General features: G+C 41.1%; 2 protein-coding genes across 2 annotated transcripts; one reads left to right on the top strand and one right to left on the bottom strand.

Moving 5' to 3' along the window:
• The first annotated feature begins 22765 nt into the window (after positions 1-22765).
• On the top strand, positions 22766-108243 carry LOC132403622 (uncharacterized protein DDB_G0292642-like). The gene is made up of 7 exons (XM_059987083.1): positions 22766-22958; positions 67124-67213; positions 69580-69677; positions 69772-69945; positions 77513-77968; positions 98795-98902; positions 108154-108243. The coding sequence occupies exons 1-7, from the start codon at positions 22766-22768 to the stop codon at positions 108241-108243; spliced, it is 1209 nt and encodes a 402-aa protein (XP_059843066.1).
• Positions 108244-129375: 21132 nt separating this feature from the next.
• Positions 129376-140893, bottom strand: LOC132403614 (uncharacterized). Its single transcript, XM_059987069.1, has 5 exons — positions 140815-140893; positions 140535-140707; positions 139847-140020; positions 134942-135373; positions 129376-129531 (listed from the first exon to the last, which is right to left on the bottom strand). Exons 1-5 carry the CDS (start codon positions 140891-140893, stop codon positions 129376-129378), a joined length of 1014 nt encoding a protein of 337 aa, XP_059843052.1.
• Between the last annotated feature and the right edge of the window lie 3286 nt (positions 140894-144179).

Raw genomic sequence — 144179 nt, 5'->3', positions numbered from 1 at the left:
GGAAAGGTGGTTCAAAAAATATCAGATAAAATAAGGAAACTGGCCCACGTGCCTGTACAGACCTGGAAGCCGCTGGGGTATTGGGACTGGCTGGACGGATGGTTGAAAGGAGGCTGGTGGCGAACCGCTTTAGGGGTTATAGGAGGGGGATTGATGGTCCTCCTTCTGCTACCATGTCTGATCCCCTGCTTGCGGGAGCTAGTAGCTCGGGTGGCAAGACAAGTCATGCAACCAGGGGCCCCAGCTGATCCTGTTCAGGTACTCCTACAAAGGGAAATAGAGCTAGAGGAAGAAGCCTATGTAAACCCGTGGCAAAAGCCCAACTGATAGCACATTCTAAAAAGAAAAAGGGTGGATTGAGAGAAATGATTCTTAAGGAGTCCATTTAGAATGTGCTGACACAGAAAGAACGTGCAAAGCAACTTGCAGGGCAACGTATAAACCAATTTGCAAAATCAGGATGAAACAATAGCTTGCTGATTAAAGAAGCGATACAGGTAACGGGAAGACATGCTTAACGGTTGAACAATAACGGTGTTAATGCGCTGAGGCTGATAAGTGGGCCAAAGGGTAGTCACATTTGTAATTTTGTAATGAGATTAAGGAAGAATGTCTGCACCTCACATGGGTGCAACTCACAAAGTCGTAAACAACTAGGGTATAAAAAAACTGTGCAAAGTGTAATTCGGCACTCAATCTAGCAGGAGCTGGTTGGGTCCGACTCTGCAGACTCGAAAAATAACGTTTACCGTTCTGCAAATTGCTGAGACTCAGTGTGTTTCTGACAAGTAGTTATGGGGTAAATGACAATAAAAAGTGACGACTTGACACAGGACAAGATGGGACAAAGTTAACACGGTTTCCTTAAGGGAAAATTTTGTCTGACAAACCTGTTAGAACTCTTTGAGGAGATTACAAGAAGGAAAGATAAAGGGGAAGCTCTGGTGTTGTATTATAGGATTTTCAGAAGGCCTTTGACAAGGTGCTAGAAATGAGGCTGCTAACCAAGTAAAGAGTCTATGGTATTACAGGAAAATTACTAACATATTTAGAGCATTGGCTGATTGGTAGGAGACTGTGAGTGGGAATGGGTCCTTTCCTGATTGCCTGCCAGTGTCTAGCAGTGTTCCACAGGGGTTGGTGTTGGGATGGTTTCTTCTGCTGTATATCAATGATTTAGATTGTGGAATAGATGGCTTTGTTGCTAAGTTTGCAGAAGATACAAAGACTGGAGAATGGGCAGGTAGAGTTGAGGAAAGAGGAATGCTGCAGAAGACTTTTACAGGTTAGGAGAATGGGCAAGAGCGTGGCAATTGAAATACAATGTTGGAAAATGCATGGTCATGTACTTCAATAGTAGAAATGAATATGCATGCTATTTTCTAAATGGGGCAAAAATCCAAAAATCTGAAATAGAAAGGGACATTGGAGCTCTTGTGCAGAACACACAAAAGGTTAGCTTGCAGGTTGAGTCAGTGGTGAGGAAGGAAAAAGCACTGTTAGCATTTATTTGAAGACATTGAGAATACAAGAGCAGAGGTGTGATGCTGAGGTACTATAAGGCATTATAAAGCTGAGGGCTCAACTTGAATATTGCTAATAGTTTTCCTTATCTAAGAAATGGTGTGCTGGCATTGGAGAAGGTTCAGAGGAGGTTCACAAGGATGATTCTGGCAATGAAGGGTTATCAAATGAGGATTGTTTGATAGCTCCGGGTCTGTATTTTCTGGAATTTAGAAGGATGTTGGGAGATCGCTATAAAACCTTTTGAATGTTGAAAGGCATAGACAGAATATATATGGAAAGGATGTTTCCCCGGTGGGAGAGTTTAGGACAAGAATGCACAGCCTCAGGGCAGAATGTCATCCATTTGAAACAGAGATATGGAGAGATTTATTTAGCCAGAGAGTGGTGAATTTTTCTAATTTGTTATCACAAGCAGTTGTGAAGGCCAGTGTGTTGGGTCTGTTTAAGGCAGAGATTGTTATTTTCTTGATTGGTTATGGGGAGAAGGCTGGGGAAGCACGGGTCAGCTATGACTGAATGATGGAACAGACTCAGTCTGGCCTAACTCAACTGGCCTAATTCTGCTCCTATATCTTCTGGCCTTATCACCTCCTTGTATGGAGCTTCCAATGCGCATGATTGGAAAAGGCTGCAGAGAGTTGTAAACTCATCCAGATCCATCACAGGCTCAGCCCTCCCACCAACAAGGATATCTTCAAAAGGCAATGTCTAAAGAAAGAGGCATCCATCGTTAAGGACCCTCACCATTTTGGACATTCCATCTTCTCATTACTAGCATCATGGAGGTACAGGAGCCTGAAGACCCATACTCAATGTTTTAAGAACAGCTTCTTTTGCTCTGCCATCAATTTATGAATGGTCCATGAATCTATGAACACCAGTTTGTAATTCCTCTTTTGCACTATCTATCTATCTATCTATCTATCTATCTATCTATCTATCTATCTATCTATCTATCTATCTATCTATCTATATCTATCTATCTATCTATCTATCTATCTTCATAGAACAGTCACCCTCTGCCAGGCTCTTCCACTCACAATGGTGTGCTGAACCAATTAGATTAGTAATTAGTCAAATGGCTAACTAAACTATTGTCTCCTGCCTGCACAATGTCCATATCCTTCCATTTTCCTAACATTCATTTGCCTTTCTAAATGTCTCTTAAAAGTCCACACTGTTTCTGCCTCTACCACCACAAAAGGCAGCACATTCCAGACACCCACCACTCTTTGTATATATATAAAAAAATTGCCCCTCACATCTGCTTTGAACTTGCCCCATGTCATCTGAAATGCATAACTTCTGCTATTAGATATTTCAACCCTGGGAAAAATTTACTGTCTGTCTACTCCATCTATGCCCACTCAATCTTGTAAATCTCTATCAGATCCCAGCTCATTCTCTGCCATGCCAGAGAAAATAACTCAAGTTTGTCCAACCTCTTGTGATAGCACATGTCCTCTAATCCAGGCAACATCCTGGTAAACCTCCTCTGCACCCTTTCCAGAGTATCAACATCTTCTTGCATATAAATCTGCCTCCATAGCTGTTTCTCAATATCCCAGTGACTATTGCGAGTCTTTAGTACAATCCCATCTGAGAGACTCGCATTTTAAAAAATTCTACCCATTTATACGAGCCCTCCATTATGTCCCCTTTGTGCGCTGTGGTGATACTTACCCTGACTAGTCATTCAACTCCCCCTCCTATTTTATATCCCTCTCTATCTTTCCTAAAACATTGAAACCCTGGGATATTAATCACCCATTCCTGTCCCTATCTCAACCAAATGTCTGTAATGGTCACAACATGTACTGATTCATGCTAAAAGTTCATTCATTTTATGCATAATAGACCTAGCATAAAAATACACACATTTCACACTATCCATCCCATCTCATCGATTACTTTGCTCCTGTCCATTTTCACTTGCCATGACATCTCCCTCCTTCCTCTTTCTGACCTGCTGCTCTTCTCATCCCATCCACCGGATTAAGTTGTTTCAACCCTCCCAAGTCACACAAGTGAACCTCACAGCCAGGACATTGGTAACCCTCTAGTTTACTTGCAATCTGTCCCTCTTGCATAGGATATCACTGCCCCAGAAAAAAATTCCAATTACAGTTGAAGTTTCAGGCCGAGACCCTTCCTGAAGAGACTGCTGAACTGTTAAATGTACTCTTTTCCATAGATGTTGCCTGGCCTGCTGAGTTCCTCCAGCATTTTGTGTGTGTTTCCTGAATATGTGTTGGGTTTACAGTTGGATACCTTCCAGGCTCTATTTGCTTAATTTGTTTTGTAAAGAGGGTTTCTTCTTTTTGTTAACTAGCAGGAATGCTAATTTACTGATAACGAGAATGGTATTCCTTTGTAAACCAAATGAGGATTAATGCTCTTTCTTCTGAGTCTGTAAGCTTTTGTTGACGGGCTTTTCGGCAGATCGGCGCGAGGGGATCGAGAGAGAGGACGCAATGCTCTAAGCTGGGCGAGGATCGGAGGGGGGTCCGAGGCCGGGAGATTCTCCGAGGAGGGGGGGGGGGATGAAGCTAGATGTGCTTGGTTGACCACTCGGAGGGTTCTGAGCTGTTTGGAGAGTCGTGGAGTTCGGAGGGTCCTGAGCTGCGAGTCGAGGAGTTCGGAGGGGATCGAATGGTGGCCAGAAGACTTCAGTAATTGAGCTCCAACGGCTGTGCACGAAGTGGTTTGGACTTTGATAAGTTTGGCGCCTTTTCTTTAATTTTCTCTTCATATCTACTGTATCGTTATTAATCACTTAGTTATAGTAACCTTTATAAATTGTACTCATTTAATCGCATATGGTGTACTGTCTGTTTTTGGGTGAGGCGGGGACATCACACAGCATCCACACCAGCTGATTACCCAGTTTGGCGGGGCCGAAGGCTGCTCCCCCTAGACGAGCTGAGCGAGCCTGAGGCGACCCAGGGGGTTACATTGTGGGGTGCTCGTCCGGGATTGATTTCTGTGGAGGCTGTGTGATCACCCTATTTAAATTGTGTCTGCGGCGAAGAGCTGGTGTGCCTTTGTGGGTGTGCGATTGCTGGTTATCGCTGTGTGTGTGTTGGGTGGGGTGGCTGCTGTTGGTAGCCTGGAGGTCGTTGTTCGATTTCCGACTAGTGCTGACGAAATGGTGGTGGGACCATGGGTTGTCCGTACTGTTTGGGGATTGAGGAGTAACAGGTTGGGATGGTTCAGCAGTGGTGAGCTCCGCCCGGTTGTTGGAATAACGTCCAGCCCTAAAGGGGCGGAGGCGTGGGCGGAGCAGACCCCTCAGTTATTGGGTGAGTGGCAGTGCTTGGCTGAGGGAAAGCGACAGGGACGGGTTGAAAGTTTGAGTAGGCGGGCTGGTGACTTTGTTAGAACTGTCGGGCGCAATTACCTCGAAGTTACTGCTGCCAGTTCTGGGAAAGTGTGGGAAAATGCGTGTGGTTCGACTGGAAGTCAAATGCCGCAGCTGGGGGGCTTATCATATCCGTGGCAGGAGATTGGTGGGAAGTTTTTAGGGTATCTCTTTTTGCCTAGGGGTCAGATAAATTGCTTGTGGTGCCAAGGGGATCTGTCAAGTTGTTCCGTTGATTCGAGAGGTGTCGGGAAACTTAGAGGAGGCCCAGTGGGGGAACGGCTTGGGGTCTCTGGGGGAGCACGTTCCCAGCAATGTACCAAGGAACTCCCGAAAGGAACAGACTCTATTCCTGAAGGCTTAGAGGGGCCACGCGCACAGGTGTTGTTACGGATGGATGGAAGTCAAGTTAAAGCCATCCTCGGCACCGGGGCGCCGGTTAAGTTGCTGTACAGTTTGTTTCATAACCGTTATTGGAAGCATTTATCCTTGACGACATTGAGAACACTGGAGATTCGGGGTACCAGTGCCGGTGATTATCCAGACGACGGTTGTTGGTCAGTGAAAATGGAGTTCTTGGAGGCAAATGTGGAGGAGACTGAGGTTCAGGAATCGTTAATGCTGATGTGTCCGGACCCTGTTGAGACGGGCAGCGTTTCTGTTCTAGAGAGAAGCAATATCCTGCTGGTGCGCTTGGGAGCCTGCCCGGAGGAGGCGGGTGAGCGTTGTTTGGAGGCATTGTCGATGCACCCAGGGTTTCGAGCTGCTTGTGCGGACGTGTGTCGCAGCATTGGGCGAATACCGAATTCAAACAAGAGCCAGTGGTGGTTCGGCCTGGGGGAAGTATCTGAGGGTGAGACCCTCTTCGTGGACGCTGCGAAATACCACAAGGGAGGGGAGTTGACTGCTGAAGACACCTCGGAGAGAGAGAGGTTGCGGCGACTGGCCCCTGAAGCCGTGGAAGACGTAGGCAGCGTGTGTGTGGATTATATTGCATTGAAGAGGCGCACTGTCAGTGACCAGAATATGGCCCTGAGGGCCGGAGAGGCGATGGCCTGTCTGAGTGGTGCGAAATGGTCTAAGGTGCTGGATCTGAGGAGTGGATGTTGCCAGATCCCGATGATTGGGGCCGACAAGGAGAAGACGGCCGTTATAAATTCCCTAGGAGTCTTCCGGTCCGAAAAGATGCCACAGGGCATATCTGGAGCCCTTGCAACCTTCCTGCTGGGCAGGTGGAAGACCATAGGGGATGTGGAGGCGTTTGGAGTTTTGGTGTATGTGGATGATCTCTTAGTGTTTGGATTTGCCTCAGGAGAATATGAAGTGAGGTCGTTGCAGGAGCAGCTGAGAACTACCGAGTTAAAGTGTTTTCGGGACAGGTGCCAGGGCTGGCGAAGGTCGCAGCTCGTGAGTGACTGTCTCTACGGAACCAAGTTTGAAATGAAGACGGAGAGACTGGAGAAAGTGATCTGGAACCATTCGGAAGACTTACAAGTTGGAGAGAATGAAGAAAGTTGTCTGACTGAGGGTAATAGCAAACTGAGAACCCGGAGAAGGAAGTTTGCGGAGGTGAAGAAATTACAGACAAATCTCAGAAGAGAGAAGTGGAGGCTTGAAGGGAACCTGAAGGTGACCATCGACAGTTCAAATGAAGTGCAAAACCTGAAGGTTGATCTGGAAGAAGTCATGAGGAAGAAAAAGCTGGAGAGAAGTGCAGTGAATACTGAACAGGAGGCTGAAGAGACTGCGGGAGCAGTGCAGGCCACGTGTTTCCGTTTGGAGAAGATCAAACAGCAGCTACCGATCACAGGAATGAGGAAGAATACAGATTCGATGGATGATGTGCTGGATGTGTGGTACATGCTGCCTTTTGCTGACTTTCCCTCGATTGAGGAAGAGACCTTTGGCCCTTCTCCCATTGAGTCAGGTGTAGCGGGGAGGGTTAGCTGTGTGCAGTGTGGGGCATGAGTGAGAGGTTGAGAGAGGTGTTGGTAGTGGGCCCAAGGTATCCCCAGTTGTGTCCGAGCCTGAAGGGTTTAGGTGAGGGGGTACGGAGGTCTCAGAAGGGTTAGGGAACTCCCAGATAGTTGGCCTAAGTAGCGCCTGAAATACAGGGCGTGAGGGTTACTGTGTGGGGAGGAGATGTCACTGTTTGTGCTTGAATTACGGTGTGTTGGCAGGAAAGGTGGCGAGTTATTTAGTAGTCATGAGGACATGACTTTTATTTGGTGGAGGGAGAGTGTAAAGAGGGTTTCTTCTTTTTGTTAACTAGCAGGAATGCTAATTTACTGATAACGAGAATGGTATTCCTTTGTAAACCAAATGGGGATTAATGTTCTTTCTTCTGAGTCTATAAGCTTTTGTTGACAGGCTTTTGGGCAGATCGGCACGAGGGGGTCGAGAGAGAAGACGCAATGCTCTAAGCTGGGCGAGGATCGGACCCCAAAGGGGGGTCCAAGGCCGGGAGATTCTCAGAGGACGGGGGGGGGGGGCGGATGAAGCTAGATGTGTTTGGTTGACCACTCGGAGGGTTCTGAGCTGTTTGGAGAGTCGAGGAGTTCGGAGGGTCCTGAGCTGCGAGTCGAGGAGTTCGGAGGGGAGCGAATGGTGGCCGGAAGACTTCAGTAATTGAGCTCCAACGGATGTGCACGAAGTGGTTTGGACTTTGATAAGTTTTCTTTAATAAGCCTTTTCTTTAATTTTCTCTTCATATATACTGTATCATTATTAATCACTTAGTTATAGTAACCTTTATAAATTGTACTCATTTAATCGCATATGGTGTACTGTCTGTTTTTGGGCGAGGCGGGGAAATCACACAGCATCCACACTAGCTGATTACCCAGGTTGGCGGGGCCGAAGGCTGCTCCCCCTAGACGAGAACGAGCTGAGCGAGCCTGAGGCGACCCAGGGGGTTACAGTTTCAAAAGTCTGTTGGCAATAAAAGTATAAAGCGTAAATCACCCTTTGTTTTATGGTATCTTTATGATATCATAAAGACAAATCTTTCAACTTAGAGCTACTGATAAGAGGAACTCCCTGGTCAAAGTAAAGCATGATACATTGTAGAACAGCACTCACTCTCTCTCTCTCCCTCTCTTTCACTTTCGCTCTGTTGTACGTAGTGACTTATTAATTTTACTGGTAATGTTTTGCAGGTGCAACAAAATGATGGGCAGCAAACAGAAAAAGATGATGACAGCAGCGGCTTATCATGAATTTTGGGGTAGGGTGGAGGTGAGGTCAATTCAAAGACGAATGGTACGCTACAACTCAAGGTTCAGCGTTCAGTGGTGGACAAAGAAATTAAAAGAACGTGATCTCTAGTTATACCACACTCATGTTGTAGGTGTTGGGCGTCATTTTGAAAGTTCTCAAATGATCTCCCTCTGCCCTACTCTTCCATGCTCTTCAGGAGTTTCTGTATTTATGTAACACTGAACTTGGAACTGCTCATTTCACTGTTTTAACCTGGTAGTCATTAATCCAACTCTCAGCCTCCAATTTATCTGACTAATTTTCAATAATGTACTATCTTTCTATTTCCAAACTCCTGTTTAAAATCATTTTTTTCTGGACTGCTTCAGTTGCTGCTGGAGCATCTCCAGTATTCTCACACACTAGTTGGTAAGTTAATTGGTCATTGTAAATTGTCACCTGATTGGGGATAACTGAGTTGCGCAGATCGAATGGCTGACCCATCTATGTATATCATCTTTTACCCAAGTCTGCTTTGTCCTTTCACAAACAAGAGAAAACCTGCAGATGCTGGAAATCCAAGCAATACACACAAAATGCCGGAGCACCTCAGCAGGCCAGGTAGAACCTATGGAGAAGAAGACTGCCGACGTTTCGGGCTGAGACCCTTCAGCAGGACTTTCTTCCTGGCTTGCTGAGGTCCGCCAGCATATTGTGTCTGTTGCTTTGTCATTTTCCTGTTTATCATAAAGCTTTTTGCTCTACTTTCTTACATTGTGAGGATTGTTATAAGGAACAACCTGAAACAGAATTGAAGTTATTTGGATAATAAACAACTTTTCCATTTTCTTCCTGGTTTTATTACAGGCAAAAAAAATTGTTGGATTGAAAAATCAGTGAGCCACATTCTATATGAACACATTCCTTGAAATATGGTTCATGACCCAGTAGGTTAAAGAATGACAATCACCATGTAGCACTCACTTCAACAATGATGAAATGCTTTGAGAGTTTGGTCATGACAACATTGAATTCCTGCCTCAGCAAGGACCTGGACCAATTGCAATTTGCCTATTTCCACAATAGGTCAATGGCAGCTACAATTTCAATGGCTCGGTACGTGGCTTTAGACCACCCGGACAACACAAGCACCAATGTCATGATGATGTTCATCATCTATAGCTCAGCATTAATGCCATCATTCCCACGATCCTGATTGAGAAGTTTAAGAACCTGGGCCTCTGTACCTCCCTCTGTAACTGGATCCTCGACTTCCTAACTGGAAGACCACAATCTGTGCAGATTGATGATAACATATCCTCCTCGCTGATGGTCAACACAGGTCCAGCTCAGGGGTGTGTGCTTAGCCCACTGCTCTACTCTCTATATACACATGACAGTGTGGCTAGGCATAGCTCAAATACCATCTACAAATTTGCTGACGATACAGACATTATTGGTAGAACCTCAGGTGGTGATGAGAGGGTGTACAGGAGTGAGATATGCCAACTAGTGGAGTGGTACCGCAGCAACAACCTGGCACTCAAAGTAAAAGGTGATTGTGGATTTCAGGAAGGGTAAGATGAAGGAAAACATACCAATCTTCATAGAGGAATCAGAAGTGGAGAGAGTGAGCATCTTCAAGTTCCTGGGTGTCAAGATCTCTGAGGATCTAACCTCGTCCCAACATATCAATGTAGTGATAAAGAACTTAAGACAGTGGCTATACTTTATTAGGAGTTTGAAGAGATTTGGCATGTCAACAAGTACACTCAAAAACTTCTATAGTTGTACTGTGGAGAGCATTCTGACAGGCTGCATCACTGTCTGGTATGGAGAAGCTACTGCACAGGACTGAAAGTAGCTGCAGTAGGTTGTAAATATAGTCAGCTCCATCTTGAAAACTAGCTTACAAAGCACCCAGGACATCTTTAGGGAGAGGTGTCTCGGAAAGGTACCATCCATTATTAAGGACGTCCAGAACCCATGGAATGCCCTTTTCTCACTGTTACCTTCAGGTAAGAGGTACAGAAGCCTGAAGGCACACACTCAGTGATTCAGGAACAACATCTTCCCCTCCGCCATCCGTTTCCTAAATGGAAATTGAATCTTTGGGCATTACCTCACTTTTTTTTTAATGTACAGTTTTTCTGTTTTGCACGTTTTTGTTTTAATCTATTCAATGTATGTAATTGATTTACTACTTTATTTATTATTATTATTTTTACTTTTATTTTTTCCCCTCTGCTAGATTATGTATCCCTCTGCCAGTGATAATAAACCTGATTCTGATTCTGATTCACCTTGACTATTGTGAACAGTTTTAGGCCCCTCATCTTAGAAAAAAAGTGCTGGCATTGGAGAGGGTCCAGAGGAGGTTCACAACAATGATTCCAGAAATGATAGTGTTATCCTATGAGGAACTTTTGATGGCTCTGGGTCTGTACTCATTGGAATTCAGAAGGATGAGGAGAGAGCACATTGAAACCTTTTAAATGTTGAAAGGCCTTGACAGAGTAATGTGAAAAAGCCGTTTCACATGGTGGGAGAGTCTAGGACAAGAGGGCACAGCTTCAGGATAGAGGGGAGCCCTTTCAAAACAGGGATGCGGGGGAATTTCTTTAACCGAAGGTGGTGAAGTTTTGGAATTTGTTGCCACAAGCAGCTGTGGAGGCCAGGTCATTGGGTGTATTTAAGGCAGAGAGTGACATGTTCCTCATTGGACATGGCATCGAAGGTTATGGGGAGACAGCCGGGAACTGGGATTGAGGAGGAGGAAAAAAGGATCAGCAATGATTGAATGGCAGAGCAAAACCGATGGGCCGGTTGGCCTAATTCTTCTATGTCTTATGGTCTTATCTCAGGCAAAATGTGCTGAAACTGGGGAGTGTTTAAAGGAGGTTAACATAAAATGATTCCAGGAGAGAATGGATTGTCATAGGAATAGTGTTTGATGGCTTCACTAGAATTCAGAAGAATGAGGGGTGAACTCATCAAAACTTATCGAATTGTAAAAGGCCTTGATAGAGTAGATGAGAAGAGGCTGTTTCCTATGTTGAAGGTGTGGAGAGTCTAAGGCCAGAGGACACAGCCTCAGAATAGGCAGCATCTGAAGAAAGAGAAGCAGAGTCAATGTTTCACATCAAGATGATACATTGACCTGAAAGGTTAACCCTGTTTCTCTTCCCACCGCAGTTTCCTAGCCTGTTGAATCTTTAAGTTTTTTCAATATTTATTTCAGATTTTGGTACATTGTTTTAGGACTTGTGTTCTGAAGGAAGAAGTAGTGGAGATTGTGGAGGCATTAGCAATGATCTTTCAAAAGTTGATAGATCCTGGCCTGTTTCCGGAGGACTGGAAGATTGCAAATGTCACTCCACTATTTAAGAAGGGGGCAAGGAAGAAAGAAGGAAATTGTAGACCTGTTAGCTTGACATCGGTGGTTGGGAAGTTGTTGGAGTCGATTGTCAAGGATGAAGTCACGGAGTGCCTGGAGGCATATGACAAGATAGGCAGAACTCGGCATGGTTTCTTTAAAGCAAAATCCTTCCTGACAAACCTAGTGCAATTTTTGAGGAAATTACTAGGCTGAACAAGGGAGATGCAGTGGATGTTGTGTATTGGGGTTTTCAGAAGGCCTTTGACAAGGTGCCACACATGAGGCTGCTAAACAAGATAAGAGCACATGGATTTATGGGAAAGTTAAATACGTGGATAGAGCGTTGGTTGATTGGCAGGAAACAGAGAGTGGGAATGAAGGGATCCCATTCTGGTTGGCTGCCGGTTACCAGTGGTGTTCCACAGGGGTCCGTGTTGGGGCCGCTTCTTTTTATGTTGTATATCAACGATTTGGATTATGGAATAGATGGCTTTGTGGCTAAGTTTACTGATGATACAAAGATAGGTGGAGGGGCTGGTAGTGATGAGGAAACAGAGTCTGCAGAGAGACTTGGATAGATTAGGGGAATGGGCAAAAAAGTGGCGTATTAATTACAGTGTCAGAAAGTGTATGGTCATGCACTTTGGTAGAAGAAATATATGGGCAGACTATTATTTAAATGGGGAAAGAATTCAAAGTTCTGAGATGCAATGGGATGCAGGATACCCTTAAGTTTAACCTCCAGGTTGAGTTGGTGGTGAAGAAGGTGAATGCAATGTTGGCATTCATTTCTAGAGGAATAGAATATAGGAGTGGGGATGTGATGTTGAGGCTCTATAAGGCACTGGTAAGACCTCACTTGGAATACTGTGTGCAGTTTTGGGCTCCATTCAGAACGGAGATGCGAAAAAAGGTTTTTAGCCAGAGGGTGGTGAATCTCTGGAATTTGTTGCCACGGGCGGCAGTGTAGGCCAAGTCATTGAGTGTATTTAGGGCAGAGATTGACAGATATCTGAGTAGTCAGGGCATCAAAGGTTATGGTGAGAAGGAGGGGGAATGAGACTAAAGGGGAGATTGGATCAGCTCATGATGAAATGACAGAGCAGACTCAATGGGCCGAATGGCCGACTTCTGCTCCTTTGTCTTATGGTCCTATGGACTTTTCCTGAAGGAGACACAAGAGAAATGTATATTTTTCTTTACAGATGATATTATTTACAGAAACAGATTTCCATATATTTTGACTTGGAGTTCAGCATGATTTTTGAACATATCTTTGACTTTATCCATGTACAAGACTATGTAATTGTCTTAGTCTGAAAATATACCTCAAGTCTTTTAAGTGTGGTCTGAAGAAAAGAATAAGGATAATACATTCTGTAAAAATTGCAAAAGGAATCTCTTCATTTGCTCAGATTCGGAATCACAGACATTTGATTTCAGAATCAAAAGAAATCTGAAAGAGAGAGAGCTGTGATGCAGCAGTAATGCAGCTGCCTCACAGCTCCAGTGCATTGGTCACTGATTAAGGCCTCTCATGATGTCTTCATGGAATTTGTGTATACTCTGCATGGGATTCCATTGGACACCCTGGTTTACTCCCTCATCCCAAGGATACCCAGGCCATCAGCTTAATTGGCTTCTATAAATTACCCTGTGGGGAAGTGACTTTAGGGAGAATCAATGGTGGACGGTGTTAGGGGATGGGGTTGGTCAATGTTTGTGTGTGTACAAGTAAACACATTCTGTACAATTATGAAAGCTCACCAATGCCTTGACTTTCTGAGGAGGTAGAAGAGAGCTGGACTATACACATCTACATTCACGTCATTCTACAAATCCACAGAAGGCTGCTTCCCAACATGTTGCAACACTGTATGGTAAGCAAGCTGCAATGTGGCAGATAGGAAGGCTCTACAATGAGTAGAGAAAACTGCCCAACATATCGCCTGCACCAGCCTACCCACCATCAAGGATATATATAGAGAAAGGTGTGGAAAAAGGAACGCACCAACCCTCCTCATGGACAGCTTGTCCTGTTCCCATTAGGGAAGAAGTGACTTATCATCCACCCCAGAACCACCACACTCAAAACCATTTATTTACCCCAAGCAGTAAGTCTGATCAAAATCTGCACCCACTAATCATTGCTTCCACACATCTCACCACCCTACTTTAATATTTCCTGTCAGGACACCATATGTACAGGCACTCCTGTATCTAGCATCACTTCATGGACATACAATCAATCAAAATAAGCTGTCTTGGGAAATTATTTTTATTGTGTATTTTAATGATTATACTTTTTATATTATTCTGTTTATTTTGTACTGTATCGGATTCACAGTAACAATTATTTATTCTGCTTTACCCTTGTTCACTAGCGTTTTGATATGCTTTAACGATGGTGTTAGGGTGCACTGTTTTGTGCAGGTTGATCCCATCATCTAAAGCCTGATTGCCATTGGCCTGAGTTGGAAAGTAAACTGCTACCAAAATGACCCCAGAGAACTCCCGTGGTAGGTAAATGCATGGCACTTTACTGCTAGATATTCCAGGTCTGGTGAGCAGAATTGGGACAGCACTGATGTATTTATGCAAAGAAGAGTTAATCATGAGGCATACTTCTCCACCTTTACTTTTGAGTAACTCTATAGGTCTATCATGATGGACTCGTCAAACTCGATTGCTGCATCCAGTACAGAAGGGGTTAACCAGTATTCTGTGAAACAAAGGACACACACAGTCCTAATATCCCTCAGATTCAGCACCCTAGCTCTGAAATCGATTTTATTCACCAGAGACTGCACTCTTGCCAGCAAGATATTCGGTATAGGGAGTATAAAATCTCATGTCCTTAAGCGTATTTATAACCCTGATCTACACCTATGCTTTCTCTGCGGTATCTTCTGTGGGTATTTCCAATCACAATTGGTGTTGCTTCCATCAGTTTTAACCAGCAATAGTTTGTTTAAATACATTAAGACATCTTTGTTGACTGTACTGACCTTGGAAGCAAATGTGCTTTTTAGCTGTATCAGGCTGAAAGGGGAATATTTAATCATATCAATTGAGAATACTGCTGCTACTTGAGTCGTGCCCATTCGCCCCTGTTACGTACCCCGTAACTGGGTGTCTGACCAGCAGAGAAAGAAGAATCCGTCGGAGTCTGGTGGTACCAAACTAAAGGTGTTTATTAATAAAAATAAGCTAAACCATATCAATAATGCAAATATACATATAAACAAGTTAGCAGTAATAAACCTAAAAGTGTAGGAATAATAATAATAAGCAATAATAAACAATCTCTATCGATGTCTAGGGGTAAATAAATTGTAATAGAATATAAAGTTCTGTTCAGTTCAGTTCATGAGTGCTGATGTAGTTATGGCTGTTGTATTGTAATCGTTAGAGAGAGAGAGAGAGATAACAGCTACAGTCAGGCAAACCTTCGTTTGCTTTCTTAATCCGTCATATCGGTGTGGTCATTCAGTTATGACCTCTCCGTCCTTCTGCTAGACCATTCTTCTGTGGTGGATTCGTCACTCTGGCATGAGTGGACACACACACACACGTCCCCACCGGCCCTGCTTTTACACTGATAGCTTAATGACCAACCTCCTGATTCGGTCTTCGAAGCCCCCACCTTTCTTGTGGGTTCCAACACTCAATCAGAGTCCACTGGCGTGTCTGGAGGGTGTCTCTCCAGACCTGTCCTTTTATCCCTACTAATGGGGACTCAGCTATCCATCACTCCTGAATTACTGTGTCCATTAAATAAGGCCACTCCTTCGGTCCACTGAGGAGTGTTATTGAGCAAAATAGTAGAAGATAAATAACCCTTGCATAAGTCATAATACAATGACATCAACAGTCTCTCTCACCCTCTTATCTGTAGCACATGTTCTTGCCTGGGCTTTATCTCTCTCTCATGGTTAGCATAGAAACAGTAATAGTCCGTGGTTCTCAGGAGGGGGATGGTTAGCTCTGTACCCCATTGTCCATCAGGTCTGTTCATCACTCATAACACCCCAGAACCAGAAGCCTTACACAATTAGACAACATCTACTGCATCCGCTTTAACTATCCTACTTGTAATCTCCTCAAAGATTTATTACAAGTCCATCTGGCAGGATTTTTCCTTAAGGAAACCATGCTGTCTTTGTACAATCTTGTCCTGTCACACCAAGTACTCCATTACCTCATCCTTAACAATTGACTCTAACATCTTCCCAACCAATGGGTTCAGGCTAACTGGTATATAATTTCCTTTCAGCTGCCTTCCTCATTTCTTAAAGACATTTGCAATTTTCCAGTCCTCTAGTACCATGCCAGAGTCCAATAATTTTTGAAAGATCATTTCTGATGCCACCACAATTTCTAACGCTACCTCTTTCAGAATGCTAGGGTGCAGTTCCTCTGGTCCGGGTGACTTACGTACTTTCAGGTCTTTCAGCTGTTTGCCTTTTTTAGGTCCAAGCAAAAAGGTCATTGTCTGGGTGCTCAGCCTGGTAACCCCTCCCCCCAACCCTGATTTCACAATGAATTCTGGATTGCCTTCATGTGCATCATCTATTCCTCAGGGTGGAACTCAGGGCAGCTGAGGGAGCCAGCTGTTCGATTATCAGACCCTGGCAGATGTGGCCAAGGATGTCATTCTGTCTCTCATGCTCCAATAGGAAGCAGTGTGTCACTGAGACAGAGAGACCAAGGAGAAGGTCCCGCCCTATCTGCAGAGCACTGGACTCTGGTCATACAATCTGGAGATGCACGGACATAACCACATCTAAAGTCTGGAATTATAGTATCCATACAGTATCCATTATACCTTCACTCTGTGAGCCCATGGACATGCCAGCAAAAACACATTTACATCCAGTGGCCCCGAACGCTGTACATAAATGCTGCTCCCATGCGGATGATGAACCTGAGGCTTCAACATGGAGCTTCAAGAAGGCTGGGCTCCCTGGATCCTGGCTCATTCAGATGCTGCAACACAGGAGACACATTCCCAGCAGAGGAACGAAGCATCCTGAAGCTTTAGGATGACTCTTGCTGGGTGTTGATAGTCAGAGAGCATGACATCACCTTTCAGTGTCCGCACCAGTAGAAGGTTCCACTTAGAGCCAAGCAAACAAATATTGTGAGTAATATGGGGACTGAGGACAAAGAGCAGATGGTCCTCACACCTTGGGTCTCCTGGACCCAAGCACTGGAATAAGCCACCCTTCCTGTTTCCCTTTTGGAATGAGTGGCAGTGGCCCACTCAGTCTGCATGATGCAGATGCAATTAACCCTTTCCATTGCTCCTGTGCATAAAGGTAATTGTGAGTGTGACAATAATCTTGACTTTGGAAAAAAGATGCTATTGCTTATAGGAGTAATCATGAGCCTGCAGAATTATGAGACTCAATATCAAATTGTCTAATTTTAGGAAAAATGCTCTTTCCACTCGTATCAGAATTGACCATTTCTGCTTGTACTATTTTGGTTCCTGTGGGCAATGTATTACATAGACACTGAAGCAAAGACTGATACCAAATAGACTACAAATTTTAGAAATGTGACATAAAAATCACAAAATATTATAACCTGGTAATCAGCGGGTTAAATAGCATTTATTGGGAAAGAAACAATTAATGTTTCAAGTTCTGAAAACTTCTAATGTTTTCTGCTATTATTTGCACTTTTGGATTTTGAAGGGAAGTTTTTATTGGTTCTTTGAGATTCAAACCAATACCGCTTAATGCCCTTTAACTATGCTCTGCAGGAACCAGAACTTTGTCTTCTATACAACCTGTTGGAGGAGAGAGTGAAGGGAGAGTGGAAGGAGAGGGAGTGAGAGGGAGAGATGAAATTTATATTATTTTTAAACTCTACCACTTTGAATTTATTATGTGTTCAGCATTGAAATACTCAGAATACTGCAATATAATGCTCCAATGTACAGTGTCCATCATCAAGAACCCACATCATCCAGGCTATGCCCTCTTCTTGCTATTACCATCAGGCAGGAATTACAGGAACCATGGGAGAAAGGGAAGGAGGAGGGGCACTAAAGGGAGGTGTTACTCTTTCAACATGGGAGTGGCCTCCATGGTGGTAGAGGAAGTCACAAACTGACATATTGGAATGGGACCTCACCATTTTAACAATTTTTTCCAAGAGTACCATTGAACGTGTCCTGGCCAGCTGCATCACCACCTGGTGTGGGATTTTCAAGGCATCTGACCAATAGTGGCAGAGTGTAGGACCAGAGGGCACAGCCTCAGAATCAAAGGTTATCCCTTTGGAACAGAGATGAGGAGCAATTTCTGCAGCCACAGATGGTTGTGGAGGCCAAGTCCAGTGGGAATAAAAGGGGCCATTTCTTGTTGGCTGCCAGTTTCTAATGGTATTCTTCAGGGGTCAGTGTTGGGACTGTTATTTCACACATTGTTTCCAGATTAAGGAATTCATCAGGACTGGATAGGAAGGGGACTGAAACCAGAATGAGATGGGGGGAGCACAAGCTGGTAGGTGAGAGGTGAGACCAGGTGAGGGATATGGTGGGTGGGGCATATGTGGCTATGGTGGTGAGTTAGAGAGCAGCAGGTATGACAAAGTGTGGGCAGTGAGGGAGAGCCTCACCAAGCACCCAGCAAAGAGAAAATTAAAAATTGTCCAAGTAGATTGGAGATTAAAGGTTTGGAAATGTGATCACACCATTTTCTAAATGAGCAAGAGATAAGCCAGAGTTTGATGGTGGATTTGGCTGGGCAATCAAGGGATTGATGTACATCTTTATAAAAAAAATGTCCCCCAATTCAATAGCTGATTGAGAAGCTTTATGCCCCTTAAGCAATCGTCGTGTGTTACATGTTTGACCACAGGGACAGTGCTGTATCAACTCAGGAACACACTCAATACTAATCTGGCAGCCTGCGGAACAAGGAAAATGCTGGGACCTGTAATGAAAGATGCAATAACAGAACAAAATAATAGTATTAAGATTTATGAACAAGGTGTGATATTTGAAGATTTTAGTAGGTTTTGAGAATGTGACTACAGAATAGATAACAGATCCAGCAGGCATCATGTTTTGACTTTGTGTTACACGGGGGCGACGGAGGAGAACCCAAATGCAGGACACTGGCACGTCGACTCAGTTGGAGAGGCTGGCGTAGACCTGACCGTAGAGCAGAAACCAGGGGGATCTTGACAATGAGACGGGATTCACACGGACTCTCTAGGAACTAGAGCGGAACTTCGAACTGCCTGTTCTAATCGGAACAGGGAACGAAGTATCACACGATAATTGACCAACGAACTGGCAACCTGTGATAGAGTCGCCATCGTATTTATTTCCTAGTCTCTGATGGGAGCCAGATGTACGGTAATTGGGTAACTAGCAGCAATTGACTGAAATTGGGGCATAATAATCGGGGAGAAAGAAGTGTTAAAGGGGAACGGCCAACCGGAACTATGACAGTACACCCCCCCCCCCCAATGGGAGCCTCCCGGCGTTCCTCCAGGTCTGTCTGGATGGTCCCCTGCAAGTCCTGGATGAGGGAAGGGTCTAGGATAAAGGACCGAGTGACCTAGGAACGATCTTCAGGACTGTACCCCTCCCTGTCCACCAGGTATTGAAAGCTCCTGCCCCAACGGCGCACATCTAACAGTCGTCGGACGGTGTATGCCGGATGGTTGTCGATGAGCCGGGCAGGGGGAGGAGTCTCACCTGGGGGACACAAAGGGCTGACGGAGACTGGTTTTAACTGAGACACATGAAAGGTTGGGTGAAAACGCATGGACTTGGGCAGCGTGAGGCGGACGGCTGTGGGGTTGATAATCCTTTCGACCTTGAATGGTCCCAAGAAGCGGGGGTGGGGGGGGGGGGTGCGAGTTTCCTAGGTTCGCATTTGAGCGGGATTTCCTTGGCGGAAAGCCACATCATCTGAACCGGTTGGTACTCTGGTGCTGGAGTCCGGTGTCGGTCGGCCGTTCTCTTATTTCGGTTTTGTCGATCTGAGTGGGGGCGTGCGAGTCTCCTCCCAAACTTTCCGGCACCGATCAACATGCTCCCGAAGCGACTGTACCGCGATCTCTTCTGCCTGCGCGGGGAACAGCGGGCGTTGGTACCTAAGGGAGCACTCGAATGGGGACCTCCCAATGGCAGGACTCACCAGAGAGTTGTGGGCGTTCTCAACCCGCGGGAGATGGTCACTCCAGGTCGACGGGTTGTTTGCCGTTACACAACGTAACGTCGCCTTCAGGTCTTGGTTGACCCATTCCGTCTGCCCTTTCATCTGGGGGTGGAAGCCGGACGACAGGCTGACCGTTGCACCTAAGGCTTGACAGAAGGCCTTTCATACCTCTGAGACGAACTGGAGACCTCGATCGGAGATTATGTCCGCGGGGATTCCGTGGAGGCGGAAGACGTGGCCGGCGAGAAGATCTGCGGTCTCCTGCGCTGAGGGTAGTTAGGGAGGGCCACAAAATACACTGACTTGGAGAAACGATCCACAGTGAGTACGGCAGTGTTTCCATGTGAAGAGGGTAGACGGGTGATGAAATGTAAAACGATGTGGGACCAGGGACAGGTACGGACGGAGTTATCCCGCAGATGGCCGATGGGAGGCTTTTCCACGGGCGCAGACGGAAAATGCGGAAACATGATGTGGTGAACTACATATACCTGTCTGGACACGCCCCCCGTAGCTCCTCCCACGGACCCCGGTATAAAGGCGATTGGAGACACAGCCCCGGCCTCAGTCTCCAGGATGTAGTGTGGTGGTCAATTGCTGCTTGTTCTTTCTTCCCGCCTATATCTCGCCTCACGTTTCCGAGAGTTATTGATGGTGCATCACAGAGGAACGGGTGTCAAAGTCCATGGAGGGCCACCAGAAATGCCTCTTCAGGAGGGTCAGGATCCGATCGACTCCGGAGGCGGAGCTAGAAGTGTGCCCCCACTGTAGGACCTGTGATCAAACAGCATCGGGTACAAAGAGGCGATTGGGAGGTCCTGTGCCTGGGTTGGGTTGCGTCCTTTGGGCCTCTGCATTTGGACTCAATCTCCCATGTGAGGGCAGCCACTACACAGGATGGTGGAAGAATGGTCTTGGGGGTGGGAAGATCCTCCTCGGAATCGTATTGGCGGGAGAGGGCATCTGGCTTCCCGATCTTCGACCCCGGACAATAGGTGAGGGAGTACCTGAATCGGCCAAAAAATAATGCCCAACGGGCCCGACGGGAATTCAGGCGTTTGGCGGTCTGGATATATTCCAGGTTCTTGTGGTCTGTCCAGACGTTGAATGGGTGTTCCGCCCCCTCCAACCAATGCCTCAACTCTTCAAAAACCAGTTTGACCACTAGTAGCTCCCGATTTCCCACGTCGTAGTTTTGTTCAGCGGGAGACAGTCGGCGAGAGACACGGCACAGGGATGTAGTTTCTGATCCGGGCCCGAATGTTGGGATGGTACCGCTCCCACCCCGGAGTCGGAGGCATCAACCTCCACAATGAACTGACAGGAGGGGTCCGGTTAAATCAGAACGGGGGCAGGCGTGAAACGCCTCTTCAGTTCGGCGAATGCTGAGTCCGCCTCGGTATTCCAAAGGAAAGGGGTGGCAGGTGAGGTAAGTTGGGTAAGGGGAGCCGCCACCTGACTGTAGTTTCTGATGAACTGGCGATAGAAGTTCGCAAACCCCAATAACTGTTGGAGTTGTTTGCGGTCTGTGGGTTTGGGCCACTCCGCCACAGTCCGGATCTTCTCGGGATCAGCTCTCACCTGCCCCCTCTCGATGATATAACCTAGGAAGCTGACCGAGGGGACGTGGAATTCGCATTTCTCCACCTTTACAAATAATTTATTCTCCCCCAGCCTCTGCAGGACTTGACGGACATGGTGCACGTGTTGCTGGGGACTGTTGGAAAAGATCAGGATGTCATCCAGGTAGACAAACACAAAGCGGTTAATGAAGTCTTTTAGTACATCGTTAATCAAGGCTTGAAAAACTGCGGGGGCATTGGTGAGGCTGAAAGGCATGACGAAGTGTCTAACTGGGTATTGAAAGCCGTCTTCCACTCGTCCCCCTCCCTTATCTGGACCAAAGATGGTGGCTGTATGAAGTGGCTCGAACGCAGCACTTGAGGCAGTGGGTACTTGTTCTTATGGTTATATGATTAAGGCCTCGGTAATCAATGCAGGGATGGAGAGAGCCATCCTTCTTCCCCACAAAGAAGAATCCAGCGCCCACCGGGGAGGATGAGGGTCGAATAATGTACGCCATGAGAGACTCACTAATATATTTCTCTATGGCTTCTTTCTCAGGCCGGGACAAGTTATACAGGCGACTGGTAGGTAACGAGGCCCTGTGGAGAAGGTCGATAGCGCAGTCATACGGGCGGTGTGGAGGCAGGGAAAGAGCACGTTGCTTGCTGAATACCTGTCCCAGGTCGTGGTATTCTGTGGGAACTCTGGACAAGTCGAGGGTTTCAAAGACAGGCGAGGTCACTGCATCTTCCCTAGGGGATAGGGGCCGACTGCAGACAGGTGGCGTGGCAAAACGGGCTCCAGCTGGCTATCCTCCCGGTAGACCAATCAATGCAAGGATTATGGCGGTGTAACCAGGGGTATCCATTACTATCGGGGCTTGAGGAGAGGAGATTAGGTTAAATTGTGCCTGCTCCCGAGGATTCCCAGAGAGGATCGAAGACACTGGTGGAGTACGGTGTGTGACTGGAGCCAGAAGTCTTTCGTCCAGTGCCTGGGCTTCCAGAGGGGTAGACAACAGCTCCCAAGGAATTCCGACCTGGGCAGCTATGTCTTCATCCAACGGATTCCCCTCAGCACCAGAGTCTATCAAGGTAGACAAGGACAGGGACTGTTGGTTGTAGGTTACCGTAGCTTGGATCTGCATTTGGGTTTGGGGAACTGAAGGGAGTGTCGTCTGATTCACCAGAACCGTTGGAGTGGGGGCAACGCTAGGAGTGGATGGGGAAGAGAGGCTGGCTGAAGATGGTAAGGTGGGCCATAGGATGCCCCGAAGAGCGGGGTGACCGGTCTTTTCTCTCAGACGCTCTCGAAGTCCATTATCTACCCTGGTGTCTAGAGAGACCAAAGAGTCCAGGCTGTTCGCATCATCCCTGGCCACTAATTCATCTTTTATCTTGTCAGAGAGACCCTGTCGAAACACTTCCTGTAGTACTTCATCATTCCACCCAGAGTCGGCCGCTAAAGTTCGGAACTACGGAGTATTTCGCTATGCTTCGCGAGCCCTGACAGAGAGTCAGAAGGCGCCTAGCAGCGTCCTTCCCGCGAATGGGCTGTTCAAAAGCTTTCCTCATTTCGGAGACAAAGAGGGAGAAGGAGGAACAGATCTCTGGCCAGTTGTCCCAGATCGCGGTGGCCCATGATAAGGCATCCCCTCGTAACAGCCCCATGATGCACGCAATTTTTGATCTGTCCGAGCTGTACGTACGTGGCTGTTGCTCAAAAGCCAGAGAGCACTGCAGTAAGAAAGCCCGGCACTTCCCGAGGTTTCCAGCTTAGGGATCTCGTTCAGGTACGTAAAGCTCTCGAGGTAATTGTGTTGCCGAGCCAAAGGGCGTACCCACCGCAGGCTGTGTGGTCTGGTCAGACTGGGTTCTTGGAAGGGTCGGAGTAAGGGGAGCGGATACCCGGTCAACCTGCTCACTGATCTTTTTTACATCCTCGGATAGGGTACGAAGATCTTTCATGACTTCTCTGAGTAGTTGATCATGTATGCCCAGTAGGGAGTCCTGGCTAACGAGGGCCTGATGCACCGGGTCCGTGTCCGCTGGGTTCATTCTGGCCAGTTCGTTCTGTTACACGGGGGCGACGGAGGAGAACCCAAGTGCAGGACACTGGCACGTCGACTCAGTTGGGGAGGCTGGTGTAGACCTGAACATAGAGCAGAAACCAGAGGGATCTTGACAAGGAGACAGGATTCACAGGGACTCTCTAGGAACTAGAGCGGAACTTAGAACTGCCTGTTCTAATCTGAACAGGGAACGAAGTATCACACAAGAATTGACCAACGACCTGGCAACCTGTGATAGAGTCGCCATCGTTTTTATTTCCTAGTCTCTGATGAGAGCCAGATGTACGGTAATTGGGTAACTAGCAGCAATTGACTGAAATTGGGGCATAATTGGGGAGAAAGTGTTAAAGGGGAATGGCCAACTGGAACCATGACATTCTGAATGTTTTCAATAAGTCCCATTGAAGACCTTGTTAAGTCAGTTGGAGTTTGATGTAATATTCTGACATGAACTGGGAACTGGTAATTGGACAGAAACCGAAGAATAGGAATGAATGTCCCTCTCAGGTCGTCAAGCTGTGTCTGATCGGTTACAGCAGGAATCAGCACTTGGCATTCAACCTCTCAGGAACTACAGCAACATTTTGACTGAGAGGATCAAATGTTGTATTTCTAGGTTTGCTGACAGGACCTGACTGGGTTGGATGAAGAATCTGAAGGAGAATGAAAAGGGGTTTCAGTGAGATAAAGGCAAACTGACTGAGGGCTCAGGAATGTGGCCTCAAAGGATCCCAGGTGTTCCCACACTGAAGTCAATCAATGCCAACGTGCAGGTGAAACAAGTAATTAGGAAGACACATTTTGGGATTTATTGAGAAAAGATATGAGTTCAGGAGTAAAGACAGCTTACCATAATTGCAGTATACAAGGCCCTGTCTGGGTTTGTCAAGCTCTGGTTTCCTGTCTCCCTGGGGTCCTCCATTCATCCTGTCTGACAACTGTGCATTAGATGTCACCCTACCCAATGAAGCTACAACAAGAGCAAGCTGTGACGAATTCAAGTACAAAAATCAGTTATGTCCCTCACCCAAAGTTTCCCAGGAAGTTTACACATATATTTTGTAGGCTGGACAGCCAGCCTTCAAACCTCTGCAGAACACTTCTGGTGTACATGTCAGATGGCCTGCAAAAGTTCTGGTTCCATGACTGGAGACACAGATGAAAACAAGTTGATACAAGCAGTACAGCAGAAGGAAGTGGGCAATGGTGTCAATACAATTGTTAACCATACAACTATATTGGTTGCAATCTAAAATTAAGTTCACCACTGCGGATTGGTGATAACATCTGCTCCTCACTGATGATCAGCACTGGTACACCTCAGGGGTGTGTGCTCAGCCCACTGCTCTACTCTGTCTATACCCGTGACAGTGTGGCTAGGTACAGCTCAAATACCATCTATAAATTTGCTGAATGATACAACCATAGTTGGTAGAATCTCAGACGGAGACGAGGGGGCTACAACAACCTTGCACTCAACGTCAGTAAGACGAAAGAACTGCTTGTGAACTTCAGGAAGGGTAAGACAAAGGAACACATACCAATCCTCAGAGGGATCATTAGTGGAGAGAGTGAGTAGTTTCAAATTCCTGGGCGTCAAGATCTCTGAGGACCTAACCTGATCCCAACATATTAATGCAGCTGCAAAGAAGGCAAGGCAGTGTCTATACTTCATTAGGAGTTTGAACAGATTTGGTATGTCAACAAAAACACTCAAAAACTTCTTTTGAGGTACCGTGGAGACCATTCTGAATTCATAGCGTGGATCATTGTCTGGTCTGGGAGGGTGGGTGGACTACTACACAGGATTGAAAGAAGCTGCAGAGGGTTGTAAATTTAGTCAGCTCTGTCTTGGGTACTAGCCTACAAAGTACCAAGGACATTTTCAAGGAGCGGTGTCTCAGAAAGGCAGCGTCCATTGTTAAACTCCAGCACGCAGGGCATGCCCTTTTCTCACTGTTACCATCAGGTAGGAGGTACAGAAGCCTAAAAGCACACACTCGGTGATTCAGTAACAGCTTCTTCCCCTATGCCATCCAACTCCTAAATGGGCATTGAACCACGATCACTACCTCAATTTTTAATACATATTATTTCTGTTTTTGCTTGTTTTAATATATTCATTGTACATGCACTGTAATTTAATTATTTATTTCCTCCTATATTTTGTATTGCATTGAACTGGAAGTTATCAAATTTCACAACACACGTAAATGATAATATATCTGATTCTGATTCATTAAAATGATGTAAATATTAAATACATTTCTTAGATATGTAAACCTTAACAGGGATTCGGACTTTAGCAATGTTATAACCATAAACTATCTTCTAATATCCTTGTTTTCTGTTAATTGCATTATTGTAAGGTGATTTTGTTGTACAGAATTACTAAATATATGAGCAGCATACTTAAATGCAAACAGTACATTTTTAAACCACTGAAGGGCAACAATTATGGAGTGATAGAGTATTTCAGCATAGGAACAGGCCATTTCACCCAACTCATTCAAATAATTTCTCTGGCAACAGGTTTCATACACTCACCTCCTTCTGCATGAAGAAGTTGCTCTTCAGGTGCCTGTTAGATTTTTCCCTTCACGTCTTCAACCTATGCCTGAAGACTGTATACACCACTGAAGGATAAGCTCTCTGTCTCCTGTCATGGTGTGTTTCTCAGTGACTAACCAACATTTTTCTGAATTTTGCATGTTTCAAATTATAAAGACTCATTGCAAGTAGTATGGATTAAACATCTGATGGATGTGAGTTGGTAACATATAAGAGGGTTTGGGCTATATTTTGTGATCTGATCAATTTATTTTCTAGCAAACACGAGGAAATCAGCAGATGCTGGAAATTCAAGCAACACACACAAAATGCTGGTGGAATACAGCAGGCCAGGCAGCATCTATAGGGAGAAGCTGCCTGGCCTGCTGCGTTCCACCAGCATTTTGTGTAATTTATTTTTCTTTCTGTTTGCATTTATTTATTTAAATGTACTTGTGCCAAATTCCTTTTTACACATAAATTTTATTTTAAAAAAGATTATAAAATATTTGAATATATTTTAATAATATTACAACTCAAGATGACACACTACTGAATGCATCAGCCTATTTTTGGGAATTTGCATATTGATGCAGTTCAAGTATTAATATATTTAAACAATAAAACAAGAAAGTCAGCTAATTCTATGTCTGGGAAGTACTTGCAGAAGAACACAGTAAATACAAAGGCAATCAATTATGCTTTTTTCACATTATACACAGAATGTTGCAAAAAATTGAGGAGACATGATTATCATGAATTTAAACTGTATATAAACATAATGCATTGATCCACTTTAAACCAGGGCTGGATGTTTTATGGAAGATGAAATGACAATTATTTATTCTACTTATGGATTCTCAGATCACAACAATGAATGAAACAATCCGTCACAAGAGAACAAAGGGTCAAGCAAATTACATAAAACGCTCTTACAACGTTTAACTGACTGCTCTGCCTTCTTTGTACCTTCAGCAATTTCCGATTTAGATTGTTTTGTCATAAAATTATATAACTCTCATCCATGGGATGGCTATTGGAATTTAAAGAGGGATTTAAAGTTGGGTTCTGAGTAGGATTTTGAATGGGATTTAGAATATAATTTAGAGTGGGAGTTAGACTGCCAAATGAATGGGAATCTGAAGTGGGATTGGTGATCTGATTATAAGTACGATCCCACACAGAAATATTTGTTTGCCTTTGGGTCTACATGTAGAGCACAGAGAAGAAAATACTCAGACAATTCACTGCAAATTACCATTGTATTAAAGCAGCAAAACAAATTTCAAATGGCATCTGTTGCACAAGACAAGTCAAGGGGGTTTTATGCCACCTTTTGACATTGACTTCCTAACTTAAATCCCCTATTCGGTTCACAAAACACTGAACAACCCATCCCTTCAGAAAGACTTACGTAAAGCAAGTGAAACTAAATCTAGTTCATTTTAATAGACTTTTAATGGTGGTACAGCAGCAGTTGAAGTTGCTGAGACCAAAATGGGAAAGATCTATCAAGTGTGCATCATTGGTTTGAACGGCGAAAGAATTATGGTTGATATATTGCAGTTGGAAGCTGAATTTAATGTGATGAAAATCATGACGTTTTAAAAATTGCTGATAACCAAACTGCCATCTTTATTATGTACTTGAATAATATATGGGTTTTGGAGATGAAAATTGGCTAGATAGTTTGACCTGCCAGGTTATGGAAGTTGACAATGAGCACCTAGATATTCTATGTAGCTTTGTGGATCGAGGCAGAATTGCTTCCTTTACTTCAAATTCAGTTTTCTCGAGTGAATTCTAGACATTAATATGTTTAATGTTAAAAATCTAACTATTTATTAATTGGAGTTGCTTAATGGTTCACTCTTTTCTCAATTTCTCTCTTCTTAAGGTGTCGGGAGTGTGGAAGATCTGCGCCTCATTTTTAGTGACAAGTAACTGGAAAACAAGAAATCATTCTCCCATTACCAGATCAGGGACAAATCGACAATACTCGTCATAACAGAACTAGTTGCAGGAGCAATAGAATAGATTTGAAATGTACTCTGAAGAAGAATTGAACTGTAGTGATCTGTGTTTATATCGCATGTGATATTATTCAGAGACATGAGATGCAATCGTGGCTTTAATGTGTTTGTATAAGCTAGTGTTTCCAAAAGTAAATTTGGTTTATTTTCTGATGAAGGATCTGGGCCCGAAACATCGACTATTTCCATAGATGAAGCCTGGCCTGCTGAGTTCCTCCAGCATTTTGAGTGTGTTGCTTGGTATACCTTCAGTGTTTACGTTGACCTTAGTGAGGAGAAATGGGGTTCGATTGAACACTTTGTGTAGAAGAAACAAAAGAGAGCACAGAGGGTAGAATCTGGAGCAAATCGGGGTGGGGATGTAAAGTGTAAGGTGATTTGGAGGAAGGCAGTGAATCAGTCAGCGTCTATGGAAGGGAATAGTGTTGGCGCGTGGCCAAGTGGTTAAGGCGTTCCTCTAGTTATCTGAAGGTCACTAGTCCTGAACTTATCTCACTAGTCCTTATCTGAAGGTCACTGCATGTGTGTCCTTGAGCGAGGCACTTAACCACACATTGCTCTGCGACGTTACCAGTTCCAAGCTCTATGGGTCCCAATGCCCTTCCCTTAGACAACATTGGTGGCGTGGATAGCGGAGACTTGCAGCTTGGGCAACTGCCGGTCTTCCATGGAAAAAAAAAACAGACCTTGCCCAGGCTTGTGCCCTGGAAACTTTCCAAGATGCAATTCCATGGTTTATTGAGACTAACGGGGGCCTAAATGGAAGGGAATGAGCAGTTGAAGAAATCAGAAGAGATTTTTTGTGTGGAATGCTCTGTTTTTTTTCTTGTGCAAATCCTTACTTAGCTATTACAAAATGTGGTTTTATGTCATAATTAGAAAATTTTCCATATTTCTTTTCAACAGTTGGCACGTTTTCAGAGAGGTAGTGATATTACTTGTTTGGTGGGTGATGGGTGCTGATGCTTCCTGCTGAAATAAGTGGGGGAGGGAGGTTAATGTTCTGCTGCTGTTTGTGCATGGGAGGGGGAGAGGGAGCTTTGGGTTCTAACGTTTTACTGTCATTCATTCTTTGGGGTTCTCTTCTGTTTTTGTGGATGTCTGTGAGAGTAAGAATTTCAGGTGCACTCTATATATTCATTGATATTATTTGGAACCATTGAACCATTTTCCTATTCAACTTTATGACATCAATCTTGATTTTTTTTTGTGCAAAGGCTTTCTTTTCCTTCAGAGGCAGTGAGTGTTGTGTTCCAATGTGTCCGGCAACTGGCAATTTGACAAGAATGGGCCAAAGGGATTAATTTGGATTCTAATTTAGGTGGTGCCAATGGGATTATTTTCAATCTTAATTTCCTGGATGGAAATGATTGAAGTCTCAGATTCCACTCCAGCTCTCATCTTGTTTCGGATCTGAGCATCAGTTCCCCAACATAGTGCTAGAGAACCCAAGCAAGGCTGGTTTTGTAGCTGTATCCACCCTGAATTAGCAGACGGGTGATTGATAGATGTCAAGAAGGAATGTAGAGGAAAACTGGACAAAAGGGACAAAATATCCTGTAAACAATCCCGGGAGTGCAACGGTGGTCAAAGATAATAGGCAATGTGATTCGGGTTTTATTTTGTTCTAAATAGAACCTTCTCTTGTATTATTTTGTATCACTTATGCTTAATTATGTTTTCCTTGTGAAAGTTTTGTCACTGATTTTATGTGCCTCTGATGCAGCTGCAAGTAAGCATGTGCGTATGTATACTTGTGCAAATGACTTTGACTTTCATAAAAATAAAATATGTTACTTCAGAAGCCTTGGGCTTGGAGATGAGCTGCTTGTGTTTGAGGCTTCTGTCTGAATACACTATTGGCTTGGCAATAGCTAGTGGTCAACCATTGCTTTTCAGATTGTGTAACTGTTCTCAGTTTTATGCCCCAAAATTCAATGCAGGATCCTTTAAATTTCATTAGATGTTTGAGTGATTTGAAAAAGAATAGAAGTGGTATGATTAGAAAGTTTACAAATGATACTAAACTTAGTGACACTGTATTGTGAAGAATGGTGTCTAAATTTGCAAAAGGATCTAGATGAACTGGAAAAGTGGGCAAGGAAATGGCTGACAGAGTTGAACACAGACAAGTGTGAGGTGTCTATTTAACACAGACAAGTGAAGTGTTGCATTTTGGTTGGGTAAAATGTGGCTGGACCTGCACAGTAAATGATAGGGCCTTGGAGAACATTGTAGAACAGAGACACCTAGAGATACAGCTACAAAAGTTCTCTAAATGTGGTAACACGGTGGTGTCTGAAAAGAGGATGCTGTCCAAGTTGCATGCTATCTTGGACAATGTCTCCCATCCACTCCATAATGTACTGGTTAGGCACAGGAGTACATTCAGCCAGAGACTCATTCCACCAAGCTGCAACACTGAGCATCATAGGAAGTCATTCCTACCTGAGGCCATCAAACTTTACAACTCCTCCCTCAGACACCCTGAGCCGGTAGGCTGGTCCTGGACTAATTTCCACTTGGAATTATTTACTTATTGTTACACTATTCTTGGTTGGTGTGACTGTAATGAAACCCAATTTCCCTCGAGATCAATAAAGTATGTCTATCTGTAACACGAGTAGACAGGCATGTGTATGGTTGCTTTCATTAGCGGAGAATTTGAGTAGATGAGTTGGGACATATTGCTACAGTTGGACAAATCATTGGTTTGTCTACACTTGGACTGTTGTGTTTAGTTCTGGTTGCCAATGTATAAGAAAGATGTGATTAAGATTTGCAGAAAAGATTCATCGAACTGTTGTCTAGATCAGAGGGCTTGAGTTAGAAATAGGGATTGGATAAGCAGGGAACAGGTTTCCCAGGTGCAAAGGAGGCTGAGAGGTGATCTTGCAGAGATTTAGAAAGTTATGAGAGGCTTAGATAGGGGACATAATGCAATCTTTTTCCAGGTGACAGGAGAAAGATTTAAAGGGGATCTGAGAGACAGGTTTGTTTTACACAGTGCATGGTGGCAATGTGGAACAATCTGCCAGAAGAGATTGCCGTTTGATATTCTGGCCAGGGGCATAGGGTGGCAGCAAACTGTGATATCTGTTGAAGTTGCTTATTTCTTTTTGGGTTCAGGCAGATGATTTTGTGCACAAAGAGGGAAGTTAGGGATCCGGTTTGAGTTTAGAGACAGAGATGTGGGGTAATTAGAGGACAGGCTATATTTAGCAGACGCTGCTGCTCATTCAAAGGCCAGGGATATGAACTTGGGCACCCACGGGTTGGGCCAGAATGTCCAGCCAGATGTTGGACCAGCAGGCTAGTGTGGATAAAGGCTGGTAGCACCACCCCCACCCCCAGCCCAACGAGTTGTCACCGGGTTCCAGAGTTGGGATTCTATGCAGATGGGAAGAATGAGGTCGATGACCTGTTGGCTTCAGAAATTCATGAGACCAAAGTTTGAGGCCTAGTATTGAGGCTTCTGACATCAGTGACCTCAGAGATCGAAGCCTGGTGTTTGGTGATTGGTGGGTTCTGGGATCAATGACGAGGATCAAGCCCTGAGGGTTCAATCAGAGCTCCAGAGGTTGAGGAGCTACAAATTGATGCAAGTCCACTGGGGTAGATGACAACCCAATCTCTGCATGTCCAAGTCTGAACCTGGGTTTGATGGAGGCTGAATGCCGATGAAGATAGACTATCTTGGGATTAGAGGATTGTGTGTGTGTGTGTGGATGGGAGGGAGGGTTTGGCTGTTGTTGTTTTGTTGTTGTTGTGACCTGTGTTGTTCTGCCAAGCTTTTTGGGCATCTACGTTGGCACCAGAATGTGGGACAACACCTGGGTGCTGCCCCAGCGCACACTCGGGTGTGCCGGTTGTTAACACAAATAACACATTTCACTGCATGTGTCGATGTACATGTGATAAAAATTTCAATCTTGAATCATGGCCTTTACAAGCTGAGGGACTGAGTGTAATTATTGTGATGTCCTGTTGCAAAGGTACAAAACTTTGGAGAGACTCCAGTTCAATATTCTGTACAGTTCTGATTGCGACATTACAGGAAAGATGTGATAGCCAAAGAGAGAGTGCAGAAGAGATTCACCAGATGTTCACGATCTAGATGCAGTGTTTCCACCCAAAATGTTGACAATTCCTTTCCTCCCATGAATGCTGCTCGAGCTGCTGATCAGACTATTTGCTACTCCAGATTCCAGCATCTGCAGTCCCTTCTGTCTTCATCAATTGTTGCCTGAAATGGAGGGCTGTTGTTCTAATGGGAAAAAGGAGAGGGTGGGTAAATTCCCACATGAACTTGGGAGGTGGGGGGGCTGATCTTGTAGAGGATTATAAAATTATGAGGAGCACAAATGAGATAGATAACTAGAATAGTTTTACCAGGGTAGGGGAGTCTGCTACTCAAGTGCACAGTTCTATGGAGAGAGAAAAGAAATTAAGGACAATCTGATGAATAGATAATTCACTTAAAGCGTAGTGGTTAAATGGAAGATGCTGATGAGGAGATATACAGGAATTAGATAATTTATTTGGCGGAGTGGTGCCACAGCGATAACCTTGCACAGTATCAGTTATATCAAAGCAATGATTATGAACTTCAGGAAGGGGAATCTGGAGATCACCTTATGATCCTCATGAGGGTCAACGATGGAAAATGTGAGCAGCTTCAAATTCCTGGGCATCAGCTTCTCAGAGGATCTGTCCTGGACCCAAGACTTTGATACAATCATGAAGAAAGCAGGTTGACAGCTGTGCTTCATTTAGATTTTCAAAAGGCTTTTGACAAGGTTCCACACAGGAGATTAGTGTGCAAACTCAAAGCGCACGGTATTGGGGGTATGGTATTGATGTGGATAGAGAATTGGTTAGCAGACAGGAAGCAAAGAGTGGGAGTAAATGGGACCTTGTCAGAATGACAGGCAGTGACTAGTGGGGTACCGCAAGACTCAGTGCTGGGACCCCAGTTGTTTACAATATATATTAATGGTTTAGACGAGGGAATTAAATACAGCATCTCCAAGTTTGCGGATGACACGAAGCTGAGTGGCGGTGTTAGCTGTGAGGAGAATGCTAAGAGGATGCAGGGTGACTTGGATAGGTTAGGTGAGTGGGCAAATTCATGGCAGGTGCAATTTAATGTGAATAAATGTGAGATTATCCACTTTGGTGGCAAGAACAGGAAAACAGATTATTATCTGAATGGTGGCCAATTAGGAAAAGGGGAGGTGCAACGAGACCTGGGTATCATTGTACACCAGTCATTGAAGGAGGGCCTGCAGGTACAGCAGGCGTTGAAAAAGGCAAATGGTATGTTGGCATTCATAGCAAAAAGATTTGAGTACAGGAGCAGGGAGGTTCTACTGCAGTTGTTCAAGGCCTTGGTGAGACCGCACCTGGAGTATTTTGTGCATTTTTGGTCCCCTAATCTGAGGGAAGACATTCTTGCCATAGAGGGAGTACAAAGAAGGTTCACCAGATAGATTCCTGGGATGGCAAGATTTTCATATGAAGGAAGACTGGATCGACTAGGCTTATACTCAATAGAATTTAGAAGATTGAGGGCAGATCTTATTGAAACGTATAAAGTTCTAAAGGGATTGGACAGGCTAGATGCAGGAAGATTGTTTCCAATGTTGGGGAAGTTCAGAACAAGGACTCACAGTTTAAGGATAAAGGGGAAGCCATTTAGGACCGAGATGAGGAAAAATTTCTTCACACAGAGAGTGGTGAATCTGTGGATTTCTCTGCTGCAGGAAATATTTGAGGCCAGTTCATTGGCTATATTTAAGAGGGAGTTAGATATGGCCCTTGTGGCTAAAGGGATCGGGGGTACGGAGAGAAAGCAGGTACAGGGTTCTGACTTGGATGATCAGCCAGGATCATACTGAATGGCGGTGCAGGCTCGAAGGGCCGAATGGCCTACTCCTGCACCTATTTTCTATGTTTCTATGTTTCTATTAATATTTGGTATGTCACCAAAGACTCCATCAAGTTTCAGGAGATGTACCAAGGAGAGCATTCTGAGTGGCTGCAGTCAGCAGCGCATAGTGAGGAGGTTTCTCGCAGATCAGTGGCGCTCATCTAAAAGGAGAGTTTCACTGGCGTTTGGTCTCATTCTGGCAGCCCAATCAGCAGTGGGAGCAGCTCACAGTAATTAGGTTTCTCACAGGTAGCATCAAGCTTTGGATCAAAGGAGGCTTCGACTCTGGGTAAGTTGTATGTGTAAGTCTCTGTTTTTCCCCTTTTTTGCTGTGTGGGGGGTACTTAGTGTAGTTTAAATGGACATTGTTCACTTGGAGACTTGGAAGACTCTGTGTCTCCCGGCGAACTACATCTGCAAGAGGTGCATCTCGCTGCAGCTCCTTGAATTCCATGTTAGGGAACTGGAGCAGCAGCTGCAAGACCTTCAGCTTGTACAGGAACGTGAGGAGATCACCGATCAGAGTTACAGGGGAGTGGTCACCCCTACGTTGCAGGAGGTGGGTAGATGTATGACTGTCAGGAGAAGGAACGGGACGGTGAATAGCTAGATAGTGCATAGCATTCTCTTCAATAGTAAGTGCACCATTTTGGATACAGTTGTGGGGATGACTTCCCAGGGGAATGCTATGGAAAGCAGGTTACTGACCGAGCATGGGTCATGGGTCTGTGGTGCAGAAAGAACAGAGGGGGAAGAGGGAAGTGTTAGTGATATGGGACTCGATATGAGAGGAATAGTTAGATTCTGTGGACCTGGACAGGACACGGGATGATATGTTGCAGCTATTTAGGACCTTGGTCAGACCCCACTTGGAGTACTGTGCTCAGTTCTTGTCGCCTCACTACAGAAAGGATGTGGAAGCCATAGAAAGGGTGCAGAGGACATTTACAAGCATATTGCCTTGATGGGCGAGCATGCCTGATGACAATGGGTTGAGGGCACTCTGCCTTTTCTCCTTGGAGCGACGGAGGATGAGTGGTGACCTGATAGAGGTGTACAAGATGATGAGAGGCACTGATCATGTGGATAGTCAGAGGCTTTTTCCCAGGGCTGAAATGGTTGCCACAAGAGGAAACAGGTTTAAGGTGCTGGGGAGTAGGTACAGAGGAGATGTCAGGGGTAAGTTTTTTACTCAGAGAGTGGTGAGTGCCGGCAGCGGTGGTGGGGGCAGATACGATAGGATCTTTTAAGAGGCTTTTAGATAGGTGCATGGAGCTTAGAAAAATAGAGGGCTATAGGTAAGCCTAGTAAATTTCTAAGGTAGGGACATGTTTGGCACAAATTTGTGGACCGAAGAGCCTATATTGTGTTATAGGTTTTCTATGTTTCTGTATGTTGCACCCCAGGTGCCAGGGTCAGAGACATCTCAGATCGCATCCACAGCATTTTGGAGAGGGAGGGAGAGCTACCAGATGTCTTGGTATATATTCGTACTAGGCACCTAGGAAAGGAAAGCAAAGAGGTCCTGATTAGAGAATTTGGAGAGCTAGGCAGAAAGCCAGACCTCCAGGGTAGAGATTTCTCAATTGCTACCTGTGGCATGTGCTAGTGAGGGTAGGAACAGGATATCTTGGCAGATAAATGTGTAGCTGAGATGCTGGTCCGGGGGTCAGGGATCATTGGGATCTCTTCTGAGGAAGGTAAGAGCTGCACAAAAGGAATGGGTTGCACGTGAACTGAAGGGGGTACCAATATTCTCATGGACAGGTTTGTTAGAATCCATGGTATTACAGGAAAGTTACCAGCATGGCTAGAGCATTAGCTGATTGGTTGGAGGCAACAACTGGGGAAATAAAGGATCCTTTTCTGGTTGGCAGCCAGTAACTAGAGGTGTTCTGGAAGGGTCGGTGTTGGGACTGCTTCTTTTTATGTTATATATCAATGATTTAGATGATGGAATATATGACTTTGCTGCCAAGTTTGCAGATGATATGAAGATCAGTGGAGGGGCAGGTAGTGTTGAGGAAACAGGAAGACTGCAGAAGGACTTGGTTTTGGAAAATAGACAAGAAAGTGGCAAATGAAATACAATTTTGAAAAATGCACAGTCATGTACTTTGTTAGAAGAAATTATGTGCAGACTATTTTCTAAATGGGGACAGTTTTGGGCTCCTTATCTAAGAAAAGATGTGTTGGCATTGGAAAGGGTTCAGAGGAGATTCACATGGATGATTCTGGGAATAAATGGGTTATCATACGAGAAACATTGGAAGGCTCTGGGCCTGTACTTACTGGAGTTTAGAATGGTTGAGGGCTGATCCCATTGAAACCTTTTGAAAGTTGAAAGTCATAGACAAAGTAGATGTGGAAAGGATGTTTCCCATGGTGGGGGAGTCTAGGACAAGAGGGCACTGCCTCAGGATGGAGGGGTGTCCATTTAAAACAGAGATCTTCAAAAAATTTCTTTAGCCAGAGGTGATGAATTTGTGGAATTTGTTACCACAGGCAGCTGTGGAGGTCAGGTCTTTGGTTGTATTTAAGGTGGAGATTGATAGGTTCTTGATTGGCCATGGTGTCAAAGGTTATTGGGAGAAGGCCGGGGCAGGGGAAAAAACGGATCAGCCATGATGGAATGGCAGAGCAGACTTGATGAGCCAAATGTCTAAATTCTGCTCCTATGTTGCATTGTCTGATTGTCTTATCACCTGTTAGTGTAGAGTTTCCAATACGCATGACTGGAAAAAGGTGTGGAGGGTTGTAGACTCATCCATAATCCATCACAGGCTCAGCTCTCCCACCATTGAGTATATCTTCAAAAGGCAATGCTTGACGAAAGAGGCATCCATTATTAAGGACCCTCACCATCTGGGACATTCCATCTTCTCATTACTAACATCATGGAGGTACAGGAGCTTGAAGACTCATATTCAATGCTTTAGGAACAGCTTCTTCCCCACCACCATTGATTTATGAATGGTCCATGAATCTATGAACTGTACTTTATGATTTCGTTTTTGCACTATTCATCTATCTATTTATCTTTACAGACTAAAGAACACAGAATGGTAGAACCATGGAGCAGACCATTTGGTTCACAATTCAGAGATGAACCAATTAAATTAATGAGACAAGTGGCTAACTGAACTATTGTCTCCTGCCTGCACAATGTCCATATCCTTCCATGTTCCTCACATTCATGTGACTTTCTAAATGTCTCTCAGCAATCTCTAATGTTTCTGCCTCTACCACCACACAGGCAGAACATCCCAGGCACCCACCATTCTCTGTGTAAAAGAAATTGCCCCTCATATCTACTTTGTTCCTCATATCCCCCTTTCACCTAAAATGCACAACTTCTGTTATTAGACATTCCAACCCTGGGAAAAAGTTATTGTCCATCTACTCTATCTATGCCCCCTCAATCTTGTAACTCTCTGTCAGATCTCAGCTCATCCTCTGCTGTGCCAGAGAAAACAACGCAAGTTTGTCCAACCTCTTGTGATAGCACATGCCCTCGAATCCAGGCAACATCCTGGTAAACCTCTTCTGCACTCTCCCCAAAGGCTCGACATCCTTCCTGCATGTCAACCTGCCTGCATATCTGTTCCTCAATATCCTAGTGACTATTGTGAGTCTAGTACAATCCCATCAGAGTGACTCCTATTTTTTAAATTCTACCCATTTATACGAGCCCTCCATTATGTCCCCTCTGAGTTCAGCTATGATACTATTCCTGATTAGTCATGCAGCTCCCCCTCCTCTTTTATATTCCTCTCTATCTTTCCTAAACCATTGAAACCTTGGGATATTAAGCACCCATTCTCTCAACTGAGTGTCTGTAATGGCCACAACACCACAGTTCCAGTTACTGATCAATGCTAAAAGTTCATTCCCTTTATCCATAAATTTTAATCCTAGCATTAAAATGCACACTTTTCACACTATCCATCCCATCTTATCTATTACTATGCTCCTGTCCATTTTTACTTGCCTTCCTCTCCATCCCTCCACTTTCTGACCTGGTGCTCTGCTTCCCACACCCGGCTAAAGTAGTTTCAAACTTCCCAAGTAGCACTAGTGAACCTCCCAGATAGGATATTGGTTCCCTTCCAGTTTAGTTGCAACCTATCCATCTTTTACAGGTTACCCTTGCCCCAGAAAAGATTCCAGTTATTCAAGAAGCTGAAACCCTGCCCCCTGAACTCGTTCCTTGGCCACTTATTAATCTGTTCCACTCATCATTCTATTCCTGCCCTGACTAACACGTGACACCGGGAGTAATCCAGAGATGATTACTTTGGAGGTCCTGCTCTTCAGCCTCTTCTCGAACTTCCTATACTCACTGTGCAGGATCTCTTCAGTTATTGTGACTGTAGTGATTGTTCACATCTTGCACTATACTGCTGAAACAAAACAGCAAATGCCATAACATATCAGTGAAAATAAAACTGATTCTGATTCTGAAGGGAGCAATAGAGACAGATTCAATTACAAAGCTTAAAAAAATGATTTGGACAAGCTGCTTGGTCAGAACAGGTATTGAGGAATACAGACCTAAGATGCACAAATAGAATTGGTACGGATAGGCAACATGATCAACACAGATGACATGGACAAGAGGCCTGTATCTGAGTGATATGATTCCAAGAAATCTCATTTATCTGGGCTTCTCATTAAGCTACAACTGCACCTTCTGAGCCAGTGATTTATACCACTCAGAAGAACAAATACAGCATTTAGCACAAACAAAGTCCTGTTTCTAGCTAATGTGATATCACCCCTTATTTTCAGCACCACCTCAGATTCATAGGGTGGGAATCTTTGCATCTGGCTGAATGGTGGGGACCTTCTCAAAGTCCCATTCCAAGTTTGGTACTCTCCTGATTTGATCGAGAGTGAAATTTACTGAGGATCTGCAAACTTCTGAACAAACTTAATGAGTTGTCAGAATTGACCCAGGACTTCAGCCCACCAGCCCGGTGTTTTTGTGCATAATCAACCTTGGTCGCCTGACCATACGTGCACCATTTGCGGTCTGCCAAGTTTTCAGCTCTCTGGGGAGGTTGTCTCACCCCTGCCAGTTGTCAGCAATGTCCTATCGGCCAATGAGTTTCCTATCCGAATCGCTTAACTTCCTTCTCTTCACAACTCGGCTGCTAGCACTTGCAAGAGGCCCAGAGATAAAAAGACTCGCATAACTGCATAAGATTTGTGTGAATAGATGCACTCAAAGGCAGGTGGGGTGGATTAAAGTCATCCTCCGCTCTCACACACGGAATTGGATGGCCAATACTACTGGGTCCAGGCCATAATCGATGGGGTCCCCGCTCCTGATATCCAAATCAAAACTAATTGGTTTTAAATCCCACCTGAAAAATCCGGTGACAATCACCTATAAAGCAATATTTCTCTGTACAACATGTTTGTAACAAGCACAAATGGGCGCCATAGTATACTAAACCTGTAACTTCTTTGTTTTTTTCCGCTCTGTAGAGACCACCCCATGGAACAGAAAGTGTAAGGTGCTAACAAGAGACAAAAAGGCATTAGTAGAGAAGTAGATATCCTGAATGAATGTTGCAGCTTTCAACTAGTAATTCGTGATGATGTCCTTAGAGACTATTAACAGAACTTTGCAGTGACTCCTACGTTGCTTTTACAGTTGGATACCTGCCAGTGCCAGGCACTATTTGTTTAACTGGTTCCCCTGGTTTCAGAAGTCTTTCAGCTATCAAAGTATGAAGTGTAAATCACCAGTAGCCATCCACGTATTACTGGAAAGACAAATCTTTCGGATTTGAGCTCTTGATAAGATGAAATCTCTGGTTGAATTTAAGCATGATGCATTGCAGAATCTCCCTCTCTCTCTCGCTCTCACACACACACACTCACACACACACACACACACACACACACAGTGACTTTATAACTTAATGTTATTGGTACTGTTTTACAGACTGCAGGAAAATGATGGACAGTAACCAAGGTAACTCAGTAAGGCGATGAAAGCAGCAGCCCCGTGTGGAGTTGGGGGGGGGGGGGGGGCTGGGGGCGACGGGTGAGGGTGAGAAGTCAATTCGAAGTGGAATGGCACGTCACAACTCAAGGATCAGCATTCAGTGCTGGACGAAGAAGTTAAAAGAACATGATCAGTAGTTATACCACATTCAGGTTGTAGCTGTTGGGCGTCATTTTGGAAGTTCTTAAATGATTTCCCTCTGCCCTAGTCTTCCATGCTCTTCAAGAGTTTCTGTATTACCGTAACACTAAACTTCGAACTGCTCATTTCACTGTTTTAACCTGGTACTCATTTATTCAACCTTTGCATTCTTGGTGCTTGACATTCCCCGAATAATTCTCAAAAATGTGCCATCTTTCTGTTTCCGAACTCCTGTTTAAAATCATTTTTTTTGTGTCTGGTTCAGTTACTGGCAGAACATCTCTAATACTCTCACACAGCAGTTGGTAAGTTAATTGCTGATGGTAAATTGTCATCTGATTGGGTTAGGGTTAATTTGGATGTTGCTAGGCTGCGCAGTTCGAAGGGTTGGCGGGGCCTACTCTGGGTTTTATCTCAAGCAATCTACAATACAAATATATATCATCTTCTTTTACCCAATTATACTTTGTCCTTTCACAAACAAGAGAAATCTGCAGATGCTGAAAATCTGAGCAATGATTTCAGGCTGAGACCTTTCAACAGAACTTTTCCATAGATATTGCCTGTCCTGCTGAGTTCCTCCAGCATTCTGTGTGTGCAGTTTTGAAATGTCCCTGTTTATCATAAAGCTTTTTGTTATACTTTCTTACATTGTGAGGATTGTTATAAGGAACCAGAACTGACGTTATTGAGATATTAAACAACTTTTCCATTTTCTTCCTGGTTTTATTACAGGTAAACATTTTGTTGGATTGAAAAATCAGAGAACCACGTGTTACCTGAACACATTACTTCAAACATGGTTCATGACCCAGGAAGTTAAAGAATGCATAACCAGGTAGGATTGAGAATTGCATTATGACTACTATATTTGTAGCATTTTTATATAGAAATAGTGTGTATAAAGGTACCTCAGTAAGAAACACTTAGAGGGATATTAACTGAGAGCTGATGGTTGAAGGGTAACAACTGTTCCTGAACCTGGCTGTGTGAGTCCTTGTGTTCCTGTATCTTCCTGATGGCAACAGGAGCAGAGAGCATGTCCTGGGTGGTGAAGGTTCCTAATCATGGATGCAGCTTCCCTGTGACAGAACTCTATGTAGATGTGCTCACTGGCAAGGAGGGCTTTACCTGTGATGGACTGGGCTCAATTCCTTACTTTTATTTATCGGATTTTCAGTGAAATGGCATTGGTGTTTCAGTACCAAGCCATGATGCAGCCAGTCAATAAACTCTACATTACACAGCTACAGAGGTCGGCTAGAGTTTTAGATGTCATCGTCAATCTTCGTAATGGCACTGAAATGCTGGCCAGGACATCTGAAATGTTAGCATTGCGGAGTTTCAAGTTGCTAACCCTCCAAGGGGTTTTAAGCAAAATAAAATTTCACCGTTTCATATTTTTTTGCAGCTGCAGAGAACAAGATTCATTAATTTACAAGTTGTGGTGTCTGTTTGAATGATTATCAGATGGGAATGTATGGTTCTTGAGGTCAGAACAGTTGACCTCCCAATTGAATTTGAATGGTAAGCAATAGGCACATCCGTGCTTTCATTAGTTAGCAGTATGCCAGTTTACTGATTTAAAAAAAGTTTCTCAAATCCATAGCATTCTGCTGCTTGATATATTTATGATTGAAATCTTCTGTAGTTGGGGTCAGTTGGACTCAGAAAAGAAAAGCAACTCAATAAACTATAAATTGTTTCAAACTCCATACGCTCAGCAAGTGTATGTGTAAATTAGCTTGTTCATCAGGGTTGAAATAATAGGGTGGCACAGAGGTTAAGTTACCAGAGATCTGGTCTCACCATCCAGAGAGCTGAGATCAAGTCCCATTGCAATATTTATTTTAAAGTTTAAACTGCAGAATTTCTTATGGTATTTATCGAGATTTGCAACCGTTAACTGGCAGATTTGGGTATTAAGCAAAAGGTGAGATCAGTATAACATCCCCAGTCTGAGTGACGGAATTACCATTAGTCCCAGAAGTTTCCTGCTGGGCTTCAGCAAGACCAGACAGAAAGTGGTGGACGGGAGGAAGGGGGGATGTGCGCAAGGAATCTGGCCAGGATGCCTGTAAACCAGAAATTTACCGGTGGTACATAATGCAATAATTGTTGTCCAGACGCTCAGTGAGGGAGTCACTGAACAAATAAATTTTAAAAAATGGGATTTGTGCAACTGGGTGGTTGGTGCAGATTTGATATACTGAAGGGATTTCTGCAAGTACAAGGGGTGATTGCTAAGTTCGTGGCCTAAGGTAGAAGGAGATGAGTTATTAACTTCAAACTTACTGCATTTTCACTGACAGAGTTGAACTGCACGTGCATGAAATGAGAGCTGTATAACTCATCTCCTTCTACCTTAGGCCATGAACTGATCAATTACCCCTGCTGTGGACCACCTGGAGGTCCAAGATGCTGTTATTAAATGTTCAACTCTTTGAGTGATCATGAAGAAAGTTTGAAGTTAATAACTGATCTCCTTCTACCTTAGTCCATAAACTTATCAATCACCCCTGCTGTGGACCACTTCTACAAAGAAGGTCCATGACTGCTCCACTACCGCTGGACCAAGTGTGAACATGAAGGAGGGGACTATGTTGAAAAATAAATGTGCTAGGTTTTCTAAAATTTACTCCTTCTATCTTAGCCCACGAACTTATCAATCACCCCTTGTACATAGCAAAAATTTCAAGTTGATGATTTTTCATCAAATTCTGATGGAAGGTCGTCAACCTGAAACATTGGCTCGACTTTTCTCTCTCCAGGGAGGCTGTTTGACCTGCTGAATGCCTCTCTCATTTTCAATTTATCACTTCAAATTCATACATCTGCAATTTATATTATAAAATTAATAATCACTGAAACACTAACTGGGAAATCAATGTTAATATAAGCAACTGTATTGTTTGCATTTGTATGTTTACTTTAACATTTTTTTAAAACCATTTTATGAAGTTCACAAACAGAGATATAGAGGAATGTTTTCGCAGTCTGGTGAACCAACTGAATAGCAAAATGGATCAGGAGCATAATATTTTGAAGGTAAAATTAATCTGTTGTGATACTGATAATCGATTTGTTTATAAAATGTGCCTCGGTTTACCTGTAATTCGATCTGTACTTTTCAGTTTAATTTTTCTATTTCCTTATTTAGCATTATTTCTATACAAATGCCTGTCATTCTTTACAACCTATTTCCTTGAATGTTCTTTCAACTGTTTGCTCACTCATTCTTCCACGGTCTAGGACATACTGTAAATAATTTTTGAATGTTTTTAAGATCCTGGGTATGATGTGAAGCCAAGTGGTTAAGTCATCTACAATAACAGCCTTGAAAAGATGGTGGGACAAGTACATGGATAGGAAAGTTTTAGGAGGATATTGGCCAAATACTTGCAAATCAGTTTAGCTTGAATGGACATATTGGTCAGCATGGATCGATTGGGCCAAAGGGCCTGTTTCAGTGCTGTATGACTCTGTGTCCAATGAACGATTTGTATTGCACTCAAAAACTGATTTTATTGATGTATTTCTACCATCGTTACAATTCAGTCACTGATCTGGTCTTACTCTGCCAGAGCCTCTTGACTATTCATGTGCTGACCTTCCAGAGAGTGACCCACCTTATGGCCTCCTCTCCTTCAGTCAGCTAAAGTTTCCATCTCAAGCACACACAATGGACACAGAGTATCTGACAGTCCTCAAGGTTAACCACACCACCTTTGCACAGTGAAATGTTCTGGCTCTAAAAAGTGCTGAGAATGATGGAGGAGGAAACACAGACAATTGATTGACAATTATCTATCGCTATACCTTTATCACCTTTGATCACTTTTGTTATCTCCCTGATAAAAAGTTAATCTCCTCTTCAATGTACTAATTGATTGTCTTAGGCCGTACGCCTGGAGAAAAAAAAGATATTTATCCCATAAGTCACTTTTATAAGGCAGTTATACAATTCACACATTCAAGTCTTGAAGTATTGATAGGCCATGAATTCTCCAGGTAACAGAGTACACTAGTCACAGCTCAATCACCATCTATAAGTTCACTGATGACACAAGTATTGTTGGCAGAATCTCAGACGGCAATAAGAAGATAACGGGAGTGAGATAGAGTCTGGTATAGGCTGGTTGAGTGATGTAACAACAATAATCTTGGACTTAATGTCAGATTGGGAAGCTCATTCTGTAAAAGGGCTGGATGGTTTAGAGTTTGTGAAATGTGTGCAGGATAGTTTTTTGCAACAATACATAGAAGTACCAACTAGAGATGGGGCAGTGTTGGATCTCCTGTTAGGGAATGCGATAGGTCAGCTGACAGATGTATGTGTTGAGGAGCACTTCGGGTCCAGTGATCGCAATAGCATTAGCTTCAATATAATTATGGAGAAGGACAGGACTGGACCTAGAGTTGAGATTTTTGATTGGAGAAAGGCTAACTTTGAGGAGATATGAAGGGATTTAGAGAGAGTGGATTGGGTCAAGTTGTTTTATGGGAATGATGTAATAGAGAAATGGAGGTCATATAAGGGTGAAATTATGAGGGTACAGAATCTTTATGTTCCTTTTAGGGTGAAAGGAAAGGTTAAAGGTTTGAACACACCATGGTTTTCAAGGGATATTAGAAACTTGCTTCGGAAAAAGAGGGATGTCTACAATAGATATAGGCAGCATGGAGTAAAGGAATTGCTCGAGGAATATAAAGAATTTAAAAGGAATCTTAAGAAAGAGATTAGAAAAGCTAAAAGAAGATACGCGGTTGGTTTGGCAAATAAGGTGAAAGTAAATCCGAAAGGTTTCTATAGTTATATTAAAAACAAGAGGATAGTGAGGGATAAAATTGATCCCTTAGAGAATAAGGGTGGTCAGCTATGTGTGGAGCCGAGGGAGATGGGAGAGATTTTGAACGATTTCTTCTCTTTGGTGTTCACTAAGGAGAAGGATACTGAATTGTGTAAGGTGTGGGAAACAAGTAAGGAATTTATGGAACCTATGACAATTAAAGAGTGGATAAATCTCCGGGTCCTGACAGGATTTCCCCAGGACCTTGAGGGAAGTTTGTGTAGAGATAGCAGGAGCTCTGATGGAGATCTTTCAGATGTCATTAGAAACGGGGATTGTGCCGGAGGATTGGCGTATTGCTCATGTGGTTCCATTGTATAAAAAGGGTTCTAGAAGCAAGCCTAGCAATTATAGACCTGTCAGTTTGGCATCAGTGGTGGGTAAATTAATGGAAAGTATTCTTAGAGATAGTATTTATAATTATCTGGATAGACAGGATCTGATTAGGAGTAGCCAGCATGGATTTGTGCGTGGAAGGTCATGTTTGACAAACCTTATTGAATTTTTTGAAAAAGTTACGAGGAATGTTGATGAGGGTAAGGCAGTGGATGTAGTCTACATGGACTTCAGAAAGGCCTTTGACAAAGTTCCACATGGAAGGTTAGTTAAGAAGGTTCAGTCGTTAGGTATTAATGCTGGAATAATAAAATAGATTCAACAGTGGCTAGATGGGAGATGCCAGAGAGTAGTGGTGGATAATTGTTTATCGGGATGCAGGCCAGTGACTAGCGGGGTGCCTCAGGGATCTGTTTTGGGCCCAATGTTGTTTGTAATATACATAAATGATCTGGATGATGGGGTGGTAAATTGGATTAGTAAGTATGCCGATCATACTAAGGTAGGAGGTGTAGTGGATAATGAGGTGGGTTTTCAAACCTTGCAGGGAGATTTATGCCAGTTAGAAGAATGGGCTGAACGTTGGCAGATGGATTTTAATGCTGAGAAGTGTGAGGTTCTACATTTTGGCAGGAATAATCCAAATAGAACATACAGGGTAAATGGTAGGGCATTGAGGAATGCAGTGGAACAGAGAGATCTAGGAATAACAGTGCATAGTTCCCTGAAGGTGGAGTCTCATATAGATAGGGTGGTGAAGAAGGCTTTTGGAACGCTGGCCTTTATAAATCAAAGCCTTGAGTACAGAAGTTGGGATGTAATGTTAAAATTGTACAAGGCATTGGTAAGGCCAAATTTGGAATATTGTGTACATTTCTGGTCACCGAATTATAGGAAAGATATCAATAAATTAGAGAGAGTGCAGAGACAATTTACTAGGATGTTACCTGGATTTCAGCACTTAAATTACAGAGAAAGGTTAAACAAGTTAGGTCTCTATTCATTGGAGCGTAGAAGGTTGAGGGGGGATTTGATCGAGGTATTTAAAATTTTGAGAGGGATAGATAGAGTTGACGTGAATAGGCTGTTTCCATTGAGAGTAGGGGAGATTCAAACGAGAGGACATGATTTGAGAGTTAGGGGGCAAAAGTTTAAGGGAAACACGAGGGGGTATTTCTTTACTCAGAGAGTGATAGCTGTGTGGAATGAGCTTCCTGTAGAAGTAGTAAAGGCCAGTTCAGTTGTGTCATTTAAGGTAAAATTGGATAGGTATATGGACAGGAAAGAAGTGGAGAGTTATGGGCTGAGTTCGAGTAGGTGGGACTCGGTGAGATTAAGAGTTTGGCATGGACTAGGAGGGCCGAGATGGCCTGTTTCCGTGCTGTGATTGTTATATGGTTATAAGGCAGTCAAAGAGTTAGGCTTAAAATTTACTTTAAAAAGTACAGAAAAAGTTTGTACTTCCTTCCATTATTTTTCAAGACTCAGACATGTCTAAAACATACGGACAAGTGAAGCCTCTCCATTGTTACATATATTGCAATTGGGAGATATATCCGGATAAAAACTAAATAGTTTGTCTCTGGACATTTGGGCCTTGTGGACCACTTTAAATTGTAGGAGGGAGTGGCGAGCACATAGTGATGAAGTGTTAACCAATTTAAAAATTCATTCCAAGTCTCTGCAGAAATTGAAGTCAATACATCTTGTTCTCAGGCATTTTTAATTTTGTCTAAAGGAGCCTCTCTTATTCCCGACAACATATCATAAATATTGGATATTGAGCCATTATGAAAAGGTTTCAAATTAGAAATGACACCTAATAAGTTCTTATCAGGACGCATAGGAAATGTATATAATTGAGATCACAGGAAGTCTCTAACTTGTAGATATTGAAAGAAGTGGATTTTTGGTAAGCTATATTTAGCTGACACTTGCTTAAACAAAAAGAGACTTCCTCCAGCAAACAGATCCATGGGAGCATTAAATACCCAATCTATCCCATTCTTTAAAAACTACTTCGGTCTTAGAAGGTTTAAAAAAATTAGAAAAAATTGGACAAGAAAGAGAAAATCTTGATAAGCCAAAGTATTTTCTAAATCTTAACTGGATCTTCAAAGTATGTTTAACTACTAAATTGTCAGTTAGTTTATTTAAAGATAAAGAAAGTGAGGAACCAAGATGAGAAATAATAGAAAAATTTGAACAGAGTTAGCTTCTAAACCAACCCATACTGGAGAGTCCTCACGGTTAATGTAATATGACCAAAACAAAAGATTTCATATATTAACTGCCCAGTAATAAAGCCTAAAATTTGTTAAAGCTAAACCTCCATTCTTTTTAGCTTTTTGAAAGTGAACCTTATTTAATCGAGAATGTTTGTTTTTCCGTATATACAAAGATAGAATTTAATCAAAAGAATGAAAAAGGGACAAGAATAAAAACGGGTAAGGCCTGAAAAAGGTACATAAATTTAGGCAGGATATTAATCTTAATAGAGTTAATTCGACCAATCAATGATAGAGAGAGGGGCAACCAGTTTGATAATGCCCTTTTCACATAATACAATACAGTAAGAAAATTTTCTTTATGTCTGTGTTTATTATTCTTAGTAATTATTACATACAAATAGGTAAATTGATTTCTTACAATTTTAAAAGGAAGCTTAGTGTTAGTTGATACCAGATTATTCAAGGGGAAAAGTTTACTCTTATGTAAATTCAATTTATATCCTGAAAACTGACTAAAACAGGAGAGTAAAGAAAGCATAGGAGGTAATGCGGTCTCAACATTAGAAATAAAAAGCAATAGATCATCAGCATAGAGCAAAACTTTGTGGGTAGTACCTCTCCTTTAAATATCAGTGATATCACTAGATTCTTGAAAAAGCAACAGCTAAGGGTTCTAAGGTCAGATCAAAGAGCAAAGGGCTCAAAGGACATCCTTGTCTGGTTTCATGTTGGAGTTTAAAAGGTTTAGAATACTGAAAATTAGTAAGAATCTGAGTAGAAGGAACTAAATAAGGTAATGTAATCCATTGAATGAAATTGGGCCCAAAGTTAAATTTTTCTAATGTTTTAAATAAATAATTCCATTCAACCCGATCAAAAGCCTTCTGAATGTCTAGAGATACCATGCATGCTGAAATCTCCTTAGAAGGAGAATACATAACATTCAGTAAATGATGAATATTGAAATGGGAATAGTGATAGTTGGTAAAGTACGTCCAAATTTACAAGCCAAATCTTTGGATAGCATTTTAGTACCAACATTAAGTAAAGAAATTGGGGGGGGGGGGGGTTCCAGTGACGTCACCATCGAGAATGGCAGCTTATGTCAGGAGCTCCTCCGGAAAAACGTGTATTAAGCCCCGTTAATCCATCAAGTATAATATTTTTTGAAAAGTATTTAAACTGAAAAGAGGGGCAAGAATGGGGAAAAGGAATGGAAATTAAAAAAAATGACACTCCGGAGCCTGCAGTCGAGAGGAATGCAGTGAGTGGCTCTCCTACCCGACCACGTGCTAGCGGGATGGAGGCTGGGCCTCGTTCAGGCTAAGCAGCAAATACGTTTGAAATCCTGAAAGAGATAAGGGAGTTTCAGAAAGAAATAAAGCAGCAGCTCTGTGATATTCAGTCAGAGCTCCAGAGTCAATCAAAAAATAACAGTGGCAGAGACTCGAATTGAGAAGGTGGAAGACCGCGTTCAAAATGTGGAATGGATACTGAGTTAGACAATAAAAATATTACATCACCAAGAAGGTAAACTGCTTGACCTGGAGGGAAGATCATGGCGGAAAAATATCAGAATCTACAATGTTCCCTAAGGAGCGGAGTACTCGTCTATGATGGAGTTTGTCAGAAACTTACTGCAGGACGTGTTGAATCTTCCCCTAGCTATGGAGCTGGAAGTCGAAAGAGCCCACTGCGCGTTAGTTTGGAAACCTACACAGGATAGAAAGCCACGCTCAATAATAATTAAATTCCTTCGGTACAGCACCAAGGCAGAGATTCTATGAAGAGCCTGGGGTAAGAAGAGAGTGTTTTTAGAGGATAAATGAATATATTTCGACCAAGGTTAACCCCCCCCCCCCCGTGGTCCTCCAGAATTGCAAAGAATACTCTGAAGTAAAGAGAGTACTAAAGCAAAACAAGATTAGATTTCAAACTCTGTACCCTGCTAAACCTTGAGTGTTTTATGACAATGGGACACAGGTGTACCAGACAGTGGAAGAGGCGATTACAGACATGAAGGCCAGAGGATTGCCTGTCAGTGTCACCAAAACGAGGGAAAGCCTGACTGAGGAATTATCCTGCTCCACTTTGGAAATACTGCGAAAATCGAGAAGGCAGGAGATGGGAGGAGGCCAAGAGAAATATATCAGGAAGATACTGGTAGTTTCCCAAAGACAGTCCTCACCCCCTTCAGAAGAGACATAAGGTTTGGCTAACTCTAAAAATGTTGAGAAGCCAAACGGAAGAAAAAGTACACGGTGTTATACCTATCTCCAGAAATACTTGTTAAAATGTGGATTTTATATTACTCAGTTGTTATTCTTTATTTGTTCACTTACCCCTTTCTCCCCACCAAAATGAGAATATATACATATGTGCATATATGGGTATGTATGAAATATGAGTGTGTGTGTATATATATATAGGAGGAGTACACAGGGAAATCTTTTCAGTGTAATGGATTTGTTCACTGACTTTTATGAATACTGCAATGGGGGCCCTCAACTCACATGTAGGAAGGGTTATCCCCCACAGCTAGACATTTCCTCTAGCTCAACACAGGGTCATTTATTAGAGACCTCAGCCTTGGAATCACATGTTCATTGCCATTTTTGTTATTATTTGAGTTTCTTGGTTCTTATTTGTTCAGGGAGTAGATCGGTTAAGTTTTAGTCTAATTTCAATGATACATTGACAGATAAATACAGATGGCTAAGGACAAGGTAAAATTCATTTCTTTTAATGTCAATGGGCTATTAAATCCAATCAAACGTAATAGAATTTTATCCAAAATGAAAAAAAGAACAAGCCCATGTAGTATATTTACAGGAATCTCATTTACATAATAATGAGCATAAAAAACTAAAGAGAATGGGATTCACTAATTTGTTTTTTTTTTCTCCTAATATAAATCAGGACAGAGGAGAGGGTTTGCTATTCTTATCTCAAGTTAGCTAAATTTTTGAATAAGTATTCAAAATGGGAGATAAAGAGGGCAGATATATTCTGGTAAGGAGGAATATAGATGGAAATTCAGTTACACTATTGAATATATATGCACCTCCAGGAAGTGATAGTTGTTTCTTTCAGAAAATTACTGATATTATGGTAACAGAAACAGAAGGTCTCCTGATATGTGGGGGAGTCTTAAATTTACAATTACAACCAAACTTAGACTCTTCCAATAGAAAAACCTATGAAACAAAATCTTTACACAAGAAAGTTAATACACTTTTTGAGGATGTTGGTTTAATTGATATATGAATGGACCTTTACCCTGACAGAAGGGATTACACTCATCATTCTGCTCCCCTTTCTGTATATACAAGAATAGACTATTTCATAACATTTGGAAAAGACAAAGACAAAATAAACACCTGTGGAATTGGGACAATAGATGTAAGTGACCATGCACCTGTATACTTATCTGTTGATTTTGACCTACAACCAAACAATACTATTTGGAAGCTAAATTGAAGTCTACTCAATGATCTGTACTTTAAAGAACAAATTAAAAAAAAGAAATTGGTCTCTACTTAGAAGTTAATGATAATGGAGAGGTTTCACCTCCCATTTTATGGGATACTCCGATGGTGGTCTTAAGACGGAAAATTATTGCGATATCTTCATATAAGAAAAAAGTAAGGAATAATACATTAGAGGAATTACAACATAGGCTGAAGGAACTAGAGAAAAAAACACAAATTGAATTTGGCACATGATACATTAGGGGAAATTAAAAGAATTAGGAATGAAAGAAATAGTTTGGCTACACAAGAAATCAGGAAAAACTTAATGTTTCTGAAACAGAGACATTATGAAAGTGGATCGAAATCTATGAAAATATGTATAAAAGAAGATAGCAGAAAATACAATTCAGAGACTTAGGGACCCAAGAATGAAAACAATAAAAAATAAGCTAAGTGAAATTCAAGAAGCTTTTGAAGTGTTTTTCAAAACTCTAAATTCAAAAGTTCCAGGAGGAAGCATAACCCAAATTGACACCTTCTTGAATTCTCTAGAATTACCCACTTTAAGCGAAGAACAAAATAGAATGATGACTGCTGACATAACTGATGTTGAATTAAAAGCTGCAATTAATAGGCTTAAATTAAGCAAGTCACCAGGATGAGATGGGTATACGGCAGCGTGGTACACAGAATTTAAAAATGAGTTAATTCCTGTTTTACTCCCCACACTGAACTGGTCTCTAAAAAAGGCACAAATGCCACCCAGTTGGAAGGAAGCGACAATCTCAGCTATACCAAAAGAAGGCAAGGATAAAATGGAATGCAGGTCATTTAGACCAATATCGGTTCTAAGTCTAAGTTTGTAGATTATAGGTTAATTACCTCCATCATGGCCAAAAGATTAGAGGAGTTTCTACCCATACTGCTACGTAACGATCAGACAGATTTTATACGACAACTCCAGACACAAGACAATATACGAAGGACACTTCACATTATGGATCATATACAAAAAAATTAAATCGAAGCAATAGTGATAAGCATGGACACTGAAAAAACATCTGATTCGGTTAATTGGAATATTCTTTACAGAGTTTTACATAGATTTGGCCTCCAAGATACAATTATTAAAACTATACAGACACTATAAGACAATCCTACTGCTGGGATTAAAATCAAGGAATATTTATCAAATAGTCTTACCCTAGAAAGGGGCACAAGACAGGGTTGTGCAACGTCACCACTCCTCTTCACATTATATCTGGAACCATTAGCTTAATACATCAGACAAAATAAAAATATCAGGAGAATTACTATTAAAGGGATAGAGTGTAAATTGGCTTGTTATGTGGATGACATTTTGATCTATCTCGAGCAACCAACATACCCTTTATCTAAATTGATGTAATCCTTTGAACAATATGGTCAATTAGCAGGATATCACATCAACATGGATAAAACCCAATTACTTTTATATTACGATAGTCCACCAAGAGAAATTAAAAGTTGATACCCTTAGGCATGGCACACAGACTCTTTCAAATATTTGGGCATCATTATGCCAAAAGAATTGGCAAAATTATCAAAATGTAATTATCAGCCTTTATATAGACAAATTAAGGAAGATGTGGCAAGATGGAACCTGGTTCCTTTTTTCACTCAGTTCAAGGATTGAGTCTATTAAAATGAATATACTGCCCAGACTGTTATATCTCTTTCAGACCCTATCAATAGAGATTAATCAAAATCAAGTCAATGATGGAACAAGATGCTCTCAAGGTATATTTAGCAGGGCAAAGGGCCTAGAGTTCATCTCAAAACTTTGCAATTAGCAAAGGAAAAGGGGGGATGGGGCCTACATTCTCTTAGAGATTATTATTTTGCAGCACAGTTGAGAGCTGTGATATGTTGGTGCATCCCATCATATGACACTCAATGGAAAAACATTGAGGAGCAGGTACTTCCCATCCCCATACAAGCAATTTTGGCTGATAACAACCTGCAAAGATAGATAAATACTATTGATAACCCATGGGTGAAATTGACTCTTAAAATATGGAAAACTACTATAAAAGAATATAATCTAGAGGGAGATATTGCAATTCTTAAATGGTGTGCATATGACTCGGATTTTACACCAAATAAATTAGATGCTGGATTTAAGGATTGGGCAGCTAAAGGAATAACAGTTCTTTGCAACATAATGAAAGAATGAAAAACACTGTTCAGTTTTGAAATGCTTAAAGAGAAACACTTATTAGAAAAATAAGATTTTGATCGATATTTACAGATGTGACAATATGTTAATAAAATGCTTAAAAATGTAACCAAGGCAAGTGCGTGCTTGATAGAGTTATTTAGATAAGCATATAATTCAGATAATGCTAGTAGAATCATTTTAAGCCTGTATAAGGGGTTGTCAAATTTTAAAACACAGTCAACTTCATACATTAAAACAAAATGGGGGAAGGAAGGAGGGATAATTATATCTGAGAAAGAATGAACAACAATATGGAGGTATCAATGGAAGTGTACCAGTTCACAGAAATGGAGGGAGTTTGGATGGAAAAATTTGATAAGATATTTTATTACACCCTCTCAGAAGTCCCATAATGATAGTAACCTCCCTGTTTGCTGGAGAAATTGTGGAAATCAAATTGCAAATCATTATCATATTTTTTGGGACTGCCTTTTTATCAAAAACTATTGGAGGGGGATACACAAAGCCCTACAAGACATCTTTAAATGTGAAATACCCTTAGAGAGTAAGACCATATATGTTGGATATACACCTCAAGAATGGTTGAAAAGTGATAAATATTTAATGAATATACTGTTGGTGGCTGGTAAAAAGACTTACTAGGAAATGGATATCACAGGAGAGCCCAACTTTAAATACATGGATGGAAATTACAATGGACATTTACAAAATGGAGAAGATAATAGCATCTGTTAATCATAAGCTGGAACAATTTGATTCATACTAGGAAAAATGGTTTAACTGTGTAATGCCTCATAGGCCTGATTTTATTCTCACAAATCAATGAATCTGTTGTTAAAAAAAAAATCACTCCCTACTTGTACATAGCTCTTTCCTTTTGCTTGTTTTTTTTCTCTCCACTCTTTTCTATAAGTGTGTACCTCAGATAAATACTTTGTGGTGATTTGTGATATATATGATTATACAACATATATGTACAATGTCTGAAATACATCTTATGGAAATGTTTGACGATAAACTTCAATAAAAATAAATTACAAAATAAGTAAAGAGATTGGTCTATATGAAGGGTATTCAGTTGGGTTCTTTTTTTTAAGAATAAGTGAAATGGAAGCTTTATAAAAAGATTGTTGCGGCCTACCCAACTTAAAGGAATCTGAAAAGACAGAACATAAATGAGGTATAAGCAATGAGGAAAAAAGCTTTGTAAAATTCTCCAGAAAATCCATCAGGACCCAGAGTCTTCCTGGATTGCAATGAACGTACAGCCTTGGCAATTTCCTCATAAGAAATACAATGATCCACCTGCTTTCGATTATCAACAGAAAGTGCAGGGATGTTTAATTGGTCTAAAAAGTTATTCATTACATTATTATCTTCAGCAGAGTCAGAACTATAAAGTTTAGAATAAAATTCTCTAAAGGTATCATTTATTTCTAAGTGATCAGTTGTCCTATCATCATTAGGTTTACAAGTTTCTTTACTTTGTAATTTAGCTATAAATGTTTTTAATTGGTTAGCCAACAATTTACCTGTTTTGTCTCCATGAATACAGAATTGACTTTTATCTTTTATGAGTTGACTTCCAATTGGATATGTTAAAAGAAGATCATATTTAGTTTTAATTTCAACATGTCTTTTATATAAAACAGAATCTGGAGCCAACACATATTTTTGGTCTAATTGCTTCAAGTCAAATCAAGTCAAGTCAAGTCATTTTTTTTGTCGTTTCAACCATAACTGCTGGTACAGTACATAGTAAAAATGAGAGAACGTTTTTCCGGACCATGGTGTTACATGACACAGTACAAAAAATCTAGATTGAACAATGTAAAAAAAAACAACACAGGAAAGCTACACTAGACTACAGACCTACACAGAACTGTGTAAAGGCACTAAAACAGTGCAGGCATTAATAAATAATAAACAGAACAATAGGGCAGGGTGTCAGTCCAACCTTTGAGTATTGAGGAATCTGATAGCTTGGGGGAAGAAACTGTTACATAGTCTGGTCGTGAGAGCCCAAATGCTTCGGTGCCTTTTCCCAGACAGCAGGAGGGAGAAGAGACTGTATTAGGGGTGCATGGGGTCCATCATAATGCTGTTTCCTTTGTGGATGCAACATGCAGTGTAAATGTCTGTGATGGCGGGAAGAGAGACCCCAATGATCTCAGCTGACCTCACTATCCACTGCAGGGTCTTGCGATCCAAGATGGTGCAATTTCCGAACCAGGCAGTGATGCAGCTGCTCCAGATGCTCTCAATACAAACCTTGTAGACTGTGATGAGGATGGAAAGTGGGAGATGGACTTCCTTCAGCCTTCTCAGACAGTGGAGATGCTGCTGGGCTTTCTTTGCTATAGAGCTGGTGTTGAGGGACCAGGTGAGATTCTTCATCAGGTGAACACCAAGAAATTTGGTGCTCTTTACAATTTCTACTGAGAAGCCATCGATTTTCAGTGGGGAATAGTCGTTCCATGCCCTCCTGAGTCAACAACCATCTCTTTTGTTTTGTTCACATTAAGAAACAGATTGTTGGCTCTGCACCAGTCTGTTAGCCACTGCACCTCCTCTCTGTAAGCTGACTTATCATTCTTGAAGATGAGATCCACCACGGTCGTGTCATTGGCGAACTTGATGTTATGTGTAAGCTGTGTGTTGCAGCACAGTCGTGGGTCAGCAGAGTGAACAGCAGTGGACTGAGCATGCAGCCCGCGGGAGCCCCCACATGTACCAGCAGTGATGGTGTTGGAGATACTGCTCCCGATCTGGACTGGCTGAGGTCTCCCAGTCAGGAAGTCCAGGATCCAGTTGCAGAGGGAGGTGTTCAGGCCCAGTAGGCTCAGCTTTCCAATTAGTTTCTGAGGGGTGATTGTGTTGAATGCTGAACTGAAGTCTATGAACAACATCCGAATGTATGTGTATTTTTTGTCCAGGTGGATTAGGGCCAGGTGAAGGGTGGTGGCAATGGTGTCATCTGTTGAGCGGTTGGGTGGCACACAAACTGCAGGGGGGGACCAGTGAGGGGGGCAGCAGGGTCTTATTATGTCTCATGATGAGCCTCTCGAAACACTTCATGATGATGGATGTATGTGCAATGGGACAGTAGTCATTTAGGCAGGACACTGAAGATATCTTTGGCACGGGGACGATGGCAGCCTTGAAGCATGCTGGAACGGTGGCACTGCTTAGGAAGGTGTTGAAGGTGTCAGTGAGCACATCTGTACATCCTCTGAGCACTCTACCAGGGACGTTGTCTGGTCCAGCAGCCTTCCGTTGGTTGATCCTGCACAGGGTTTAACTGATTAGCTAAATCAATTCTCTCTTTATTATCTTTTTTCTTAACATTTGCAGTATAAGAAATAATTTGTCCTCTGAGATAGGCCTTAAAAGCATTCCATGTAATAAGACTAGAAGTCTCTTCCAGCATATTCTGTTCAAAAAAAAGAATAATTTGTTTCTCCAAAAACGTCAAAAAATCCTTAGCAGATTGCAAGATTAGATTAAAATGTCAAAATCTATTTGTTTAAGGGAGACCAGGAAGGTTTAAAGAAAAATGCGCAGGAGCATGATCTGAAACAGCAATCTCTTTATATTCACAGGATCGAACTAATGGAATCATTTGACTATCAATATAAAAACAATCCTGGAATACGTATGGTGAACATGGGAAAAAAGACGAGCACTCCCTCTGTTCTGGATGTAAAAAATGCCAATTATCAACCGTACCACATTTCATTAGGAAAGATTGAATAAATAAAGAGGATTTGTTAAGGGTAGCTGGTTTGGAAGATGACTGATCAAAAATTGGATCTAATCAGCAATTGAAGCCTTCTCCCAAAACTAATGAATGAAGACTCAAATCTGGCTATCGTGAAAAAAAAATGCTCAAAGAACCCTGGGGCATCTATATTCAGGGCATGAAGCCTAGCAAATACCATTAATTTATTATCTGATTTTCCTGACACTATAACACAACACCCATTAATATCAGACACTAATTTATGTTGAATAAAAGGAACAGTATTATCTATAAAGATTGAACCCCCCCCCCCAGATTTAGCTCGAAAAGAGGAATGTAAATGTAGTCTTTTCCATCTGCTAAAATGGCATGGATTCTCACATTTATGTACATGAGTTTCTTGTAAAAAAATAATTGGGACCTGGGACCTTAAGTTGGTTTTAATACTATTTAAAAGAAAGGTTAAGATAATGATCATGTTGGAATGTATATTAACACCAGACATCGAAACTTGAGATAAGGTAACCAAGCAACAGATATGGCTGAGAATCCAATACAGCTTCCAGAGAAAAAGCACATCCCTCCCTCCCAAACCAGAAAGCCGACCAATATATAGCCGGCAGCTACGACTAATAATGTTATCCCCCCAAAAAATCCTGCTGATTTAGCTCCAATCTATATTAAGGTTAGCTGCATTCCAGCCCAGACAAAACAGCAGAGAGAAAAGAACTTAAACCTCATACCATAAACACATGGAAATTAATTATTGTAATTCCAAAATGATAAAATAATAAATACCCATACTAAGCCTTATTAATAGAGAAAAAAACTTCAAAATATGTATAACATAAAATATCAAAAAAAATCAAAAATCTAAATACATGAACACTCAAGGTATTAGCTCATTAAAACATTATTCTCTTAGTAAAACACTAAAAGGTAAAAAAAAAAGAGTTAGCTACAAAGGGTTACCAAGAGTATGAGAGGTAGATATTCATGCCAAACAATACTGAGCGATTAATATTCTGATTGCAAGAATTCTTGAGCATCTTGAACCGAGCGATACCACTTCTTCGACCTATCCTTCAATATAATTCTGAGCCATGCGGGATAATGAAGAGAAGGCTTGAAACCTTTGTTAAAAAGTTCTGACATAACCTTTTTAAACTTAGCATGCTCATTCAGGACCTCAGGTAAAAAATGCTCGACAATTCTAATCTTTTGGCCTTTATAATCAATCATTCCACTTCGACAGGGTTCACGAATTAAAAGCTCCTTAGTTTGAAATTAACGTAAACAGACTATGACCAATCTGGGTCTTTCTCCTGGAGTGGGCTGAGGAACAAAATAACCATGCGCTGGATTAACCATAGGCAAAGACGATAAAATTTCAGGAAATCATTGCGGCTAAAAACTTGCAAAGAATTTCATAGGCTGATCACCTCCAGTTAACTCTTCAAGGCGCGGAATTCATAGATTGTTTCTTCTGTTTCTGTTCTCGATAATCTTCTGCGTTAATTTTTCATTGGCCTTTGATTGCTTTTTACAAAGCTTCTGTAAGTCATCAATTTTCGCATCCAAAATTGCCAGAGTTGCTTCATTATCTTTAATTTGTTTATCATGTTCAACAAAGGTTTTTTGCAGAGAATCCAACTTTTGAATCCATCTGTTTAATTTCAGATCTGAGCTGCTGAAATTGTTGCTGGAACTCCTCAGTGGATTCTCTTCTCTGTCTTCGAAGCAAATCCATAATAGATTCCGAAGATGCAGGAGGATCCTCTTCTTTTCTAGTACCTTTGGCACTGCTTGTAGTCATAGTGAAGCAATATCAAGTTTAAGAATAAGGTTTCAAAACAGGTTGGAAACAGTAAAGTAAGTAAAACAGGAGCAACCTCAGAAAGCTGCTACTCCATCAGCGACCAGCAGGAAGTTGCCACCCTTTTCACCTGCCACGGGAGTTCTCTGGGGTCATTTTGGTAGCAGTTTACATTCCAACTCAGGCTAACGTCAAGCAGGCTTTAGATGATGGGATCAACCTGCACGAAACAGTGCACCCTAACACCATCGTTAAAGCATTTCAAAACACCAGTGAACAAGTGTAAAGCAGAAGAAATAATTGTTACTGTGGATCCGATACAGTACAAAATAAACAGAATAACATAAAGAATATAATCATAAAAAAATCACAATAAATATAAATACCCAAGACAGCTTATATTGATTGTTTGTGTGTCATGAAGTGACGCTAGACACCAGACTACCTGTACATAAGGTTTCCTGACAGGAAATATTAAAGTAGGGTGGTGGGAGGTGTGGAAGCAATGGTTAGTGGGTGGAGCTGTTGATCAGCTTTACTGCTTGGGGAAAGTAAGTGGTTTTGAGTCTGATGGTTCTGGGATGGATGATAAGTCACCTCATCCTTGTTGGGAATAGGGCAAGCAATCCATGAGGAGGGTGAATGGGATCCCTTTTCCACACCTTCCTCTGTATATATGCTTGATGGTGGGGAGGCTGATGTAGGGGATACTTTGGGCAGCTTTCTCTACCCATTGTAGAGCCTTCCTATCTGCCACATTGCAGCTTGTTTACCATGCAGTGTTGCAACATGTTAGGAATCAATCTTCTGTGGATTTGTAGAATGACATGAATGTAGATGTGTATAGTCCAGCTCTCTTCTGCCTCCTCAGAAAGTCAAGGCATTGGTCAGCTTTCATAGTTGTGTAGGATGTTCTTACTTGCACACACAGACACAGACACTGACCAACCCCACCCCCTACCACCCTCCTCCATTGATTCTCCCTAAAGCCTGTGGCTCCCTGATTTTTCAATCCAACAATTTTTTTTTACCTGTAATAAAACCAAGAAGAAAATGGAAAAGTTGTTTATTATCCAAATAACTTAAATTCTGCTTCAGGTTGTTCCGAAAAACAATCCTCACAATATAAGAAGGTAGAGCAAACAGCTTTATGATAAACAGAGAGATGACAAAGCAACAGACACAAAATGCTGGAAGACCTCAGCAGGTCAGAAAAAGAGTCCTGCTGAAGGGTCTTGGCCTGAAATGTCAGCAGTCCTCTTTTCCTTTGATGTCGCCTGGCCTGCTGAGTTGATCCAACATTTTGTGTTTATTGCTTGGATTTCCAGCATCTGCAGATTTTCTCTTGTTTGTGAAAGGACAAAGCAGACTTGGGTAAAAGAAGATGATATACATAGATGGGCCGACCACTCGAACTGTGCAGCTCAGTTATCCTGAATTCAAACCCAACCCAATCAGGTGACAATTTACAATGACCAATTACCTTACCAACTGGTGTGTGAGAGTACAGGAGATGCTCCAGCAGCAACTGAAGCAGACCAGAAAAAAATGATTTTAAGCGTGAGTTTGGAAATACAAAGATTGTACATTATTGAAAATTATTCAGAGGAAGTCAAAGCTGAGAATTGGATTAATGACTACCAGGGTAAAACAGTGAAATGAGCAGTTCCAAGTTCAGTGTTACATGAATACAGAAACTCTTCAAGAGCATGGAAGATCATTTGAGAACTTTCAAAATGACACCCTACACCTACAGCATGAGTGTGGTATAACTACTGATCACGTTCTTTTAATTTCTTCGTCCACCACTGAATGCTGATCCTTGAGTTGTGGCGTGCCATTCGACTTTGAACTGACTTCTCACCCTCACCTCCTCCCTACCCCCAAATTCATGATAAGCCACTGCTGTCAATGTCTTTTCCTGTTTGCTGCCCATCATTTTCTTGTGTCTGCAAAATATTATCAATAAAATTAAGTTATTAAGTCACTACGTACAACAGAGAGAGAAAGAGAGAGAGTGCTGTTCTGCAATGTATCATGCATAATTTTAACCAGAGAATTCCTCTTATCAGTAGCTCAAAGTCAAAAGATCTGTCTTTATGGTATCATATGTATGATTAAGGGTGATTTACACTTCATACTTTTATTCCCGATAGACTTTTGAAACCAATTATGCAAATACAGCCTGGCAGGTATCCAACTGTAAACACAACGGATATTCAGGAAACACACATAAAATGCTGGAGGAACTCAGCAGGCCAGGCAGCATCTATGGAAAAGAGTACATTTAACAGTTCAGCAGTTGCTTCATGAAGGGTCTCGGCCCGAAACTTTGACTGTAATTGGAAATTTTTCTGGGGCAGTGATAACCTGTTCAAGAGGGACAGTTTGCAAGTAAACTGGAGGGATACCAATGTCCTTATGTGACTTGAGAGGGTTGATACCGCTTAGGCCAGGGGACGGGATGAAGACCAGCAGGTCAGAAAGTGGAGGGAGGGAGATGTCATGGTAAGTCAAAATGGACAGGAGCATAGTAATAGATAAGATGGGATGGATAGTGTGAAATGTGTGTATTTTAATGCTAGGTGTATTATGGGTAAAGGGAATGCACTTTTAGCATGGATCAGTACATGGAACTGAGGTGTTGTGGCCATTACAAACACTGAGTTGAGAGAGGGACAGGAATGGGTGCTTAATATCCTGGGGTTTCAATGTTTTAGGAAAGATAGAGAGGGATCTAAAAGAGGAGGGGGAGTTGAATGACTAGTCAGAGTAAGTATCACAGCTGCACTCAGAAATCTCTCCACATGGATGTCATTCTGTTATGAGGCTGTGTTATCTTGTCCTAAACTCTCCCACCGGGGAAACATCCTTTCCATATATATTCTGTCTATGCCTTTTAATATTCAAAAGGTTTAATAGAGATCTGCCATCATCCTTCTAAATTCCAGAAAATACAGACCCAGAGCTATCAAGCAATACTTATTTGATAAGCCTTCATTGCCAGAATCATCCTTGTGAACCTCCTGTGAACCTTCTCCAATGCCAGCGCATCTTTTCTTAGATAAGGAAAACTATAAACAATATTCAAGTTGAGCCCTCACCGGTGCCTTATAAATCCTCAGCATCACATCCCTGCTCTTTTATTCTCAATGTCTTCAAATAAATGTTAACAGTGCTTTTCCCTTCCTCACCACCGACTCATCCTGCAAGCTAACCTTTTGCATGTTCTGCACAAGAACTACAAAGTCTGTTTGTATCTCAGAGTTTTGGATTTTTGCCCCATTTAGAAAATAGCATGCATATTCATTTCTACTATTGAAGTGCATGATCATGCATTTTCCAACATTGTATTTCAATTGCCACTCTCTTACCCATTCTCCTAAACTGTAAAAGTCTTCTGCAGCCTTCCTCTTTCCTCAACTCTAACTGCACATTCTCCAGTCTTTGTATCATCTGCAAACTTAGCAACAAACCCATCTATTCTGTCATCTGAATCACTGATATACAGCATAAGGAACCATCCCAACACCAACCCCTGTGGAACACCACTAGTCACTGGCAGCCAGTCAGGAAAGGATCCATTTATTCCCAGTTACTGTCCCCTACCAATCAGCCAATGCTCTAAATATGTTAGTAACTTTCCTGCAATACCATAGACTCTTTACTTGGTTAGCAGCCTCATGTGTAGCACTTTGTCAAAGGCCTTCTGAAAATCCTAATATACAACACCAGTACTTCCCCTTTATCTTTCCTTCTTATAATCTCCTCAAAGAATTCCAACAGTTTTGTCAGGCAAAATTTTCCCTTCAGGAAAGCATGTTGACTTTTGTCCCATCTTGTCCAGTGTCACAAAGTACTCTATAACCTCATCATTAACAATTGACTGCAACAACTTCCCAACCACGAGGTCAGGCTAACTGATCTATAATTTCCTTTCTGCTGCCTCCCTCCTTTCTTAAAGTGTGGAGTGACATTTGTAATTCTCTAGTCCTTGGAAACCATGCCAGAGTCCAATAATTCTTGAAAGATCATTACTAATGCCTCCACAATTCTTCCACCACCTCTTTCAGAACTCTAGGCTGTGGTTCATATGGTCCAGGTGACTTATGTACCTTGAGGTCTTTCAACTTTTTGAGTACCTTCTCCCTTGTAATATTAACTGCACTCACTTCCCTTTCCTCACATCCTTCAACACCTGGTGTACTTCTAGTGTCTTCCACAGTGAAGACTGATACAAAATACAAATTTATTTCATCTGCTGTTTCCTTATGCCCTGTTATTATTTCTCCATCCTCATTTTCTAGTGGTCTTGTATACACTGACTTATTTTTTATATACCCTTTTCTATCCACGTTGATAGTGTTGGCTCACTTGCTTTCATATTTCATCTTTTCCCTCCTAATGATTCTTTTGGTTACTTCCCATATGTTTTTAAAAGCTTCCTAATCCTCTATCTTCCTGCTAATTCATGCTTTATTGTCTGCCCTGTCTTTTGCTTTTATATTACCGTCGACTTCCCTCAGAGCCACAGTTGTAGTATTTTCCCATTTGAGTATTTCTTTGAGTTGGAATGCATCCCTAGAAACTCATGTCATTGCTCCTCTATTGTCATCCCTACCAGCATTTCCCTCCAATTTACTTTGGCAAATTTATATCTCTCACACCTCTGAAATTTCCTTTACTCCACTGAAATACGACCATGTCAGACTTCACTTTCTCCCTATCAAATTTCAATTTGCACCCAATCATATTGTGATCACTGCCTCCTACAGATTCCTTTACCTCAAGCTCCCTAATCACCTCCGGTTCATTGCATAACACCCAGTCCAGTATGGTTGATCCCCAAGTAGGGTCAACAAACTGCTCTAAAAAAACAGTTTGTGGATATTCAACAGATTCACTCTCTTGAGATCCATTGCCAACTGAATTTTCTCAATCTATCTGCAAGTTGTAGACTCCCATCAAAACATTGCCCTTTTGATACATCTTTTCCATTTCCCATTGTAATCTGTTGTCCAGATCACAGCTACTATTTGGTGGCCTTTATATAACTACAATCAGGGTCATTTTACCCTTGCAGTTTCAAGATCATCCGATCTTATGTCGCATCTTTCTAATGATTTCATGCCATTCTTTATAAGCAGAGCCACACCACCCTCTCTGCCTACCTTCCTAACCCTTCAACACAATTAGTAGCTATGGACATTCAGCTCCCAACTACAACCTTCCTTCAGCCACGATTCAGTGATGGCCACAACATCACTGAAAATCTGTAATAATGCAATGAGATCATCCACCTTATTTCTTATACTCTGTGCATTGAGATATAACACTTTGAGTACTGCGTTTGCTAGCTTTTTTGATTCTGCGTTCCTAAAGCACTGATACCCTGCTGGCTGCAATTTTGTCCCATCATCCGCCTGACCTTCCTGACAGTCTGACTGCATCCTAACTTTGCCTTTTTACTGTCTGTCATATTTTTCATTCTTTTCATTTCATTTCCCATCCCCCTGCCAAATTAGTTTAAACCCTCCCCAACAGCTCTAACAAACCTGTTCATGAGAATATTGGTCCCCTTGGATTCAAATTCAACTCATCCCTTTTGGACAGGTCATGTCTCCCCCAAAGGAGATCCCAATGATTTAAAAGCCTGAAGCTCTGACCCGCTGCACCAGATTTGCAGCCTCCAGATGTGTGCTGCTCCCACTGCTGATTATGCTGCGGAACGATACTAAATGTCCGCAAACTTTCCTCTTAAATGATCGCCGTTGATCCACGAGGAACCTCTTTGCTGTGTGCTGCTCCCACCACTGACTGCAGTCAGTCAGAATGCTCTCTTTGGTACATCTCATGAAATTTGCTGGAGCCTTGGTGACATAACAAATCTCCTCAAAGTCTTAATGAAGCACAGCTGCCAACGTGCTTTCTTCATGATTGTATCAATGTGTTGGGCCCAGCTCTGAGAAGCTGATGCCCAGGAATTTGAAGCTGCTCACATTTTCCACCGCTGACCCACCAGTGAGGATCAGAATGCGATTTCCAGATTCCCTTCCCTGAAGTTCATAATCACTTATTTGATCCGATATTGTGCAAGATTATTGCTGTGGCACCACTCGACCACCTGAACTATCTCTCTCCTGTACATCTCCTCATCACCATCTTCCAGCCAACCATCAACAATGGGCAACAATGACAATATAGACTGAAAGATCAAGAGTTCATCTTTATTATAGAATATGTAACCCAGTGCACAAAATATCCAGTAAACAGGATCAACTTGTTTGCATTGCCCAATTTCTTTGACCACTGTTGCCCAACGAGGATTGTTTGCAAGATATTTGTCCCTTTTGCCCACTTTTGCTCCATATTACTTCTTGTTATTTTATAAATGGCCTGTAGGCTAATCCACCATGGAAGCATCCACAGAACCGGCCTTGCTGGGGTTCTCCAGCACTATGCTGGGGAACTGATGCTCAAATCTGAAACAAAATGAGAGCTGGAGTGGAATCTGAGACTTCAATCATTTCAGTCCAGGAAGTTAGGATCAAAATTAATCCTATTAGCCCAATCTTCTCAAATTGCCAGTTGCCAGACATGTTGGAACACAATGCTCAGTACCATTGAAGGAAAGGAAAACTTTTGCATCAAAAAATTGAAGATTGATGTCATAAACTTGAATAGGAAAATGGTTCAATGGTTTAATTTAGTAGCAGGGAATATATATGGTGTACAACCTGAAATTCTTGCTCTGCGCAGACATCCTTGAAAACAGAAGAGAACCCCAAAGAATGAATGACAGCAAAATGTTAGAACCCCGAAACTCTCTCTCCCCCTCCCATGCACAAACAGCATCACAACATCAACCCTCACCCCTCCCCCACTTATTTCAGCTGGAAACATCAGCACCCACCACCCACCAAACAAGTAATGTCACCAAATCTCTGAAAATGTGTAACTATTGTAAAGAAACACAGAAAATATTCTAATTATGACATAAAAACTACATTTTGTAATATCTAAGCAAGGATTTATATGATAAAGAAAACAGAAACAAACAATCTTTTCTGATTTCTTCAACCGTTCATTTCCTTCTATAGATCTCTTCCCTAGATGCTGCCTGATTTGCTGCATTCTCCAACCCACCTTACACCCCAACACGGTATGGGTCCAGATTCCACCCCTTGCACTCTCTTCTGTCTCTTCTACACAAAGTTTTCGGTTGAATCCAATTTCTCATTACTAAAGTCAACATAAACACAGAAGGTATACCAAGCAACACACTCAAAATAATGGAGGAACTCAGCAGGTCCGGCAGCATCTATGGGAAGGAGCAAATAATCAACGTTTCAGGCCCAGATCCCTCATCAGAATATAAACCAAATCTACTTTCGGAGGCATTAGCTTATATACACACATTAAAGCCACGATAGCGTCTCATGTATTTGAATGATTTCACATGCGATATAAACACAGACCACTACAGTTCAATTCTTCTTCAGAGTGCATTTTCAATCTTCTATTCTGTTGCTCCTCCAACTAGTTCCGTTATGACGAGTACTGTGGATCTGTCCCTGATCTGGTAATGGGAGAATGATTCCTCATTTTCCAGTTGCTTGTCGCTAATAATGAGGCGCAGATCAACCACATTCACGACACATTAAAAAGAGAGAAATTGAGACAAAAGCGAACCGTTAAGCAACCCTGATTAATAGTTTTTAAAAATTAAACATACTCATGTACAGAATTGACTCGAGAAATCTGAATTCGAAATTAAAGGAAACAATTCTGTCTCGATCGCCGAAGCTACATGGAATGTCTAGATGCCCACTGTCAACTTCCTCGTTAGACTTTCTAACCAATTTTCTTCTCATAAACCGATATGATATGTTATTGAAGTACCTAATAAAGATGGAATTTTAGTTATCAGCAATTTTTTAAAGTTAACGATCTTCATCGCATTAAATTCAGCTTCCGACTCCGATATATCAACCATAATTCTTTCGCCTTTCAAACCAATAACGCACACTTGATAGATCTTTCCCATTTTGGTTTCAGCAACTGTGTTGCTGCTGCGGTACCCGTGAAGGTCTATTAAAATGAACTGGATTTAGTTTCACTTATGTTACGTAACTCTGGCTGAAGGGTTGGGCTGTTCGGTGTTTTGTAAACCGGATTAGCGGAACGAAGTTAGCAAGTCAATGTCAGAAGGGGGCATAATGTCGGGATATCTCTGGGAGAGGTGAGTATAAAACAGGGCAAACTTTCCTGGGGGCCGTATTTTTAACAAAACGACAAGAAGTGAGTCCAAATAAAATGTTAGACACGGGGAAGAGGGATAATTCGGAGAAAAATTGCACGAGCAAGGAAGTTAAAGGAATTAACCGCCTCCTTTTCGAGGGCGTGGTCAGAGGGTTTACATTTCACTGCACTTGTTTGGCGTAACCTACAATCGTAGTTCATGATCTACACAATCCTCACTGTTGTGCAGGTGCATCGGATAGGAACAACTGCGGAGGAATGAGCCGCGATTCCATTGACGACAGATTGACATTTGTTAAGCGACCGGACGAGATCACAGGTAAAACATACATCACATCATGAGTAAAATGAGGACAGACCCCCAACGCCGAGTTTGGATGGGCAAACTCTCGCTAGTGCTTGTGCACAAGTTGTTGCCGTCACAGATTACAGTGTGGCTTGGAGCCGACAGCGTACGCGCGATTCTACGTGGGTCTTTGGCTGGTCAAGTTCCAGAATGGAAAGAGATCTCCAGTTAAGCCCGGACCTGGTTACGTAGGCTCGGATAGTGAGAGGTCGGTATGCTTGGGGGAGCTCTTACCATCCAAAGTGTTTTGTGATACGTATACTTGAACTATTTTTGGTTTGCTACGAAAAAAAATTGTTACCACAATTCCCCACTCCCATCGACCGGTGGTAATCTTTCGACCATTCGTTTGTTAAAGAACCTATTTAAGTTTGCCTTAAAATATTCAAAGATTTTGATGCCACTAAACTACTGTGAAGAGAATTCGAAAGACTTTGAGAAAAAAAAGTAGCTTTTTTTTCTGTCTTAAGCGGGAAACGCTTATTTTTAAATAACATCCCCCCCCCCCCCCCCGACGCCCACACCAGTTCTCGATTCTCCCACAAGTGAATCCCCTCCACATCCTGTCAAGGTCTTTCAGGATTTTTTATATTTAAAGTCCCTCTCACATGCTCCCCTAAACTCAGTACATACAAACCACCGACTGTTCAACTTGTCTTCAAAAGACTATCTGCTAGCTCCGGGAATTAGTTCAATATACTGTACATTCCCTGAGTTGCTTCCAATGCATTTTTAGTCTTCTGAATTTTGTTTCCCCTGTTAAGTCCGAATTAGTTCATTACCATTGTCTTAGTGAAAGTTGATCTTTTCGCAGATCATGTTGTTCATGAACTTGAAGCCGCTACGGTACCTTAGCGGTGAGAGCGAGTTATTACATCTTGGGGCGTCGAAGATCCGAGTTCATTTCGGGCTCCCCCTGGAAGGAGTTTGTACATTCTCCCAATAACCGCGTGGTAGTCCAATGGTTAGCAAACCCATTAATAGGTCATGTCCTCGATCAAGTATTAGGCTAACTATTGTTTACTATTACAATCATTTCTAATTTGTGTGTGTTATATGTCTGTTGCTTGAGCTTGCCGTTCTGTGGATTAGCAATCAAACATTGTTGATTTATGTTGAGTTACTCATCCCTGTTGTGTCTGTGGTATCCTACTGTACTGCATCTGGTGTTGTTTCTTTCTGAATGTAAAATGGAAAGCCTATTAGATATGAAGTGTCAGTTATGGTTTGTCACAAAGTTCAAAAGTCTGTCCCTTTGGGTAGGGAGTGACTTCCTAACTATATGCCTCAGCCCAGGAAAGGCCTGTGTCACGGACGTATGACACAGGATTTGCCAGGAAAGTCTGCTATATTTGATGGGAATTCAGCGATGTTGCTAAGATTTCAGTGTTCTACGAATATTACTTTCAGGTAGGGATACAGCATATAACAGCTCTGACATTCCAACCTCATGTCCCAACCATCAATACAATCCCCTCTTCCAGTGATGCAGACTTGACCTGCAGGGTTTTGGCACACTGATTGGCAAGAGGACACAGGCCAAATAAGATCCTGAAAGGGAAGAGGGTCCCTAGATTATTATCAGGAGAGTTGTGTTTGGGTGAGCAGTGGGGTGTTGCAATCTAGTCAGCATATATAGGGAAATATATTGTGATTTCATTGCCTAATTATGGCAGAAATAATTTGACATACCAGGCACTATTAATAATTTGAAAGGATTTTCAAATCTTAATAACCTTAATCAAATATTTCTTGCTTCTAATATTTTCACAAATATAAACATTAAATTTAAGGAGATACTATTACACTGTCTTCGTTTAAAACCCTTGGGTACTTTAGGGAGAACACAGAAATTAGTAGATTTTTTTTGAACGCGCTGCATTAGAGGTGATAGAAACAGAATATAGCACCATTTCAGAAGAATTTAAACAGACCCATGAACTGGAAGAGTTTGACAGAACACAAACCCTGTGCAAGCAAATGGGATTAGTTTAACTAGGCTTCATGGTTGGTGTACACATGATGTACCTGTGAGCCTTTTCCTGTTATGTACTTTTCTATGTTCTAGAATAGAAAACAACCCAGAGCTCCTTCAAATCACCCCAGGACACACTTCAGTTAAAATGAAAATATATGTTTTGTAATTATTGGAAAATCTGTTCCTTTCTTTACTCACATTTCTGGTTGTCTCTTTACTAAACAAATCTAATCTATTGAACCATTTTATTTTATCTAAGCAAATAATTTTAATGAAAGCACTGTTCAAGAATTTGTGGTTGGTGTATACTTAGATCCTTAAACAAATTCTGTAGTAATTCCATCAAAATGTTCTATTGCAGGAGATGATGACCCGAATGTTTACAGAGTGGAAATGTCCTGTGGACACGCTGTGGATCCCATTTCACTCATGGAATGGTGTCGGATCCGTATCAGTGAGGTGGATATCACAAACAATCCTTTCTGTTATATCTCATGCTCAATCCTCTTTTTAAATGGGAATGCTTTACAATATTTATCGATGTCTTCTCCAGGGTCATTTCAAATTCCACTGCCCTGCAGTAATAGATGGGACAAATGAAGGATGTGGAAAGGAATGGTCCTACATGGAGGTATGCAGACATGCATTGCTCTCTGTTGAGGAACGACAGGATTTTGAAGAGAAGCTTGCCACTCTCGCCGCTTCAAGTTACTGTGACTACAAACAGGTAAAGAGGACTGGTATCTAACTAACTGCTAATAAATAGGGGTCATTACTGGGTTTGTGAAAGCTGTGAAGTTTGGGATGGTGTGAGAGTCTGAAGAAATGAGGTAATATTCAAGGGAGTTGATAGGCAATGTTTTAAAAAGGACCACTATACAACAGAAATTTCAACATAATAAGCCAGGATTCTCATAAGGGTTTCTCAGAGACTATAACAATGAACAGGTTAACTGATCATTTTTCTGCAAAGAGAATTAAGAGATTACCTGATCAAAGGGTTTAAAATTATAAGGAGATTTGAAATGATCAATCTAGAGAAGAAATTTTCACTTGTGGAAGAATACAATTTTAGATACCTTAATACAGAGTGTTCATACAGAAATCCTATCAGGAATCCAGGAGAGACTAGAAAAAATACATACTAACTGAGAACAGTTGCAAAGAAGGAGAGGAAGGTGAATGACTACATGAAGATGTAAAGACACACTGAGGGCCTGACCTGAAATAAACTGACAATGAATATGTGAAAATGAATAAGCAGTCTTATTGAGGTAGCATGATAGTGTAATAGTTAGCACAACACTTTACAGTACAGGTGACCTGGGTTCAATTGAGACCTAGGTAATGTTAGAGATCTAGAAGATTATAGGGCTAACAGAAAGGAGCTTAAGAAGGGAATTAGGAGAGCCAGAAGGGGCCATGAGAAGGCCTTGCTGGGCAGGATTAAGGAAAACCACAAGGCACTCTCCAAGATTGTGAAGAGCAAGAGGATAAGATGTGAAAGAATATGACCTAGCACGTGTGACAGTTGGAAAGTGTGTATGGAACCGGAGGAAATAGCAAAGGCACTTAATGAATACTTTACTTCAGCATACACTATGGAAAGGATCTTGGTGATTGTGGTGATGATTTGCAGCAGACTGAAAAGCTTGAACATGTAGATATTAAGAAAGAGGATATGGTGGAGCTTTTGGAAAGCATTAAGTCGGATAAGTTGCCGGGACCGAATGAGATGTACGCCAGGCTACTATGGGAGGCAAGGGAGGAGATTGCTGAGCCTCTGACGATGATCTTTGCATCATCTATGGGCAAGGGAGAGGTTCTGTAGAATTGGAGGGTTGTGGATGTTGTTCCCTTATTCAAGAAATTGAGTAGAGATAGCCCAGAAAACTATAGACCAGTGAGTCTTACCTCAGTGTTTGGTAAGTTGATGGAGAAGATTTTGAACATTTGGAGAAGTATAATATGATTAGGAACAGTCAGCATGGCTTTGTCAAGGACAGGTCTTGCTTTACGAGCCTGATTGAATTTTTTGAGGATGTGACTAAACTAATTGATGAATGAAGAGCAGTAGATGTAGCGTATATGGATTTCAGCAAGGCATTCGATAAGGTACCCCATACAAGGCTTATTGAGCAAGTAAGGTGGGGGATGAGATCCAAGGGGACATTGTTTTATGGATCCAGAGCTGGCTTACCCACAGAAGGCAAAGAGTGGTTGTAGACAGGTCATATTCTGCATGGAGGTCAGTGTCCAGGGCTGTACCTCAGGGATCTGTTCTGGGACCCTTACTCTTTGTGATTTTTATAAACGACCTGGATGAAGAAGTGGAGGGATGTTTTAGTATATTTGCTGATGACACAAAGGTTGGAGGTGTTGTGGATAGTGTGGAGGGCTGTTAGAGATTACAGCAGGACATTGATAGGATGCAAAACTGGGCTGAGAAGTGGCAGATGGAGTTCAACCCAGATAAGTGTCAAGTGGTTCATTTTGGTAGGTTAAATATGATGGCAGAATATAGTGTTAATGGTAAGACTCTTGGCAGTGTGGAGGATCAGAGGGATCTTGGGATATGAGTTCATAGGACACTCAAAGCAGCTGCACAAGTTGACTCTGTGATTAAGAAGATGTACAGTGTATTGGCCTTCATCAGTCGTGGACTTGAATTTAGCAGCCAAGAAGTATGTTGCAGCTATATAGGACCCTGGTCAGACCCCACTTGGAGTACTGTGCTCAGTTCTTGTCACTTCACTACAGGAAGCATGTTGAAGCCATAGAAAGGGTGCAGAGGAGATTTACAAGGATATTGGCTGGATTGGGGAGCATGCCTTAGAGAATAGGTTGCGTGAACTCGGCCTATTCTTCTTGGAGCAATGGAGGATGAGGGGGACCTGATAGAGGTGTATAAGATGATGAGAGTCATTGACCGTGTGGATAGTCAGAGGCTTTTTCCCAGGGCTGAAATGGCTGCCATAAGAGGAGATGTCAGAGGTTTTTATCTGCAATTTGAGAAAGATAAGGGCAGCTCGGAGGTGTCAGTGTTGCAGTTGAACAGGGGAAACTATGGAGCCATGAGGGAGGAGCTGGCCAAAGTTGACGGACGAATAGCCTAGCAGAAAAGACAGTGGAACAGCAATGGCAGGTATTACTGGGAATAATGCACAAGGTGCAAAATCAGTTCATCCCCCAGAGAAGGAAGAATTCAAAGGGGGAAAGGGGCCACAGTGGTTGACAAAGGAAGTCAGAGATTGCATAGCATTTAAAAAAAATGAAGTATGACAGAGTTAAGGTGAGTGGGAGGACAGATGATTGGGAAGTTTTTAAGGAACAACAGAACTTAACCAAAAAGACAATACGGGGAGCAAAAATGAGGTACGAATGCAAGCTAGCCAGGAATATAAAGGAAGATAGCAAAAGCTTTTTTAGGTATGTGAAGAGAAAGAAAATAGTTAAGAACAATGTTGGGCCCTTGAAGAATAAATTGGGTGAAATTGTTATGGGAAACAGGGAAATGGCAGAAGAATTTAATGAGTACTTTAGATCTGTTTTCACTAAGCAATCTCCCAGATGTATGGATGGGCCAAGGACATAGGGTAACAGAGGAAATGAAACAGATTGACATTAGGAAGGAAATGGTGATGAGAAGACTGATGGGACTGAAGTCTGACAAATCCCCAGGTCCAGATGGTCTGCACCCTAGGGTACTAAAGGAGGTGGCCCTGGAAATTGCGGATGCATTGGTAATCATTTTCCAATGTTCCTTAGGTTCAGGATCAGTTCCTGAGGATTGGAGAATGGCTAATGTTATCCCACTTTTAAGAAAGGAGGAAGGGAGAAAACAGAGAACTATCAACCTGTCAGCCTGACATCGGTGGTGGGGAAGATGCTAGAGTCCATTATTAAGGATGAAATAGTGGCATATCTAGATAGCAGTGATAGGATTGGGCTGAGCCAGCATGGATTTACCAAGGGTAAATCATGCTTGACTAATCTGTTGGAGTTTTTTCAGGATGTAACCAGGAAGTTAGACGGGGGAGATCCAGTGGATGTAGTGTACCTCGATTTTCAGAAGGCATTTGATAAGGCCCCACATAGAAGATTGGTGGGTAAAATCAAAGCTCAGGGCATCGGGGGGAAGCCATTGACATGGATAGAAAACTGGTTAGCAGATAGAAAGCAAAGGGCAGCAGTGAATGGGTGTTTCTCGGAATGGCAGGTGGTGACTAGTGGGGTGCCACAGGGCTCGGTATTGATTCCACAGCTGTTTACAATTTACGTCAACGATTTGGATGAAGGCATTGAAAATAACATCAGCAAATTTGCTGATGATACTAAGCTGGGTGGCAGTGTGACATGTGATGAGGATGTTAGGAGAATTCAGGGTGACTTGGATAGGCTGGGTCAGTGGACAGATACTTGGCACATGACACTTAATGTGAATAACTGTGAGGTTATCCGCTTTGGGAGTAAGAACAGGAAGGCAGATTATTATCTGAATGGTGTAGAGTTAGGTAAGGGAGAAATACAAAGAGATCTCGGAGTCCTTGTTCATCAGTCATTGAAGGTGAATGAGCAAGTGCAGCAGGCAGTGAAGAAGGCTAATGGAATGTTGGCCTTTATTACAAAGGGAATTGAGCACAAGAGCAAGGAAATCCTTTTGCATTTGTACAGGGCCTGGTGAGACCACACCTGGAGTATTGTGTACAGTTTTGGTCTCCAGGGTTAAGGAAGGACATCCTGGCTGTAGAGGAAGTGCAGCGTAGATTCATGAGGTTAATTCCTGGGATGTCTGGACTGTCTTACGCAGAGAGGTTAGAGAGACTGGGCTTGTACACGCTGGAATTAAGGAGATTGAGAGGGGATCTGATTGAAACATACAAGATTATTAAGGGATTGGTCAAGATAAAGGCAGGAAATATGTTCCAGATGCTGGGCGAGTCCAGTACCAGAGGGCATGGTTTGAGAGTAAGGGGTAGGTCATTTAGGACAGAGTTAAGGAAAAACTTCTTCTCCCAGAGAGTTGTGGGGGTCTGGAATGCACTGCCTCGGAAGGTAGTGAAGGCCAATTCTCTGGATGCTTTCAAGAAGGAGCTAGATAGGTATCTTATGGATAGAGGAATCAAGGGATATGGGGACAAGGCAGGAACTGGGTATTGATAGTAGTTGATCAGCCATGATCTCAGAATGGCGGTGCAGGCTCGAAGGGCTGACTGGTCTACTTCTGCACCTATTGTCTATTGTCTATTGTAAGTTTTTTACTCAGAGAGTGGTGAGTGTGTGGTATTGGCTGCCGGCAATGGTGGTGGAGACAGATATGATAGGGTCTTTTAAGAGACTTTTGGAAAGGTACATGGAGCTTAGAAAAATAGAGGGCTGTGGGTATGCCTAGTAATTTCTAAGGTAGGGACATGTTCGGCACAACTTTGTGGGACGTAGGGCCTGTATTGTGCTGCAGGTTTTCTATGTTTCTATGTCTGTGTTTCCGGCTGAGGCTCTTCTTCAGCATTGGAAAGGGAGGGGGAAGCAACCAGACAAAAAAACATGGAGGGAGTGAAAGGAGGACTAGCTAGAAACAGATAGGTGAACTCAGATGGGTGGAAAAGGTAAAGAGCTGGAGAAGAAGGACTTTCCCATCAAACACATAGACAAGTGGTTTTTGGACTGTTGTACAAAACTATGCAGAAGGTTCTCTACCTTGCAGAGGTCAGGAGGCAGGACCCAACTCTGGTCCATCAAAAAATTGTATCCAACATCATCACTAACCTCATCAATTCTGCTCTGCTCTGATCATTTCTAGCCCCCACCCAAAATCCACAAATCTGAGTGTCTGAAGTAAGCCTATTGTCTCTGCCTGCTCCAGCCCCACAGAACTCATGTACGCACACCTCGACTCCATTCTATCCCACTTGGTTTGGTCTCATCCCAACTACCTCTGCAACACCACACGCTCTTGGACTCTTCAACAGCTTTCTACTCCCCTGCCCCGCCCACCTTATTTTCACCATGGATGTCTATACACTCTATGCCCCCCATCAAGAAGCCTTAAATATTTCTGCAAAAAAAGATCCAACCAGTTCCCCCCTACCACTACACTCACCCTAAGCAATTTCTTCTTTGTCTCCACTCAATCTTTCCAAACTCAAGGGGTAGCTATGGGCAACTGCATGCATCCCAGCTATGCCTGGCTTTTCAATCCCAATGTAGAATAGTCCATGTTCCTAGCCTTCCCTAGTAACGTTCCTCAACTCTTCCTGTAATACTTTGATGACTGCATTGGTGTGTCAAGGTCCAATCGTTTAACTCCTTGTTTCAGTTAATTTCCTTTTCTCCATGTTTTTCCTGGCTCCTTGATTAGGGCACCTGCCCTTCATCCAAACTGGCAGGATAAAAACCCTGGCTTACAGCTACTCGGGGCTGGTTCGTCACTGTAACCTGTGCAGCTGTGCTCGTCCTGGGGCAGCTGGGAATCGTGGACTCCAAGTTGCTTTGGTGCCTGTGGATGCCTAGTGAATTCAGTTGTTTTCGTGTCCAGCTGAGTTGCCATCCGTTTTGCTGCTACACCGAGCTAGGATGCGAACACTATCCTTTTCATGTTTGACTGAGATTTGCTGGCCGACTGTCACCACTTTGAGCAACTGCAAATAAAGGACTGTCTTCCAAGCCACCGCAAATAAGGAACTGTCTTCAGAGTTTCTCAGTGTTAAAATACGTTTTGTCTGTTGATTATTTTTTTCGTCTTATGTCCAGCTGAGCTTTGCTGGCCGTTTTGCCACTGCTCCGAGCCAGGATGCGAGGGGTTTGTTGTTGTTTGTTTTGTTGAGTTCGTGTCCCAGTCCCATTCAAGGCTTCCTATCCAGTCCAAGACCAGGCTCTGGTTCCAGTCAAGTCAAGTTCACTCTAGATTCAGGCTCCGAGTCCAAGTTCAGTCCAGGTCCTGGCTCTGAGTTTCAAGTCAAGTCCAAGTCTTGGTTCTGAGTTCCTAATCAAGTCCAAGTCCCATCTCTATGTCTCAAAACTAGTCGAAGTCCGTCTCCATACCTGTGTCCTGCACTTGGGCCCACTCCAGCCACTCCATACATCATGGTTCTCCTTCTGTCACCCATGCTGAGCTTGTCAATTTCATCAACTTTTCCTCCAATTTCCAGCCTGCCCTTAAATTCACTTGGTCCTTTTCTGACACCTCTCTCCCTTCTTGATCTCTCTTTCTCCATCCCTGGAAAGAAGCTACCTACCCACAACTTTTATAAACCTACCAGTTCCCACAGCTATCTTGACTATACCTCTTCTCACCCTGTCTCCCCATCTCATTGTTTCCATTAGGGAGATACAAGAGCCTAAGGGCACACACTCAATGATTCAGGATCAGCTTCTTGCCCTCTGCTGTTAAATTTCTCAATGAAGATTGAACCCATGAACTCTCCCTCACTAGTTTTTCATTTTCATTTTTACACTTCTTACTTAATTTAACTATTTCAGATTCAGATTCAGTTTATTGTCATTGATAAACCATAAATACAATGCAGTTAAAAAATAAAACAACGTTCTCCGGAATGACATCATGAAAAAGCACAAAACAGACCACACAAGAAAAACCATATAACATTTGGTAATCCCCAATCCAGAGTCCAGAGAGGCTGCTGTGTATCGTTATCACGCTACCATCTTAGCACGTTCCCCGGAAAGGAACTACTTAATGTAATTCATGGTTTTCTCTCTGTTATTATTTATTGCATGCTACTGCTGCAACAAGGAATACAAATTTCATGACATATGCCAGTGATATTCACCCTGATTCTGATTCTGAAATGACATCAGTTTAGATGGACAGCTTGGTTTGCATGGAGCAGTTGGACCAAAGGGCCAGCTCATGTGCTGTTTGAATCTATGACTCTATGACTCACAGATGTGATTCTGCTGTAAATCAATGAAAGAGGAAACACAGTCTCACTCACTGATTGTGGTATAAACCTAAGAAATTAATCATCAGATGAATATTACTCCAGAAATCTCTCAATGTATTTAGTACTTAGCAACTCGCTTAAATATAACAGCTACGGGGGGGGGGGGGGGGTGGATGGGGAAATAGATATTGTTTCTGCGACAATCATTTCATGTCTAAATTACAGCAAACTTTTGATTTCTGTGGAACATCAAAATTTATCAATACAGGAGATGCCATAACATTAATTTTGAAGAAGCACATTTAAAAGCTAAGATTACATTATTATATACAGTGTATTATCAGAAGTGTATGTTCTTAATTATTAATTTCATCAACTGTCTTTGTTTAGTGTCCTAGGTGTGGGAGTTACGTGGAAAGAAAAGATGAGATGAACATGTCAGTGACTTGTTCAGTCTGCACAGCCAACGATGGAATCCCTTTTGAATTTTGCTGGCAATGTATGAAGGAGTGGAAAGGCCCAGCTCCGCGATCTGATAAATGTGATAATGAAGGATGCATTAATATCCAGCTGGAAACCTTGAAGAACTGTGACACAAAAACTTTACCTTACAGCAATGTTCAAAATTGTCCAAAAATCCGTGCTTGTCCCACGTGTGGGTTGCTTATAGAACATAAAGATAAGTGCAAATATGTAGTGTGCGTCAGATGCCATGTGGAATTTTGCTTTGCCTGCCTTAACACAAAGGCAATTTGCAGTGAATCATCTGAGTATTCTCTTCATTGTGCTATATCTGTAGCCCCAAGGCAAACAAATATTCCAGTGTGGAATCATACTCAAGTTCAGGTCTCCAATTCCACTTCAGATTCCTATTCATTTGGCAGTCCAAGTCCCACCCCAAGTCCCGCTCCAAATCATATTCAGAATCCTATACAAAATCCCACTCGAAATCGTATTCAGAATTTCTTTTTAAATTTTAATAGGCTTTCCAAGTATAGGTGTTGCACAATTCTGTAAGTAAACAATCCAGATCAGAGATTGCAGAAGGACAAAAAGTGCAGAACAGTCAGTTAAACATTGGTAGAGTGTGTTATGCAATTTGCTTGATCCTTTGTTCTCCTGTTACATTGCTTCATTCATTGTTCTGATGATGATCTGATCTGAGAATCCATAAGTAGAATAAATAATTGTCATTTCATCTTCCATAAGACATTAGCCCTGGTTTAAAGTGGATTAATGCATTATGTGTATATAGAGTTTAAGTGCACAATTATCATGTCTCTTCATTTCTACAACATTCTGTGTATAATGTGGTGAAAACATAATTGATTGCCTTTGCACTTACTGTGTACTTCTGCATGTTCTTCCCAGTCATTGACTTGGTCGACCTCCTTGCTTTATTAAGATTAAAAGTATAAACATGTGAAGTGCATCAATATGCAAATATCCAAAAATAGGCTGGTGCATTAAGTAGTGTATCATCTTGAGCTGTAATATCATTAAAATATATTCAACTATTTTAAAATCTCTTGTAAAATAAAATTTATGTGGACAGAATTGTGCAAAAAGCAATTTGGCATGAGTATATTTAAATTAATAAATGGAAACAGGAACAAAAGTTTTTTGTTCAAATCACAAAATACAGCCCAAACCTTTTGCCATGTTACCCACTCACACCCATCAGATGTTTACGCCATAATAAAGTACTTGTAATGAGTCTTTATAATTTAAATTATTCACTATTCAGAAAAATGTTGGTTACTCACTGGGAAACACAGCATCACAGGAGACAGAAAGTTTTTCCTTCAGTGGTGTATACAGTCTTTAGGCATAGGTTGAAGACGTGAAGGGAAAAATCTAACAGACACCTGAAGAGCAACTTCTTCATGCAGAAGGAGGTGAGTGTATGAAACCTGTTGCCAGAGAAATGACTTGATAAATGAGTAGGGTGAAAGGGCCTGTTCCTATGCTGAATTACTCTATCAGTCCGTGACTGTTGCCCTTCACAGTGGTTTAAAAATATATTGTTTGCAGTTAAGTATGCTGCTCATATATTTAGTAATTCTATACACTAAAATCACCTTACAATAATACAATTAATAGATAATAAAGGTACCAGAGGATAGCTTATAGTTATTATTAAAGCCTATATCACTACTAAGATATATCTAAGAGCTGTATCTAATATTTACATCATTTTAATCAGTGGTGAACCTGATGTTAACCTGCTGCCCATAAAGTTGTATTGTTAACATTTGTAATGAGAGCATTCCCACTTCCTTCTGCTAAACTGCTCACAGCAAAATGCTTTCATCTCGGTCTCCAGTCATTGCACCAAAACTTTTGCCAGCCATCTGACACGTACACCAGCTGTGTTCTGCAGAGATCAGAAGGCCGGAAGACCAGCCTACAAGATGTATGTGTAAACTTGCTGAGAAACATTGGGTGTGGTGCATTGCCAATATTTGTACTTGACTTCTCTACTTCACAGCTTGCTCTTGTTGTAGCTCCATTGAGTCGGCTGACGTTTAATGCACAGACATCAGACAGGGTGAATGGGGGATTCAGGGAGAGAGGGAATCAGAGCTCGGCAAACCCAGACAGAGTCTCTATACTGCAATTGCGGTAAGCTGTCTTTACTCCTGCACTCATATTATTTCTCGACAAAGCAAACGTGTGTCTTCCTAAGTAGAGTTTAGGGGGACGATGCGCCTAATGGTGACTACTTTGGTTCCATCTTCAGAACCTGCTCTATTTCTATTTTTGATATCTCTTTTCTTTTTCCTTTACAAATTTCTTTTCAAAGACCCTCACCGGGAGTTACATGCTGACTCCGGTTCTTTGTGGAAACGGGACCCATCCTCAGGGCCTCATGACCAGCTGCTTTTCGATATGCCAAGGATGCGGACTGGAAGACTAGAGCACCTTCAGTGTGGCAGATTTCCGTAGCTCTGGATGCGGGCAGACTCAAGGCCGGTGCCACTGCCTGATGCATTGTGGGAGAGGGAAGATCAAAAGTAGTGAGCTGGCTGCTGGCTGTCTGCCCAGAGACCCAAGTTCTTTGGGCACAGAGCAAAAAAATGCAACGCAACTGGCTTTTAACACCGTAAATCAGCGAGCTGCTTTGTTATGCTTCTCTTCTCGCTGTTTTCCCATATGAAGGAGAGAGAGAGAGAGCCTGCAGTATGTTGAATTACCAGGCGTATGAGTCGTCCTTGGGGTATTGCAAGTCTGTGTCTTATTGATGCTTTGCTTCACATTTGAGTTCTTGGTGGGTGTACTGGTAGGGGGGAGCTGTTGATTTGCTGCTGCTTATGCATGGGGGAGGGAGCTGCGGGGCTCTGGTATTCTAACATTTCACTGTCATTCATTCTTTGTGGTACTCCTCTTTTTGTGGATGTTTGCGAAGAAAAAGAACTTCAAGATGTGTATTGTATACATTTCTCTGATATTAAATGTATCTATTGAAACCTATTAATTACTTGTTTCACCTGCACTTTGGCTTTGATTGACTTCAGTGTGAGAACCCCTGGGATCCTTTGAACATCAACATTATTCAATCTCTCAACATTTCAAACACTCTACTTTTCTGTATTGTGCCACATTCCTGACTCCTCAGTCAGTTTGTCTTCATCCCACTGAAACCCCTTTTCATCCTCCTTCAGATTCTTCATCCAACCCAGTTACGTCTTGTCAGCAAACCAAGAAATACAACATTTGATCCTCTCAGTCAAAATGTTGCTGTAGTTCCTGAAAGGTTGAATGCCATGTGCTGATATCTGCTGTAACCGATCAGACACAGCCTGATCACCTGAGAGGGACATTCATTCCTACTCTTCGGTTTCTGTCCAATTACCAGTTCCCAATTCATGTCAGAGTATTACACCTCACTCCAACCGTTTTAACAAGGTCTTCAATGGGACTTATTGAAAGCCTCCGAAAAGTCAAACCATGATGCCCACTGGATCCCCATTATCTATTCTCTAGTCAGATCCTCAAAAACTCTACTAAAATTATGAAATATGACACCTTATTTATAAATCTCCTCAATCCTATTATTTTGTTGTTATCTTATTTCATCTTTCATTGTAGGTCCCAGTATTTTCCTTGTTCATCAGGCTGTCAGATTGGTATCAAATGTGTTCCTGAGTTGATACATGTTTGACCGCAGGAGCTATACTGTAATACACTAGGATTGCTTAAGGGGCATAAAGCTTCTCAACCAACCATTGAATTGGGGGACATTTTTATAATGATGTATCTCAATCTCTTGATAGCCTAGCCAAATCCACCATCAAACTCTGGCTTCTCTTTTATTCCTTTATAAAATAGTGTGATTGCATTTCCAAACCTCTAATTTTCAACCTACTTCTACAAGAATTTTAAATTCACTTTTACTGGGTGTTAATTGAGTTTCTACATCGCTGCCCACTCTTTGCTGCTCTGACTCACCCAGACTCACCAGCATAGCCACAAATGCCTCACCCACCTACTATATCCCTCACCTGGTCTCACCTCTCACCTACCAGCTTGTGATCCCCCATCTCTCATTCTGGTTTCATTTCCCTTCCTTTTCGACCCTGAACTTGAGTACATTGACAGTTTACTCCCTCCCTCCAATGCTGATTTCCTTCAGCATTTTGTGTGTGTGTTCAAGATTTCATACATTTGCAGAATCCCTTGTGCTTATACCACAAGACATTTCAGCTTCGACCAGAAGACCACAAGTTAAAGGAGCAGAAATGAGCCATTAAGCCCATCAAGTCAGCTTCACCATTCCATCATGGCTGATCCCGCTCAACCCCATACACCTTCCTCCTTGTCATAATCTTTGATGTTCTGACCAATCAGGAAACTATCAACTTTGGCTGTAAATATACCAATGGACGTGGCCTCCATAACTGTCTGTGGCAGAAAATTCCACAGGTTCACTTTTTTAGGCATCCGTTAGTCTCCTGAGACCATGGATTTGCACCTTGGAAGGTTTTTCCAGGGCGCAGGCCTGGGCAGGGTTGTACGGGAGACCAGTAGTTTTCCAAGCTGCAAGCCTTCCCCTCTCCACGCCACCGATGTTGTCCAAGGGAAGGGCACTAGGATCCAAGCAGCTTGGCACCGGTGTCGTCACAGAGCAATGTGTTGTTAAGTGCCTTGCTCAAGGACACAAACACGCTGCCTCAGCTGAGGCTCGAACCAGTGACCTTCAGGTTACTAGTCCGATGCCTTGTCCACTAGGCTACGTGCCAACACAACAGGTTCACTACTATCTAGCTAAAAAAAATCCTTCTTACCTCTGTTCTAGAATGTCACCCCTCAATTGTAAGGCTGTGCCCTCTACTTCTAGACACCCCATCATAGGAAATGGCCTCTCCACATCCACCTTATCCAGTCCTTTCAACATTTGGTGGGTTTCAATGAGATCCCCCCCACATTTTTCTAAGATCCAGTGAGTACAGGCACAAAGCTGCCAAACACTCCTCAGATGTTAACCCCTCCATTCCTGGAGTCATCCTAGTGAATCTCCTTTGATCGGTCTCCAATGACCTCACATCCTTTCTGAGGCATGGGACCCAAAACTCTTGACAATACTCCGTGTGGCCTGACTAATGTCTTACAAAGCCTCAGTCTTATCTACTTGTTTTTATATTTTATTCCCCTTGAAATGAATGCCAGCATTGCATTTGCCTTCTTTACCACAGATTCAATATACAAATTAACCTTCAGGGAGTCCTGCACGAGGACTCCCAACTCCCTTTGCACCTCTGATGTTTGAATTTTCTCCCCATTTAGGTAATAGTGTGCACTTTTGTTCCTTTTACCAAAATCATTATTATACATTTCTAAACACTGTATTCAATCGGCCGTTATTTTTCCCATTCTTCCAGCTTGTCTCAGTCCTTCTGCAATCACGTTGCTTCCTCAGAACTTCTTGACCCTGTACCTATCTTCATATCATCTGCAAGCTTTTCTGCATAGCCATCAACTCCATTATCTAAATCACTAACAAATAATGCAAAAAGTAGTAGAGCCAACACTGACCTCTGAGAAACACTACCAGTCACTGGCAGCCAACAAGAATAGGCCCTCTTTATTCCCAATCACTGCCTCCTACCTACCAACCATTCCTCTGTCCATGCCAGTATCTTTCCTCTAATGCCATGGTATTTTACCTTGTTAAGCAGCCTCATGTGCGGCACATTATCAAATGTCTTCTGAAAATCCAAGTAAATGACATCCACTACCTCTCCTTTGTCCACCATGCTTTTTACTTCCTCAAAGAACTCCAAAAGATATGTCAGGCAAAATCTCCCTTTACAGAAACTTTGGCTGACTTTGGCTTAGTCTATCATTAGTCTCCAAGCACATCAAAACCTTATCCTTAATAGTGGAGTCCAACAATTTCCCAACCACCAATGTTAGGCTAACTAGCCTATAATTTCTTTTCTTTTGCCTTCCACCCCTTCTAATGTGTGGAGTAACAATTGCAATTTTTCAGTCCTTTGGAACCATGCTAGAATTGAGTGATTCTTGAAAGATCATAACCAATGTATCTGCTCTCTCTTCAGCAAACACTTTCAGAACTCTGGGATATAGTCCATAAGGTCCAGGTGAATTATCCAGCTTAAGGCCTTACAGCTTGCCTAGCTCTTTTTCCTTTGTAATAACAATGCACTCACTCCTGTTCCTGATACTCACGGACCTCTGCCACACTGCTAGTGTCTTCCACAGTAAAGACTGATGCAAAGTACTTATTAAGTTTATCCAGATTTCTTTGTCCCTCATTACTACTTCCCAAGCATCATTTTCGAGTGGTCCAATATCAACTCTCACCTCCCTTTATTCTTTATATAACTGAAAATATGTTTAGTGTCCTGCCTTATATTATTGGCTAGCTTGTCCTAATATTCCCTCTTTTCCCTTCTTATGGCTTTTTAGTTGCCTTTCGTTGGATTAAAAAAAACTTAACAATCATCCAACTTCCCACTCGCTTCGGCTACATTATATGCCCTTTCCTTGGCTTTTTTGCAGTCCTTAACTTCCCCTGATAGCCACTGTTGTCTGTCTACTCTGCCCATTTGAGAACTTCTCCTTCTGTAGGACGTATCTTGCCTGCACCTTGTGAACTATTCCAAGAAACTGCAGCATCTCTGCTCTGCCATCATCCCTGCCTGTATCCCCGCCAATCCACCTGGTCAAGCTCCTCTCTTAGGCCTCAGTAATTCCTTTTATTTCATTGTGATTCTGACGCAATGGATTTATGCTTCTCCCTCTCAAATTGCAGTATGAATTCAGTCATATTATGATCCCTGCCTCCTCAGAGTTCCTTTACCTTAAGCTCCCTAATAAAATCTGGAATATTACGCAACACCCAACCTAAGATAGACTTTCTCCGAGTAGGCTCAAGCACGAGATACTCTAAGGAGCCAGCTCATACGTATTCAACAAATTCCCTCTCTTGTGATCCAACACAAACCTAATTTTCCCAATCCCCTTGCTTACTGAATTACCCCTTATAATCATGTCATTACCCTTATTACATGCCCTTTCCATCTCTTTTTGCAATCTCAACCATACACCCTGGCTATGACGTAGAGGCCTATATATGATTCCATTATCCAAATCACTGACAAATAATGCAAACAGCAGCAGACCCAACACTGACCTCTGATGAACACTACCGGTCACTGGCAGCCAACAAGAATACACCCACTTTATTCCCAATCACTGCCTCCTGCTTATCAGCCATTCCTCTATCAAGGCCAGTATCGTTCCTGTAATGCCATGGAAGTCTACCCTTGCAGTTTCTAAACTCCACACAGAAGGATTTGACATTCTCTGACTCTATGTCAACTCTTCCTAAGGATGTAGTTCCATCTTTTACCAGCAGAGCCACACCACTACCTATGCCTTCCTGCTTGTCCTTTCGATAGAAAGTATATCCTTTGATATTAAGCTCCCGGATATGACCTTCTTTCGGCCACGAATCAGTGATGCCCACACCATCAGCTTGTAGCATAGATGAGAAGAAAGAGAAGTGTATCCAATTGTCAGTCATTACATTGTTTACTGTAAACACTCAGCCTTGTGATGGCAATGAATAAAGAATTCTGTTCTTGTCATTTACTACAATCCCCAGATAGGACAACTGCACAGCCAGGCGTAATCCAGTTTCTGGCTCACCATATATGCAGATAGCACAGACAGGGTTTGAGGAGACAGAAATGATGCAGGTTTAAATTAATTTCTGGAACAATGGATTCCAATTACATCCAAGCCCATGAGGTACAAATATAAATACAGTTCAATTCTAATTAATGGCAAACTGTTACAAAGAATTGATATTGTGATAAATCATATATATCATTTTAACACTACATAATTCCTGAAGTCCTCCTTTGGGTCTGGAATTGGAGCACTCCTTTTAAAGTGTAGTGAGTTTAGGGAATAACTTAAACTCTACACTGTGCAGTGAACTGTGAGAATCGGATTAATTAAACAGAATAAATCAACACTTCAAATGCAGCTATGAGGAGATGTTGGAGGGTGTCTTCCCAATTATTTTCAAAACTAAAGTTAGTTCAAAGTATTAATATTTTTGTCAATGTCACAGAGATCCTCAAGGATTAGTTTAAGTGATAGTTCCTTCAAGTTAAAAATATCATCAAAATATGCATACTACATGTCACCATAGATATGGGGGGGGGAGGGGAACCAAAGTGTAGGAACAGATGTATGGGAGAAGGAAGAAAGAGAAGACAGTAAAGTTCTTTGTACTGTTAGAGATAAACAGAGTGGGAGAGGTGGAGAATTTCTTAAATGCATTTATTTTAATGCTAGGAACATTGTAAGAAAGGTGGATGAACTTAGAGCATGGATTGATACCTGGAAATATGATGTTGTAGCTATTAGTGAAACATGGTTGCAGGAGGGGTGTGATTGGCAACTAAATATTCCTGGATTTCATTTCTTCAGGTGTGATAGAATCGGAGGGACAAAAGAGGGAGGTGTTGCGTTGCTTGTCAGAGAAAATATTACAACGGTGCTCTGGCAGGATAGATTAGAGGGCTCGTCTAGGGAGACTATTTGAGTGGAATTGAGGAATGGGAAAGGTGTAGTAACACTTATAGGGGTGTATTATAGATCACCTAATGGGGAGTGAGAATTGGAGGAGCAAATTTGCAAGGAGATAGCAGATATTTATAGTAAGCACAGGCTTGGGATTGTGGGAGATTTTAATTTTCCACACATAGACTGGGAAACCCATACTGTAAAAGGGATGGATGGTTTGGAGTTTGTAAAATGTGTGCAGGATAGTTTTTTGCAGCAATACATTGAGGTACCGACTAGAGAAGGGGCAGCATTGGATCTTCCATTAGGGAATAAAATAAGTCAGGTGACGGAGGTATGTGTTGGGGAGCACTGCGTGTCCAGTGATCACAATGCCATTTGTTTCAATATAATTATGAGAAGGATAGGACTGGACCCAGGGTTGAGATTTTTGATTGGAGGAAGGCTAATTTTGAGGAGATGTGAAAGGATTTAGGAGTGGATTGGGACAATTTGTTTTATGGGAAGGATGTAACAGAGAAATGGCGGTCATTTAAAAGTGAAATTTTGAGGGTACAGAATCTTTATGTTCCTGTTAGGTTGAAAGGAAAGGTTAAAAGTTAGGGAGAGCCATGGTTTTCAAGGGATATTGGAAACTTGGTTAGGAAAAAGAGAGTTATCTACAATAAATATAGGCAGCATGGAGTAAATGAGGTGCTCAAGGAATATAAAGAATGTAAAAAGAATCTTAAGAAAGAAATTAGAAAAGCTAAAAGAAGATATGAGGTTGCTTTGGCAAGTAAGGTGAAAATAAATCCAAAGGGTTTCTACAGTTATATTAATAGCAAAAGGATAGTGAGGGATAAAATTGGTCCCTTAGAGAATCAGAGTGGACAGCTATTTGTGGAGCTAAAAGAGATGGGGGAGAATTTGAACAATTTATTTTCTTCGGTATTCACTAAGGAGAAGGATATTGAACTGTGTAAGGTAAGGGAAACAAGTAAGGAAGTTATGGAAACTAGGTTGATTAAAGAGGAGGAAGTACTGGCGCTTTTAAGGAACATAAAAGTGGATAAATCTCTAGATCCTGACAAGATATTCCCTAGGACCATGAGGGAAACTAGTGCAGAAATAGCAGGTTCTCTGACAGAAATATTTCAAATGTCATTAGAAACGGGGATGGTGCTGGAAGATTGGCATATTGCTCATGCGGTTCCATTGTTTAAAAAGGGTTCTAAGAGTAAACCTGGCAATTATAGGCCTGTCAGTTTGATGTCAGTGGTGGTTAAATTCATGGAAAGTATTCTTAGAAATGCTATATATAATTATCTGGATAGACAGGGTCTAATTAGGAATAGTCAGCATGGATTTGTGCGCGGAAGGTCATGTTTGACAAATCTGATTGAATTTTTTGAAGAGGTTACGAGGAAAGTTGACAAGGGTAAAGCAGTGGATGTTGTCTATATGGACTTCAGTAAGGCCTTTGACAAGGTTCCACATGGAAGATTAGTTAGGAAGGTTCAATCGTTAGGTATTAATATTGAAGTAGTAAAATGGATTCAACAGTGGCTGGATCCGAGATGCTAGAGAGTAGTGGTGGATAACTGTTTGTCAGGTTGGAGGCCGGTGACTAGCGGTGTGCCTCAGTGATCTGTACTGGGTCCAATGTTGTTTGTCATATACATTAATGATCTGGATGATGGGGTGGTAAATTGGATTAGTAAGTATGCAGATGATAGTAAGGTAGGTGGCATTGTGGATAATGAAGTAGGTTTTCAAAGCTTGCAGAGAGATTTAGGCCAGTTAGAAGAATGGGCTGAACGATGGTAGACGGAGTTTAATGCTGATAAGTGTGAGGAGATACATTTCGGTAGGAATAATCCAAATAGGTCATACATCGTAAATGGTAGGGCATTGAAGAATGCAGTAGAACAGAATGCAACATACTTATACTTTATTGTCACCATATAATTGACACTAGAGCGTACAATTACCACAGTGATATTTGTTTCTGCGCTTCGTGCTCCCTGAAGTACAAATCAAAGTAAATATAATAAAAATTTAAATTATAAATCATAATTAGAAAATAGGAAAGGGTAAGTAAGGTTGTGTAAGTCAGGTCCAGATATTTGGAAGGTATGGCCCAGATCCAGGCCAGGATCTGTTCAGCAGTCTCATCACAGTTGGAAAGAAGCTGTTCCCAAATCTGGCCGTACGAATCTTCATGCTCCTGAACCTTCTCCCGGAGGAAAATGGGACAAAAAGTGTGTTGGCTGGGTGGGTCTTGTCCTTGATTATCCTGGCAACACTGGTCCAAGAGCGTGTGGTGTAAACTGACAAGGATGGAAGATCGGCTTGTGTGGTGTGCTGGGCTATGTTCATGATCTTCTGCAGCTTCTTCCGGTCTTGGACAAGACAACTTCCATACCAGGTTGTGATGCACCCTAGAAGAATGCTTTCTACAGTGCATCTATAAAAATGAGTGAGGATTTTAGGGGACAGGCCAAATTTCTTCAGCTTTCTCAAGGAGTAAAGGCGCTGGTGGGCCTTCTTGGCAGTGGACTTTGCTTGGTTAGACCAAGTCAGGTCATTTGTGATAATCACCCCGAGGAACTTAAAGCTTTAGACTTATTCCACCTGTGCATCACTGATGTAGATGGGGTCGTGTGGTCCTTCTGAAGTCAACAACCAATTCCTTTGTCTTGCTGACATTGATGGATAAGTTATTGTCTTCGCACCATGTTACCAGGTTCTTAATTTCCCCTCTGTACTCAGACTCATCATTACCCAAGATACAGCCTACAATTGTGCTGTCATCAGCAAACTTATATATTGAGTTTGATAGAAACTTGGCTACACAATCATGGGTGTACAGTGAGTGTAGCAGGGGGCTGAGTACACAGCCTTGTGGGGCACCGATGCTCAGAGCAATTTTAGAGGAGAGCTTGTCCCCTATTTTTACAGCCTGGGTCCTGTCTGTGAGGAAGTTGAAGATCCAGCTGCAGATCTGAGTGCTAAGACCCAGGTTCCGGAGCTTAGGAATCAGTTTATTTGGAATGATGGTATTAAAGGCAGAGCTGTAGTCAATGAAAAGGAGCCTTACATATGTGTCTTTATTCTCCAGGTGTTCTAAGGAGGAATGTAGTGCCAGAGAGATGGCATCTGCCATTGAGCTGTTGCTCCGGTAGGCGACTTACGAAGTGTCGAGGTTGACCGGTAGGTTATGGTTGATATGTGTCATAACCAATTGCTCGAAGCACTTCAAAGTAATTGATGTTAGAGCCACAGGTCGGTAGTCATTCAGGCACACCATCTTGCTTTTCTTTAGCACCGGGATTATCATTGTCTTCTTAAACCACAAGGGGATCTTAGACTGAAACAGGGAGCAGTTGAAGATGTCAGCAAACACTCCAGCTAGCTCGCTTGCACAGGTCCGGAGAACCCGTCCTGGGACGCCATCTGGGCCCGTTGCCTTCCTTGGATTTATCTTCAGGAAGGCTCTTCTAATGTCCTCCTCGGTGACGATGAATCTCAATGCCAGCAGGTCCAGTTTATCCGGAGGGGGCGGAATGCTCCTCTTCTGTTCGAATCTTGTGTAGAATACATTAAGTTCATCAGGAAGAGAAGCACTACAGTTATTGATATTCACAGACTTTTCTTTTCACCCAGTGATCTCATTTAGACGCTGCCATAGTCTTCTGGCATCCCTCTGGTTAGCCTGGGCTTCCAACTTGGCTCGATATTGCCTCTTGGTGCCCTTAATGGTTTTCCGGAGTTCACGCCTGGATTCCATGTAGCGACTGGTATCTCCAGACCTAAAAGCCGCAGCTCTAGCCTTCAAAAGGGACTGGACCTCATAATTCATCCAAGGTTTCTGCTTAGGGAATACCCAGATCGTCTTGCGAGACACAGTCCTCTGTGGATTTCCGGATAAAGTCCATACTCATCGAGGTTAGCTGCAGGGTCCTTGAATACGAACCAGCCCGAATTCAAAGCACTGATTAGTGTTTAGTCCACTGATTTGAGGACCTCATCCATTTCCTCTGTCCAACACAACACCACTTTTGACACCGTGACCTCCCGCTTCAGTTTCTGTTTGTAAGTGGGGAGGAGGAATATGACCTGATGGTCTGATTTTCCAAAGTAAGACCATTAGATGGAACGGAAGGCATCCTTGACTGCTGTGTAGCAGTGGTCAAGTATATTTGGGCCTCTAGTGGAGCAGGAGACATGTTGGAATAACTTCGGCAGCGCTTTTCTGAGGTTGGCCTAGTTAAAGTCCCCAGCAGTAATGAGCAAAGCCTCTGGATACCTGGTCTCAAGTTTACTGATGTTGGCATACAGTGTATTCACAGCACACTCCACGTCTGCCTGGGGGGGAATGTAGACCGCTGTCAGTATTACTGAGGTGTGTTCCCGTGGCAGATAATAGGGACGACACTACACCGACAGATGTTCCAGGTCCGGACTGTAGGAACTTGTCAGCGCCACTGTGTCTGAGCACCACACAGTGTTGATCAGTAGGTAGATTCCACCTCCCTTTGTCTTGCCCGAAGACGCCATGCAGTCCATCCAATGGATTGAAAATCCCTCTGGTCGGATGGCACAGTTGGGGTGGTGGGGAGAGCCAGGTCTCTGTGAAACAGAGTGATCTAGGAATAATGGTGCATAGTTCCCTGAAGGTGGATTCTCATGTGGATAGGGTGGTGAAGAAAGCTTTTGATATGCTGACCCTTATAAATCAGAGCATTGAATATAGGAGTTGGGATGTAATGTTAAAATTGGACAAGGCATTGGTAAGTCCGAATTTGGAGTATTGTGTATAGTTCTGGTCACTGAATTATAGGAAAGATGTCAACAAATTAGAGAGAGTACAGAGGAGATTTACTGGAATGTTACCTGGGTTTCAGCACCTAAGTTAAAGAGAAAGGTTGAACAAGTTAGGTCTTTATTCTTTGGAGCATAGAAGGTTGAGGGGGGACTTGATAGAAGTATTTAAAATTATGAAGGGGATAGATAGAGTTGACGTAGATAGGCTTCTTCCATTGAGAGTAGGGGAGATTCAAACAAGAGGACTTGAGTTGAGAGTTAGTGGGTAAAAGTTTAAGGGTAACATGAGGGGGAACTTCTTTACTCAGAGAGTGGTAGCTGTGTGGACAGAGCTTCCAGTTAAAGTGGTACAGGCACTTAAATCAGTTTATTTTATTTTTAAAAGGGGGATTAGTATTAACTGATACCAAATTATTCAAAGGAAATAATTCACTCTTATGTAGGTTAAATTTATATCCTGAAAACTGACTAAAATGGGAGAGTAAAGAAAGTACACAAGGTAACGAGGTCTCAACATTAGAGATAAACAGTAATATATCATCAGCGTAAGTGAAATTTCATGAGTAGTTCGTCTCCTTAAAATACCACAGTTATCATTAGATTCTGAAAAAGCAATGGCCAGAAGTTCTAAAGCTAGATCAAAGAGCAAAGGGCTCAACGGACAGCCTTGTCTAGTTCCGCGATGAAGTTTAAATGGTTTGAAATGTTGAAAATTAGTAACAGCTCGAGCAGAAGGAGAAAACGTAATTTAATTCATTAAAATCTGGTCCAAAATTACATTTTTCTAAGGTTTTAAATAAATAATTCCATTCAACCCAATCAACGGCCTTCTCAGCATCTAAGGATATCATACATTCCAATATCTCCTGGGAGTGAGAGTAAATAACATATAATACCCAGCGTATATTAAAATGTGAATGTCAGTTTGCAATAAGTCATCTGATCATCAGAAATAATAGAAGATGGAATATTTTCTTTCTTCTTTTCCAATATTTTTATTATATTTCATATATGCAAATACAGAATTCATAAGAATACTTATTATAAATCAAAAGGCACTATATATAAATCACACTGATACAATCACAGTATCCCATATTCAATATCAATCAAATAAAATAAATTGAATTATGAAATACAATAATATGGTTTATTATATTATAAAAATGATCTACACCCACTACCAATACAAAGCTGGTTGGTAAAAAAAAAACAAGAGAGCAAAAAAGAGTACTTTACCATATAGTGTTTTAATATAATAATAGCCCAGATCTATATTTTAATAACAATAACAATTCTAAGCTTTTTAATATAGTTCAGAAAGGGTCCCCAAAGCATTTGAAAATCTTGATTAGAATCAGAAATTGAACATTGAATCATCTCTAAATTTTTACATGAGATAACATTGCCTAATCATTGAGCATGTGTGGTGGTGGGGGGGGGGGGCAACCTCCTCACCACAAGAGAAATGAAAGCCGGTACCCGCAAATGAGGAGGCTCCAAAATTATAGTTCTTTCCTCAACAATACCGAATAAGACAGTCAAAGGATTGGGCTTAAAGTTAACTTTTAAAAGTACAGAAAAAGTTTGGAATACATCTTTCCAATATTTTTCAAGGCACGAACATAACCAAAAAATATGAATTAATGAAGCCTCTCCATTATTACATCTGTCACAATAAGGAAATATATCTGAATAAAAACAAGAGAACTTGTGTTTGGAAATATGAGCCCTATGTACCACTTTAAATTGTAGGAGGAAATGATGAGCACACAATGACAAAGAATTAACCATTTTGAAAATAGCCCTCCAGGTCTCATCAGATAATGAAGTCTGTAAATCCTTTTCCCAATCTTCTGTAACTTTGTCTAAAGGTGCCATTCTCAATCCCAAAAACAGACCATAAATATAGGATATTGATCCATTATAATTTTAAAATATTTGTTATTAATTATTATGGAAGATCAACAAAAAGTACATTAAGTCAATATGTCATTATGTACAATAAAGAACTAAATTAGCAAATAACTGATTAACAAAGCTAAGCAATATATCAATAATAATAAGGAAAATAAAGTGTTAAGAATATTTTTTGAAAGAAAAAAGAAAGAAAAAAAAGAACCCCTACTAAGAGAAAAAAAACCCTACTAACTGAAAAAAAAGGAAATATAAACACATTGGGAGCACAACCCTGGAGCTATACATCTTAAAAGCTTCCATAGAAGTAAAACATCAATCCGCCAACTCAAATACATTTAAACAAAAATCGGAAGGAAACCATATTAATTAACTCAAATCAAATGATGGTAGCAGGCAAATGAATCCCAACTTTTCTCAAAATCAAATCGAGGATCAAAAGTTCAATTTCTGATTTTCTCCAAACTAAGACATAATATCACCTGAGAAAACCATTGTGTCTAAGTCGGAGCAGAAGCATCTTTCCATTTCAACAAAATAGCCCTTCTTGCCAATAATGTAACAAATGCAATTACATGTAGGTCTGATGGAGAAATACCATGAATATACTGAGGGATTATACCAAATAAAACTGTCAAATTATTAGATTGTAAATTAATTTTTAAGACTTCACAAATTGTAGAGAAAATAAACTTACAAAATTGTTTCAATTCAGAACATGACTAAAACGTGACTGTCTTAGTTTTACATCTATCACACTGACTATCAACATTAGGAAACATTTTAGACAGTCTCTCCTGTGTCAAATAGTAATGATTTACAATTTTAAATTGAATTAAAGAGTGACTGGCACAGATCGAAGAAGAGGTAACCAACTTCAAAATCCACAACCAATCTTCTGTTATCAAGGTCATGTTAAATTCTCACTCCCAATCTTGCTTAATATGAAGGGTAATTGTGCTGTTGTAACCATAAAATATAAATTTTCCCAATAAAACCATTCAGTAAAGGATTAATTTTTAAAATAATATCTAATAGGTCAGAATCATGTATATATGGAAAATTACTTAAATATTCTTGTAAAAAGTGTCTGATCTGAAGATATTGCAGGAAATGTGAATACGAGAGAGAGTATTTACTTACTAATTTCTCAAAAGACATCAATCGGCCATCTTGGAACATATCCATGAAGGAGTTTATTCCTCCCTCCAAAGAAGAGAGGTAGGATCACTTAATGAAGGTTTAAATAAATAATTTCAATAAATTAAACTTAAAAGTTTAAAATTTTTGTAATTGAGATTGAGATTGAGTTTCCATTTGAGATTGAAAAAATTGCAAAACTGGAACCAAATTCGTAATGACTGCTTAATCACAGGGTATAAACTTAAATTAGTAACTTTGGCTAGTTGTACAGGTAGAGAAGCTCCTGATAATGATGTTAAGTGAAACTGTTTCACAGCATTCAATTCCAAATCATCCCAAGGTGGTTGTTCATTTTTATCAACCCAATATAACCAAAAACACATATAATGTATATTAACAGCCCAAAAATATAGTCTTAAATTAGGCATAGCAAGACCTCCATCTTTTTTAAATTTTTTGTAAAAGATATTTACCAATTCTTGGTCTTTATTATTACAAACAAAGAATGAAATAATAGAGTCAAACTGATCAAAAAACTTCGTAGTTAAGGATATTTTAAAATACATATAAAAATTTTGGTAAAATCATCATTTTAACTGCATGAATTTGGCCGGCTCACAAAAGTATAAGTGGATTCCATCTACAAAATAATTGCTTCATAAAATCCACTAAAGGAACCAAATTAGCTTTATAAAAATCATTATGATTTTTAGTAATAATACTACCTAAATATTTAAAAGAGTCCATAATGCTAAAAGGAATGTCATCATATATAGAAGAAAAATCATTTAGGGCAAATAATGCACTTTTATGAAGGTTTAGTTTATATCCCAAAAGCTTTCCAAAATCATTTAATAGTTTCAACAAACTAGGAATAGATTCTTCAGGATTCGAAATATAAACTAAAAGATCATCAGCATAAAGGGAGATCTTATGAACAGATCCATTTATGAGAATTCCATGAATATCTTTAGCTTCACAAAGTGCAATAGCCAAGGGTTCCAGCAGCAAATTAAATAAAAAAGGACTTAATGGACATCCTTGTCTCGTATCCTGCGAAAGCCAAAAAAAGGCAAACTACGATTATTAGTAATAACTGTTGCAATAGGGCTTTTATACATCATTCTGATCCACTTATTAAAATTAATACTGAAGCCGAATTGCTCTAAAACATTAAATAATTATTTCCATTCAACTCTGTCAAATGTCTTTTCAGCATCGAGAGAGAAAACACATTGGGGAGTCTTAGAAATGGATGAATGTATAATATTTAACAGTTTACAAACATTAGAGAAGGAATAATGGCCATTTACAAAACCTGTTTGGTCTTGAGAGATAATTTTAGCTAAAAGATTCTCCAGCTGATTAGCCATTATTTTGAAAGAATTTTAGCATCCACATTTAATAATGAAATAGGTCTATATGAGGCACAGTCAGTATGGTCTTTATATTTCTTAAGAATTAAAGAAACAGAAGCTTCATAAAATGTGGGAGGTAACTCTCCTATCAAAAAGAGAATCTTTAAGCATTTCCAACATATATGAAGAGAGCAATTTTCAATTTTTTTATATAAAGTCCTACAGAATAACCATCCAGTCCAGGAGCTTTACCAGAATGAATTGAAAAAATAGCTTTCTGAATTTTTTAATTTACAGCGTTGCTTCACTATGTTTCTAGTGCGTAGAAAGACAACTTTTCTCGCGCTGATCTCGCACATGTGAGCCCCCTCCTTCCCATTTCTCCAAACTGGTATTTTCCCACAGGACACGGCGAAACCGGATGTGATGTCATCGCATGCCGCGATATATCACAGACAACGAATTTACTTTAAACAATCCTAACTTTAAATAAAATGCTAACAAACGAATTACTAAAGCGAAAATATTATAAACTAAATAAATGCTATAAAGGCAACACACTCCCCGCTTGACCTTCGTAAGTTCACAATGAACATAATACAAAACTTCAGTCTCTAAATCAGTCCTTAGGTAGAAGTAGAATGGCTTCTGTAACTGGCCTTTGGTAAATTTTCACATCACCTTGGTCGGTAGTTTTCAACTCAACCTTCCTGACATGTCCATCCCTACTAGGAGATCTGGCAGTAATTCTGGTCATTGGCCATCTGTTGCGGGCGATTTGCTTGTCCCTGAGCAGGACTAAATCTCCAACTCGAAGATTCCTGCAGGGTTCTGTCCACTTTTGTCTGTGTTGCAACAAAGGTAGAATTTCCTGTCTCCAACGAGACCAGAACTGATTTGCCAGAGCCTGGACCTGTCTCCATTGCTTTGTGTACAAATCCTTATCAGAGAAGTCCCCTGGTGGAGGGGGAGCTCCTGCCTTCTGCCTAAGGAGCATTGATGGCGAGAGTATGAAGGGGTTTTCCAGGTCAGAAGACACAGGTAGGAGTGGTCGTGCATTTATAATGGCTGTGACCTCTGCAATTAGTGTGCACAGTACCTCGTGGGTCACTCGGGTGCATTGCTGCATCTCAAGTTTCCTTTTCAGGGTTTTTTGCAAGGACGTGAACTGTTTGACTGCCTGCTCTTTGTCGTTTGGCAAGCACTGGCGTGGTTCTCTGAAAGGCAGTGGGGCGACCCAATTATTTGCTTCATCTCTGAAGACCTTGGTGTCCTTTGTTTTTAAGAAAATGGCGTCTTGAGCTGATGGAGCAAGTTTATTATCATGCTCAGTTTGAGTGAAGACTGACTGACACAGCGCCTTGTCGGTTACTTTACACTTGTTAAGGCCTTGTTGTGCTTCCTTAATACACATGACACTTGTGCAGGGTTGAAAAATTGACTGGCGGCCACTCTCTAGCACATTGGTCTTGAGTGTGCTAACCGTCAGTTTGTGTACATTGCCAGGGCACACCTCTCCTATCACCACCCAGCCCAGATCCAGGCATTGCACAAAGGGGGCATCGTGTGGTCCATTGACCTGCTGCCTAACCTTGTGCACCCGGAGAACATCTCTTCCTAATAGCAGGAGTATTTCTGCTTTTGGATCCAGTTCTGGGATGTGCTTGGCGATGTGGTGGAGATGTGGCTGGTGTAGCACCGCACTTGGCGTCGGGATCTCAGTGCGTTTATTCAAAATTTCATTGCACTCTAAGAGTGGAGGGAGACAGATGACAAATTTACCATCCAGGGACTCGAGCTGGAAGCCTTCTGCCTTCCTTCCATAAGTTTCTACACTGCCTGAGCAAGTTCTAAGGTAGTATGGGAACTGATTACTCTCAATGTGGAACAAGTTAAATAACTCTGGACTGACTAGTGAGCAATTGCTCTGATCGTCCAGAATTACATAGGCTTTGATGGCCTTGTCTTTGGCTCCCTTAGGGTACACCTTAGTGAGGCAGAGCTTTGAACAAGAACGGCTTGACTGAGCTTGACCGCAAACTTCTGTACAGCTCGAGCTGACAACTGTTGTCCTGGAGTGAGCCTCTCCCTCCCCACCGTCCTGTTGTGGGGGTGAAGGAGCTTCGTCGGTTTGCGGTAATGGGCCGGGATGCATGGCCCCATCGTGATTAGTGCTACTACATTCTGGGTACTCCACGGTGGTTGTACACTCTCTAGCAAGGTGAGAGGTAGAGGAACAGCAATTAAAACATATTCTTTTCTCCTTGAGAAGGCCAACCTCCCTTCAAAGGGGTTTTCCCTAAACGCTCTGCATTTTTTGAAGGGGTGGGGTTTGTTATGCAATGGACAATTCTTGCTAGGGTCGTTGTTAGTTGTAAAGGCTTCAGTCTTAAGCACTGAGACAGGTTTATTAATGTTGAAATTATTCGAAGAGGATTTATCTGGCTTGGTGTAAATTGTACTGCTTCCTGGACCCATGATGCTAGGGTCGTTTCGCTTCTTTGCCTCCTTGCACACAAACCTAGTGAAATACTCAAAGGGAGGAAATTGACCATTGTTCTCTTCCTTGTACTCTGAGGCAACAGACACCCACCTGTCCTGCAGCCCAAATGGAAGTTTGTCCACAATTTGTCTAATCCCAGATGGAGTATCTAGGTATACTAGACCAGTTGAGTAGCCATCTTCTTTGGCGCCTTGAATCTCCATGAGTAAATCTCTGAGCTCTCTTAACTTAGTGTGGTCCTTGGCTGACACCTTAGGAAAATTTTCCAGACGTTGGTATAGCACCGCTTCAATAATTTCGGGGGCCGCATAGCCCTCCCGATGTCTCTCCCATGCTTTGCTTAAGGCTAACTTGGGGTTGTTGATGTACACTGAACGTATGCGTCTCACCTGTTCACATGATTCTTTTCCCAGCCATTTCACCAAGTTTGGTGTCAAGAAGTATTTGTCATCAGCCCTTTCGTTCTTGAATTCATTACGGAGTTGCAAGGGTAAATTGTCTTCCTCGGATGGATGTGATGCAATCACGCCTCTCTAAGACTCCTCATGAAGTGCGGTGTTATCGTATCAGTATGGAGAGGAAGAACAAATCTTCAGGTCTATTTGAGATTGGACATAGCCGCTTGTGCGTTCCAATCTGATCTTTTCTGAAGTAGATTTTATATCAACCAGATCATACATTTCTTCAGCATTTTCTATGAACTCTGCTTCCACCCTGGCAGCTTCTGTTTCTCAGTGTAGCATCAGCAGTTCTAACTCTGACGCTATCCTTGCCCTTTCCAAATGGTTTTTGGCTTCTCTGGCAGTCGCTTCCTTCTGGTTTTTGGCTTCTCTGGCAGCCGCTTCCATTTTCAATTTTGCTTCTTGTTTGGTGTAGAACGCTTGCACCTTGGCGGCTTCTGCCTTAGCTCTTGCATGGGCAGCCTTAGTTGATGATGCCCTGCTGCCCCTGTGGTTGGATGGCAACAACTTGATGCTGGATCAAGTTGGCATTGCAGCACTTGAAACACCTGATAATGCCGCATTTTCACTGTAGTGTTCTCGCTCAGGTGTAAGAGAACGCTGAACTAAACACCGAGGTAAACCGTAGTCAATGAAAACAGGATCGCAGTAAGATTATGCGTTTACTGTTCACTCTTCCTCATTAACGTATGGTGAAAACTGTTGATAAACAATACAAAATTTATACAGTATTTGTTTCCTTCTTGACATCACATTTACATCGTGAATACTTGCAAAAGCAAAACTACAACAACTACATTACATTAAAATGCAGCATACAGTCAGAATCTACCTACGCCATTGACTGCTTTAAATACACTTCAACACAAACTATCTGCAACTCTTTAACGAACGAAAACATAAACCTTATCAACCGTCATTACTTTTAACAGAATCAGCGTTAACATTTTAATTCCACATATCGATTATCTCATGAACTTACGGCGTTGCTTCACTATGTTTCTAGTGCATAGAAAGACAACTTTTCTTGCGCTGATCTCACACATGTGAGCCCCCTCCTTCCGGTTTCTCCAAACTGGTATTTTCCCACAGGACGCGGCGAAACCGGATGTGACGTCATCGCTTGCCGCAATATATCACAGACAACGAATTTACTTTAAACAATCCTAACTTTAACTAAAATGCTAACAAATGAATTACTAAAGCGAAAATATTATAAACTAAATAAATGCCATAAAGGCAACACAAATACTTTCCTGCACAAATTGAACACTCTCTGATATCGACTTCATCTCAGAAGAGGTAGCATCAAGTTTTACCATGTTGTTGTCTATTTTCCTGTCGAGAACCATCAGTGAATGTTCTGAATGCTCAGCCCAAGCCAGCATATCCTCTGATTTTTTTTCCCCTTTCCATTGCTGGATTCAGGAAGCTGCTTTCCACTTCTTAAAGATTGTGACATAATAACAACTATCCCCCTCTAAGATCTGACAAATAAAAGTTAAAAATTCAAAATTTAAACTGGGGAAAAGGAAGAGTTAATTGCATCCACATGAACTGTGTGTCACTGCATTAGACAGTAGGCGGAATCATTAATGGAGAGCCATTATCAAAAAGTTTCAAGTTAGTAATTACTTCTGTTATGTTCTTATCTGGGCTGGTAGGAAATATATGTAGCTTAGATCTTAAAAAATCTCTAATCTGTAGATATCAAAAAAGTGGGTATCTGATTGGTTATATTTCACTGAGAGCTGCTCAAAAGAAGAAGGATTCCTCCAACAAACAGATCCTAGAATCGTTTAATGCCTAATCTATCCCATTCTCTAAAAAAAACAGATTGGTCATAGATGGTTTAAAAAAATTAGAAAAAACAGGACTAGGAAGGGAAAAACTCAATAAACCAAAATGTTTTCTAAACTGTAGCCAGATACTCAAAGTGTGTTTAACCACCAAACTGTCAGTTAATTTATTTAAAGATAAAGGAAGAGTGGATCCAAGAAGAGAAATAATAAAAAATTTCATAACAGAGCTGGCTTCCAAAAAGACCCATATTCGACAATCCTCACGATCAATATAGCCAGGACATAAGATTTTGTATGTTAGTTGCCCAATAGTGTGAACTAAAATTGGGTACAGCAAGACCTCATTTCTTCTTCAGTTTTTGAAGGTGAGCTTTATTTAAACGGGGTTTTCTGTTCTTCTATATATAGGAAGAAAGAATTGAATCTAAAGAATCAAAAAAAGACAGGAATAAAAACAGGTATGGCTTGAAAAAGGTATATAAATTTAGAAAAAATATTCATTTTAATAGTGTTGATTCAACCAATCAATGATAAAAACAGAGGCGACCAATTAGAAAGTGTCTTTTTCACTTAATTCATTAAGGTTAGAAAATTTTCTTTGAATAGATCTTTATAATTCTTTGTGATTGTTACACCCAAATATGTAAATTGTTTTCTTACAATTTTAAAAGGAAGGTTAATAACAGTTCATAACAAATTATTTAAAGGAAACAATTTACTCTTGAGTAAATTCAATTTATATCATGAAACCTGACTAAAATTAGTCACTAAAAGAAACTCAGAGGGTAAAGATGTTGTAACATTAGATATATAAAGCAATAGGTCATCAGCATAAAACAAGTCTTTATGAATAGTACCTTTCCTTAAGATACCGGTGACACTCAAAAGACAATTGCTAAAGGTTCTAATACAAAATCAAAAAGCAAAGGGCTGAATGGACGTCCTTGTCTTGTTCCATGTTGGAGTTTAATTGGTTTAGAAATCTGAAAATTAGTAAGGACACGAGCAGAGGGAGTTAAGTAAAGTAATTTAATCCAATGAATAAAATTTGGACCAAAATTAAATTCTTCTAAGTTTTTAAATAGATAATTCCATTCAACTCGAGCAAAAGCCTTCTCTGTATCCCGAGAAATCACACATTCTGATATTTCCTTGGATGGAGAATGCATACCATTTACCAGTCGCAGTATATTAAAATGGAAATATCAGTTTTTAATAAATCCTGTCTGATCATTAGATATTATAGAATGTATAATACTTTTGAGCCTAAGTGCCAAAACTTTAGATAGATCTTAGCATCAAAATTAAGTAAAGAGATTGGTCTATTTGAAGAGGATTCAGAGGGATTTTTATTCTTTTTAAGAATAAGTGAAATGGAAGCTTCGTAAAAAGACTGTGGCAACCTACCCACCTTGAAGGAATCAGTAAGGGTAGATCAGAAATAAGTTATGAGCAATGAAGAAAAAGCCTTATAAAATTCTCCAGAGAATCAGGCAGGTCCTGGAGATTTCCCAGAATGCAATGAACATATAGCCTCAGTAATTTCCTCCTGACACATAGATTGATCCAACTGTATTCGATTATCAACTAAAAGTCCAGGAATATTTAATTGGACTAAAAATGTGTTCACTGCAGTATTACCTTTAACAGAATTAGTACTATACAATTTAGAATAAAATTCTCTAAAAGTGTCATTTATTTCAAAATGGACAGTTGTCATATCACCATTGGTTTTACAAATTTCTTTAATTTGTCATTTAGCTATAGCGGTCTTCATTTGATTAGCCAATATGTTAACCAGCTTTTTCTCTCCATGTATATAGAACTGGCTTCTATCTTTTAAAAGTTGGCTTTCAATTGGATACATTATAAGAAGATCATATTTTTTTTTAATTTCAATACATCTTTTGTATAGTTCAGGGCCTGGTGCCAAAACATTTTTCTAGTCTAATTGTTTTAATTGATTAACTAAATCAGTTCTCTCTTTATTAGATTTTTACTTAATATATGCAGTATAGGAGATAATTTGTCCTCTAATATATGCCTTAAAAGCATCCGAAATGATAAGACTAGAAGTCTCTTCCAACACATTTTGTTAAAAAAAAGTAACTTGATTCTACAGAAAATTTAGAAAATCCTTATCAGATAGCAAAGTTAAATTAAAATGCTAGGATCTGTTCATATGAGTGAAACCAGGAAAATTTAAAGAGAGAAATAGAGAAGAATGGTCAGATACAGCTATTTCTTTATATTCAATAGATTGAACTAATGGAATCATTTGACTATCAATTAAAAAAAATCAATCCTGGTATTGGAATGGTGGACATGAGAGAAGAATGAATACTCTGTTTCTGCTAGGTATAAAAAACGCCAGACATCAACAATATCACACTTCATCAGAAAGGACTGAATAAATAAAACTGGTTTATTAGGTGTGGCTGAGTTAAAAGAAGAACAATCTAATACTGGGTCTAGACAATAATTAAAATTTCCTCCCCATCACTAAAGAATAAAAACTCAAATTTGGCAGGAATGAAAAGAAACACTCAAAAAATCCTGGATCATCCACATTGGGAGCGTACACATCAGCAAATACAATTAATTTGTTATCTAGTTTCACTGACACTCTGACAACTCACCCATTAGGGTCAGAGACAACTTTATGTTGAACAAAACAAATTGAATTATCTATAAAAATTGAGACTCCTGGAGGTTCCGGTGACATCATCATCGAGAATGACAGCTTATGTCACTAGCTCCTCCAGAAAAACGAGTATTTAGCCCCGTTAACCCATCAAATATAGTATTTTTCAAAAAATATTTGAACTGAAAAGAGGGGCAAGAATGGGGAAAAAGAATGGAAATAAAAAAGCGACACTATGGAACCTGTGGCTGAGAGGAGTGCAGCGAGATGCTCTCCTACCTGACCACGTGCTAGTGAGGTGGACACTGGGCCTAGTTCAGGCGAAGTGGTGAACATGATCAAAATTCTGAAAGAGATAAGGGAGTTCCAGAAAGAAATAAAGCAACAGCAACATGATATTAAGTCAGAGCTCGCTAACGTCAATCAAAAAATTGCTGTGGCAGAGACCCGAATTGAGAAGGTGAAAGATAGCATTCAAAACGTGGAATGGATACTGAGTAAGACAATAAAAATATTAAATCACCAAGAATGTAAACTTCTTGATCTGGAGGGAAGATCACGGTGGAAAAATATCAGAATATATAACGTTCCCAAAGGAGCGGTGGGCTCGTCTATGACAGAGTTTGTTGGAAAGTTGCTATGGGATGCGCTGGAGCTTCCCTTGACTATGGAGCTGAAAATCAAAAGAACGCACCGCGTGCTAGTCCCGAAGTCTACCCAAGACAATCCATGTTCAATAATAATTAAGTTCCTTCAGTACAGTACCAAGGCGGAGATTCTACAGAAGGGCCTGGGGTAAGAAGAGGGTGTTATAAGGTGATAAATTAATATATCTTGACCAAGATTACCCCCCGTGATCCTGCAGAAACATAAAGAATATTCTGAAGCAAAGCAAGTACTAACACAAAAAAAAGATTAGATTTCAAACGCCGTACCCTGCTAAACTTCAAGTGTTTTATGATGACGGGAAGTGGTTGTACCAGTCAGTGGAGGAGGCAACTACAGACATGAAGGCCAGAGCTTTGCCCGTCAGCGTGATCAAACCAAGAGAAAGCCTGGCAGAGGAATTATCCCGCTCCACTTGGGAAAGAGTGTGAGAATCGAGAAGGCAGGAGACGGGAGGAGGCTGAGAGAAGTATATCAGGAAGAGACCAGGAGTTTCCCAAAGACAGTCTCACCCCCTCCAGAAGTTCCATTAGGTTTGGCTAACTTTAAAAATATTGAGAAGCTAAACGGAAGCAAAAGTAGACGGTGATATACCTATCTCAAGAAGTACTTATTATAATGTGGATTTTATATTACTTAGTTGTTATTCTTTATTTGCTCACTTACTCCTTTTTCCCCACCAAAATGAGAATATATATATGTGTATGTATATATATAGATATATGTGTGTGTGTGTGTGTGTGTGTGTGTGTGTGTGTGTGTGTGTATGTGTATATATATATATATATATATATATATATATATATATAGGACGAGTACACAGGGAACTCTTTTCTGTGTAATGGATTTGTTCACTGACTTTTATGAATACTGCAATGGCGGCCCTCAACTTACAAATAGGAGGGGTTATCCCCCAGAGTGAGACATTTCCTCTAGCTCAATGCAAGGTCATCTACTAGAGATCTCAGCCTTGTTTAATCTCATGTTCATTGCCATTTTCGTTATTATTTGCGTTTCTTGGTTCTCATTTGTTCAGGGAGTAGATTGGTTAAGTTTTATTCTGCTAATTTCAATGACACATTGACAGATAAATACAGATGGCTAAGGACAAAGTAAAGTTCATTTCTTTTAATGTCAATGGGCTATTAAATCAAATCAAACGTAATAAAATTTTATTCAAAATGAAAAAAAGAACAAGCCCATGTAGTATATTTCCAAGAAACTCATTGAAGTGATAATGGGCATAGAAAACTAAAGAGAATGGGCTTCACTAATTTGTTTTTATCCTCATATAAATCAGGACTTAGGAGAGGAGTTGCTATTCTTATCTCAAGTAAGCTAAATTTTGAAAAAGTATTCAAAATAGGAGAAAAAGAGGGCAGATATATTCTGGGAAGGGGGAATATAGATGGCAATTCAGTTACTCTATTGAATATATATGCATCCCCACGAAGTGATATTGGTTTCTTTCCGAAAATTACTGATATTATGGTAGCAGAATCAAAAGGTCTCCTGATATGTGGGAGAGACTTAAATTTACAATTACAACCAAACTTAGACTCTTCCAATAGAAAAACCTATGAAACAAAATCCTTACATAAGAAAGTTAATACACTTTTTGAGGATGTTGGTTTAATTGATATATGGAGGGACCTTTTCCCTAACAGAAGGGATTACACTCATTATTCTGCTCCCCATTCTGTATATACAAGAATAGACTATTTCATAACATTTGGAAAAGACAAAGACAAAATAAACACCTGTGGAATTGGGACAATAGATGTAAGTGACCATGCACCTATATATTTATCTGTTGATTTTGACCTACAACCAAAGAATACTATTTGGAAACTAAATTCAAGACTACTCAATGATCCATACTTTAAGGAACAAATTAAAAAAGAAATTGGTCTCCACTTAGAATTTAATGATAATGGTGTGTTTTCACCTCCCTTTGTATGTGATAATCTGAAGGCTGTCTTAGGAGGGAAAATAATAGTGATATCTTCATATAAGAAAAAAAATGAGGAATAAAACATCAGAGGAATTACAAAATAGGCTGAAGGAACTAGAGAAAAAATACAAATTGAATTTGGCACATGATACGTTAGGGGAAATTAAAAGGATTAAGAATAGTTTGGCTACGCAAGAAATCAGGAAAAATTTAATGTTTCTGAAACAGAGACATTATGAAAATGGATCAAAATCTATGAAAATACTGGCGTGGAAACTGAAAAAATAGCTAGCTGAAAATACAATTCATAGAATTAGGGACCCAATAACAAAAATGATAAAAGATAAGCTAAATGAAATTCAAGAAGCTTTTGAAGTGTTTTACAAAACTCTATATTCCAAAGTTCCAAGGGGAAGCATAATCCAAATTAGCACCTTCTTGAATTCTCTAGAGTTACCCACTTTAAGTGAAAACAAAATAGAACGATGACTGCTGACATACTGAAGTTGAATTAAAAGCTGCAATTAGTAGGCTTATATTAAACGAGTCACCAGGATTAGATGGGTATACTGCAGAGTGGTACAAAGAATTTAAAAATGAGTTAAATGAGTTAAAAATGAGTTTAAAAATGAGTTTTACTCCCCACACTGAACTGGGCTCTAAAGAAGGGACAAATGCCACCCAGTTGGAAGGAAGCGATAATCTCAGCTATACCGAAAGAACGCAAGGATAAAATGGAATGCGGGACATTTAGACCAATATCCATTCTTACTATAGATTATAGATTATTTACCTCCATCATGACCAAACAATTAGAGGAGTTTCTACCCATACTGATACATAACGATCAGACAGGTTTTCTACGACAACGCCAGACACAAGACAATATACGAAGGACATTTCACATTATGGATCATATTCAAAAAAAATAAAATGGAAGCAATAGTGATAGGCGTGGATGCTGAAAAGACATTTGATTGGGTTAATTGGAATTTTCTTTATAGAGTTTTACATAGATTTGGTTTCCAAGACACAATTATTAAAACTACACAGACACTATATGACCTCGCTACTGCTAAAATCAATGGATATTTATCAAATAGTCTTACCCTAGAAAGGGGCACGAGACAGGGTTGTGCATGATCACCACTACTCTTTGCATTATATCTGGAACCATTAGCTCAATACATCAGACAAAATGAAGATATCAGGGGAATTACTATCAAAGGGACAGAGCATAAATTGGCTTGTTACATGAATGACATTTTGATCTATCTGGGACAACCGACATACTCTTTACCTAAGTTGATGCAATCCTTTGAACAATATGGTCAATTATCAGGATACCATTTTTATAGCATTTATTCAACCTGTCAATGACATCGACATAGGTGACCATTTAGAAAGCACCTGTTGAGTATATTCAACTAAAGGGAAGAAATTATACCTATATAGGTCTTTAAAAATTTTAGTAATTTTGATACCAAGGTAAGTTAAATGGTTTTTGGCAATATTAAGAGGTATTTGATCATAATAATCAGAATTTATATATATATTTATAAAAGCCTTTGGATAAGGCTTTTTAACATCAAAATTAAGGGAATAAAAACATTTTTAGATTTGCTTTTACAAGACTGTTTAATGTCTTTTTCACAGTTAATGGATAAATAAGATATCTCTAATACACATTTTTTCAGATATTTACAGGTTAGGAATTTTTCACATGATTTTTTACCAAATTACCCCTCAGCCTGCTCTTTAAATATGGCTTATGCTATTTTTCAGTATAAACCATTTCAAAAATGATTAATAGCTATCATTTATAAACAGTTAATGAATGCTCGCATGTCACCTAATGATAGGGTTCAACGCACCTGGGAAGTAGAACCAACATTCACTTTCAGATAATCAATGGAGTAAAATTTATTATTTAGTCAGTAATTCATCTATCTGCACACCCTATATCTTAATTCAGTTTAAGATAGTACACAGGTCCCATATATGCAAAGGTAAATTGGCGCATATTTTTCCTAATATAAGCCCTATTTGTGACTGATGTAATGCAGAAGTGGCTACTCTAACATATGTTTTGATTATGTGTAAGCTTAAACAATTTTTGGAGGGATGTGTTTGAAATATTATCTAAAGTTATAGATGTGGATGTTCAACCTAATCCACTTACAGCAATGTTTGGGATTATTCCAGAGGAAGCAAGCATAGTGTCTGCTTCCGCCCAACATGTGATAGCTTTTTCAACTTTACTGGCTAGGAGAGCTATTTTGCTACACGAGAATCTGCCTACTGTTTTGTTTTGGCTCTCCTACATTATGTCATGTCTAAGCTTGGAGAAAATTGATACATCCTTTAATTTTGAACAAGTCTGGTGACCCTTTATTCAATATTTTCACATGATTTAATTTATTTTAATTTATTTATTTTTCTTTATTCTCTTTGGGGGAAATTCTTATCCAAGAAGGTTTGGAGATGACTGGAAGGATGTTTTTTTTTTCTCTATCTTTTTTAAAATTTTATCCTCAATTGGATTGCCCAATCCTTCTTTTCCTTTCTTTTTTTCTTTCTTTTTTTTTTGTTTCAGTTTAGTTAGTGACCGCGCAGGCGGGGTATATCTTCAGATCTGAGGGAGGGGCCTCAATCCTCGCAGGCTGGGTTGTCAGCTTCACGGCTGTTCCCATTTTCCCTCCCGCTAGGTCGTTCCCCAGAAGGACATCCACGCCTTCCCCCGGCAACTCCGGCAGGACCCCCAGCTCCACTGGTCCCGACACCAACTCACAATCTAGAAGGACCCTATGCAAGGGTACCAATTCGTAAGCCCGGAGAATGGCCTCCTTTACTTCAGCATAATTCTCCGCTTCCCCCTCCTCCAGGGACAATGCCGCATATGCTCGTTGGGCTTTCCCCTTTAACACACTTTGTAACAATGCCACCGACTGCTCTTTTGGCCATTTCTGATTTTCTGCCACCTTTTCAAAAAACAAGAAATAACTATCCTCGAACGGGGATACCAATCTCAACTCCCTACTAACATTAAACCGCTCCGCTCGGTCTAACTCTTGATCTCTTCGCTCGTTCCTTATCTTCTCCATCTCCCAGTCAAGTTGCCTCCGTTTAGCATTCTCGACTGCTTCTAGCTCCTTTAGGTGAATTTCATGCTGTCTTTGCCTCTCCCTTTTCCTCTCTCTCTCTCTCTCTCTCTCTCTCTCTCTCTCTCTCTCTCTCTCTCAGCCCTTTCCAGCTCTTTTAACTTAATTTCATATTCCAGCCTTAATTTCTCCACCTCTAACTGAACCGTCCCACTTGATGGTATCTTTTCAGGGATATCTCCCAATACCTCAGCTTCAAACACCTTCTTCCCAATGTAATACTGGGTTATGGCTCTCCACACCTCCCGCTTTTTCATGGACAACCTCACTTCTGTGAGGTTCAACCCCTTCGGCAATTTTAACAAGTCTGATTTGGTGGCCGCTTCTAACGCCCCCCCCCCCCAGTCGGGTTTTTCATAAATTCACCCACGTCCATCTTTGCTGGTTTCCCGTCTGGCTACCCACGTAACCAGATTCAAGTTTTGAACTACAAGCCCTATTCACTGGCCTCCCAATTTGGTGCCAAATCCCAGACGAGCCCCCAAGTTGTTACGTATCCCGTAACTGGATAACTCACCAGCAAAGATAGAGAGGTCCGTTGGAGTCTGATGGCACTATTTTCGAATGTTTTATTCATAAAGGGGCCCAAAATTATGGTTAACACAAACACTCAGAACATATACATCGGCCAAACTCAATCTAAAGCACGGGTATAGCAATAATCATCATTAAGAAATAATCTCGACTGTTGTCTAGGGGATAATATATTGTCCGTTGGAAATAAAAAAGTCACTCAGAGGTCTGCAGGCGTCAGTCTTTTTGGGAATCGCTGGGTTTCACGTGTTTCAGAGAGAGTGAGGAGAAACAGGAAAAACTTGCCCGGGTCTTTGATGAAGCAACACCGTTGAATCAGGGGAGCGTTGTTTTCCTGTTATTAGTTCGAAGTCCTTCTTTTGCAGTTAATCTGCTTCTGTTTCCAGAGATGACATCAGCTTCATTATTTTTATAAATTAATCGTGTTTATTAAGAGCTTACTGAATAGAATCCAATTTACCATCTATTTGTTTAAATTCAAATTTGAATTGTTGAAACTTCTCAGAGGCTTCTCATGTATGACTTTACGGCAAATCCATAATAGAATCCAAAGAAGAAAGGAGATCATCCTTTTTTTGTCATTGCAGTCTTTTTTATTGATTTTTAAATATTAAACAGATACAAATCAGAAGAGAAGTTATATCAAATGCATAATGCAATAAACATATAAACAATGAAAGGGATGTATACTGTCAAAGTCATGTAAATGTAACATTAGGCTATTATGTATAAACAAAGAACCACAACTCCTCTTGGCAATTCATACAAAAAAAGACTGGGAAATGTTTATAATAAAGAGGAAAAAACACCACTAAACTAACCTAAAACAAAAAAAGGGGCTGGGCAGTCCATCTGAGGATAACATTACAAAAGAACAAAGAAAACATCCTTCAGGTCAGCTCTGAACCTTCATGGAGAAAGAGAAAAAAAAAAGAGAAAAAATAGAAAATACTACTTAAGAAAAATAAAGAAAAAATAGATCATATAAAAATATTGAATAAAAGTCACCAGGTTTGCTCAAATTTAAAAGATGTATCAAATGTCTGACTTCTAATATTCTCCACACTTAAACAGGACATAATGGAGGAGAGCCAAAGAAAAACAGTTGGTAGATTAGAATATTTCCAGTATAACAAAATAACTCTCCTAGCCAATAAAGTTGAAAAGGCTATCACATGGTGAGTGGAAGCAGGAACACTTGCTGCTTCCTTTGGAATAATCCCAAAGATTGCAATTAGTGAATTAAGTTGTAAGTCCACACATGTGACTTTTGATAATGTTCTAAAATCATCTCTCCAAAAATTATTTAACTTTGTACAGCACCAAAACATATGAGTTACGGTAGCCACCTCAGCATTACATGTATCACATGTATTACATGTATTACATGTATGCTTATATTAGAAAAAAATGCACTAGTTTATCTTTTGACATATGCGCTCTGTGTACTATCTTAAACAGAATTAGGGAGTGACATGCACAGATAGATGAATTATTAACTAAATAATAAATTTTATTCCATTGATCATCTGAAAGTGAATCCTGACATTCCATTTCCCAAGCATGTTTAACCTTATCATTAGGCATCATATGTGCATTCATTAACTGTTTATATATAATGGTTATCAATCATTTTTGAAATGGTTTAAGCTGAAAAATAGTATGTATCATATTCGATAGCTGAACAAATGGATAATTCGGTAAAAAGTCACGTACAAAATTCCTAACTTGTAAGGTTCTAAATAAATGTACATTAGATATATCATATTTATCCACTAGCTGTGAAAAAGACATTAAACATTCCTCTAAAAGCAAATCTAAAAGAGTTTTTACTCCCTTAGATTTCTATATTTAAAAAGCCTTTTCCAGAGTTGATGGTTTGAAGAAAAAGTTGAAATGGATATTACTAGAGAGTACAAAGTTACTTAAATCAAAAAATCTGCGAAACTGAAACCAAGTTTTTAAAGTATGTTTAACAATAGGATTAAAACCTTGTCGACCTATCATGGAGAACAACAAAGGAAGAGGAGCTCCCTGTAAAGGACCCAAAGAAAACCCCCTTACTGAGTTCTCCTCCAAAAGTAACCATGAAGGACAGTCCTGGTTATCTATACCATGGATCCAAAAGGTGATAAAACGAATATTAATTGCCCAATAATAAGATCTAAAGTTTGGTAACACCAGTCCTCTATTTTTTTTTAAATTTTTGCAATAAAGATTTATTCACTCTGGAGCTTTTATTATTCCAAATGTATGACAGGTTCATGGAATCTATTCTATCAAAAAACATCTTCGGGACAAAGGATGGAACCGCTTGAAGTGTATATAAAAATTTTGATAAAATTACCATTTTTATATTTTTTGACTAATTAATGACATCGACATAGGCAACCATTTAGAAAACATTTGTTGTGTATATTCATAGAACATAGAATAGTACAGCACATTACAGGCCCTTCAGCCCACAAAGTTGTGCCGACCCTCAAACCCTGCCTCCCATATAACCCCTCTACCTTAAATTCCTCCATATACCTGTCAAGCAGTCTCTTAAACTTCACTAGTGTATCTGCCTCCACCATTATCTCAGGCATTGCAATCCACACAACAAACACTCTCTGAGTGAAAAACATTCCTCTAATATCCCCCCCTTGAACTTCCCTCCCCTTACCTTAAAGCCATGTCCTATTGTACTGAGCAGTGGTGCCCTGGGGAATAGGTGCTGACTGTCCACTCTGTCTATTCCTCTTAATATCTTGTACACCTCTAGCACATCTCCTCTCATTCTACTTCTGCCCAAAGAGTAAAGCCCTAGCTCCCTTAATCTCTGATCATAATCCATACTCTCCAAACCAGGCAGCATCCTGGTAAATCTCCTCTGTACCCATTCCAATGCATCCACATCCTTCCTATAGTGAGGCAACCAGAACAGGATTCAATACTCCAAGTGTGGCCTAACTAGAGTTTTATAGAGCTTCATCATTACATCGTGTCTCTTAAACTCTATCCCTCGACTTATGAAAGTTAACACTCCATAAGCTTTCTTAACTACCCTATCTACCTGTGAGGCAACTTTCAGGGATCTGTGGACATGTACCCCCAGATCCCTCTGTTCCTCCACACTACCAAGTATCCTGCTATTTACTTTGTACTCTGCCTTTGAGTTTGACCTTCCAAAGTGTACCATCTCACACTTCTCCGGGTTGAACTCCATCTGCCACTTCTCAGCCCACTTCTGTATTCTATCAATGTCTCTCTGCAATCTTCGACAATCCTCTACACTATCTACAACACCACCAACCTTTGTGTCATCTGCAAACTTGCCAACCCACCCTTCTATCCCCACATCCAGGTCATTAATAAAATTCACAAAAAATAGAGGTCCCAGAACAGATCCTTGTGGGACACCACTAGTCACAATCCTCCAATCTGAATGTACTTCCTCCACCATGACCCTCTGCTTTCTGCAGGCAAGCCAATTCTGAATCCACCCTGCCAAACTTCCCTGGATCCCATGCCTTCTGACTTTCTGAATAAGCCTACCATGTGGAACCTTGTCAAATGCCTTACTACAATCCATGTAGATCACATCCACTGCACTACCCTCATCTGGTCACCTCCTCAAAGAAATCTATCAGGCTTGTTAGACACGATCGCCCTTCACAAAGCCATGCTGACTGTCCCTGATCAGACCATGATTCTCTAAATGCCCATAGATCATATCTCTAAGAATCTTTTCCAACAGCTTTCCCACCACAGACGTAAGGCTCACTGGTCTATAATTACCTGGACTATCCCTACTACCTTTTTTGAACAAGGGGACAATATTCGCCTCCCTCCAATCCTCTGGTACCATTCCTGTGGACAGCGAGGACGTAAAGATCCTAGCCAGAGGTTCAGCAATCTCTTCCGTTGCCTCATGGAGCAGCCTGGGGAATATTCCATCAGGCCCTGGAGACTTATCCATCCTAATGTATTTTAACAACTCCAACACCTCCTCTCCCTTAATATCAACATGCTCCAGAACATGTTACCTGGGGGTAACTTGTATAGGCTGCTACCAGGGGGCCTATAGAATACTCCCAGCAGAGTAACTGCTCCCCTCCTGTTCCTGACTTCCACCCATACTGACGCAAAAGAGGACCCTGCTACATTACCCACCCTTTCTGCAGCTGTAATAGTATCCCTGACCACTAATTAGAAGAATTAGAGGAAGGAAATTATACTTATATAGGTCTTTAAAATTTTTAGTAATTTTAATACTAAGGTAAATAAAATAATTTTAAGCAATATTAAAAGGTGCTTGATCATAATAAACAGAGTAATTATTAATAGGAAATAATTCACTTCTATGTAAGTTTTGTTTATAGCCATAAAAAAATACTAAGTTCAGTAAATATGGATAACATAAAGGGAATAGATTTACTAGGGTCTAAAATGTAAACTAATAAATCATCTGCATATAACAAAACCTTATGTATTTTATCCCCACTCTTAATACCCTGTACATAATTAGAATCCCTAAGAGCAATAGCAAGTGTTTCTAAAACCAAATTAAATAATAAAGGACTGAGAGGACAACCCTGACAGGTTCCTCTATATAATCTAAAATAAGATTTTTGATTATTAGTTATAACCACAGCCACTGGGCTTGATAAATCAGTTTGATCCAGGAAATAATTCCTGGACCAAAATTAAACCTCTTTAAAACCCGAAACAAATAAGACCATTCCATCCTGTCAAAAGTTTACTTTGCATCCAGAGACATTATACATTCAGATACTTTAACTGAGGGGAAATAAATTATATTTAACAATAGTCGAATATTAAAACGTGAATACCTATTTTTAATAAATCCAGTTTGATCATTTGAGATAACAGCAGGCAAAAGATTCTCAAGTCTATTGGCTAAAATCTTAGAGAGAATTTAAAAATCCACATTCAGTAAGGAGATAGGTCTATAGGATGCACATTCCAATAAATCTTTTCCTTTTTTTAGGAATCAATGAAATTAATGCCTCATAAAAAGTTTTCGGAAGATTTCCAGATGATATAGAATCAGTGAAAGTTTGACAAAGATGTGGTATAAGCATTTCATTGAAGGTCTTATAAAATTCCACTGTATATCCATCCCCTCCTGGAGCTTTCCCTAATTGCATAGAGGATATAGCTTTAGCTATTTCCTCTTGTTTCATAGGTGCATCTAGTATATTAACGTCTTGTCGAAATTTTAGGTATATTTAATTTTTGTGAGAATCTGTTCATAATAATAGTATTATCAGGGAATTCGGATTTATAAAGATTGGAATATAAATCCATAAATATCTTATTAATTTCATAAGGGTCTAACATTTCAGTTCTATCTGCTCTACGTATTTTCAAAATCTGTCTTCTATGTTTACCTTTAACTGACCAGCCAAACGTTTACCTGACTTATCTCCATGTATATAAACTTCTAGATTTAAAAAATTGCTGTTCAATAGGAGAGGTCAGAAGCAAATCATGTTGTGTTTGAAGTTCAACCCATTCCTTATATAGATATTCAGTAGGTTTTACTGAATACACTTTATCTATCTCTCTAATTTTATTAGTAAGCACGAACAGTTCTGCTTTAGTTTTCTTTCTTAAAGCTGCTGAATATGAAATTACCTGTCCCCTAAGAAAAGGTTTCATCATGACCCATATAGCCAAATTTGACATTCCTTCAGTTGTATTAAGTTCAAAAAATATAGAAATTTGCTCCTTAATAAAAGTAATAAAGGCTGGATCCTGTAACAATACGGGATTCAATCTCCATTGTGACATTTCAAAAGGCTATCAGAGAGCTTCAGGGTTAATTTCACAGGTGCATGATCCGACAACACAATGACATCATACGTACACTCCACAATGGAACGTAGCAAGTGTCTGTTTAGAAAAAGTAATCAATTCTTGAGTATTTATGATGAACGTGTGAAAAAAAAAAGAAAAATCTTTGTCATTAGGGTGTTTATATCTCCAGATACTGACCAGGCCATATTCTGGTAGAAAATAATTATTATGAAGCAACAGATTGGTTGATGACCTGTCAATTACCGGATTCAGACAGCAATTAAAGTCACCGCCCATGATCAACTTATATTCATTCAGAATCAGTAGCTCAGAAAAAAGCTTCTTAAAAAAATCAGGACTGTCTGAATTAGGTGTGTATACACACACTAATGCTACCTTTTGACCGCATAATAAACAAGTAACAATTAAATATCTTCCAATCAAATCAGTAATAGTATTAAAATGTACAAAAGGGATTTTAGAGGTAACAAAAATAGATATCCCTCTAATTTTATTAGTTAATAAAGAATGATATAAATGTACTTTCCAGAATTTGAAAAAGCGATCTTCATCTTGTCTCTGTATATGAGTTTCTTGTGCAAAAATAGTATCTGCATTATATGTTCTTAATTTCTTAAAAATCTTTTTATGCTTAATAAGACGATTCACGCTGTTCAGATTCCAAGAGATTATATTAATTTTATTAGCATCCGTGTTTAAGATTTAATTTAAAGTCTTAAAAAGAAAACTATTGCGCAAATGCAAATTAATACAAAAGGAACTGATTTGACCAGAAGTGACGACATATTTGAGAGAAAATGTCCATCAATAGAACCACCCAATCAAGAAAAAAACCTATTCTAATAGCCCCCCCACAAAGCCCGAATAAGCAACCAATAGGATGATCGCATGCTAAGCTAATGACCCTTAACCCTGTCCTCCATTTTGCAGCTATATTAAAATAAAAGGAGATATTCATTCCACTAAATCTAGCCATAATAAAAGAGATAAACAAGTTTCAAAAACTGCAATGTTATGTCTGACAATAATAAAAACGTAACTGGCGATGGCCATCTTAAATTCATCTAAAGTATATTAATCATGTATTCAGAAAAGAATAAATCCAAGCAAATAATATTACAACTGAAGTTCATTCTTTCAAAAAAACTTACAAATCGTACAAAAAAGGTGAATATATATATATATATATCAAACCTAAAGCTATATTAATATTGAGACAAGCGAAAGAATAGAAAAAATAATACAAACCAGGCCCTATGTGGATCTCTATAATATGATACAGGTTTGCTACAAAGCAACTATGAATATATACTAATTATTAACAAATAAAGAGAAAAATTAAATCAGCCACGTCCCATACGGACATACAAAAAGCATAGAATAGACTTTCCACAAGGCATCTATAAACATCTTATAGATCAAAATTACCTATTCAGATGACAGTCAGCTTAACTTTGAAATTCTTAATAAAGTTCCATCCTTTGTCAGGGGAGTAAATCCTCTGTGGTTGAGAGTCAGGGGGGAAGATTATCAGCCGTGCAGTGTAGTGAAGCAATGGAGATTTTTCTTATACAATTCACTCATGACTTCCTGGTATTTCCTTCTTTCGGCAAAAATCCCAGGAGGAAAATCTTCTACTAAACGAATTTCAGTTGAATTAAAGATTATTGTTCGCTTTCTTCTGGCCTCTTGAAGTATGGCTTCTTTGGTAGTATAATAATGCAAACAAAGTACAATTGGCCAGGGGTGTAAGTCAGATGAAAGCTGAAATCCTGGAATTCTAAGGAACCTATCAAGTAAAGGGCTTAATTCAAGAGACTCACTAAAAAGTGAGCACAGCATATCTGAGAAGAACTCATTTTAGTAAACTATTTAAGAACTTTTTAAAAGCTATTTATTAATGCTTTTTGGGAGGGTGATTTTAGATGCATATCATATTTATACTGAGTTAAATACTGTATGTAATTAGTTTTGCTACAATAAGTGTATGGGACACTGGAAAAATGTTGAATTTCCCCTTGGGGATGAATAAAGTATTTATCTATCTATCTATCTATCTATCTATCTATCTATCTATCTATCTATCTATCTATCTATCTATCTATCTATCTATCTATCTAACTTTAACAGATCACCAGTTTCAGTATTTTCAGGCAAACCTAATATATGCAAATTCATCCAACATGCTCTACTGTATAAATCAATCTTTTTTTTCTTCATTTTTGATAGTACCACGGTAATTTCATTAATTTCCTTTTCCATCGATGACATCTTCAATTCTTGTTCATTGACAGTTTGCCTGAATTGTTGGTGTTCATTCTCAATTCGATGGGTAGTCTGCTTGAGCATCTGAAATTGAAAGTCCAGATTCTTTAGACATTCTTGGACATTACAGATAGATTTTTTGAGCTTCCCATTAGTATCCATCAGCTTATCAACCTTAGTATTAAGCGATCCAAATTCAAACTTCATATCTTGTATTGAAGAGAATATTCCTGCTAAAGTAACAGGTTCCTCCGATTTGTTTTTTTCAGTTTGTTCCGTTTCAGGAAAAGATTTGCCACTTCTCAATTCAATACCTGATCGACTTCCAGTCATCATAAATTCTTCAACAAAAGTAATAAATCTTCAGACTTGGAAGGAGTCTGTCAGTGGGATGTAAAATATATAAAAAGTGGAGCTGCTATAAAGCACGTATCTTTCCATGTGCTGCAAAATGGAGTCTCAGAACATCCTTTTTAGTACCTGTGCCACCCCTAAAATACAACACTTAAAAATGTAGTTTCAAGACAGGTTGGAAATAGTGAGATAATTAGAGTTGGAGCAACAGGAGATTGTTGCTACTCCATCAACCACAACCAGGAAATCTCCCTCTTTATATTTAACAATACAATCCATATTCCTCAGAGTGTGGTAATTTTCTTTTTTTTTTATTTTTTTTATTGAAGTTCATCATCAAACAAACATTTCCATAAGATGTATTTCAGACATTGTACATCTATATCATATAATCATATATATCACAAATCTCCACAAAGTATTTATCTGAGGTATACGCTTATAGAAAAGAGTGGAAAGAAAAAACAAGCAAAAGGGAAGAGTTATGTACAAGTAGGGAGTGATCTTTTTTTTACAACAGGTTCATTGATTTGTGAGAATAAAATCAGGCCTATGAGGCATTATGTAGTTAAAACATTTTTCCCAGTATGAATCAATTTTCAAAATAACCCATATGGAAATTGAATCATTGAGTGCTGTGTTTTCTGTAATATCTAATAGAATTAAAGTGAAAGAGTGGTATGCGATAGTAATCATATTCAGGATTAAATGATATTTGGATTAGTAATTTATGTCCAATTTCTCAAGGTAAATGATGCTGGAAAATATCTAATCTGGCAGAGCAGCTGGGAATGAGGTAACATGTCTACTCATAATTCTGAAAGCTGCTAAAGGAAAAGATAATTATTGTTTCTCATGCCTTGTGGCGCATTGGGCAGCATTTTTGCCATTTCCATAGCTTTTGACTGTTTTTTACGAGGCCAAGTTGCCAGCTCAACGCTTAACTCAACTCAGATGGAAAGTGTGTAAAGAGCCAGCTGGATTTGAACTCCAGACCATTCGCCTTGAAGCCCAGTGCTGATGCCACAACACCATCAGCCCAGTTAAGTTTGTTGTCTCACAACTGAAGGGACCTGACTTTGATCCTGACGTCAGGTTACTGTGTGGGTGGATGCTCATCCTGTGAACACATTGCACCATCTGATTGCTCCAATTTGTCCTCGCATTCCAATGGATAATTTCACATTCTGATAGGTTAATTGGAAAATAGAACATAGAATGGTGCGCAGAACAGGTCCTTGGGCCCACAATGCTGTGCTAAACTAATTATGTTTATAATAAAATGTCCAACAAAACTAATGTTTTCTGCCCTTACAATGTCCACAATCTTCTATTTCCTGCACATTCATGTGCCTATGTAAGATGGTGCTGAAGAGGTGATTGTGTTTGCCTCCACCACCACCCTAGACAGTGCATTCCAGGCATCTACCAATCTTGTACAGCATTGCAATCCTGGGAATAAATACTGACCGTCTGTTCAACCTACGCCTCTCATAATATTACGAGCATCTATCAGGTCTCCCTTCAGCATCCATGGTTTCAGAGAAAAGGGTCCAAGTTTGTCCAACCTCTCCTGAGAGCACCTGCTCTCTAATCCAGGCAGCATCCTGATAAATCTCCTCTGCACACTTTCCAAAATGTTGTCCCTTGATTAGGTTAGGGTTTAATTGGGGTTGTTGATGGTTGATGGACAGCACAGCCTGAAGGACCAGAAGTGTCTATGTCGTGCCTTATCTCTGAATAAATAAATAAATGCGGTCTAGGGTCCACAGTACCATAATGCACAACACCAAAAGATGAAAAAATGGCTCATCAACTCCGATTAGGTTAACCAAAACCTATGTATTGTACAATACATAGGGGGTAAGTCACTCCCTACCCTGACTTGGAAATATATTGTCTTTCCTTCATTGTCGTTGGGTCAGAATCATGGAATTCCCTCTCTAACAACACTGTGGGTGTATCTACACCTCATGGACTGCAGTGGTTCAGGAAGGCAGCTCATCACCACCTTCTCAAGGGCAACTAGGGATGGGAAATAAATGCTGGCTTAGCTGACAATGCACACATCCTGTAAATCAATAAATAAAAAAAAAACAACATGAAAGGTCATTTGCCAACAAAAATCACACATCTTGTGAATGCGTTGAATCGATAAGGAATTTCTGGAAATTTTTATATTGAGCCACTTTAAAATGAATAACTTGAATGGTTGGGGGAAGGAGATATTCTCTTTCTAAATGTGCTTCCAGTAGATAGAAATTTAACCTTTATCAGACTTAGAAAACCTCAGTTGGACCACCTCTGTTCTGATGGTTTGGTCAAATGTCCATATTTCATTGCATTTTTTTTGGCACAGCCTACATTTCAATGTTGCGAAGGTTCTGCGGAAATCTTTCAACACATCAGTTGAGACTCAGCAATTAGAAATGGAACCAGCCAAAAACCACCATGACCTCAAAGACAGTACACTGAAATTTGTACAGAAAAAGAATGTCATAGGATCTTAGAAAAGCACAGCACAGAAACAGGCCCTTTGGCCCATCTAGTCTGTGCTGAACCATTTAGCCTCTAGTTGTCATCACACCCTGCGTCAGTGGAAGAAACCTGGTTGCACTTACCCTATCTATACTCCTTATAATTTTGAATATCTTTATCAGATCTCCCCATATCTTCTACATTCCAAAGAACAAAGTCCTAGCTTATTCAATCTTTCCGTATAACTCAGGTTCTCCAGTCCCAGCAACATCCTTATGAATTTCCTCTACGCTACTTTAAACTTATTGACATCTTCACTGTTGATAAGTACAAAAACTGCATAAAATGCTCCAAATAAGGCCTCACCAACGACTCATGTAACTTCAACATAACATCCCATCTCCTGCACTCAGTACGTTGATTTATGAAAGCTAATGTGCGAAAAGCTTTTTTAAGTGGCAGATGGATTTCAACCCAGATAAATGTGAAGTGGTTCATTTTGGTAAGTCAAATATGATGGCAGAATGTAGTATTAATGAGAAGGCTCTTGGCACTGTGGAGGATCAGAGGGTTTGTAGTCCATAGGAGGCTCAAAGCAACTGCGCGGGTTGACTCAGTGGTTAAGAAGGTGTATGGTGTATTAACCTTCATCAATCGTGGAATTAAATTTAGGAGCTGAGAGGTAATGTTGCAGCTTAATAGGACCCTGGTCAGACCCCACTTGGAGTACTGTGCTCAGTACTGGTCGTCTCACTACAGGGAGGATGTGGAAGCCATAGTAAGTGTGCAGAGGAGATTTGCAAGGATGTTGCCTGCATTGGGAAGCATACCTTATGAGAATAGGTTGAGTGAACTTGGACTTTTCTCCTTGGAGCAATGGGGGATGAGAGGTGACCTGATAGAGGTGTATAAGATGATGAAAGGCATCGATCATGTGGATAGTCAGAAGCTTTTTCCCAGGACTGAAATGGTTGCCATGAGAGGACACAGGTTTAAGTTTCTGGGGAATAGGTACAGAGGAGATGTCAGGGGTAAGTTTTTTACTCAGAGAGTGGTGAGTGTGTGGAATGTGCTGCCCGCAATGGTGGAGGAGGCGGATAAGATAGGGTCTTTTAAGAGTCTTCTGGATAGGTACATGGAGCTTAGAAAAATAGAGGGCTATAGGTAAGCCTTGTAATTTCTGAGGTCGGGACATGTTCAGCACAACTTTGTGGGCCAAAGGGCCTGTATTGTGCTGTAGGTTTTCTATGTTTCTCTGACCCTGTCTACCTGTGGTGTCAGTATCAGTGAGTAATGGAACTCTATTCTCAGATCCCTTTGTTCTCAGCACTCTTCAGTGCCGTGTGTAAGATCTACCCTGGTTGGTCTGTAAACTTAAATTCGCTGAACTAATAACCACACCACAAGCAGTTCTTTCCTTTATCCTTTTCACCAATTTATTTGTTCAAACTCAGCCAGAGAGAAGTTCGGAGATACACACAACAGAGGGACAGAGTTCCTCTCCCTCTGGGGGCTTGTGTCGAACCTCTGTCTAACATGCAGAAATGTTACAATTTATAGAACTAGCAAAACAAAGAGCACTTAGTTCCACTGGTACTCCCACCAAGTCTGTTGGAGCAAAACTTAATTACTTAGATAAGAGAGTCCACTAAATCAAGGTTTTAATTACAGACAGATGTTCAATCCTGTCCTTATCAGTGAGTCTTCCCTTTCCCTAAACAAAGGAGGGAACTTAGCGCAATTTGTGACCCATGAGAACCCAACTCTACAGAACATTCTCAAGATACATCTGTCAGTCATTAATCTAAACAAGCTGCAGGCATATTCCTCAGTGAAGGACAAACAGAAAATTGTACGCTATCCAGAACAGAGCACACATAAGTTAGCACTTAAATTTAACGCGTTATTTACAGGAGTCCAAGAATCATTTCTTACATTCCCATTACCGTTAAAACTTCATCAGGCCCAACCATAGTGCAATATCTTGCACTTGTCTGCATTAAGTTCCATCTGCAGTTTTTCATGTAAGTTTTCCAGCTGGTCTAGTTACTAGATCTGATTGTCTTCCTCACTGCCCAATCTTGGTGTCATCTGCAAGTTTGCTGATCCAGTTAACCACATTATCATCCAGTTCATTGAGATAGATGAGAAACAACAATGGGCCCAGCACTGATCCCTGCAGCACTCTGCTAGTTATAGATCTCAAGACAAAAAAGCAAACACCTACTACCACTCTCTGGTTTCCCCCACAAAGCCAATGTCTAATCCAATTTACTATCTCATCTTGAATTCTAAGCTGGTTGAGTTGTGTAGTAACAACAATCAGCAAGACCAAGGATTAAATGTGGACTTCAAGGGAACGTGCTACCTTAGATCTGGACTCGTGCAGTGAGACAGGTAAAATTAGTGGTCATGTAGTTAAGGATCCTCTTGGAAAGAGTGATCACAGTATGATTGAATTTTTCATTCAAATAGAGGGTGCAATAATTCAATCTAATAAGAGTGTTTCAGATTGTGCCTAAACAATAGAGACTACGATGGGATGAGGATTCGGCAAATGTAGACTGGGAACACAAGGTGACACAGTTGAGGAACAATGAAAGACTTTCAAAGAAATTATTCATGTTGCTCAACAAAAGTATATTCCAGATAAAAGCAAGGACAGTAAGGGTGGGGAGAGCCAGCCTTGATTAACTGAGGAAATAAAAGAAGGCATCAAACTATATATAGTGGAAGAGGGTGGCTAAGGTGAATATATGTCCCTTGGAAGACAAGAAGGTGCAACTGATACTGATTGATTTGATCGAGGCACGACTGTGCAGACACGTGGACATCTGCGAGTTAGACCAGTGTGAAGAATTTAAAAAGAAGACAGCTTTATAGAACAGATATCAGAGGAGCGGAAAACATAGTAGAGGGAGTCAGAGTAGGAGGGCTTTGGCTCAACAGAGTAACGGCAATAGCGGGTCGAGGTGAGATAAGTTACTTGTGAAGAACAGGGATAGGATATATGTCTGTGAGGCCGGTGTTCTGTACTGGGTGTTGGATGTGGGATGCCTGGGGAGCTCCCAGCCTCCCGGATGTCCACATCTGCAGCAGCTCCTTAGGGACCAGATTAGGTCATTGGAGATGCAGTTTGATGACCTTTGTCTGGTCTGGGAAAGTGATGAGGTGATCAAGAGGAGTTATAGGCAACTAGTCATACCAGGGCCTAAACAGACAGATAAGTGGGTAATAGTCAGCAGAGGGAATGGCAAGAGTCAATTTCTAGAGAGGAGTACAAAGGCTGTCCCCCTTAACAATAGTAGGAAAGAAATACAAATAGTAGTTTGCCTCCCAGATGCAAGGGTCCGCAATGTTTCTGATCACGTCCACAATATCCTGAAGTGAGAAGGTGAACAGCCAGAGGTCATGGTACATATTGGTACCAACGACATAGGTAGGAAAAGGGAGGAGGTCCTGAAAACAGACTACAGGGAGTTAGGAAGGAAGTTGAAAAGCAGGACCTCAAAGGTTGGGTGTAGTGGCATCAGCACCGGACTTCAGGACGAAGGCTCGCCAGATTGAATCCAGCCAGCTCCAAAAACCTGGAGAGGGATGGGTTCCTCCAGGTTACAGATGCCAAAGACACACCATATGATGAGCAATCACCAAAAAGATCGGTGCAAAAAGCTTGCCATGATGGTGTCCTGACGACTCCACCAAGAGCGCACACACATACACACCTCAAAGGCAGTAATCTCAGGATTACCACCTGTGCCATGCAACAGTGAGTATAGGAATAGAGTGAGATGGAGGATAAATGCGAGGCTGAAGGATTGGAGCAGAGGGTAGGGGTTCAGATTTCTGGATAATTGGGACCTCTATTGGGGCCTGTACAAAAAGGATGGGTTGCACTTGAATTTGAGGGGGACCAATATCCTGGCAGGGATGTTTGCTAAGGCTAATGGGGACACTTTAAACTGGAATTGCTAGGGGATGGGACCAAACTGAAGAGTTGGAAAATGGGGTGGTTGGCTCACAAATAGAGAAAGCTTGTAAGCAGTGTCAGAGGGAGGACAGGAAGATGATAGAGAAGGGATGCACTCAGACTGATGTTGTCAGATGTGTCTATTTTAATGCAAGGAGGTATCATGAACAAAGTGGATGAGCTTGGAACGTGGATTGCTACCTGGAGCTATGGTGTTGTGGTCATTACCGAGACTTGGATGGCGCAGGGGCAGGAATGGTTTCTTTGAGTGCCAGTCTCTAGATGTTCCAGAAAGGACAGGGAGGGATGCAAAAGAGAAGGGGGCATAGCGCTACTGATCAGAGACAATGTCACGGCTGCAGAAAAGGAGGAAGTCATGGAGAGATTGTTTACTGAGTCTCTGTTAGAAACAGGAAGGGGTCAATAACTCTACTGGGTGTTTTTTATAGACCACCCAATAGTAACAGGGGCATTGAGGATCAGACGGGGAGAAAGATTCTGGAACAGTGCAAGAATAATAGGGTTGTCGTGATGGGGGATTTTAATTTCCCCAATATTTATTGTGTCTCCCTAGAGCAAGGGTTTCAGATGGGGTGGAGTTTGTTAGGGGTGTTCAGGAAGGTTTCCTGACACTGTACATAGATATGCCTACAAGAGGAGAGGAAGCATAAATTGGGAACAGATGTTCTCAAGGAACTGTATGCAGAAATGTAGCAAATGTTCAGGGGATATTTGCCTGGTGTTCTGCATAGGTATGTTCCCATGAGACTGGGAAAGGATGGAAGGGTAAGGGAACCGTGGTGTACAAAGGCAGTTGAAAATCTAGTTAAGAAGAAAAAAAAGAGAAGTGTACAATAGTTTCAAATATCTAGGTAATGATAGAAATCTAGAAAATTACAAGGCCAGCATGAAGCAGATTAAGAATGAAATTAGGAGAGCCAGAAGGGGCCGTGAGAAGGCCTAAGCAAGCAGGATTAAGGAAAACCCCAAGGCATTCGACAAGGAAGTGAAGAGCAAGAGGATAAGACATGAGAGAATAGAACCAATCATGCATGATGGTGGAAAAGTGGGTATGGAACTGGAGGAGATAGCAGAAGTACTTAATGAATAATTTGCTTCAGTATTCACTGCAGAAAAGGATCTTGGTGATTATAGGGATGCCTTGCAGCAGACTGAAAATAGCAAGAAAGAGGATGTGCTGGAGCTTTTGGAAAGCATCAAGTTGGGTAAGTCACCGGGAACAGATGAGATATACCCCAGGATACTGTGGGAAGCAAGGGAGAAGATTGCTGAGTCTCTGGTGATGATCTTTGCATCATCAATGGGGAAGGGAGAGGTTCCAGAGGATTGGAGGGTTGTGCATGTTGTTCTCTTATTCAAGAAACGGAGTACAGATAGCCCAAAAAATTATTGGCCAGTGAGTCTTACTTCAGTAGTTGTTAGTTGATGGAGAAGATCCTGAAAGGCAGGATTTATGAACATTTGGAGAGGCATGATATGATTAGGAATAGTCAGCATGGCTTTGTCAAAGGCAGGTTGGGCCTTTCTAGCCTGATTGAACTTTTTGAGGATGTGATTAAACACATTGATGAAAGTAGAGCAGTAGATGCAGTGTATTTGATTTCAGCAAGGCATTTGATAAGGTACCCCATGCAAAGCTTATTGAGAAATTAAGGAGGTATGGGATCCAAGGGGATCTTGCTTTGTGGATCCAGAACTGGCTTGCACACAGAAGGTCAAAGAGTGGTTGTAGACGTTTCATATTCTGCATGGAGGTCAGTGATCAGTGGTGTGCCTCAGGGATATGTTCAGGGACCCCTTGCCCTTGTGATTTTTATAAATGAACTGGATGAGGAAGTGGAGAGTTGGGTTAGTAAATTTGCTCTTGACGTAGAGGTTGGGGGTGTTGTGGATAGTGTGGAGGGCTGTCAGAAGTTACAGCGGGACATCAGTAGGATGTACAACTGGACTGAGAAGTGGCAGATGGTGTTCAACCCAGATAAATGTCAGGTGGTTCATTTTAGTAGGTCAAAAATTATAGCAGAATATAGTATTACTGGTAAGACTCTTGTCAGTGTGGAGGATCAGACTGATGTTGTGGTCTGAGTGTATGGGACACTCAAATCTGCTGCACAGGTTGACTGTATGGTTAAGAAGGCATATGGTGCATTAATCTTCATCAACCGTGGGATTGAGTTCAAAAGCCAATAAGTAATGTTACAGCTATATAGGACCCTGGTCAGACCCCACAGAGTACTGTGCTCAGTTCTGGTTGCCTCACTACAGGAAGGATGCAGAAGCCATAGAAAGGATGCAGAAGAGATTTACAAGGATGTTGCCTGGATTGGGAAGCATGCCTTATGAGAAAGCTTGAGTGAACTCGGCCTTTTTCCCTTGTAGCAACAGAGGATGAGAGGTGACCTGATAGAGGCGTACAAGATGATGAGAAGCATTGATCGTGTGGATAGTCAGAAGCTTTCTCCCAGGGCTAAAATGGCTAACACAAGAGAGCACAGTTTTAAGGTGCTTGGAAGTAGGTGCAGAGGAGACGTCAGGGGTAAGTTTTTTACTCAGAGAGTGGTGAGTGTATGGAAGCCAGTGACGGTGGTGTAGGCGGATACAGAAGGGTCTTTTTTAATGCACACTCGGATAGGTACATGGAGCTTAGAAAAATAGAGGGAGGAGGAGAAAATGGCAGCGCGACACAGCACGCGCGGCCTCTCTGGAGATGGATATGTTACTTGTTAAGTAGGGATTCATGCACAATCCTGATTTGATGGAGACAGATGTGAGAGTGTGGAGAAGGCCTCTGAGACCTCGGCTTTGCTTGTTTTGGTGCCGGGACGAGGACAAAGGCGCTCGGCAGAGGATGGCGTTCCAGAGGCTGTATCGGAGGGGCGGGGCCGGTCGGAGGCTCGAGGTTTTCGGACGGACTCAGAGTCTGCTGTCATCAGGTGCTTCCGAGGCATCAGTTGTCAGAGCCTGGAAGTTTATGGCAGGGAGAGTTTCTCCCTTTTGCTGTCTGATATCGGGAGTATTGGAGTAAATCGGGACTTGAGACTTCTTTTTTAAACTGTGCCCATGGTCTGTTTTTATCAAATTATGGTATTGCTTTGCACTGCTGTAACTATATGTTATAATTATTTGGTTTTGTCAGTGTGAGTCTTTGGTTTGTCCTTTTTTTATTTTGTGATATCATTCTGGAGGAACATTGTATCATTTCTTAATGCGTGCATACATTTCTAAATGACAATAAACGAGGACTGAGTGTCCTCATAATCTAATCCAATAATCTAATAGGTAACCTGAGGTAATTTCTAAAGTAAGTACATAGTCGACACAGCATTGTGGGCTGAAGGGCCTGTATTGTGTTGTAGGTTTTCAATGTGTCTGTGTCTAATTAATATTGGGTAATGAGGAAAAGGCCGAGGCTTTGACTAACATTTTGTGTTGACCTTCATGGTGGAGGACGCACCTAACATGGCAAAAAGAGATGTTATTGATGTGACGGGAGGTGAGGACCAAAATATTATAACTGTTACTGACGAGTAGTGCTGAGCAAAGAACTCCAGTGGACCTGATGATAGATAAGTCCCCTGGTCCTGATGGAATACATCCCAGGGTACTGAAAGAAATGCAGAAGTTATAGTAGAGGCTTTGGTGATAATTTACCAAAATTCTCTGGACTCTGGGCAGGTCCTAGGAGATTGGAAGACAGCGAATATCACAGCACTATTCAAAAAAGGATGTAGGCAAAAGGCAAGTAACAATAGGCCAGTGAGTTTAACATCTGTAGTTGGGAAAATGCTTGAAAATATCATTAAAGAAGAAATAGCAAGGAATCTGGAAATAAATGTATCTGTCAGGCAGATGCAGCACGGATTCTGCAAAGGCAGGTCCTGTTTGACAAACTTACTGGAGTTCTTTGAGGATATAATGAGTGCAGTGGATAGAGGAGAACAGATGGACATTATTTACTTTGATTTCCAGATAGCTTTCAATAAGGTGCCACATAAAAGACTTATCCATAAAATAAGGATGCATAGAGTTGAAGGTGATGAATTAGCATGAATAGAGGACTGGCTAACTAATAAAAAAAACAGAGAGTTGGGATATGTAGTTGTAGCTCTGGTTGGCAATCAGTGGTGAGCAGTGTATCGCAGGGGTTGGTGCTGGGCCCGCAACCGTTCACGATATACATTAATGATCTGGAAGAGGGGGCTGAGTGTAGTGTATTTAAGTTTGCTGATAATACTACAATCCCCATTTCCAGAAAAGTTGGGATATTTTCCAAATTGCAATAAAAACAAAAATCTGTGATATGTTAATTCACATGAACCTTTATTTAGCTGACAAAAGTATAAAGAAAAGATTTTCAATAGTTTTACTGACTAACTTAATTGTATTTTTTAAATATACACAAATTTAGAATTTGATGGCTGCAACACACTCAACAAAAGTTGGGACAGAGGCATGTTTTCCATCGTGTTACATCACCTTTCCTTTTAATAACACTTTTTAATTATTTTGGAACTGAGGATACTAATTGTAGTAGATTTGCAATTGGAAATGTTGTCCATTCTTGCTTGATATAAGACTTCAGCTGCTCAACAGCCTATGGTCTCCGTTGTCTGATTCTCCTCTTCATGATGTGCCATACATTTTCAATAGGAGATAGATCTGGACTGGCAGCAGGCCAGTCAAGCACACGCACTCCATGTCTACAAAGCCACGCTGTTGTAGCCCGTGCAGAATGTGGTCTGGCACTGTCCTGCTGAAATAAGCATGGATGTCTCGAGAAGAGACGTCACCTTGATGGCAACATATGTCTCTCTAAAATCCTAATATACACCTCAGAGTCAATGATAACTTCACATACATGGAACGCACCCATGCTGTGGGCACTGATGCACCCCCATACCACCACAGATGCTGGTTTTTGCCCCTTTTGCTGATAACAATTGGGATGGTCGTTTTCATCTTTGGCACGGAGAACTCGACGCCCAATTTTTCCGAAAACTAGCTGAAATGTAGACTCATCTGACCACAGCACACGGTTCCACAGTCTTTTGGTCCATCTGAGATGAACCCAGGCCCAGAGAACTCGCCGGCGTTTCTGCATAGAGTTAATGTATGGCTTCCTCCTTGCGTATTTGTCAGGAACGAGGCCGGATGGACCCAAACGCAGGACGCAGACACTGAAGTACTAGGGGAAGGACAGGATGGGAATGCCATGGCATTTAAGGGTAGAGCTGGGGTTCAGGTCAATAGAGTGTCAGGCAGGCAGAGCGGAGCGGGCTCCCGGGGTTTCAGGCAGGCAGGCAGACAGATCTATATGGCTAGATAGGCTGGCGGATAGCCCTCCCTGGGTGAGCCACATATGTCTCGGGTAGGGTCGCCTCCCAGGCGGAAACACCAGCGGCCTGGGCACAACGCGGACCCCTAGGCAATCCTAGGGGCAGAACCTCCGCCAGGCAGCGGCAGGTCGGCCGAGCCTGCTCAACGGAGGCAAGGGGTAGGAAAGGGCATAGGTCCAGAGTAACCAACACAACAGTCATGATAACAGGAAAATCGGGAAAGGCCGGCAGATAGTGCGACCACGTGAACAACACAAACGAGCGAAGAAGCAGGACCAGTGCATGGGAAGAAAGGTGGGGGAGAGGACAAACCTGTCAGTACTGGTACGGGGAAGAGAAGCATGATGAGGAGTAGATCTGAGCCCGGGCAGGATAACAGAATGCAGAGAAGAGTTCAGAGCCAGCAGAGAACAGGAAACAAATCAAAACGACCACCCGCCTGGTCCCAGTCCCAAGGCCCCTTATAAACACCTGCAGCTCAATGAGTCACAGGTGTGAGCCAGGAGGGTCCTAACTAGTTCACAGGTGATGGGAGGGACAACTGCAGGACCCAGAGTCCGGAGCCCTCGGACCGGATTGAGACCCGGAACGCGGATTACGGACCGGACCGGTCCGGACCCTGACAGTAATACGGTTTGAAGTTGCATTTTTGGATGTAGCAACGGACTGTGTTAATTGACAATGGTTTTCCTAAGTACTCCACAGTTCCTAAGTGTCACAGTAGCATGACGGTTTCTTAGGCAGTGCCGTTTGAGGTCTCGAAGATCACACGCATTCAACAGTGGTTTCCGACCTTGCCCTTTACGCACTGATACGTCTCTGAATTCTCTGAATCTTTTCACAATATTATGTACTGTAGATGTTGAAAGACCTAAATTCTCTGCAATCTTGCATTGGGAAATGTTTCTTTTGAACTGACTGACCATTCTCTGATGAATTTTGGCACAAAGGGGTGAGCCATGACCCATCCTTGCTTGTAAAGACTGAGCCTTTGATGGACGCTACTTTTATACCCAGTCATGATACCTCACCTGCTACCAATTAGCCTGCTTAATGTGGAGTCTTCCAAACCGGTGTTACTGGAATATTCAATCTTATTTTAACTCTGTCCCAACTTTTGTTGAGTGTGATGCAGCCATCAAATTCTAAATTTGTGTATATTTACAAAATACAATTAAGTTGGTCAGTAAAATTATTGAAAATCTTTTCTTTGTACTTTTGTCAGTTAAATAAGGGTTCACCTGAATTAACATATCACAGATTTTTGTTTTATTGCATTTTGGAAAATATCCCAACTTTTCTGGAAATGGAGTTTGTAGATATGGAGCTCAAAATCACTCACAATACTCTAAGTGAGGCCTCACCAATGCTTTATAAAACTTCAACAATGCTGTAGTTCCATCGGCACTGGACTTCAAGGCAAAGAGTCCTGAGTTCAAATCCGTCCAGTTCTTTCAACATTTTCCACCTGAGCTGGGTTGAGTATTCAGCTAGCATCTTGGCCTCATAAACAAAAACAGTCAAATGTTACAGAAACAGCAAAAATACCACCCAACGTGCCACATGGTTTAGAAAGGAACGACAACAACAATTTGGCCACATTATCTTTTCCTTCAACAGCTTTCTAAACTACGCCATAAGACCACAAAACCACAAGATACAGGAGCAGAAGTAGGCCATTTGTCCCATCAAATCTGCTCTGCCATTCAATCATGGACTGATCCAATTCTTCCACTCATCCCCTCTCCCCTCTTTCTCCCCATACCCCATGATGCCCTGGCTAATCAAGAACCTACCTATCTCTGCCTTAAACGCACCAAATGACTTGGCCTCCACAGCCACTGATGGGAATATTACACCTAACTGCAACTGTCTAGACAAGGTCTTCTATGGGTCTTATTGAAAGTCAAAACATGATGCCTGCAGGATTCCCATGATCTATTCTCCGGTCAGATACTCAAAAATTCCACTAAAATTATCAGATATGACCTTATTCACAAATCTTCTCAATCTGATTATTTTGTTCTGTTCTGTTATTGCATCCTTCATTATAGGTCCCAGCATTTTCCTTGTTCGTCAGGCACTGAGCCTGGTTTCATGGTGCAGATGTATTCACTAGAATTCAGGAGAATGAGGGGGGATCTCATTGAAACATTTTGAATGTTAAAAGGCCTGAACAGATTATATATGGCAAAGTTATTTCCCATGGTAGGGGAGTCCAGGACAAGAGGGCATGTCTTCAGGATTGAAGGATGTCCATTTAGAAGAGAGATATGGAGAAATTACTTTAGTCAGAGGGTGGTAATTCTGTGGAATTTGTTCCCATGAGTGGCTGTGGTGGCCAAGTCATTGGGTGCATTTAAGGCAGAGGTAGAAAGGTTCTTGATTAGCCAGGACATCAAAGGGTATGGAGAGAAAGCAGGGGAGTGTGGATGACTGGAAGAATTGGATCAGCCCATGATTGAATAGTGGAACAGGAACGAATGTCCCATTCAGGTCATCAGCTATGTCTGATCAGTTACAGCAGGGATCAGCACTTGGCATTCAACGATTCAGGTGCTACTGCAACAACTTGACCAAGAGGATCAAATGTTGTATTTCTAGGTTTACTGACAAGATGTAACTGGGTTGGATGAAGAATCTGAAGGAGGATGAAAAGGGGTTTCAGTGGGATGAAGACAAACTGACTGAGGAGTCAGGAATGTAGCACAATACAGAAAAGTAGAGTGTTTGAAATGTTGAGAGATTGAATAATGTTGAATAAGGATTGAATAATGTTGATGCTTAAAGTTTCACACTGAAGTCAATCAAAGTCAACTTCCAGGTGCAACAAGTAATTAGGAAAATAAATACTGGGATTTATTGAGAAAAGACATGAGTATAGGAGTAAAGACAGCTTACCACAATTCCAGTATATAAGGCCATGTCTAGGTTTGGCGAGCTCTGGTTCCCTGTCTCCCTGGGGTCCCCCATTCACCCTTTCTGACATCTGTGCATTAGATGTCACCCTACCCAATGTAGCTACAACAAGAGCAAGCTGTGAAGAATTCAAGTACGAAAATTGGCAATGCACCTCACCCGAATTTTCTCAGAGAGTTTACACATACATCATCTTGAGACTGGACAGCCAACCTTCAAACTTCTTCAGAAAACTGCTGGTGTATATGTCAGATGTCTGGTTCAATGACTGGAGATACAGATTAAAGAAAGTTAATGTGTAGGTAGGCCTTTGTTAGTCTCGATGGACCATGGATTTGTGCAAATCCATGGTCTATCATGGTCTACCATGGAAAGGGTGCAAGCCTGGGCAAGGCTCTATGGAAGACCGGCTGTTGCCCAAGCTGCAAAACTCCCTTCTTCACAGCACCGATGTTGTCCAAGGGAAGGACTTTAGGATCCATACAGCTTGGCACCGGTGTCATCACAGAGCAATGTGTGGTTAAGTGCCTTGCTCAAGGACACACACGCAGCCTCAGCCAAGGCTCGAACTAGCAACCTTCAGATCACTAGACGAACACCTTAACCACTTAACCATGCGCCAACACAAATTGATGTGTGCAGTACAGCAGAAGGAAGTGGGAATGCTATCATTACAAATGTTAACCATACAACTATATGGGTAGCAGGTTAGCATTGGGATCAGCACTGATTAAAATGATGTAAATATTAGAAACAGCTCTTAGATATATCTTAGCAGTGATATGGGCTTTAGTAATGATATAACTATAAACTATCTTCTGCTACCCTTAATCTGTTAATTGTATTATAGTAGGATGATTTTAGTGTGTAGAATTACTAAACATATGAACAGCACACTTAAATACATTCAGTACATTTTTCAACCACTGTAAAGGGCAACAGTCACGGACTGATAGAGTAATTCAGCATGGGAACAGGCCCTTTCACCCAACTCATTCAAGTAATTTCTCTGGCAACTGGTTTCATACACTCACCTCCTTCTGCATGAAGAAGTTGCTCTTTAGGTGTCTGTCAGATATTTCCCTTCATGTCTTCAACCTATGCCTGAAGACTGTATCCACCACTAAAGGATAAGCTCTCCCTCTCCTGTGATGCTGTGTTTCCCAGTGAGTAACCAACATTTTTCCAAATAGTGAAGAGTTTATATTAAAAAGACTCATTGCAAGTACTTTATTATGGATTAAACCTCTGATGGATGTGAGTGGGTGACATGTCATAGGGTTTGGGCTGCATTTTGTGATCTGAACAACTTATTTTAGTTTCTGTTTCCACTTATTCATTTAAATATACTCGCGCCAAATTGCTTTTTGCACAATTTTGGTGAACGAAAATTTTATTTTATGAAAGATCATAAAACAGTTGAACATATGTCAATAATATTTCAACTCAAGATGACATGCTACTTAATGCACCAGCCTATTTTTGGATATATGAATATTGATGCATTTCACATGTTAGTACTTTTAAAATTAATAATGCAAGTAGATAGAATAACTCTACTTTGTAGATCGAGAATTGGCTTGTCCACAGAAGGCAAAGGGTGGTTGTAGATGTTTCATATTCTGCATGGAGGTCAGTGACCAGTGGTGCTCTGCAGGGATCTGTTTTGGGACCCCTCCTCTTTGTGATTTTTTAAATGGCCTGGATGAGGAAGTAGGAGTGTGGGTTAGTAAATTTGCTGATGACACAAAGATTGGGGGCATTGTGGATCATCTGGAAGGCTGTCAGTCTAACATGAGGGGGCATAGTTTTAAGGTGCTTGGAAGTAGGTACAAGGAACATGTTAGAGGTAAGTTGTTGACACAGAGAGTGGTGGGTTTGTGGAGTGCACTGCTGGCAATGGTGGTAGTAGCCGACACAATAGCGTCTTTTAAGAGGCTCTTAGCAAGTTGCATGCTGCTCAGAAAAATAGAGGGCTATGCAGTAAGGAAATTCTAGGCATTTTCACGAGACAGTTACATGGTTGGCATAACATTGTGAGCCGAAGGGTCTGTAATGTGCTGTAGATGTCTATGTTCTATGTACTTGCAGAAGACACTGTAAATACAAAGGAAATCAATCATATTATACACATAATTTTGCAGTAAAATGAGGAAACATGATTATCATAAACTTAAACTGTATATAAACATAATGCATTAATCCACTTTAAGGCAGGGCTGGATGTTTTAGGGAAGGTGAAATGACAATTATTTATTCTACTTATGGATTCTCAGATCACATCACCATGGGAACAATGAATGAAACAATCCGTCACAAGAGTACAAAGGGTCAAGCAATTTAGATAACACACTCTAACAATGTTTAACTGACTGCTCTGCATTTTTTGTACCTTCAGCAATCTCTGATCCAGATTGTTTAGTCATAGAATTATACAACTCTCATCCTTGGGATGGCTATTTGAATTTAAAGAGGAATGTAAAGTTGGACTCTGAACAGAATTTTGAATGGGATTTTGAATACGATTTAGAAAATAATTTAGAGTGAGATTTGGAGTGGGACTTGGACTGCCAAATGAATAGGAATCTGAAGTGGGATTGGAGGTCTGATTTTCAGTACGATTCCACACTGGAATACTTGTTTGCCTTGGGGCTACAGGTATAGCACAATGAAGAGAATACTCAGATGATTCACTGCAAATTGCCATTGTGTTAAGACAGGCAAAGCAAAATTCTACATGGCATCTGACGCACACGACATATTTGCACATATCTTGATGTTCTATAAGCAAACCACAAGTGGGACAAGCACGGATTTTAGGACAATCTTGAATATTGCTGTAAGGTAAAGTTTTTGTGTCACAATTTTTCAAGGTTTCCAGCTGGATATTAATGCATCCTTCATTATCACATTTATCAGAGCGTGGAGCAGGGCCTTTCCACTTCTTCATACATTGCCAGCAAAATTCAAATGGGGTTCCATCTTTGGCTGTGCAGACTGAACAAATCACTGATACGTTCATCTCATCTTTCCGTTCCACGTTGCTCCCACACTTAGGACACTAAAAAAAGGACAGATGATAAAATCGGTAATTAAGGACATACACTTCTGATAATCCACTGTAAATAATAATGTAATCTTAGCTTTTAAATGTGCTTCTTTAAAATGAATGTTATGGCATCTACTATATTGATAATTTTTGATGTTCCACAAAAACAAAAGTGTACTGTAATTTACACATTATTGCAGTAACAATTTCTAGTTAGCTAAGTACTAAATACGTTGAGAGATTTTTGGAGTGATATTCATCTGATGATTAATTCCTTGGTCATATGGGTTTATACCACTATCACTGTGTTTCCCCTTACATTGACTTACAGCAGAATCACATCTTTGAGTCATAGAGTCATAGATTCAAACAGCACGTGAGCTGGCCCTTTGGTCCAACTGCTCCGTGCAAACCGAGCCTCCGTCTAAACTGATCTCATTTCAGAATCAGAATCAGAATCAGGGCAAATATCACCAGCATAGGTCAGGAAATTTGTTGTCTTTGCGGCAGCATCACAATGCAATACATAATAACAGAGAGAAAACTTTGGATTACAATAAATATATATGTTAAATTAACTAAGTAGGGCAGAAATAAAAATAACAAAGTAGTGAGGTAGAGTTTATGGGTTCAATGTCCATTCAAAAATCGGATGGCAGAGGGGAAGAAGCTGTTCCTGGATTGTTGAGTGTGTGTCTTCAGGCTCCTGTTGGTAGCAACGAGATGAGGGCAAGTTCTGGGTGATGGGGATCCTCAGTGATGGATCCTTTCTGAGGCATCGCTCTTGTCATATGTCCTGGATGCTACAGAGTCTAGTGCTCATGATGGAACTGACTAAGTTCACAACCTCCTGCAGTTTCTTTTGATCCTGTGCAGTAGCACACCCAGCCCCCATAATACCAGACAGAGATGTTTGGTCCATATCCCTCTAAATCTTTCCTGTTATAAAGTAAGGAATGGAATACATCTTATTTCCAACAAACTAAGAAAGGAGTATCTGGTGCTGTAGCTCAGAAGGGACAGGAGAGAAGAAGACTGCAGTATTGAATGGGAATTCCATAGTTAGAGGAGTAGACACCAGGTTTTGTGAATGCAATAGACACACACAAAAAAGTATGTTGCCTCCTGGGTGCCAGAGTCAGGGCTAGTTCAGATTCATGGCATTCCAATGGGACTCACTCAGGGACCTCTGGCACACTGCTAGTGATTTCCACAATGAAGACTGGTGCAAAGTTCTCATTAAGTATATCCTCATTTTTTTGTCCCCTATTACCACCTCCCCAATATCATTTTCAAGTGGTTCAAAATCAACTTTCACCTCCTTATTTTTTATATAACTGAAAAATGTTCATGTGTCTTACTTCATATTATTGGCTAGTTTATTGGCCCTCATTTTTCATTTTTCTACAGGGGGAGTGTAAGCAGTGTTGATACAGATTAGCACCAATATCATTAATAGGAAAAGGAGGAATTCCAGAAGAGAGAATTTAGGGAACTAGGTAGAAAGCTGAAAAGCAGGACATCCAGGGTAGTAATCTGTGGATTGCTGTCTGTGCCATGGCCAGTGAGTGACAACTGCAAATAATTGAAGTTACGTAATGACATCTTTCTTACCAACAATTTCCATGGAAAAGATCATGAATCCTGTATCTTGTCTAACCTGATGCAGTGTCAGAGGACTATTTTTCTAATCTACTTACTGAAGAATTCCACAAGCTCCTTCTGAAAGAATTCATGCAGAATCCATTGTTAGAACTTGACTGGGGAATTGCCAATCAGTAAGTCTGGGACTTTCACGTTCACGAGCACCAATAAAAAATATGCTGACAAATCTGTGTAGAACTTTTGGTGATAATCATGCTACAGAATTAACAGTATAGAAGCGAGCCAATACCTGGGTGTGAATGCTCCACATATAAAGCTTGTGTTTTAGTTGATGTCTGTGAAGAGCAAGAATTTCAGGTTGTATCCCATATATATTCTTTGATATTAAAAGGGACCATTGAACCATGTTCCTATTCAATTTTATGACAACAATCTTGATTTTTTTTTGTGCAAAATCTTCCCTTTCCTTCAATAGCAGTGAGTACAGTGTTCCAATGTGTCCAGCAACTGGTGATTTGACAAGATTGGGCCAATAGGATTAATTTGGACCTAATCTTGACATCCTGGACTGAAATGATTGAAGTACCAGATTCTATTCCAGCTCTCATCTTGTTTTGGATCTGAGTGTCAGTTCCCCAACGTAGCGCTGGAGAACCCAAGCAAAGCCAGTTCTGTCTACAGATGTAGGAATTCCAAGCAACACACGCAAAATGCGGGAGAAACTCAGCAGCTCAAGCAGCATCTAAGGAAATGAATTAACAGTCAACGCTTCCAGTTCAGACTCTTCTTCGGGGCTGGAAATGAAGGGGAAGTCACCAGAATGAGAAGCTGGGAGAGGGGAAGGAGGATGAGCCAGATGGTGATAGGTGAAGCCAGGTGGATGGCAAAGGTGAAGGAATCTGATGGGAGAGGAGAGTGGATCATGGGAGAAAGGGAAGTAGGAGTGGGCACCTGGAGGAAGTGATAGGCAGGTGAAGAGAAGAGGTAAGGCATAGGAGTGGGGAATGGAAAGAGAAGGAGGAGGGAAAAAATTACCAGCAGAAGAAATCAAAGTTCATGAAATCAAGTTGGAGGCTACCGAGATGGAACATGATACGTTGCTCCTCCAAACTGAGTAGCCTCATCATGACAAAATAGGAGGCCATGGACTAACATGTCAGAACAGCAATGGGGATAGGAATTAAAGTGTTTGACCATGGGGATATTCTGCTTTTGGTGGTGGAGAAGAGGGACATAACAAAGTGTCACCCAATTTCCATCGGTTCTCACCAATGCAGAAAAAGCCACATCAGGATCATTGAATACAATAGACAACTCCAACAGATTCACAAGTGACATGTTTCTCACCTAGTAGGACTGCTTGGGGCTTTGAATGGAGGTAAAGGATTAAGTGAATGAGACGGAGGATGCATCACAGTTTTGTCATGTGCCAGGAGCAAGATCAGAGGGGAGGTTAGAATGGACAAAGCAGAGAATGGAGTTGGAGGTAAAGGTGGGTATGATGGTAGTATTGAAGGTTCTGGGTTGCAGAGAATGATAGGTAAGGGCAAGAGGAATTCTATCTCTGTTATGAAGTGGCTATCTGGAAAAGGAAGAGATGCAGGTGACCACAGTATCAGTGATGAAGGAAGGGAGACGCAGTTGTTTGAAGAAGGAGAACACCTCTGACATTCTGGAAAGGAAAGCCTCATCCTGGGACAAATACAGTGGAAGAGAAGGAACTGAAAAAACAGAATAACATTTTTACAGGAGACGGGGTGAGAAGAGGTGTAGTCAAGATAGCTGTTGGAACTGGTAGGTTTACAAAAGTTTCTCTCTAGGGATGGAGAAAGAGAGATCGAGAAAGGGAGAGAGCTGTCATAAATGGACCAAGTGAACTTAAGTATAGGTTGGAAGTTGGAGGCAACGTTGATGAAATTGACGAGCTCATCATGGGTGCTATAAGAAGCACCAAATTAGTGATCAGAGTATCACAGGGAACATTGGGGAACATTACCAGGGAGGGCTTGCGATATGGACTATTCTACAGAGCCAATGAAAAGGCAGGCATAGCTGTGACCCATGCAGTTGCCCATGGCTACACCTTGAGTTTCGACAGATTGGGAGGAGCCAAAGGAGAAATTGTTGAGGGTGAGGACCGGATCTCTCAGACAGAGAAGGATAGTGGTGCAGGAGAAATGGTTGGGTTGTTTTTGCAGAAAGATTTAAGGCCTTCTTGATGGGGGATAGAGAGTATAGATGTCCATTGTGAAAATGAGGTGCTTGGGGCCTGGGAATTGAAAGTTGTTGAAGAGACCTGGAGCATGTGATGAGTTGTGGACCTCAGTGGGATGGGACTGAACCAAGTGAGATAGAATGGAGTCAAGGTACTCCTCATTCCCTCCTCCTCACGTTTTTATTCTGGTGTCTTCCCCCTCCTTTTCCACTTCTGACGAAAGGTCTCAGCCTGAAACACGGACTATATTTCATTTCCACATATAAAGCTTGTCAGTTTATTTCATGTCAGCCCCTCAGTGTATCGTTATTTCTTCATGCACTCATCCACCTTCCTCACCTTCTTTGCAATTGATCTCAGTTACTATGTATGTTCCCTCGTTTCTCCTGAATTCCCGATGGGATTTCTTCATGAAAGCTCTGTATTAAGATATCTAAAATTGTATTATTCTACAAGAGAACGTTTCTTCTCTACATTCATCATTTCAAATCTCCATATAATTTTAAGCATGTTGATCAGGTAAAAACAAACAAGAGAAAATCTGCAGGTGCTGGAAATCCGAGCAACACACACAAAAGGAGGAACTCAGCAGGCCAGACGGCATCGATGGAAAAGTGGATTTGAAAGGTGGAGGGAGGGGAGAGAGAAATCCGGTCCTGCTTTACCTGTTTGTATTCACAATAACTTGAAGCGGCGAGAGTGGCAAGTTTCTCTTCAAAATCCTGTCGTTCCTCAACAGAGAGCAATGCGTGTCTGCACACCTCCACGTAGGACCATTCCTTTCCACAGCCTTCATTTGTGTCATCTATTACTGCAGGGCAGTGGAACTTGAAATGACCCTGGAATAGAAATTGAACAAATATTGTAAAACATTCCCATTTATAAAGTGGATTGGGCATGAGATATAACAGAAAGGATTGTTTGTGATATCCACCTCGCTGATACGGATCCGAAACCATTCCACAGCGTGTCTACAGGACATTTCCACTCTGTAAACGTTCGGGTCATCATCTCCTGCAATAGAACATTTTGTTGGAATTACTACAGAATTTGTTTAAGGATTTAAGTATACACCAACCACAACTTCTTGAACAGTGCTTTCATTAAAAAGTATTTGCTTAGATGAAATAAATTCAAATGGTTCAAATAAATTAGATCTGATTATTGAAGTGAACATTTTAAGGTAAATTTAGATAGGTTCTTAATAAACAAATGGTTGTAAGATTGCCGCCAGTAGATGTGAGTGGGGATTTGAGGTAACGATTTTATTGCATGGCAAAACAAACATCGCCCTAATATATCAGAACCACGTTGCAGTATTATTGAAAGCTCCCTAAACACACCGACACTCACGATCCAAGCCGACCTAACCGGGTCTGGTCTGAGCCTGAGATCCTTTTCCACCCTGGGTCCTCCAACAGCCAAAGACCAGTGGACATTCAGCGGCCGCCGCGCCGGGGTCTCGGTCCGGATTCTCCCCACGTAGAAACGCGTGTAAACTTTCAGCTTCGAGCGGCATCGGAAATCTGTGACGGCAACAACTTGTGCACAAGACACTGGAGTGAGTTTGCCCACCCAAACTCAGCGTTGGGGGTCAGTCCTTATTTTACTCTTGGTGTGATGTATATTTTACCTGTGATCTCGTCCGGTCGCTTAACAAATTTCAGTCTGTTGTCAGTGGAATCGCGGCTCCTTCCTCCGCAGCTGCTCATATTCGATGCTCCTTCACAACAGGGGAGTTTGTGTAGATCAGAAACTACGATTGTGGGTTACGCCAAACAATTGCAGTGAAATGTAAACCCTCTGACCACTCCCTCGAAAAGGAGACGGTTTATTCCGTTAACTTCCTTTCCGGTGCAATTTGTCTCCGAACTATTGTTTGCACTGGTGAAATCTTCCCTTTTCCTCATGTTTAACATTTTATTTCGACTCGCTTCTTGTTGTTCTGTTAAAAATACGGTCCTCAGGAAAGTTGGCCCGGTTTTATACCCACCTCTCCCAGAGATATCCCAACATTGTGCCCTCTTCTGACATTGACTTGCTAACTTCGGTCCCCTAGTCCGTTCACAGAACATCGAACAGCCCAGCCTTTCAGCCAGAGTTCCGTAGAGCAAGTGAAACTAAATTTAACTCACTTAAACAGACTTTCACGGGTACCGCAGCAGCAAACAAAGTTACTGAGAGCAAAATGGGAAAGATCTATCAAGTGTGCGTTATTGGTTTGAAAGGCAAAAGAATTATGGTTGATATATCGGAGTCGGAAGCTGAATTTAATGCGATGAAGATCGTTACGTTTAAAAAATTGCTGATAACGAAAAGGCCATTTTATTAGGTACTTGAATAACATATCAAATTGCTTTCTGAGATGAAAATTGGTTAGATAGTCTAACCAGGAAGTTGACAATGGGCATCTAGATATTCCATGCAGCTTCGCCGATCGAGGCAGAATTGTTTCCTTTACTTTGAATTCAGTTTCTCGAGTAATTTCTGGACTTGAAAATGTTTAATTTTAACGCCTAATTATTTATTAGTCAGGTTCTCTTTTCTCAATTTCTCTATTTTTAAGGTGTTGAGAATGTAGATGATCTGCGCCTCATTTTTAGTGACAAGCAACTGGAAAACGAGAAATCATTTTCCCATTACAAGATCAGGGACAAATCGACAATATTCATCATAACACGGCTACCTGGAGGAGAAACAGAATACAAGATTTACAATGCACTCAGAAGAAGAATTGAACTGGGGTGATCTGTGTTCGCATTCAGAAGCATAAGACGCCTTCGTGGCTTTAATGTGTGCACTGTATACAAGTCAGTGCTTTCAGAAGTAGATTTGGTTTATATTCTGATGAAGGATCTGGACCACTCCTTTCCATAGATGCTGCCTGGCCTGCCGAGTTCCTCCAGCATTTTGTGTGGGTTGCTTGACCGGCAACATTCTGTTTACACTTTGACGTTTGTAAGGAGAAACTGCTTCATTTGAACACTTGGTGTGGAAGAGACGAAAGAGAGCACAGAGGGTGGAACCTGGACCCATACGGGGACGGGGTGTAAGGTGGGTTGGAGGAATGCAGTGAATCAGGCAGCATCCATGGAAGAGAATGAACAGTCAACGAAATCAGAGAGATTGTTCATTCAGTAAGCTCTGGGTTTTTTCTCTCTCGTATATATTCTTGCTTAGTTATTACAATATGTGGTTTTATGTCATAATTATAATATTTTTCGTGTTTACTTTCAACAGCTGACACGTTTTCGGAGAGGTGGTGACACTTGTTCTGGAGCTAGTGAGCCTGTGCCATGTCGGATTGTCTGGTGAACGATTAGTTTTTGTTGGATAGCAGATCATGGTCTCTCTTTAGGGCTTTGTAATTGCTTGTCTGGTGGGTGGTGGATACTGAAATAAGTGGGGGAGGGTGGAATGCTCTGCTGCTGTTTGTGCATGGGAGGGGGAGAGGGAGCTTTGGGTTCTAACATTTTACTGTCATTCATTCTTTGGGGTTCCCTTCTGTTTTTGTGGATGTCTCTGAGAGCATGAATTTTTGGTTGTATACATATATATTCCCTGCAATTAAATCAAACCATTGAACCATTTTCCTATTCAATTTTATGACATCAATCTTGATTTAGTTTTTGTTCAAAACCTTTCCTTTCCTTCAATGGCAGCGAGCATTGTGTTCCAACGTGTCTGGTAACTGGCAATTTGACAAGAATGGGCCAATTTGGATCCTAACTTCCTGGACAGAAATGATTGATGTCTCAGATTCTACTCTAGCTCTCATCTTTTTTTGGATCTGAGTGTCAGTTCCCCAACGCAGTGCTGGAGAACCCAAGCAAGGCTGGTTCTGGCACAGCATCCATGGAGAATTAGCAGATGGGTGATTGATAAAATGACAAAAAAAGGATATGGAGGAAAAAGGAGCAAAGGGGCCTAAATATCGTGTAAACAATTCTGGGTGGGCAACAGTAGTCAAAGAGAGCAGGAAATGTGAACAATTTCATCCTGTTTACTGGATATTTTGTGCCCTGTGATACATCTTCTATAATAATGATGAACTCCCTATCTTTTAGTCTACATGGGCATTGTTGCCCTTTTGTTCCTTGTCCACCTGTCTACACTCTTTCTGTAACTGTGAACCTACATTCCGCAGTTTGTTTTTCCTCTTTTTGTATCACCACTATGTACTGATGATTAGAATTACCTGTCTGGATGGCATGCGAAACAAAGACATTTCACTGTATCCTGGTAAATACGACAATACCAAACCAATTGTCAAGTTATCTGTACATGAAGCACGAACGGAAGGATTTCTCAGCTGCTGCAGATGACAGATACGTTTAAAGTTTCAGGTGAAATATTGAAAGCATAAAATGTAATTGAAAACTCAGTGCAGCGATGACATGACCACATTGAACCCTTGGTACAGCAATCGGCTTGTTCTAAACTGAACTTTATCCTGGATTGTCACCTGAACTTCAACATTATGAACAATAAAATATTTTACTCAACAAGTTCTGGCCTTGGAGCTGATCTTCTGGAGTTTGAGGCTTCTGCCTGAATACAAAATTGTCTTGGTGGTAGGTGGCAGTGGACCATTGCTTATCAGATTTTGTAACTTATCAATGTGATGCCACAAGTTTTAATGCAGGATCTTTTAAAGTTCATCGGATATTCTAACGATTTGGAAGAGAATAGAAGTGGCATGATTAGAAAGTTTGAAAATGATATTAAACTTAGTGATATTGTATTGTGATGAATGTTGTCTAAATATGCAAAAGAACCAAGATCAACTGGAAAGGTTGGCAAGCAAGTGAATGACAGAATTTAACACAGACAAAAATGAAGTGTTGTATTTTGGTTTCGTAAAATGTGGCTGGACCTGCACAGTAAATGATAGGCCCTTGGAGAATGTTGTAGAACAGAGAAACCTAGAGGTGCAGGTACAAGAGTTCTCAGAATGTGGCAATATGAGTAGACAGGCATGAAGAAGGCATGAAGAGT

This window comes from Hypanus sabinus, chromosome 2 (genome assembly GCF_030144855.1).
Source record: "Hypanus sabinus isolate sHypSab1 chromosome 2, sHypSab1.hap1, whole genome shotgun sequence".
Taxonomy (NCBI): domain Eukaryota; kingdom Metazoa; phylum Chordata; class Chondrichthyes; order Myliobatiformes; family Dasyatidae; genus Hypanus; species Hypanus sabinus.
This window is presented reverse-complemented; position numbering and strand designations above follow the sequence as displayed.

Coding starts and splice junctions, on each gene's coding strand:
- LOC132403622 (XM_059987083.1), top strand. CDS start 22,766: ATGGGCTGTTCAAAAGCTTTCCTCATTTCGGAGACAAAGAGGGAGAAG. Junction 22,959..67,123: donor AAAAGCCAGAGAGCACTGCA/GTAAGAAAGCCC, acceptor ACTGTTGTGCAG/GTGCATCGGATAGGAACAAC. Junction 69,678..69,771: donor GTCGGATCCGTATCAGTGAG/GTGGATATCACA, acceptor TGTCTTCTCCAG/GGTCATTTCAAATTCCACTG.
- LOC132403614 (XM_059987069.1), bottom strand. CDS start 140,893: ATGAGCAGCTGCGGAGGAAGGAGCCGCGATTCCACTGACAACAGACTG. Junction 140,708..140,814: donor GCGACCGGACGAGATCACAG/GTAAAATATACA, acceptor TTGCCGTCACAG/ATTTCCGATGCCGCTCGAAG. Junction 140,021..140,534: donor CGGTTAGGTCGGCTTGGATC/GTGAGTGTCGGT, acceptor TTTCTATTCCAG/GGTCATTTCAAGTTCCACTG.